General features: G+C 47.1%; 8 protein-coding genes across 9 annotated transcripts; 2 read left to right on the top strand and 6 right to left on the bottom strand.

The window, feature by feature from the left end:
- Window positions 1-36,432: 36,432 nt before the first annotated feature.
- LOC104259228 (carbohydrate sulfotransferase 5) lies at window positions 36,433-38,279 on the bottom strand. Its single transcript, XM_009814557.2, has 2 exons — window positions 38,187-38,279; window positions 36,433-37,682 (listed from the first exon to the last, which is right to left on the bottom strand). The coding sequence occupies exon 2, from the start codon at window positions 37,652-37,654 to the stop codon at window positions 36,473-36,475; it is 1,182 nt and encodes a 393-aa protein (XP_009812859.1). The 5' UTR covers window positions 37,655-37,682; window positions 38,187-38,279; the 3' UTR covers window positions 36,433-36,472.
- An 11,455-nt stretch (window positions 38,280-49,734) lies between these two features.
- On the bottom strand, window positions 49,735-55,352 carry TMEM231 (transmembrane protein 231). Its single transcript, XM_059824951.1, has 7 exons — window positions 55,211-55,352; window positions 54,926-55,095; window positions 53,762-53,890; window positions 52,257-52,400; window positions 51,889-51,970; window positions 51,654-51,755; window positions 49,735-50,809 (listed from the first exon to the last, which is right to left on the bottom strand). Exons 1-7 carry the CDS (start codon window positions 55,350-55,352, stop codon window positions 50,616-50,618), a joined length of 963 nt encoding a protein of 320 aa, XP_059680934.1. The 3' UTR covers window positions 49,735-50,615.
- A 472-nt stretch (window positions 55,353-55,824) lies between these two features.
- On the top strand, window positions 55,825-64,512 carry GABARAPL2 (GABA type A receptor associated protein like 2). The gene is made up of 4 exons (XM_059824747.1): window positions 55,825-55,911; window positions 56,244-56,299; window positions 61,728-61,900; window positions 63,936-64,512. Exons 1-4 carry the CDS (start codon window positions 55,878-55,880, stop codon window positions 64,024-64,026), a joined length of 354 nt encoding a protein of 117 aa, XP_059680730.1. The 5' UTR covers window positions 55,825-55,877; the 3' UTR covers window positions 64,027-64,512.
- Window positions 64,513-70,455: 5,943 nt separating this feature from the next.
- On the bottom strand, window positions 70,456-95,217 carry ADAT1 (adenosine deaminase tRNA specific 1). Its single transcript, XM_059824847.1, has 9 exons — window positions 95,049-95,217; window positions 94,212-94,280; window positions 92,460-92,514; window positions 91,454-91,584; window positions 89,312-89,930; window positions 84,101-84,246; window positions 81,621-81,720; window positions 78,920-79,006; window positions 70,456-71,138 (listed from the first exon to the last, which is right to left on the bottom strand). The coding sequence occupies exons 1-9, from the start codon at window positions 95,215-95,217 to the stop codon at window positions 71,006-71,008; spliced, it is 1,509 nt and encodes a 502-aa protein (XP_059680830.1). The 3' UTR covers window positions 70,456-71,005.
- A 695-nt stretch (window positions 95,218-95,912) lies between these two features.
- Window positions 95,913-106,719, bottom strand: KARS1 (lysyl-tRNA synthetase 1). Of its 2 annotated transcripts, none has more exons than XM_059824763.1 (14): window positions 106,658-106,719; window positions 105,783-105,933; window positions 105,421-105,586; window positions 104,915-105,008; window positions 104,455-104,641; window positions 104,155-104,280; window positions 100,714-100,833; window positions 100,345-100,507; window positions 100,083-100,256; window positions 99,254-99,339; window positions 98,602-98,687; window positions 98,143-98,269; window positions 96,407-96,550; window positions 95,913-96,034 (listed from the first exon to the last, which is right to left on the bottom strand). In XM_059824763.1, the coding sequence occupies exons 1-14, from the start codon at window positions 106,717-106,719 to the stop codon at window positions 95,948-95,950; spliced, it is 1,773 nt and encodes a 590-aa protein (XP_059680746.1). In that variant the 3' UTR covers window positions 95,913-95,947. The 2 variants fall into 2 exon arrangements, with proteins under 2 accessions (XP_059680746.1, XP_059680744.1); XM_059824761.1 differs by lacking the exon at window positions 106,658-106,719 and adding an exon at window positions 106,442-106,533.
- Window positions 106,720-106,725: 6 nt separating this feature from the next.
- TERF2IP (TERF2 interacting protein) lies at window positions 106,726-109,727 on the top strand (the record flags this gene model as incomplete). The annotated part of the gene is made up of 3 exons (XM_059825104.1): window positions 106,726-107,275; window positions 107,412-107,488; window positions 108,091-109,727. Coding segments are annotated over 3 exons (1,071 nt in total), but the record flags the coding sequence as incomplete, so codon positions are not given.
- A 5,810-nt stretch (window positions 109,728-115,537) lies between these two features.
- Window positions 115,538-116,716, bottom strand: CHST4 (carbohydrate sulfotransferase 4). Its single transcript, XM_009819861.2, has one exon. The coding sequence runs from the start codon at window positions 116,714-116,716 to the stop codon at window positions 115,538-115,540; it is 1,179 nt and encodes a 392-aa protein (XP_009818163.2).
- A 15,989-nt stretch (window positions 116,717-132,705) lies between these two features.
- TAT (tyrosine aminotransferase) lies at window positions 132,706-140,637 on the bottom strand. Its single transcript, XM_009819862.2, has 11 exons — window positions 140,403-140,637; window positions 140,120-140,224; window positions 139,238-139,305; window positions 138,697-138,855; window positions 138,378-138,516; window positions 137,785-137,837; window positions 137,256-137,408; window positions 136,216-136,344; window positions 135,697-135,780; window positions 134,138-134,236; window positions 132,706-133,375 (listed from the first exon to the last, which is right to left on the bottom strand). Exons 1-11 carry the CDS (start codon window positions 140,635-140,637, stop codon window positions 133,232-133,234), a joined length of 1,368 nt encoding a protein of 455 aa, XP_009818164.2. The 3' UTR covers window positions 132,706-133,231.
- Between the last annotated feature and the right edge of the window lie 876 nt (window positions 140,638-141,513).

Genomic DNA, 141,513 nt, shown 5'->3' with positions numbered 1-141,513 from the left:
CCTGGGCAAATGGAGCTGGGCATGCAAGGCAGCGGCCAAAGAGGCTGCACCCCTGCTTACAGGGGGCTCGAGCCGCTGCCTGGACTGCAAAGCGCCCGGGACTCCAGGGCACTGGCCGGGCCCTGACTTACAGGGCAGCCCTGGTCCCAAAGGCCCACGGAGGCTCCTTCTCTCCGCATTCAGGGGCACCCTGACCCGCACCCCGCTAACGGGGCGGTCACCCCACACAGGCTGCCAGCTGAGCACAAAGGCTCCCAGACCCAGACCCCGATTACAGGCGGGTCGACACCCAGGGAGCCAGAGAGCTCGGCCTTCCCCCGCAGCAACAGGAACGAGACTCAACAGCCAGGCAGTGGAGCTTCACGGCCAAAGGCCGGGGGGGCCGGGGCCCCAGCCCCGAGAACAGGGGGGGCACACGCCCGGCCCCACGCAGCCTGGCCCCACGCCTCTGAAAGGCCGGGGCCAGGGGCACCCGCCTGCTTACAGGGGGTCCCTCCAAGCACGGGGGGCACGCGCAGCCCTGCTTACAGGGCGGTCCCCCTCAGCTCAGCACGCACTCCCAACAAGCCCCACGGAGCCCAAGGCTCCGACCTGCGCCCGAGTTACGGGCTGGCCATCCTGGCTGCAGCACAACACCACATCTTCAGGAGCCCAGGGAGCGACCTCGACCCCAACCGCGGGGAGGTCGCCCCAGCCAAAAGCAGCGCCAAAGGCAGCACTGCGCCCTCCGGCACAGCGCTTCCTCAACCTGCACCCTCTAAAGGGCGAGGGAGGGCTCGTTCCTGTTGGCTGGCTAAAGGAGCCTCCCCGGCCCTGCTTACAGGGAGGTCGGGCTGCTCCTGGGGACAGAGGGCTCCACAGCTCGTGACACACGCCCCGACTCCAGGGGGTCACGCGGGCCAAGCCGCCAGCAGGCAGAAAGCCGCGGGGCCAGAGGAGGGGGACAGGGAAAGGGCCCTCCCCTGCTTACAGGGTGGGCTTGGGGTCCAGAGAGCTCCATTTCCCCCTCGGGTGCGGAGACGGTGGCTCTCACCCTCCTTACAGGGTTGCCACTCTCTCCGGGCAGCCAAAGGAGCAAGGTGGCTAAAGGCCAACAAGAGCAAAAGCAAAGACCGAGCCCTGGTTACAGGGCGGTCGCCCAGCACAACGCCAGCCAAGGGCACCCCAAAGGTGCCCGCGAGGCTCTTACGTGACCGCGCCCTGCTGACAGGGAGGTCCCTTTGCCCAGAGCGCCTTTCTCGTGCCCCCTCTTCAGCCTGACGCCGCTCCTCTTCTCGCTCACTCTTGCCTCGCCGTTCCACACAACGCCTCTTCTTTCTTCTCCGCCAGCTGCTGCCAAGGAAGGAGGACACAGTTAGCCCTGAGAAGCGCCAACTCCTCCGCCCAAAGGACACGGGGTCCCCTACCCCTGGAGGGAGCTCCTCAAGGCACAAACCCAGCCGCCACCCACCCGCCCGCCCGCCCGCAGAGCCCCCACCTCCACAACACCCCTCCTACTTCAGCTTGTCTCACCCAAGCGACGCACAGCAGAGTCCCAGCCGGTGCTGGAGCTGGCCTCAGAGGCGGGCACCCTGGGCAAATGGAGCTGGGCATGCAAGGCAGCGGCCAAAGAGGCTGCACCCCTGCTTACAGGGGGCTCGAGCCGCTGCCTGGACTGCAAAGCGCCCAGGACTCCAGGGCACTGGCCGGGCCCTGACTTACAGGGCAGCCCTGGTCCCAAAGGCCCACGGAGGCTCCTTCTCTCCGGATTCAGAGGCACCCTGACCCGCACCCCGCTAACGGGGCGGTCACCCCACACAGGCTGCCAGCTGAGCACAAAGGCTCCCAGACCCAGACCCCGATTACAGGCGGGTCGACACCCAGGGAGCCAGAGAGCTCGGCCTTCCCCCGCAGCAACAGGAACGAGACTCAACAGCCAGGCAGTGGAGCTTCACGGCCAAAGGCCGGGGGGGCCGGGGCCCCAGCCCCGAGAACAGGGGGGGCACACGCCCGGCCCCACGCCTCTGAAAGGCCGGGGCCAGGGGCACCCGCCTGCTTACAGGGGGGTCCCTCCAAGCACGGGGGGCACGCGCAGCCCTGCTTACAGGGCGGTCCCCCTCGGCTCGGCACGCGCTCCCAACAAGCCCCACGGAGCCCGAGGCTCCGACCTGCACCCGAGTTACGGGCTGGCCATCCTGGCTGCAGCACAACACCACATCTTCAGGAGCCCAGGGAGCGACCTCGACCCCAACCGCGGGGAGGTCGCCCCAGCCAAAAACAGCGCCAAAGGCAGGACTGCACCCTCCGGCACAGCGCTTCCTCAACCTGCACCCTCTAAAGGGCGAGGGAGGGCTCGTTCCTGTTGGCTGGCTAAAGGAGCCTCCCCGGCCCTGCTTACAGGGAGGTCGGGCTGCTCCTGGGGACAGAGGGCTCCACAGCTCGTGACACACGCCCCGACTCCAGGGGGTCCCGCGGGCCAGGCCACCAGCAGGACAGGCAGCCACGCAGGCAGAGACCCAGGCCCTGACTACAGGCGGGTCGCATTACCCGCGCTACGACTAAGCGGCTTCGCTCCGTCCTTAGAAAGAAGGGGCAAGCCCGCACTCTCCCTCTGCTCGCGGGCTCAGAGGGGACTCCCCGTAGCTGCACAGAGCCCTTCTTTCCCTCCTGGGAAGTTTAAGCTAAGCTGCAGCGACTTTAACAGGGGCCTAAAGGACAAGCTCACTCACACCAACAAGGACAAGGACACACAGACAGAACTTCCCAGAAGGGAGCGCGAGCTCTGTGCAGCCAATGGCTGGGGAGCCATCCCTACCGCCGAGCAGGAGAGGAGAGCCTCAGACCTGCTCCCCGGGCTGCTGCGTGGAGGCCAGAGGGGCCTCAACACGCCAAGGGGCTTCACGGGTGGCCAAGGGACATATGCTGTGACACGCCCCGACTCCAGGGGGTCACGCGGGCCAGGCCGCCAGCAGGCAGAAAGCCGCGAGGCCAGAGGAGGGGGACAGGGAAAGGGCCCTCCCCTGCTTACAGGGTGGGCTTGGGGTCCAGAGAGCTCCATTTCCCCCTCGGGTGCGGAGACGGTGGCTCTCACCCTCCTTACAGGGTTGCCACTCTCTCCGGGCAGCCAAAGGAGCAAGGTGGCAAAAGGCCAACAACAGCAAAAGCAAAGACCGAGCCCTGGTTACAGGGCGGTCGACCAGCGCAACACCAGCCAAGGGCACCCCAAAGGTGCCCGCGAGGCCCTTACGTGACCGCGCCCTGCTGACAGGGAGGTCCCTTTGCCCAGAGCACCTTTCTCGTGCCCCCTCTTCAGCCTGACGCCGCTCCTCTTCTCGCTCACTCTTGCCTCGCCGTTCCACACAACGCCTCTTCTTTCTTCTCCGCCAGCTGCTGCCAAGGAAGGAGGACACAGTTAGCCCTGAGAAGCACCAACTTCTAACTTCTAAACCTGGAGAAGGACTGACTCCTGGAGCAGCATTACCTTAAGTCCCTGTTCTGTCTTCAACCCGTATCAACTACAATTTTTGCTTCATGCATCCTCCTCTCCTTTCTTACCCAGCCCCATGTTCTCTCTCTCCACCCCTCCTGCCCATTCACTGCAAGTAATCCTTTTGCTGAACTCACCGTTAAGTACCGGTTGATCCTTTATCTCCTTTCCTCCAGGAAGATTATGTCCATGCATTTCTGTTAAAACTGCGCTTCAGAACTCTAAATAATAGAAAATACCATTGCTAAGTTGTTATTTTGAATCAAGTCCTATGCGGATGCCTTTTTTTTTTTATGAAAATCCCTCTCCATGACCCTCTTTTCAGCTGTCCTGCACCTTGGAGCCTAAATAACTACACAAATCATGTAGCATGACCTCCTAACATCTTCATCCTAAATCCTACTTTTAGCATCTTGCAACACCATAGCTTCTCCCACAAAAATGCTGCCAGTATCTTCCCTAAGGTACCTTATATACTGCCCTCAAACATGCTCACCCCATCCTAACCATCCTCAATTTTACTCTGATAAATGATGGAGGTCTCTCCTGGTGCCTTCCCTATCATCTCAGTTACCTCAAACTTGCCCCTCAAAAATACTGTTTCTGTTCCTCTTAAGAAACCTAAGGCTTTCCATTGATAATGTTTACTCCGTCCATTTTGAGGTGCCTCAGATTTTCCATAAAAACTGTCTGGTGGTTCCCCTCTTAATTACCTCAACTATTCCCTCCCCAATGCCACCTGTCCCCTCTACATTACCTCAGATTTTCCTACAAAAACACTTGTTTTGTCCCCTTTAAATTACCCCAGCTATTCAGCTTGAAATATCACCTCTATACCCTCTAAGTTATCCCAGATTTTCTGTCGAAAATGCAGCCTCTGTCTTCTCTGAGTTACAGCACTTTCCCTTAGAAATGCTCATTTTTCCCCTCTAAATCACCCCAGATTCATCCCTCCAAAAAAGGTCATTTTGTTTCATCTAAATTACCTCAGGTTTTCTGTCAAAAATGTCACCTCTGTCCCCTCTAACTTACCTCAGCTTTTCCCGCCAATAAGTTCATCCTGTCCCCTATAGATTATCTCACATTTTGCCCTCAAGATGTCCCCTCTCTGACCCTTTTAAGTTACTTCAGCTTCCCCCACCCCCATAAAGCTCACTGTCCCCTCTAAATTACCTCAGCTTTTCCCTCAGAAATTGCACTGAAACACCGTGCTGTCCCCTGAGGCAGCTGCCCAGCACTCCCTCCCTGTGCAACAGCCCAAAGCCTGCCCCACGGCCACTCCAAGACCCATTACTAAACCCTGCACAGCGCACCCCAGCCGCAGGCGCGCATTTCAGCCCGTGTGGCTGCCGTCCCTCTCGCTGAACGGCGGAGCAGTGAGACAGCGCGGTTTCAAACCCGGCGCCGTCGGCGCCTGACGAGCCCAAGGCGGCGCGAAAGCGACACGCCCCGCCCCGCCGCTGAGGGAGGGCAGGCACAGGCGCGGCTGAGGGCGAGAGGCGCCCCCCCTGTGGCGCGCGGGAGCGATGCACCCGCGTAGCCCACGGCGGCACAGCAGCAACCCGCCGCCCCCCCCTCAGGACACCCACAGCCCCCTCAGCGACACACGGGGCACCTCCCGCCCCTTTGTCACCCTCAGGACACTCACAGCCCCCTCAGCGACACACGGGGCACCCCCCGCCCCTTTGTCACCCTCAGGACACTCTCAGCCCCCTCAGCGACACACGGGGCACCTCCCGCCCCTTTGTCACCCTCAGGACACTCACAGCCCCCTCAGCGACACGCGGGGCACCCCCCGCCCCTTTGTCACCCTCAGGACACTCACAGCCCCCTCAGCGACACGCGGGGCACCCCCTGCCCCTTTGTCACCCTCAGGACACTCACAGCCCCCTCAGCGACACGCGGGGCACCCCCCGCCCCTTTGTCACCCTCAGGACACTCACAGCCCCCTCAGCGACACGCGGGCACCTCCCGCCCCTTTGTCACCCTCAGGACACTCACAGCCCCCTCAGCGACACACGGGGCACCCCCCGCCCCTTTGTCACCCTCAGGACACTCTCAGCCCCCTCAGTGACACACGGGGCACCTCCCGCCCCTTTGTCACCCTCAGGACACTCACAGCCCCCTCAGCGACACGCGGGGCACCCCCCGCCCCTTTGTCACCCTCAGGACACTCACAGCCCCCTCAGCGACACGCGGGGCACCCCCCGCCCCTTTGTCACCCTCAGGACACTCACAGCCCCCTCAGCGACACGCGGGGCACCCCCTGCCCCTTTGTCACCCTCAGGACACTCACAGCCCCCTCAGCGACACGCGGGGCACCCCCCGCCCCTTTGTCACCCTCAGGACACTCACAGCCCCCTCAGCGACACGCGGGCACCTCCCGCCCCTTTGTCACCCTCAGGACACTCACAGCCCCCTCAGCGACACGCGGGGCACCTCCCGCCCCTTTGTGACCCTCAGGACACTCACAGCCCCCTCAGCGACACGCAGGCACCCCATCGGCTCTCCCGCCCAGACCACTCGCAGCCCACCACTGCTTCTCACCTGAGGCCGGCCCCGCCCACCGGCTCTGCCCCCTCCTCCCCGCCTGTCCCCCACCGCCACCCCTGCGTGAGCTCTTCCCGCACCTGCATCCTGGCCCCAGCACCTCTCATCTCCTTTCCACCTGCCCTGCCTAGCTAGACCCGGCCGAGTCCTCTGGCTTGCTCCAGCCAGCCCCCGGCAGTCCACAGGCTACTCCAGAGCTTGGCTTGACACAAGAGGCCCTCTCATTTCCTTTATTTTTTTTTTAAACTCCAAATAAGCATTATGTGCTCTGATGTGATTTCCCCCAAGTTCTCACCACATGCGCCTACTTAAGATGATTTTTACATAAATACATCCCTTTTGATCTTTGCCACACTTGTGCTGCTGTTTTCCCATAACAAACGCTTTGGCAGTATCATTCCTCTGCCAGTAAGAATTCCAAAGGGAGTATGTATGCTGTCTTTGCACTGGAATGCGTGGTCAGACAGAGCTATAAAAGTTAAGGAAATAAGGCTGGTTTCCTATGCATTTTTAAGCACATATTTTCTAGAACTCTCTGATCTTTCCACCTGCACAGAGGTTCTCATGGTTAGCGTACATTTTCCTTTAAACAAGGTCCTGGGTCAGACTGCAACCCTGTGGATAATTCCCCAGGGATCCCACCTGACCGGGCGACTATCGTAGTCATTTTAAGGGGTGGGGAAAACTGCCAGCGACAAACACAAGCACCAGGGCTAAGTGGTCTCTGCCTATAAAACTTACTCAGGACTCTCCAACGCCACAGGGCTAGCTGCTGGCCATACCCTTCAGCTTGCTCAGGTAGGTACAGAAGGGAGAACCTTGAGCATTGAGCCAGTGTACTTTGAATACCAGGGTGACATTTGAGTCCCCCTACTCCATCATAAAATCGTTTCGGTTGGAAAAGACCGTTAAGATCATCACGTCCAACCGTTAACCTAACACTGCTAAGTCCACCACTTAAACCATGTCCCTAAGCACCTCATCCACACGTCTTTGAAATATCTCCAGGGATAGTGACTCAACCACCTCCCTGGGCAGCCCATTCCCATGTGTGACAACCCTTTCAGTGAAGAAGTTTTTCCTAATATCCAATCTGAACCTCCCCTGATGCAACTTGAGGCCATTTCTTCTTGTCCTAGCACTTGTCACTTGGGAGAAGAGACCAGCACCCACCCCTCTACAGCCCCCTTTCAGGTAGTTGTAGAGAGCAATAAGGTCTCCCCTCAGCCTCCTCTTCTCCAGGCTAAACAACCCCAGCTTCCTCAGCTGCTCCTCCTAAGCGTTGTGCTCTAGACCTCAAGGCACAGCCTCACCAGTGCCAAGTACAAAGGTACCATCACTTCCCTAGGCCTGCTGGCCACACTGTTTCTGATACAAGCCAGGATGCCATGCATCGCACAGGGCTGTTGCAACCTCGGCACAGCAGCTTTGATGATCAGGCTGACCGCAATAAGCAACGGGCAGGCCAGGATTATATTGTAGCCTCATGGGTGAGGTGGTGAGCTATCTAGGGATCTCGGCTCCAGGGGACTTGACACTTCAGTTTCCAACACTCAAGAGCCTCAAGAAGAAGCCCTGAGCAAAGCAAAGCAGGACCCCATAGCCGATTCATGAATTATCTTCTCTAGAGAGTCTTAGCACTCTCATGAGCTAAAGAGCTGACGTCTAGTCGAACCGGAAGCTCACATCCAGGCCCTGGGTGTCTGCTACCAGCTTGGAGTTACTGTGCCAACATGAACTTCTTCATCAGTGTAAGTTCACTCTGCTGAGTCAGGTGTGTTCCAGTGTATTATTTTGTCTGACAGAGGAAGGTTTGTCCCAGCAGGTTTATGCCAGATGGGCTATCATCTCTGCTCCTGCAGCTGACACAGCCAGCACAAACAGCTCTGCATGTGCCAGCAAAGGGGACAAAACCTGTTTGTGCACTGGTACAGGTAACACCTTCATTGCCAGGTGATCCACCAACATGTGGATCCAGTACTAATCAATGCAAAACAGCAGTCTGCTACAGCTATACTCTAAAAAGGTACTAGAAATTTTGTTGGAAGGGAACAGTCTCAAGGCAGGGGACAGCTTTATAGCAGACAATAATGCAGATGCCAGCAGCAACACACAATGCCAGGTCTGGCAGAGCAGCCTTCTCTCTCCAGTTTTTTTTCCCCTAGGATTTTCATGGCATTATTTCGTGCCCAGTGAGCTCCGCAAGAGGTGCCTATGCCTGCAGCCATTGACAAGGCCTTTGGCCAGGCAGGCAGGCTGCCTGGAAAGCTCCAGGCCTGTGCCCTGGGGGAGGCATGGGCAGAGCCCAGAGCTCTGGGGCAGCCTGGGACCAGCCTCCTGCCCGGTGCTCGGAGCCCCTTATGGCTCCAGTGCTGCTTAGGAAGGGGAAGGGGCAGCACAGGCAGTGCAGCCCCAACGCCCAGCAGAGAGCACCCGGGAAGGCGGGCAGCTCAGCCCCCACATGCCGACTCAAGCCTCCAGGGTCAAACCACTTCGGAAAAGTTACATGAGTGTTTATCCCAGAGTAAGCACACTGGTAATTGACCTAAATAAAGCCAAAGCAAGCTACTAACACAGGCTTTACCACCCAAAGTGCATCTCAGTGCTGCAAAGCGCCTCCCCCCCCACCCCCAGATTAGACTCTGCATCGCCCAGGACCATTTATATTGCCTGACAAATCTGGTCTGGAGAGCAGGCCACCAGCATAGCCCACAAACTCAGAGCAGCTGACCCCTAATCTTCCCAAGCAAGGGGGAGATTTATCATCATGGTCTGTTGCTATGTTAAATTACAGGGCAGACCAGCATCCCTCCAGCAATGCCCTAGCCTCCCCCAAGGCCCCTGAAGACCTCCCAAAGGAGATAGGACCCTGCAAAGAGGTCTCAAAGCCATTCTTGAACAGTGATCCTCTGCCACGTTTTTAAAGCGCCCACATTTTGGCAGGCATCAAGCCATCCATTTTTCAACAGCAGGCACCGCATCACCCAGGCTAAGCTAAGCCTGAAGCACCACCCCTTTATACCCCTTCCATGAGCTACCTGACTTTCCTGCTCAGGCACAGCTCCCACTGGCATTACAACACTTGCAGGACCACCCAGCCTCACTGGCCCTCCCTCAGCATTGTAGTTGTTAACTCAGAGCTAGAAAAAATTTGACAAATATCCTACTCTCCCCAGGTAACCACTTAACTAAAACGTAAGCTCCTTCATGAAGTCCACAACCCCAAAAAATATTTTAGGAACTCTGTTTCCAAAAACACTTAGACCCAACCTCCAGCCAAATACCTGTATCAGCCCATTTTTCTCTGAAGCTTTAATCCTGAACACATTGAGGACCCTTCCAGCACCTCTCAGCTCCCTCACACCAGACCACAGCACAAGCAGAAACCCTCATCCACTGTTGGGAAGCTACTTATAGGGAGCCCAGCTGCATTCCTGGGGTGCCAGAGGCAGAAGCCCTCATTGGCAGCATCTGAGGCACAATTAATAGCACACAGGTGCAGCCCAGCCTGATTTCTTGAGCAAATCCATTAATCCTTGCATTTATATAATTCTGGAGTTGAATTCTGAACAAAATATTTTAGGCCTTTTAACATGCAAAAATACTGTCACTGTAGAGTATATGACCAGGAAATTATTGCTATTTTTCAGTGGTCTCCTCGGTTTCTTTTAGAAATCAACTTATCAAGAAGCCCCCCTTCTCCACCCTTCCTGTGCAATGGCAGGAAAAAAATGTGGGCAAAAAGATTTATGCTATTTCCTCCTAGCTCTGCTTCTCAAGCCTGCATCCTTCCTCTCCCTGCAACTGGATTTGTACTTTTCTTTGCCTTGAAATTCCTGGATACAAAGCACTGGCCAGTCTGAGTATCACAATATTCTCCTAGCTTGCTAAACTGAGCCCTCTGAGACATTCAAAGTCCTGAAACAAGATTATAAATCATGAGATTATAAAGCTTATAAAACAAGCTTATAAACATGAGATTATTAAAAAAAAAACAAAAAGAAATTGCTGCTTAAGTTCATATGCTGGCTTAGAAACCTTTTGAGCAAGTAAGTTTCTCAGCTTGTTATTGCAAGGATAAAGTCAATCATTTGACTTTCTTTACTATGGTTATTTACATACTTCATTTACTATGTTTATATACATATAAACTGTGTTTATTTACATAGTTCTTTATTATGTGAGCAGTGGAGGGTGTTCGTGATGAGTCAGTCCTAACATGATGTGTCATTTTACTCTTTACACAGGGTAGATTTTTTTTTAGGTTGTGATTTTTTTGTGAATTCCTGTTTTGAAGAGATTCAGATTTCAGTCAAAAAGTGTGTTGGGCAAGATACTCCAAAAAAGCAATGTTTAGGATCATGACCACAATCTAGGCTAGGGCTAGGAATAGTAAAGAAAATATATTTCTCAAAATAGATGTTATTGGAATTTATGCAGCTGTTACACGGGGGAAATATGGGTGTTTCTGAGCATCTTATTCAGTAAGATTCCTTTTCTTTCTTGCTATTTCTTAACTTGAAGGAAGTACTTATAGGTATTTCTGAGGCCACACATTAGTGTGAAACTCAGAAACCCCCCGAAGAACAAGTTATTTGCAACCAAAGGAAAAATGGAAAGTTCTGTCGGTTAAAATCAGAGGCAGGGACAGAGAGATGGGCAAAATGAGAAAGATAGGGAAAGAATTAGATGAAAAACACATACTGTCAGAGGAAAACAGTGCTACTATAATCATGCATGCACACAGACACCACAGGGGAAGGTTCTACTTACATACAAACACACACTTAACAAAAAGGGTATTTATGAAGCATCACAAACAATGTAATCTGCTGCTTACTACAAGAACAGTAAATAAATGCTAGGAACTAAACCACAGCCTATTTTAATGCAACTCCTGTCTGCGCTGGCAGGCCAGGGCTACACTTCTGAAAATATATTAGAAATAAACCACAAAAAGCTGTATTCAACCGAAGCAAACTTTGTAAATATGAATTAATCAAACATGAAGGGCCAACAAAAACTGCCCTGAAGTCTCCATGTGTCCTCCTCATGCAAAGCAATGACTGGATAGAGCTAGCTTCTTCCTCCATTCTCCTTAACACGACATTCAGTGCTTTTGCTGTTGAGATACAGGAGGGAATTTACGCTGACACCAGCTGAGTCAGAAACAGCTTTAACAGGGGGAGGAGAAGAAAACCGCTCCCTAGCCTGCACGGGTGAGAGTGAGCACAGCCCCTTGCACCTTGCTGCGTGTAATTGATGGCTTTCCCTGGCAGAGGTGGTCTGTGCTATTGGGGTGAGGGGGTGGGTCAGTGAGCGTGGTCGGTTATCTCTTCCCAGTGTAGTCTTTTAGGGAGCCCAGGGTGCTATGGCTCTCCATGATAAAGCTGCGTGATACAGGGAAGCTGGCCTGTATGAGGGATGGGGGGGAAGCAGCGTGATGTTAACACCCGTGGCTTGCAGCCCCTGTGTTAGCTCTGGTGACTGGTGGGCAGACCGGTTATTCTGCTAGGAAGCGCCCGAGGGCAGCATTGCCTTTTGCTGGAGTATGCTCGTGAGAACCAGCGTAGTGCTGCAGTCTTCCCTAACGATCGTGAGGCTTGTTGGGGTGGAACAGGTTGGATCCTAAGGTCCTGCCGTGGTCTGTTCTTACATGTGAAAAGAAATGCATTGTAGAAGCCGAAAGTCCTATGATTTGTTTATGGACTGCAGTCCATTGGTAGGGTGGGGTTTGATTTTATTTTTTTAATGATCCTTGGGTTTTCAGGGTTTAGCCTTGTCTTCCCTGGTAGGGTAGATAGGGGGGATGAAAGTGAGCTTTATGGACTCACCTTGTCATGAGTCCTACAGCTCTATTTTGTGTCTATGCTAGTAGGTCTAAGTTACTGCGGCAGGCTTTTAGCAGAGAAGCACAGATTTCAGTGGGGAGGACTGCTCCGAGCTGTACGGGAAGGGGGAGTGGGAAGAAGTTAAAAAATGCTGATCTCTTAGAAGCTTACTAGATGAAATGGTTAAAAGTAATAGCAGTACAACTTCTGAATGCTGGCAATGATGTGTATCATGTGTGTAATGAGTTCCAGGAAGCTGTATGGTTGTATCAAAGGGGCAAGGCAGACTTCAGTGGGGAGCGCTGGCAGGGAGAGAGTTACAGCATTGCTGGAAAGCCAGACTGGTAGTAGTGTCTCTGAACAGTGTTAAAGTCTGCCTTCTCTGTCCCAGGCTTTCCAGGGCCAGCAACACTGCTGGCATACCTGTGTTTGGTGGTGAGGGAGTGAGGGGCTTAGAAGGGGGAGCTCTCCTGGATTGGCTTTCCAGACCTAATGTGTTCTTCTTTTGCAGGTATGGACCAGGCTGAGGAAGGACCCTGAACCTGCCTTGATGGCTGTAGACCTCAGAGTTGCACTGTGCTGCCTGCCTGGCTGCAGCTCAAGCTACCTTGACCTATAAAATAATTTCCAGCCTCTTGCGAAACACAGTCAGTAACTGTTCTTTGATCACTTAAATATTTTCCTATCCCCCATCTAGCCAAACTCTGTCTCTTTGCCACCATTTACAACTCAGAAAAACTTCAGGCAGCAGAAAAAATTGTTTCCTTGTTTGCAAAAATAAAAAGAAAATAACACTACCCCACTCAAGGAGCATGGGGACCTTGTTTGCCCTGCTTCAGCTTGAAGTGAGGTTTCTATGGGCAGGTTATAAACCCCTGCACAGCAAGCTCTGTAATATTGACAGAGCTTTCAGCGTAGCTGCTTTAATACCTCTGCTCTGACAGCAGCAACACCGTGCATCTCAGGGGATGAGATCAGAAGCAGGCAGACATTTTCAGCTATTGGCAGGCTTGTGTATACTTCACAGAAGCCTTTATCTTGCTAAGGAAGTGGAGACCTTTCAGTGTCTCTTGGTGGGGAGGGGGGAGGAATTCAACATGAGCAAGGCAAACCCATTCCAGTCCTGCCAAAGCTACTGGTTTGCTTTGAGCCTCCGGTTGCCTGCAGCAAGGGCTGCTTCTCTGTGCTATGGAATAGTGATGGTGTCCTGCTTCAGAGGTAGCTGCATAATTTTCTACCCACAGCAGAGCTTGGGATCCTTCTGTGAGTGGCATTAATGGAAGGTAGGCCAGAGCTTAACAAAGTGTTGGCCACCCGATTTCCCATGCAGTTTAATGGGATGCCATGGCCTACCTTCACCTAAGCGATGCTCGATTGTGGAAATACAGTAGCTTTCAAGGTCACTCAGCAATACTGGCCAGTGGTTCAAGGGCCAAATCCTACAGAGTCTGCAATGTTAGCTCAGCTCTGGGTAGGGGTAAAAGCCCAAGCAAACTCTTTTGTGGGGTGGGGGAAACAGGACCTCGCTTCCCCCTCGAGAGGCTCTGGAGAATCGTTTTGGGAAGGTGAGGGCTGCAGTATGCCATCCTCAAGTTCTGTATTTTTCCGTGAGGGAGACTAAAGTGGAACTATGTTGGGAACAAGCAGAATCCTGTCTGAAAGGTAGCTTGGACTCTGGAGGTCCCGTCAAAATCTGTTTTGTACTGTACGTGTACTATGGCATTGCCTTTCTCAGCCCCTCTAGTTTCCAGCAGTTTTGGAGTACTATTACTCCAGTTGTAGCGGTAGGGAAGTAGAGTCCCTGACAGACCATGCTCAAGTAAGGTCACGCTGTCTTCTGCAGACTTGGGGTTGCCTAGAGTTTGCTAGATAGGCGCAGGGAGGAGATACGCAGAGCCAGCATGGTGCCTGTTTGCCCCAGCTGAACTTGGTCTTGGTGGTGAATCCTGCTGGAGGATGGGGGTCTGGTAACTGGCTCAATATGGAGAGCGGGGACCTTTTCTCTGTGCCTGGCAACTCAGATCCCTGCTTGCTGGAAGTTGAGGAATTTACTCTACTTGAACTCCCTAGCTCCGGGCAGCCTGCTGGTAGATGTTCTCCAAGGAGATACTTGAGGCAGAAACTTGGTACCGTATACAAGGGAGAAGCAGCCAGCAGGGTGTGATGGGGTGGACCTTGTTCTAGAGCCGTCACTGGGCCAGCGTCCAGCCACCAGTGTCACAGCGCTGAGGACCTGCAAACGCCCCTCTGTGTTTCCCGTGCCCTCTGTCTGGCACGTTTTCTTCCGCAGCCTTTGGTTCTTCCTTATCGTAAATCCTGTAGGATTTAACTTCTAGCTACTGATCCTTTTGACAGTAATGGACCATTAACTAACTAGACATAAAATTGAAAGTGTAAATCCCTCTCCCTTGGGGAATCAGAAAGCAGGTTTAGGATGCAGGCCATGAAATGCAGGAGTTCATTGTAATCACAAAAGAGGCCTGATTAACTCTGCCTGCCCAGCATCCCCAGGTCTGTGCTAGCTGATGAACAAGAAAGCAGAAGCTGAGGCTGGTACTGCAGAACCATTTGCATCTGCCAGGGGAAAGCCTTTAGTGTCAGCGTTTGAGCTTGTTTATCCCATTGCCAGGGTCTGCCCTGTAAGACAGTGAGGGGAGTCTCGGTTGCTAAGGAATGAATTATTTCTGGAGTCTGATGCTGTCTCTGATTGCAAGCTTGGTGTTTTTTCCTTTTTTGGGACAGGGTGAGAAGGGAAGACCAGGAGCTTTGCTCGCGTCAGAGGTGAGGGGGGAAAAAGCACAAGGTGCCTCTGCCCCAGGGGAATGGCCCACACTGCTCCCACCAGGGAGAAGGATGAGATGATGCAGCAGCTCTGCAGGTTGGTGTGTACCAAGTCTAGTTCCCAACACTTTCCCTGAAATCTCCAATAATGTGGCAGGACTCCGCTATGTACCTGTGGGAGTGAGTTTGCTGCTGACTCTGTTCTCTGACCTTGAGATCAGTGCCCACTGATTAAAAAATTAATTACCTTCCTCTTGAAGGAATGACTGTACTTTCAAGGTCTCCCAGGCCCTTAATCAAGCATCTCCCTTTGAAAGAAGTTTTGATTGAATTGCAGTAAGCTGTCACTAGAGCCAGGATGGCCAGGTTAGAGGGGGATGAGTTCAGAGACCTAACTGGGCTCTGCTTGTGGTGAATGGAGTGGTTCCAAACTTCTCAGAGAGAAGAGGGGGAAATGGGTTCAAAAGCAGTTTAGTTATGCAGAAACTAAGTATCTTGGGCAGTCTGAGTACCGGCCGGAAAGTATACAGGTTGCAGTAGAAAAACTAGCTGCATGTATGGAGGCTATCCAACATGGGAACAGTGTAGGAGAAGGAGAGGACCTGGCCTAGATTATCACTGGGCTGGAGATGTGGTTTTTACAGATTTGAGTGCTCAATAGTAAGTAGCTTGAGGCTTTCTCTTCTCTGTGCCATGTTCTTTCTTCATGCTCTGCTTTGCAACCCCAGAGTTAGAGGATAATTCGCTCCTCAAACACAGGGTTCTCCAGTAATCACTTGATCGTCGCAGCTGGGCTTTGGGAGGAGCAATGCTGGCAGGGGACTGGCAAGGCCATGTCACCTGCCCTCACACCGCCTCTGAGGTTCCTCTGAGCCTGCAATGGGAGGGACTCCAGGCATGGTGCTGATAGTAGGAAGGGCTGGGGGCGGTCTGTATCGCCTGGCCAGTGGCCCCAGCACACCTCAGCCAGCCTCACCTCGTGTGTATGCTCTGGCATTTCCCTCCTTTCCTTGCAGCCCATGGCCACGCTCCTGCAGCCGAGCTGTGTGCTGCTGCCTGTGCTATTCATCATGCCAACAGCACAAGAGCAACTGGAAAAAGTGTCTGGAATTTATCACCTGTGGCAGGAGCTTTTGTCTGTAATAAAAAACACTTTCCCCCTCCTCTCTTCTAGTACTTTCCCCCTTCCCTTCTCTCATTATTATTAAGAAGCTTAATGCCTTACGTCTTGCTGTTTCATAAATAACCCCTATAATCAAGCAGCACTGGGTAAATGGGCAGTCCAGCTTGTGCAATTTGTTTGGCAAAATGAATCCAGAACAGTATGAGTCTGTGGAGGAAAGACAAATAGAGCAGCTTGGATTAATGTGTTAACCAAGAGAAAAACGGCTTGGCAGCGTGGTTGATGCTGTATTTATCCACACAAACGGAGGTCAGGGCTAATTTATTAAAAATAGAGTACAGAGCTTGCCAGAGCAGTCAGTGTCTCCGGGGAGGGACAGCAAGAAACACGGACCTGCCAGGGTCACGGAGAGGAGCTGATCTCAGGCTTGTCTGGGGGGGTTAGGCCTTTCTGCGCTGTGGGGAGGCAGGCAGTGTTGAGAGGCTAAAGGGACCCCACCCTCAGCTGACGGACACACGGGCTGCAGCAGTAGGGCTAGTGTTTGCATTCCTTGTGTGTCTTGGCAATGCAAGTAGCCCTGGCCTGGTCTAGGTGCTGGGCATACCTGCAGACAGACATTGCTGCAAGGAGCAGACAGTCTAGTAAAAATAACCAGCAGGTTCTTGTTGACTCTTTGACCTTCTGGGCTTTTTTCATGCCTTTCTTCTGAATCTCTGGAAGTGTCCAGCAGACTTTCATTCAGCATCAGTCCTTCCCTGGCCTATTTGGTGCATTTTAATTGTTTGCGGGGAAACCAGGAGTCCTGACTCCCTATTTTGGGACTGAGCAGGTCAGAGCTGGCTACTGGCAAAAACGTTCCAGCCAGAAAACCCCTGGTTCCAGCTGGGAGACCCCAGCCAACCACGGCTCCTTTGCCATTTGCTGGCAAACAGGTTGTGCCTGGCCAGGGGACGATGTTGCCTGGCTGGGGGACAGGCAGGAGGGGAGCCAAATTCAAGCGCCTGTGCGCTGGGAAAACCTCTGAGCTGTATGGAAGCTCAAGGGGACCCTCAGTCTCTGCAGTTGCCACACTGCTGAGCTCCAGGCTGGGCCTGGTGAGCTCTATTTGGTTGTTTCCTTCTAGACCAAAATGCTAGGGCCAGAAAGGGTGTGCTGGTGAGCAGACCAGGCTGAGCAAAGACCTCCAGCCCTGCAGGATGCTCAAGAGTGTTACAGGAGGAGGGAATGCGGGAGGCGCAGCCCTTGAGCACCCTTGGAGGCAGCAGGGATATGCAGAAGTGAAACAACAAAGTCGGTACCGAGCCTGCGATCGGGACGGTTTTCCGAGATGAATAACTCAATAACAACTAGTTTGTTATTAAGCAGGCATTCTTTAATACAGCGCTGGGCAGCACTGGGGATTCGTCCACCACGAGTGCTCCAACGGGTTAGCAAAGCACCTCAGTTCATATACAGAAAAATCATACATATTCATCAGAATTCTAAAAAGGGCGGTCTTACGTGGATGAGTTCCCGGAATTCACTTGCATAGTCCAAGCATGCGCAGTAAAATTAGGGTTAGGGTCTTTTCACCCTCCGGTGGTCGTTCATAGTCTTCCTCACGCTGTCCGCTAGTTGAACTTCGGCCTTCCTTTGTCCATACATGGTCATGGAATTGGCTCATCCATCCTTTGGCCTCGGAATGTTACAAAAGGGTCAGTTTGAACTAGTTCTTTGGCACTTATCTTGACACAAACGTCCCGAGTCCCTGTTATCAATGATATAGTCAGGAGGCATAATGAGCTACCTCAAGGCCCATTTGATCTTGTCAGGAAGGGAGTTACATGTCTTGAAACATCCTATTATCAACTCTGCTCAGCAAATAACTAAAACTATGCAAGTAAAGCTTTTATGTATCACAGCAGGGTCTCAGCCAGGGACCATCAGTGATTTAACCCTTCATTCAATATGACTTTTCATATCAACTTTCACAGTGCCAGCCCTTTTTGCAGAGCCCAGCCAGGGGGTATGAGAGGAGGTGAGGACAGGGCAGGCCATCCTGCATGCCGCTGCTCCTCCCTGGGGTGCCTTGGGACCCAAACTCCCAGGGAGAGCAGCTCCCTGATGCTGCCCTCCTCCTCTGTCATCTCCACCTTGCCCAAGAGCACGGAAGAGGTCTTTTGCCAGGCTGCTTTCTGGGTCCGAGGACATTTTGCCTGTGCAGAAGCAGCTCTGCTTAGCCCTTTCCCAACCATGCAGCTACAGGAGCCTGCAGGGAGCAAGCCCTTGTTTGCATCCTCACTGCCGCCAGCCCTAGGTCTAAAACTTAAGGCTTGTGGCCAGTGGCATCACAAACAGAGCTTCAGCTGTGTCTCCTGCCATTCCCACCACCAGTTCCCCCGTGGAGACCTGTGTTGCATGGCTCTTTGGTGACTTGGTGCAGGCTGGCCTCGTCAGGCCCCTGAGCTCTACTCATTTGGGGAGGGGGAATACCTCCCCCCTTCCTCAGCGAAGCCCAAGCCAAGCTCCTCCTTCCATTTCCAGAGCACCCTCCTTTCCCAGCAAAACAACTCCCACGTTGCCGGGGGAGGGGGGCGGTTGGCAGCTCTTCTGCAGAATGTGGTGTTCCCATGGCAATGGGGATCTGTCGCCCTTTCCAGTCTGCAGACAGCGGGAACGGGGCGGGGGGGGCGAACGGGACCCCCCGCACCGGTGCGTGCCCCGGCCGGGCCAGGCTGGAGAGCCGCTCCGGCGGCGCCCCCCGCCCCAGGGGCGTCCTTCCCCGCCTGCCCCCCGCACCCCGGGATGGGGCGAGCCCCCCGGGGCCGGGGCGGGCCCGGGCCCGCAGAGGCAGAGCCCCCCCCCGCGCCGCAGGGCCGGGGGCCGAGCCCACGTGACGCCGCCCGGCACTGATTTGCTGGGGCCGCCCGCCCGGTCCGCCCAAACTGCGGGGGCGCCGCGCCGCCCACAGCCCCGCCGGTAGGCACGGCCCCGCCCGCCCCGGGCGGCCCCGCTCCGTCCGAGGGGCCTCCGTGTCTTCTGTCTGTAGTAACGCCATGAGTACCGACCACAGCTTAGTCAACGTACACCGAGGTTGAGATCCACCCTGTAAAAACTAGATGCATCAGTCCAAGTTGGCCACCCTGAGCTCCCTTCACAGACATGACACACAACTCCAAGGGGGGATTCATCTGACCACCCTGGATACCCACTCTAGGCTGCAGAGGAGAGCCCGTCTTTCACATCTGTCCCATTCCTGGACGTATGCTCCTTCCTGGGGAGGACTGGCAAAATCTTCTCTGTTCTTTTTTGTCACGTCGCACTGCAAAGCCATCTTGTCCAAAGGCCACTCATTCTTTCGGGCTGTGGACTGCATGATGGCTGTCAGGAAAGACTAGGGATTGAAGAACCCAGCAAGCCACACTGAGGAGGGTAAGGAAAAGTGTCCTGTCCAGGCCTCCAGCTCCTTGATGCGAGTGAGGAGGTCAGCAAACCATGTGCCCAGGCTGGCTGTGGAAGGGTGAGCCCTCTTTATCCAGGACTCGGGCACCGTGTCCAAGAAGAGGGCATTCTGCAGGTTCTCCATGTCACTTGTCATGGTCAGTTCTCCCTGAGTGAGAAAGGGTAGAATTAGCACTGACAGCAGTTTAACCTGAACAAAGCCTCCTTGAAAGCAGAGACTGAGCTAGGAAATGTGAAAGAGCATGACATCCTACAGTCACAAGTGTTTACGTACTGTGAATTTCTTAATGAGTTTTGGGTTTTCATGAACACCTTCTATCGCGTATTCCTGCATCGTCATCTTCCTACTGTAAAAATACTACTTGGAGGAAAAGATGCATTACACAGTGACAATAAGCACTGTGTGAGTTGTCTCAGTGTTGTTTCTGTTCTCTCTCACTGACTGAAGATCTTTATAGGGCAGGAGGAGGAGGAGTGGGAAGACGGCAGCAACAGAGAGCTGTCCCAAGGGGAAGACACCACCTTCTACAACATCTGGGTCAACCCCTTGGTCCTGGAGCTCTTCCAGGATGACCACACTGGTCCCCAGGAGGGGCCCGGCTGGCCCAGCAGCACAGGCACAGAGGCAGCAGGAGAGGCAGACAGCGACCTGCAGAGCGCGTCTCCTGCCCCGGCAGAGCTCACGGATGCCGAGCTGGCAGCTTCTGCCCTGGCCGGAGCTCCTGAGGAAGAGGGGCACCGTGCTCCTGGGGCACAAGTGGAGGGCAAGGCACCAGCTTCTCCTGTCTTGGGCAAGCAGGCCGGCGCAGCACAGGCAGAGAGCCAGGCACCTGCCCCACACAGCCCCGCAGCCTATGAGGCAGCTCTGCGGGAGACAGCCCGGTGCCTCGTGAATGAGGCCCTGGGCAAGGCTTTCACTGGGAGCCGGGGACCCAGGCAGCAGCCGGCGCCACAGCGGGACCTGGCAGAAAGCACGGATGTGGCAACGGCAGCGAGAACACCTGCAGCACCTCGGGACACAGAGTCACCCTTGGCTGGAGAGCCTCAGGGAGAAGCCAGCACAGCCCCTCTCGTCCCCGCGGCATGCCAGGATGGAGAAAACATGGCTTACTCCCATGTCTGGAGACCATCAAGGAGAGGCCAGCACAGCCATTGTCTCCCTGGTAGCGCACAAGGATGAAGTGGCTTCTTCAATGCCTCAAAACCCTGCAGCAGACACTGGCACACCCCACTTTGCCCCAGCAGCAGACAATGCAAGAGACCCAGTGGCTTCTCCCTTGGCTCGGGACCCTCGGCAACAGGTGAGCCAGGCACATGTGGTCAGCAGCGGGCATCCCGAGGTGCCAGAGGCAGACGCAGTGCCCGGGCTGTGTGCGGCAGGGAGATGCCTGGTGTTCTCTGTGTCATCCCGCCGACATCCCTTCCCTCCCCTACCTGTGCTCTTGCTCTCCCCATGCAGGCGGCCTCAGAGCACAGAGGCAACGCACAACCCTCCTCTGCCTCCAGGGACGTGCCCGAGGATGACCCAGGTACGTCCCCGAGTCGAGCACTGCCCCGGCAAGGGCCTGGCCTGGCCCGGCTGTCCCAGTGAGCGGCACCCAGGCCAGGCCAGCAGCACTGTTCACCTGGGGCCTGGCCATGCCCTGGCCACCCCTCCCTGGGGAAAGCCCTCAGTGGCGAGTGGCAGGCGGGAGCTTGCCTGTCACCCGCCCAGCCCCTTGCCTACAGCTCTCCTTCCCCCACAGGCATGGCCACCCTCCTGCACACCCCAGCTCGACGGCGATGGCCCTCTTTCTTCAGGAGGGCGCTCAGGGCTCTGCGCACAGCTTTCCGCTGTACCATTCCGCTGTATCACGGGACAGCAAGAGGAACAGCGCCCCGCTGCCAGCACCATGTGGGTCTCCGAAGATGGCAGCTGGCCCTGAGCCTGCACAGCATCCAGAAGGAGCGGCAAGGGGAGGCACGCAAGGGACGGGTGCATGGACAGCACCCCAGGCATTCAGCTGCCCTGAGGACATTCTGCTGCCAGCCTCCGCTCAGCTGTGGAAGCTTTCTGAGGCCAATAAAAGATGACAATTTTCCCCCAGTGCTCGTCAGTGCCTGTTCCATCTCGGGAGAAAGACAGGCAGGCAGAGCTGGAGAGCCCCTGTGCTCCCTCTTCTCCAGGCTGAGCAGAGCCTACGCCCTTGGCCTCTGCCCATGCCTCCGGTGCTCCAGCTCGGGCCTCCGCTGGCCTCGCTCCACCGTGGCCGTGTCTGCCGGGACCCGGGCAGCCCCAGCCCGCAGCCAGTGCCCAGGCACGGCCTCCCCTAGGCCCAGCAGCGCAGAGGAACCCCTTCCCCACGGTGCCACCCACGCCCTTGCAGCACAGCCCGGGCTGCAGGCCTGTCCTTGCTGCCCGGGCACGCTGCCCACCCCTGTGCGCCTTGGCCTCCGGGGCCTTTCCCACAGCCACTGCTGCTGTCCAGCCACCCGGCCCCGGCCCCACCTCTGCCCATCTCCAGGCCAGTGCTTGGCGCTTGCCTTTGCCGGACTTCCTGGGGTCCCCGGCAGCCCATTCCTCTGCTCCAGCCAAGGCCCTCCCAAGAGCAGCCCAACCGCCAGCACCGCCACTGCCACCCCCAGCGTGGGGACCTCCCCTGGCCTGGCTGGCAGAGTGATTCCTTGCACGCTCCACCTCCGAGGAAAGCCACTGAACAAGAGCAGCCCGTCAGGGACCTCTCCTGTAAGCAGCCGCCAGCCAGGCTTGGGACGCCGAGCGCCACCACCCCTGGCACCCAACTGACCGGCCAATGTACTACCCACCACTGGCGCTGGTTGCAGAGCCTCCCCTCTCTGCTCAGGCCCCGGGCCTGAAGCAGAAAAAATGACAGCAGTGAGAGAAAGAAGGGGGGGAGGCGCAGGGAGGGACTGGGATGCAGAAGAGGGGTGACAGGGCCCCAGGACTCAACGCAGCTCCCTCTCTCAGAGCTGCTGGGAGACTTTGACAGTTCAGATGCGTCTTTCTCCATCTCTCTCTCCCCCCTCCTTTCCTCCTCTGTGGCTCCAGTCGCTTGACTGTCGTCCACCTAAAAGACTAGATTGGCATCTTACAGCCCTTACAACGCAAGGCTTCCCAGATACAAAGCCTCACACGCGCACACGCTCCGTAACCGTCCCATGCTTTTGGTTACACGTAGAGACCCTGCCGTGCACACTGGTGATCCGATCCGCAGAGGACTACGCTAAGAGGGATCCTTCCTCACCCGGAGAGGCAGGCTCTCTCCTGTCTGCAGCTGGAGGCAGCTGTTGGCTGGATCCCCTGGGTTTTATTCTTCAGCCACTTTACCTTTTTCTGGCCTCTCCAGCTTCAGCCGCGGCAGCTCCTGCCCACAGTCAGTAAGCCCTCCCAGCTGTCCCTTTTCGCCCAAGCTGCTAGGAGGATGAGGGCAAAGGCAAGCCACACAAACCTGAGCCAGGTGCGTGAACAACATCCCTGGAGACGAACTGACAACTGAGTCCTCAGTGCTGCCTCTGGGAGAGGGAAAGAACAAGCAGCTGTTATCCCTAGCGATTACAGTAGCTCTCCTCAGGCAGGAAGCCCTCCTGCTGCAGGTGCTCCTGGAGCCACTGCTCTTTCCCTAAACTCATGCTAATGGCACCTGAGTTTATGGAGAATAAAGCATATTCAAGGGCCAGCTCTCTGCTGTGAGGACAGGGCTCGGGGGCAGTCTGTGGCTGCAGGACAGGCTTCAGGGCAGGTGCCAGAGCTGGGGGCAGCTGCAGAGGGTGAGCAGGGCTGGAGGAGTTTTGCTGAGTTGGGGAGGCACCCAGCACCTTTTCCAGGGGGTGGGAAGGCCTCCAGGTACCTGGAGGGGTGGGGGCAGCCATCTCCTGCCCCTCTTCCTGCTTCCTCTCCACCAGCTCTCCAAAAATGCCTGGGAGCTGCCTCCATGGGGACTGACTCCAACTGACCATCAACCTGTTGCGCTGCTTGGTTGGAAACATCCTTGCAGCAGCTCATCAGCTCTCAAACAGGCATGCCACAGCAGCACCATCCCCTGGGGCTGCAGCCCTTCTACACGGAGGGGCTGTAGCTCCTTCCCTACACGGCTGCTAACGGCGCCCGCGTCGTTAAGTGAGAACCAAGCACATTCGAGGGCCAGCTTGCCGCCATCGTGACAGGGCTTGGGGGAGGCCTGGGGCTACGGGACAGGCCTCAGGGGAGGTGCCGGCGCTGAGGGCAGCTGCGGGGCCGGGGGAGGCTCGTGGGGAGGTCTGGCAAGTCGGGGGGACAGCCGGTGGCTGCGCCTGGGCGGGTGTCTGCCTCCTTCCCCTCTGCCAGCCCTTGCCTGGCTCCCGGGGGCTGCCCGGACCCGGCCCGCCTCCAGCTGAGCGGGAGCCTGCCACAGCGGCCGGCTCGCAGCCTCCCGCCCGGCGGGCAGGAGACACCCCCGCAGGCGCCCAAGGCCTCGCTCCTCACCGGCGGCCTCGGCCCTCGCCCACCGCCGGGAGGCGGCGGCGGCAGCACTGCTGCACGCCTGCCTGGCACCGGCGCCGCGCCCTGCACCCGCCGACAGCGCGCACGTCGGGCGGCAGCGGCGTTTCCTTACCGGGGGGCAGCAACGAGCGCGGCGGCAGCACCTCGCAGGCACCGCGGGAGCGCATCGCCCCCACCGGCACGCGGCCGCGCACCCGCGGCGCTCCGCCTGCAGTACCGACGGTGTTCACCAGGCGACAGCAGTGAGTACGGGCGAGTGCCACAACGCGCATACGCGAACTCGGACCCATGGGGCCGGGAGGCACACCTCCGCGCATGCGCTACCGAGGCACGGACGCACGGCTTGTCCCTAAAACTACACCTCCCGGCATGCACTGGCAAACACAGCATGGCCACCCGGCAGCCGCCCCCTCCCCCCGCGCGCGCCGGAAGACTACACCTCCCGGCATACCCCGCGAACCACCCCCGCCGACGCGCAGCTCCCGGCATGCCGCCGGAGGCAGCCCGCCCTGCTGTCTGACCCTGCAGGGACACCGTACCCGCCCTCCGCCGCACCCGGAAGCTCCGCCGAGACGCGAGCGCAGCCCTGCGCTCCCCAGCGCTGCTCCGGGCCGCCCCACCGCCCGGCTCCGGGCAGCTCCCCCCGCCGCCGCCGCCCCATGCATCCGACATGGCCCCCGCCGGCCCCGCCACCTTCCTCGGGGCTTTCCCCGGGAACCGCCGGTCCACTGCGCAGCCCCGCCACCAGAACCAGTGCCCCTCCCTCCGCAGGGGCTCCCTGGCCCCCAGCGAACCCCCCGCACCCGCCCCGGCACTCGGCAGAGGCGCCCCCCCCACCCCCGGGGCCACCACCGCCTGGGACGTTCGGGGTCCAAAAGGGACGCCCTGCCCCGCTCACCTTTTCTCCCGCGCTGCAGCCGCAGCCTGGCCACGCTCGGCGACCGCTCCGCTCCGCTCCTCCTGCGGCTCACACCGACCCTGCCACGGCCACCCGGGGCAGGGCAGCACCGGCGACAGCCCCTCCCCAGCAGCCCCTTTACAGGGAGGGGCCATCACCAGCAGCCTCACTGGCCCCACCTGGGGCACCAGCAGCCCCAGCCCCCAGTCCCCAGCCGGAAGGAGCCCAGCGGGAACAGGGGCCACGGCCCCACCCTCACGGCATGTCACCTCGTCCCCGGGGCTCTGTCGCAGGCCCTCAGCCAGTGCAAAGGGAGTGCAAAGGCGGCCGGGAGTGCAAAGGAGATGGCGAGGGTTTATCCGGTCACACACATACCCAGTCCCGGGAGCCAGTCTGCTCCGGGCCCCCACCGCTCCCCCTGCCCTGGGACACCTCGGCAGTCGTTTCGGGAGCCACACTCATCACCCGGCAGGGAAGAGACCGTCAGTCGGTCTACCGGCTCCTGGGCAGAGGTGAAGGCCGCCGAAGAGGAGGAGCGGGGTGCGGGACGCTAGAAGCCGGGTGAGGGTGGCGTGAGAAAAGCGGCAGCCGGCTGGGCAGTGGGGGTGTAGCGAGAAAGTGTGAGGCAGGACTGGGCCAGCGACAGAAAGACAGGGAGCCCAACACGGATGGAGAAAGAAGCGGCAGGCAGAGAGGAAGAGAGGCAGCAGAAAGAGGGAGAGGGAGCGGGACAGGGACTGACAAAGAAGGACGGGGAGTAGGACGGAGATGCAGAAAAAAAACCGGGATGGGCAGCATGACAGAGAGGGAGGAAAAAAGAAGAGGGACAGGGAGCTGGACAGAGAGAGAGAGAAAAAGAGAAAGACAAAAAAGCAACAAAGAACAGGGCAGGGAGGGAGGAATGAAACAACAGGGAGCTGGGACAACGAACGATGGGGCGGGGGTGGACAGGGACACATAGCTACACACCGTCTGCAGGGCTGTTTCACACTCACGTTTTCTCTATCACAGCTTCTGCACAGCATTTTTTAGCCCTTCTTAAATAGGTCATCCCAGAGGAGCTACCAGCGTTGCTGATGCAACTCGAGGCCATTTCCTCTCGTCCTACCGCTTGTCGCTTGGGAGAAGAGACCACCACCCACCTCACCACAACCCACTTTTCAGGCAGTTGTAGAGAGCGATAAGGTCTCCCCTCAGCCTCCTCTTCTCCAGACTGAACAACCCCAGCTCCCTCAGCCGCTCCTCGTGAGGTTCGTGCTCCAGACCCCTCACCAGCTTCACGGCCCTTCTCTGGGCACGCTCCAGCACCTCAGTGTCCTTCTTGTAGTGAGGGGCCCAAAACGGAACACAGCATTCGAGATGCGGCCTCACCAGGGCCGAGTACAGGGGCACGATCGCTTCCCTCTTGCCCTTTAGTTTGACCAGCAGGCCTCGACTCACCCACGCCTGTCTCTCGCCTTCCTTTCCCGATTGCTTACCCCCGGGGATCGAGAGCTCTCGCACTCTTTGGAAAGCGTCCTTAAAGATCCGCCAGCCCTGTTCCGCTCCCTCGTCCCCGTGGGCAGTTGCCCAGAGGATCCTATTGACTAACTGCTTGAACAGCTGGAAGTTTGCTTTCCTACAGTGCAGGGTCCTGACTTCACTCCTCGCCTGTCCCACATCCCTCAGGACCGAGAACTCCACCAATGCACGATCGCTGCAGCCCAGGCTGCCTCCCACCGTGACATCGCTGACTAGCTCGTTTGCGCTGGTGACCGTTGTGCCCAGCCTCGCGCGTCCCCTCTGGTAGGGCCGTCTATTACCTGGCTTAAGAAGTTGTCCTCTGCACGCTCCAGGAGTCTCCTGCATTGCCTACAGCTCACCATGCTACTTTTCCAGCAGATATCGGGGTGGTTGAAGTCCCCCGGCAGGGTGAGAGCTCGCGAGCGCGACGCCTCCTCCTGCAGCCAGAGCAAGAAGGCTTCGTCAATAGGCTCCCCTTGATCCGGCGGCCTGTAGGAAACACCAGCAACGAGGCTCCCTTTGTCCCCTCAGTCTCTCATTCTTACCCCTAAGCTTTCACCCTGCTCATGGCTCTTAAAGACAGCTCTTCACAATCGATCTGTTTCTTCACGCGGAGGGCAACCCCTCCACCCCTCTTTCCTCGCCTGCCCCTTCTGAACAGCCGGCGGCCATCGATAGCCGCACTCCAGTCACGGGATTCGTCCCGCCAAGTTTCAGTAATGGCCACGAGGTTGTAGCTTTCTAGCAGCGCAGTGGCTGCCAACTCCTCCTGTTTGTTGCCCCTGCTGCGTGCATTGGGGTAGAGGCACTTCAGCTGGGCTGTCGGCCGTGTCGCCTTCTCGGAGGAACGCCCCTTAACTCCCTTCAGGTACTCCACCCGTGTTTCCCTGTTGGCTCCTACTACCCGAGGAGCCCCCGGCTCACCTCCGTAAGACTTCAAGCACGCTCCAGCGTACCCGGCACGTCCCAGAGCAACCGGCTGAGGGCCCTTGCTAGCAGCCCGTCCCTCTAGCCTTGGCGCGTGGTCCCACAGCTTGTCCCGAGCAAGCCTGACATTAAATCCCTCCCCCCGCCTCAAGTCTGGTTTGAAGGTAGGTCTGCCAATGAGCCCCGCTAGCCCACGAGCAAAGACCCTCTTCCCACTCTGAGAAAGGCGAATCCCACCCGACGCCAGCAGGCCTGCTGCTGCGGAGAGCATGCCGTTATTGAAGGTGGTCTGACGGACTGCAGCATGAGAACAAAGGCCCGGGAGCAGGACAGAGGGGAATAACAGGACAGCGAGCTGGAGAGGGGGGCACAGCAAGGAACGATGGGATAGGCAGCGGTACGGAGATAACACGGGCAGGAAGTTAGGGGAAGGACGGAGAACAGAGAGAATAAAAGAAGAGAGGCAGGGAGCGGGGCAGAGGTGGAAAAAGAAACATTAGAGACAGAGAGAGAAGGAGAGTGACAGGACCAAGGCAGAGATGGAGAAAGAAAAGAAAAAAAAAAAACAAACCACAAAAACCCCAACAGTAGCAGGCCAGAGGGACAAGGAAAGACAGGGGGAAGGACAGAGGGATATCGAAAACAGGTGAGGGACAGGGAGACAGTAAGTGGGATACCGCGGAAGGGAGAGGGACAGGGAGCAGGATGCAGAGATAGAGAGCCCACGAGAGCCACAGAGAGAATGGCAGAGAGATGGAACGAGAGAAAAAACAGGGACAGCGAGCGGGACAGAGAGGCAAAGCAATAAATAAGAGGACCAGGGAGCAACCCAAAGGCTCAGAGAGAGTAAGAGATTAACAGGAAGGAGGACAGGGACAGCAAGATGCAGAATGAGAAAAAAACAGTGACAGCAAGCAAGACAAAGGCGGGGTGGGGGGGGGGGAGAGAGAGAGAGAGAGAAAGAAAGAAAAGGAAAGTGGGTGAAAGATACGAGGGCAGGGACATGGAACCGCACATACGGGCGCAGAGAGGAAAAGAACACCAGGAAACAAGCCAGAGAAATTCTGGGGAGAAAAAAAAAAAAGGCAGACGCAGATCAGGACAAAGGGATGGAAAAAGAAACAACAGCGCTGGGCTGCAGGACAGAGACGACAGAGGATGAAAAAAGGAGGAAGAGGGAGCAGGACAGAAGCGCAGAGAGAAGAAGAAAAGGGAGCGGCAGAGCAAGAGAGAGGAAGAAGGAGCAGGACAAAAAAAATAGAGAGAATAGGTACAGGGAAGCAGGGAAAAAAGAAAAAAAAACAAATCATCACAGCAGCACAGGAAAGAGGGACCGGGACACAGAAGAGGGGCGACAGGACCCCAAGGACCCGGGACTCATTGCAGCTCTCGCTCTAGGCGCTGCTGGGAGACTTGGACAGTTCAGACGCTTCCTTCTCCTTCTCTCCTCCCTTCTTCTGTAACTCCGGTCGCTTGGCTGTGCTCCACCTAAGAGAATACGTGGGCATCTCGCAGCTCTTATGAGACGAGGCTTCCTAGACACGTAGCCTCGCGCGTGCACTACGCGGCCGTACCGTGCTTTTGGCGACGCGTACAGACCCTGAGATGCACACCGGTGGTCTGGCCTGCTGTGGACTACAAAGAGGGATCCTTCCGCACAGGGAGAGGCAGGGTCTCTCTTGCCTGCAGCAGGAGAAGCAGCTGCCAGCCAGACGGCCTTTGATTTCTTCCTCTTTACCTTCCTCCGGCCTCTGCAGCTGCAGCCGCGGCAGCTCCTGCCCACAGCCAGTAAGCGCTCTGCCTGTCCCTCTTCGCCCCGACGCCAGAGGAGAGCGAGGCCGGGCAGAGACAACCCACGCAAGCCTGAGGTGGGCACAGTCAACAGCATCCCATGGGGAGGAACAGACAACCCTGCCCTCGATGCAGCCTCTGGGAGAGGGAAAGAAGCAGCAGCGACAGTTATTACTGTAGCTCCTTCCCCGCCCGGCCGTGAGGAGCCGCCCCCGGGCTATCTCGGTGTGTCCAGCCCCGTCCCGTCCCAGACCGGGGAGAGCTGGGTGCGAGGGCAGGGGTGGCCCCAGCCCCGCCAATGGTCCCATCCCGCTGCCGCCCCCCTCCCTTCCCGCCCCCTCAAACCGCCCCGCGCCGCACGGGGGACGCACAGGCGGTATCCGCGGGCAGGGGCATCCCCGGGGCCAGGCTGTCCCGGCTGCGGGGCTGTGCCGTAGGGACGATGAGACGAGGGCGACAAGCGCGAGGAGCCGCGGGAGGGGAAGGTGATGCTGGGTTCTCCTTCCTCCCCACAGGCTCATTCCTTCCCCCGGCGCCGATTCACCTGTTTCCCGCACGTTACAGTACCCTGACGCAAGCCCCACACCCAGAGGAGCCGCCTTCCCTGCTAAAGGAAACAGGGCTTCTCCTCTTGGGAGGCAGAAATACCTTGGATGTGTTCATCACCTTGGTCGATCAACATTTTCTTTTGTCCTTAGCGTGGGCTCCCAGCCATGGCAGTTCATCTATAAAATAGGAGGGAAGTGTTACACGGCCCTTGTCTCCTACTGCCCCGTAGGGGTGGCCGGCTCATTGGGGATGCAGTTGGGGAAGGCGGAGGGGGGTCTCGTGGAGGGGTGTCTCCTGGAGGGTCAGTATAGTGCTGGGAGGGACCTGCATCACGTTGGAGCTGTGCAAAGGGGGAGGTCATGGCAGTCCTAGGGGAGGGTCACAGTGTGGGGATCCGGGGGAGCCTGGGACCGCGGCAGAGGGCAATGCTGGAGAGCTGCGGGGCAGGGTTGTCTGGGAGAGAGTAGGAGCTGAACCGGGGTCAGTCACAGGTGAGCCACGGTGCACCACCTTCCCCTTTTCATGGCTCCAGGCAACCCCTCACCCCAATAACCCCCCACAGCCCAGCACAGCTCCCTCTGTCCCAGCGTGTTGGCCTCCCCACCGTTCGTTGCACATTGCCCAGGACACCCCCAGTCCCAGCTTACCTTCTCTGTGGTTGCTGTCACAGTCCTGCTCCCAGCAGGTGACACTTGACAGTGGCTCCATTGTCCCAAATAGACCCTGGTGCAGCCACCCAGGGCTGCACAGCCCCCGCTCAAATACAGCACGTTGGATGTAGAGGGGCCATTGCTGTTAGCCCCACTGCCTGCACCTGGGACTTTCTGTCCCCAGCCTCACAACCCACAGCTGTAGCTGCTCAGGAACAGGCACCATCAGCCCCATCAGGGACAGCTGGGGCTCGCAGGGCAGCAGGTTGTGCCCCGGCTCCTGAGAGCAGCTTGCCGAAGACAAAGGGAGAAGTGCTGGGCTGCACAAAAAGGAAAAAGGATGAGTTTTAATGGGAAAAGAACAAATTGAGAGCTATGGGATGCAATGAAAAGACCACCAGAGGATGACAGGGCAAAATGATGACTCTGGGAGGCACAGCCAGCAAAAAGCAGAAGGCCCAGTGGCACACAGAATCCCCACCTTCCAGCACCATCCACACAGGCCCCAGCCCTCTGCCCCAGACACACTGGGGACATCTCAGGGTGCTCCAGGTGAAGTCAGGAGCTGCCTGGGGAACCTCATGCAGCCCTGGGGGGGGGGCGGGGGGGGGCGGGGCTGGCTGCCCCTGGATAATGGGAAAGGCCACCAACAGCCCCGAGTGTCCATAAATCCCCAGCAGCCCTGTGAACAGTGCTGGAGTTGTCTGGGACTCCCCAGTGGCGCAAAAATGATCTAAGAGAGCTTGGGACCAGCTCCCACTCCCTCAGAAGCAATAGGTAGCCTCCCTCCCTTGGGTACTGTCCTCAGGCACTTCCTACTGAATGTAAAGGCACTGCAGGACCCACAGCCATGAGTATAAAGAATAAAGCAATTATTTATTAATTAACGCACCTAATACCTGGGAGTGAGTCTGCCATGGCGCTCAGTGCCAGCATGCTCGCCCCTCCCCTGTGACCCCGTAAGCGTCATTACTGGAGCAGCGTTCATCAGTCCGGTGGGGAAGGGTCAGCTCCTACTGAAGCCCTTGCTGCGGCAAATCAGTGAGCAGCTGTAAGCCTCCCCCGCCCTGCTTTCTCCTTTGGGGATAGGATTCAGCTCTGATATTTAAGATGACCCCTGACCTCACCTGTTTGTTCCTCTGCCCTACCCCTTGACTAGGACTCTGCAAGAAACTCGCACAGCTCTCAGGTCGCCCACCACCTCAGCAGTCTGACTCAGTGCATCGTGCCTCCACTATATCAAACCGAGACCTTGGACCAGAATGCAGAGCTGAATGCTGGGTGGTTGGAAGGTTACTGTAGTGATCCTAACCAGAAGACTATTGTACGATCGAGAAGCTAGTGATCCACGTAACAGTTAACCTGAGAAGGTGCAGGCCTGAGCTGTGCTATGGCTGCATGTATAGCTTCGCCCTCCAGCCTGTGTTGTGCTGTGTGTATCCCTTGCTAACAAAATAAACTTACTTAGCTAACTGTAACAAAGGAGCCTGTAGGCAGCTCCCACTTGGCACTGGCAATTACAGTGTCTGCACGTCTTTTATCATAAAGTGAAGCAGCACAGGTTCCCATGTGAACATCCTTTTGTCTGATGACAGAAATGATGAATAGAATTATTTTCTTCCAAGAAATCCTGTAAGAGCTCTAAAGACCAAGACACTAGTGGAACCTCCCTACAGAGGGGATCTGCACAATATGCCGGGCCTTGATTGAAGGTCCCTCTGGTTCTGTGCTAATCAGAGTTCCCAGCATTGGAAGGACACAGAACTATCCATACTAATCTCTTTTTCCTTCTGGCATTAAGTTCAGTAAAAGGAATTTTAATCAATACCTTGTGGAGTGTGAATGCCTTTCTCTCTGGCATCAATAGGCCAAAGTTTATTATGTCAGGATTTAGACCTGTCTATTTAACAGTAAGGTGTAAACCCTGAACTCTAGCTGAAAAACTGCAAGTCTCAGAACCCAGATGGTTGCTGGGGCTTTACAGCTTACGGCTGAGGCTACATTTTAAAACTTATGCCTTGAGCAGTAAATGTGTAAACTGTAAATCCTGACTGACAAATACCGAGTCCCAGAAAATTAACAAGTAAACCACGACACCCGAGTGAGAAACCCTCAACAAGAAATTCTAAACAAAAAACCGCACAAGAAAACCTCCAAACCCTCAGTTTTATGCAAGAAAAAACAAAGCACATGCAAGCAGGAAAACACTAAAAAGATGCCAAGGAATTTCTGCCCACAGCTTAAAACACTTCCCCTCCATTTGTGAGCGCAGCAGAACTGTAAGACACGTCACACTTTACAGTTGCTGTTTATAAGCTTGGTTTTAGCCACCGTTCAAATGTGACCATATGCAAGAAGTGATACATAGGATTGTACTAAGCTGCACTTCCATTGAACCTACCTGCCACACTGTGAGCACTAATTCATGTGCAGTACCAACAAATGTTCGTGTTATATAGGCTATCCAGAAGATGCCACACAGACTGTCCAGAATGAGAGTAAAACACTACAGCTGGGGAAATATTTATGATGTGAACTAGACATGGTTTTAGTCTATTAACCACATTGTAAGCACTTCCAGTCCAAGCTACCTAACCGCTCAGGCAGCCAGATGTCTTCAGTCTTTGGCCGGTGGTACTCCTCAGGGAAACTGCAGCACAGACAGACACTGCAATGTTAGAAGTGTTCATTTGTCTTACGTGGCATGAAAAAACACGTAACACAGAAAGGGGGAACAAACTGCCCTCTCACCTATCCGCTTTCTCATTCAACACAGGCAAGAGACGGAAAGCTAAGACCTCTCAGACTCCCAAGCAACCATCCACTGCTGTGCCCAAGAGCACTGCCCACTCAGCGTGCTGCCAGCAGAAACACCCCTCTCATTCACCTGAGAGCAAGGAAGCCAGCCCACGCTCCAGTCATCTGTCTCCCACACCCCACCTACGCTTCTTCACTTAGCACTGTCCTAGCCCTTCTCCCACAGAAACATCAGGCACATAACACCCATGGCACCCGAATTTTTTGGTCTCCTCCAGACCACTCAGAAAGCAGCCTCTAAAACTCCAAGCACTAGAGACTGAGCTAACGGGAAACAGACTGCAGGCAGGACAATGAGAGAAGCAAGGTTTTGCTTCGCTTTCATAGGCTGCCTAACATAAAGTAGCTCAAGTCAAACAGACCCCTCTAGGAAGCCCTCTGACTCAACAGCGCGCCCGAAGGCTGAGTCAAATGCAAGCTGCTGCTGCAGAGAGGTGGAAGAGGAGAATGAGGCTGATGCAAGGAAGATACCTGTTTTCATAAAGACAGATCCAACAGGAAATCGGGCTCTGTGCCGGTATCACATTCATGAGTCAAGCTGCACCACGTGACAGCCCCATTTGGGCACAGATGAGCAAGAGGCAGTAACAGCCTATGCAGAGGACAGCCTGCACACTGATGCGGAGGACAGATAACAGCAACTCCAGACTACCCTACTACGGGCACCTGCCCTAACACCCAAGTACTCAGAGACTCTGATCTCTGTCTTCCTGACACCTTCCCCACAAGCCTCTTCACTATCAACCTTACCCTCCCCATAGCGTCTTGGCCCATTGGTGCTCCCCAGTGCACATACACAGCCCCATGCCCCAGCGACAAAAATCTCTGGAGAGGTGTTAGACTTAGTCTGAATGAGGCAGATCAACAGCACCTTCCATTCACTGCGGACCAACTCCACTGAGCGCCCACCAGCCCTTTGTGCCTTCAAGGCCTGACAAAACGCAAAGGAATGCCGGATCTTCAGTTTGACAGAGGAACAGGAGTCCAGAAAGCAGATGGGGAGAAGAAGAGAAGAAAAGAGAGATGGGGAGACAGACAGAGGAATGGAAAGAGGGATTTAGGGGGTCCTTGAGGAGTGTTTGGGGGTCAGTAGGAGCTTTGAGAAAGGATTTGGGAGAGTTTGGGGGCTGCTGGCAGCTTTGGGGCAGCATCTGGGGGCTCTGGGGCAGGCTTTAGGACTATTTGGGATCTGTAAGGCCACTGCAGAGCCACTGCAAGTAGCAGAGAAAACGACAGTAGAGCATGAGGCCTGGCTAGTCATTATCAGCATCCAGTGGTGCTGATGGCTGGTCTCTGTTGAGCATAACTTCGTTAGCCAGAGCTTTCTGGGGGAGGCATAGTAAAGTCCATCATTCCCGCGGCTCCTGCAACGCTGACAGCCACACACAGCAGCCGAGGTACTGGCACCCACGTGCACACAGCACCCCAACCAGGGCAGTCGTCCCCCCGCCACCAACTCTAACCCACTCTTTCCTGCCTCACTCCACCCTGCAAGGACATTTCAGACGCCCTCTTAAACTGTCCCTCCAAACCCCCCAACCACTCAACCCTGCCCCAACATGACCACTGAGACCTGCTAAGTGCAAAATTACCTGCTCCTCTTCTTCACAAGCAGGGCAGCTGGAGTAAAGCAGCAGGCACTCTGGATGACCTTGAGGCCTGGGGCAAGTTTCTCATGCCTATGGTAGCTAAGGGCCCTGTATGTGACAGTAGTGACTCCAGACTTGAAGAACGGTTGATGTGGGAAGGGACCTCTGTAGGTCGTCCGGTCCAACCCCTCCGGCTCAAGCAGGGCCATCTACAGCCAGCTGCCCAGGACCATTTGTTCAGATGACTTCCGAATATCGCCAAGGTGGGAGACTCTACAACCTCTCTGGGCAACCCGTGCCAGTGCTTCATCACTCACACAGTAATAAAGTGTGTTTCTTGATGTTCAGAGAGAACATTGCCTCTTGTCCTGTCACTGGGCACCACTGAAAAGCACCTGGCTCCGTCTTCTTCACACTCTCCCTTCAGGTATTTATATACATCAATAAGATATCCTGTTCCCCCCGTGCCCCCCCCCCCCCCCCCCCCCGCCCCAGCCGCCTTCTCCCCAGGCTGAGCAGTCCCAGCTCCCTCAGGTATTTCTCATGTGAAAGATGCTCCAGTCCCTTCGTCACTTTGGTGGCCCTTGACGGGACCCTCTCCAGTATATCTGTGCCTCTCTCGCACTGGGGAGCCCAAAAGACCTTCTGCGCTACAGACCACAGCCCAGATACCCTTCCCACCCAAAAATTCCAGATTCCCTGACACAGGGAAGAAGCCCCAGATAAGCTGAGTAAGCAAATGGCCCCCAAAGAACTCACAAATCCACCAGAGAAGCCTGCACAACCTCAGAGTCCCTAGAAAAGCCACCAAGACAAAAAAATATGGCTCCACAGGCCCCACGATAGCTCTGGGAACACTTAGGAAAATCCCCAGAAGCAACGGGTATGGCCCTAGAGAACCCGCCCAAGGAGACACAGCATCTACGGGCCTACCTCCCAGCATCTAGAGCGCGAGGAACATCCATCTCCTACAGCAGATCGCAGCCGTGGCACTGAGGAGCTTTTGTGCTCATCCTAAATGAGCTATAGCACGACATTCTTCAATTAGCCTTAACAGAATTATCTGGTATTGATCAAACATATACTGCCCATCCTGAGATATGCTGTATTAAAAAAAATAAAAACAAAACCAAACAAAACCCCCATACCCAAGTGTCCATCTCTGCTATCAAAGTTGTCTGAAGTGATCACTTCCATACAGCAGTATAATCACTACGCAGATTTCCAAGGCACCTTAAATTTCTCAGTGATCTTCAGTAACAACAACTTGTAGTTCTGAAGAGAGAAGAGAGGATAGTGGCATGAATTGTGCTGCAGGAGCAAGTGTGTGCCTACTCTGTGTCGCAGCGTTAGAATGCACGATTGGGTCAGCATTAACACACTATTTCCACAGTGACCCCACTCAAAGTTTCTTCATCCCTTTTGCTTTTTGCACTTCATGCCAACATCACATTCAAGTATATCACTGCAAACTTTGCCATTCCAGGGGAAGCACTAAGAAACCTATCAATAAATGAAGTTCCTGCTTAAGCTTTTCACAACAAACTGCTGCAGTTGCCCCAGCTCTTGGAGAACTTTTATGTTAAAACTAAAAACGTCAAGAGAAATCTAAAATAATACACAACTGCACAACAACTTTAAAGCAAAAGAAGAAAGTCAAGCGATTCTGGAAGAAAGCAAAGTTTCTACTTTGTTCCATTTATACAAATAAAGAACTGAGATTCTTAAAGATTTAAAGCATGAAAACAGAGGGGAACTATTATCAATGAACAAAGACATTTTTGACAATTCATCTTTTAATAGAAAGTACTTAAATTATATTTTTAAAACAATGCTGAGAACAGCACAGTTCAGCTGTAAATTTGCAATCTGACAAGTATCTCGCGGCATTTCTCATGCTTTTTTTTGTTTTTGCGGTGTAAGAAACTCAGAAAAGACCTCTTTCCATTACGGAAAAACAGAAGACAGGAAGATAGTTAAACTCATCAGCCAAGGATTTTCAAATTACCTATATGCTGCACAGAGGACGAATACCCTACCATCTACCCCTGCCCCAGCTCTCTCAAAAATAATGTCTCAGGGCTTTGGATTAAATGATGACCAACTGAATTGATTTTGTCGTCTTGGCAACACTAAATCCAATGACAAATCTCTCTGTTCTTTTTCTGAATCCACCAGCTGATAGCCAAGCATGTTTATAGCACCTTTGCAAACTTCCTGTATTTTCTTAATTTTCTGGAAGGAAAGAACATTTCTCCAGGCCTGTGAAACACTAACAGCATCTCGAGATGTGATTTTGAAGGCTTCTTTTTTTTTCCCTGGTCCTTGTCCATGTGTGATATTATAGATCCAGCTTTTAAGTGTGGGGGTCAAACTAAGATCTGCAAATTTATACATTTCTGAGATTTCTGATAATGGATCTCTTACCAGATCTTCAAAACGGATCATTAAATAGCGATCTTTCAGGAAATTAGGTGGTTTTAGAGTAGCCGTTTCATAAATCTGAACATGACTTCTACAAATCTCTTGCATTACTTTGTATTTGCTGTCTTCCACTTTAGTGCCATTGGTACTCAAAACAATTCCATTGTCACGGGCTAATGCTTTCACCGATTGCTCCCGTGACTTGACGACTGCTCTGGGGTCACGGACCAAGTGAATAATTTTGAGATTCAGGGATGGATCAGTGAGAAGGGGGTAGAGGACCTTCAAGTCAAAGAATCGAACCTCCTTGATGACAACATGGCTGTACGTTTTACAGGCTTCCTCCACCTTGCTGAATGGGTACCGTCCACAAAGAGTCTTGCATGCCATTTCACTGGTTATGTCAGTACGTTGAAAGGAGTCACAAGCAGGAGCTGAACACAGAGCCCGACTCACTGCCCACTGGAAGAGATCGGACAAGTTTCTCTTCCACGGCATGTAAGCATCAAACACAGACATGTCACACAGAAAGACCGACCTGACTAGGTCCCGCACTGCCATGTGCAAGACCTTGGCACTGTTCTGGTACATCGTAACCCACACATGCCATGCGGGTTCCATCAGGTAGAAGACGCTGGGGTGCTGGCTGAAAAGTTGACCAACAAAAGAAGATCCCGACCGCCAGGAGGACAGAATGAGGATGTGGACTTGAGATGGTTTCTCCTCAGACTGAGGCATGAAGCTACTGTACCGGGAATACATGAAGAGTAAGAAGCCAGTCTGAATCGTAACAAAAAGTATAACAATTGTGCTAGGAATCCGAATCCTTGCCATTCTCACCGAGGAAAAGCAGTAAAAAAAGCTGAAAAAGAGAAGGAAAATGCTGGTGAACCATTGCTCCTGTGGCACAATAATGATAAAACTTACACAATACAAACTCGTGCATTAGTAAAACCTTTATTCAAATATGCATGTACGTATTTGGCACTATTTGCTTCCTTAATCCGTGGCACTGGGAGATGATCATCTGCAGGTGGCAGGTGTCGGAAACCGAAAGAAAGTAATGTGTGACAGCAAGATCACAGCAGAAGTAAGTTTGGAGCAAGTGTTTGATGCTGAAGGAAACCTTGGGTTGATGCAGCTCAACTGTTGGAGAAAAATAATATCTGAAAATACACAAAGCCCTCAACTTGAATTCTGGTAAATACTGCTGAGGGGGAAAAACCTTTCTGAATCTGTGTGATTCTGTGTAATTGCTCTACTGTATTTCCATTTCAGTCTAACATTACATGGGCTTCTATCCCTTAAAAGGAGTAGGCAGGAACATCAGTAACTGTGGCTACTGAAATAAAAATAATCTTCTTACCTAATGCGAGCGCTGTACCCTGAGGTGACGGTAGGGTGCTACGCCGACTGATGCTTGTGCACAGTCCTCTATTTTCCAAATTGCAGGAGATGGGTGAAAACTCACAACCTGAAGCCACACCTGGCCACAGATGTTAAAATGAAAAAGCAGCTGACGTGGGTCTTTGGGCTGGAGCACATATACCCCATGACTGAATACCCTGAGTTTGCATTTAAGGAATTATCCATTTGTGAGTTAGAATTAGTTGGCATGTAACTCCTGGAAAATCTTAGTCATGTTGACCCCAAGTGGACTTCTGTTTTACTTTGAAATGAAAGTTCAAGCCACATGCACTCCTCACAACTTTTTACTAGATGTTTTTGTCACCCACCCCTTTGTGCTTTCGCTTTTGCAGATTCCACTTGTAAGCAGTCCGTATATGCTAGCAGGCAGAGTATTAGGAAAATATGAATCCTCGTGTATGAGGATCACCTCAAGAATTTGACATATAAGCCTTTGCTATCTAGCTGCATTTAGACAATTTTTTTCTTATTACAGTGAAAGGTACATATATCAACACGCCCTGGACTCTTGAAAGTAAACCATGCAGACTAGCGAATACACACACGCACTCATTTGATGTAATAAATGCATTCAGTTCTTTGTGCTAGCCTAACGAAACATGAAAAAGACTATTAATTAGTACCAAAAGCTTAAATAAACAGTCAAATCAAAGATACAGTAGAAACGGGGCTCCTTCCACTGCCTAAATGTCTCTCCACACTAGAAAGAAATGCGTTCTATCTTAAATGAACACAATTTTGCTACTAAACTTCTGTTTGCAAGCCAAGAAAACCAGCAGAAAGATGAGCTGAGTAGGAAAAAGGGGTCAATAAAAGCATCTATCTTCGGTATCATACAGTAACTTGTAAGGAGAGTAAGGCAAATGAGTAAGGTATCAACTTTCTTGCGGAAGTTTTTCTCCCAAAGTTTTTCTCCTCTCGCTTGCAAGATACAGAATCACAGAATCATTTAGGTTGTAAAAGACCTTTAAGTTGATCAAGTCCAACAGTGAGTCTAACACTGCCAAGTCTACCACTAAACCAAAACCTTAAGTGCCACATCTACATGCCTTTTACATACCTCCAGGGATAATGACTCAACCACCTCCCTGGGCAGCCTGTTCTAGTGCTTGATAACCCTTTCAGTGAAGAATTTTTTCCTAATATCCAATCCAAACCTCCCCTGACACAACTTGTTACTTGGGAAAAGAGACCGACACCCACCTCTCTACAACCTCCCTTCAGGTAGTTGTAGAGAGCGATAAAGTCTCCCCCTCAGCCTCCTTTTCTCCAAACTAAACAAGCTCAGTTCCCTCATCTGCTCCTCGTAGGACTTGTGTTCTAGACCCTTCACCAGCTTCGTTGCTCTTCTTTGGAAGCAAAGTTCTGTATACTCTTTACACCTGCTCTAGTTTAGACCCACTCAGCCAAAAATGCCTTTTTACTGGTTTATTATGTTCCCTACTTCACCATACAATCTGTTTCTGTAGCTTAGCAACAGCATTTATTTATCTCTAAAACTATGGTTATCACCGAGTTTTTAGTGGTTGTGCTACCCATTGAGGCAAGGCCCTTTTCTCCAGTGGTTCCACATTCTCATCAACTCTGCGCAAATATCCGTGACATATGACTGCAACAGCACCTCCGAGGATGAAACACGTGGTCCCCCTACGCCTCTCCGGCACAGTCCCAATGCTTACTAGACACTCTGCCAAGCCATTTCAGTCTGCTAGCCTGGAAGAAAGCTACCCACTTGTTTTTCTTCACCTAGGTCTTACGCATCGCAATAACTCAGCACAGCGCAGGCCAGCACTGGAGCTGGAAGAAGGTACGGAACAAAGAGGCGTAGAAGGGAAAGAGAGCAGGGGAGCCCCAGACCACGGTTGCCAACAGAACACAGCTTAAGTCATGCACACAGGTCTTCAAATCAATCAGTATTATACCTTCTGCCCATCTAAGAGTAATCATGTAACAAAATCATTTACATGGATTTTTCAGGTGGAGTCATGCTAGGCCTCCCCTATGATTGGTCTCTCAAGTCTACTGGGTCACTAGTCGCATTACAGAAGCGGGTAGCTAACTGCCACGCTTACAAAATACAAATGAACGGTGAAAGGGATAAACCCACATAACTTCTGTGAAACAAACTAAAAAAAACCCCACATCTTTCCCATCAAGCTGCTACAATTCTTTTGTAATTTCAAAATAGTGATTAAAGGACCCTGGTTCGTCTCACAGAATCACAGAACGGTTGAGGTTGGCAGACAACTCGTGTAGGTCATCCAGTCCAACCCCTCCTTGCTCAAGCAGGGTCACTTACAGCCGGTTGCCCAGGACCATGTCCAGACAGCTTTTGAGTATCTCCAAGGTGGGTGACTCTACAACCTCTCTGGGCAACCTCTGCCAGTGCTCCGTCACCCGCACAGTGAAAGTGTTTCCTGACCTTCAGAGGGATCCTCCTACGCTTCAGTTTGTGCCCATTGCCTCTTGTCCTGTCACTGGGCACCACTGAAAAGAGCCTGGCTCCATCTTCTTTACACTCTCCCTTCAGATATTTATAAATATTGGTAAGATCTCCCAGTATCAGCCACTCCTCCCAGCTTCCTATCATCAGCAAACTTGCTGAGGGTACACTCTTCACCTTCATCCAGATCGTTAATGAAGATGCTGAATAGGACTAGATCCTGTACTAATCCCTGGGGTACACCGCTAGTCTGGCCTTCAACTAGACTTTGTTCCACTGACCACCACCCTGTGGGCCTGGCCTTCAGCCAGTTTTCAATCCACCTCACCGTCCACTCACCCAGTCCATACTTCACCAACTTCTCTATACCGTAACCTTTATTGTTTTCACTCCAAGATGCCTTTTTTTTTTAAATAGCAAAATGGGACAAAAAAATACGTAGGTACATTTCCGTATTCCTATCTGAGAGGATAGTAACAAAATAACAAATATAACACAGTGCTCATAAATAACCTTATTTTTCAGGGCCAGGTTCATAAGTAAATTCAAAGTCACAAAAAGACCACACCTTTTTACAAGACCCAGATGTCAATATATTCATTCAAATCGGTACTAATATATCCAGGCAGACAAGCATGGAAAAAGTAGCCCAGTCTCACCTTTCCACTCTGACAATGGTGTCTAAACAGCAAACAAATCCACCACCAATTTTTGGCAGTGGGATGGGGGGGATGGGGTGTCTGTGGACCAAATACACGGTGAGTTGGCTTTTGTATTTTGCTGCACAATCAATATGAAAGCTGTACTTTAAAGGCAACTGAATAATGACAGGTGAAGTCTGGTCTATAAACTAATACCTTGGCACTGCACTAAGCCATGAAATGTTAACTATGGAATTATTGGGCCCTTGGCATAGCACCAAGATCTCCTGATTGGGATCCCAACAAGTCCTGATTCTATATGGGACCCACGACTTTTTTTAGAGCATCGTATTTTGCGTGCTAATTTGCCCACAATAGTTCTTCAAGACAACATAGCAGAATACAGAAAGTGTGAAGATCAAGCACAAGGACAGTCAACGACTTCTGTAAAAGGAATACTGAAGTGACTATCACTCCTCGGCCTGGAAGAGAGTCTCCCTGGACAGGGAAATCACAACTGGCCTGAGGAGAGGAACTGCAAAAACACTCTCTCACGACTGCTCAAACCAGGAAAATTGGGAGAATTCAATTAAATGATGACTCATGACAAAACCTTTTTGTAAACTGCATCATAAAAATGTGAAACTCTGCCTCAAAATGTTGTAGCAGCAAGAGTATATGAGAGTTCAACAAATGATTACACTGATTGAAAGTAATTAATGGAAGAAGAGCCTCTCAAGGACCGTTAAATGCAAAGATGAGGCTACAGCCGGTGCCTTAGCTATTCCCTAAACTGTAGATGGCCTGAGGTATCTGCCTGCACCTGGGAGGTACACTAGGAGAAATCATGTTTCCTGTATTATTAACTTTTTCCCTAGCAATCCACTACTTGCTACTGAGGCACAAGAGCAGACAGATTAACCTTTGGTTTAATTCAGCATGGCCATTCTTCACAGATAAAATTTGCCTCACTCAAATACTGAATTTTTCCATATTATGTCACGAGAAGCATCTACAAGTTTCTCTATGCTTTATTATCAGCAATCCAGCAGCCTGCACTGACACTTCGCCAAACAGAGGTGATGAAAGAATCTAAGCAAAAGTGGAAGAGCAGTTGCATTTGCTAGTTCAAGGAGTTTTCCTGAAACAGATTCTATGCCTGAAAGCCAGCCAGCCATAACTACCTCAGATCTTTTTCTTGTCTGCAAAACGTCAGCCATTTTCTGCACTAAGACTGAATTCTGCAGCTCCTCACAGTCTAACCCATTACATAGCTTTTAGAGATCCAGTGATGCTTTTTTAAAAAATAATTTTTCTAGACTAGCTACACAGAATTGCCGCTCCACTCTAATCAAGATCACTCTGCAGAAATGCAAACACCAACTGTTCTTTATACCCTATTGGCGAGGGGTGGGGAAGTGAGGAATAAAACCACAGAGATGTCAAACCAAAAGCTAGTTTTTTAAATTCACATCTGCATCGACTGCCTCTTGGACCTCTCCTCACGCCGATTCCCACCCAAGTACTGTCGCAGACAATACTCTGCCACCAAAAGAACAGCTAACATGAGTATTAGTCCATAATTTGTGCCTGAACTAGTCCACCCACCATAAGCACTACAAATACGTAAAATGACTGTAGCTAAAGTATTTCCCTACTGTTCCGTATGATATAAGCTGCAAGAAAAAGTGCAGTATCAAAGTAAAGCACTAAGTAGATACACATTTTCAGTATTTAAGATTCATCTTCTACCCTTTTGGGAAAGTTGGGATGTTTCTAAGGAATATGCATGCATGCAGACACCACAAAGAAATTAATAATTACACAACAAAATGCAGCATCTGTGAGAGTATTACCTCAGGCAGTTTACAGTAGATGAGGCAAAATACACATCCAGTTCACTGGACTTCCTCTGTAAACACTGCCTTTTATTTCTGCATTTCTCACACTGGGCACCCGCGATTCTATTTGCATGTAAATAACTTTTTAACATTTGCAACTGCATTCTGCAGTTAAGGTGCTTTCAGCCCGGGTTAAACTTACACCCCTTTAATGTGCAACTTTATAACCCACCAGGCTCTTTAATGATTTTTGACAAATGTTAGCTGAGGCAGAAAGCAGCTCTTGAACACGCTGAAGAATCACCTTCTCACAAAGTTGCTGAATATGTAGACACACACATATATATATTTACACATCTACTGAATAGATTACATGGTATCATTGCCCTGTTGTGAGGGACAGGACCTTGCCAGACAGGCTGCTCCTCTCATCCCCTATTTATTCCACTACAGGACTCCCCAGAGGGTGCTATTAGGCAAGTGCTTTCTTCCAGCACAGAAAGCGAATACGGCGAACTTCATCAGTTACCAGGTGAAACACCAGCCTGTTGCTTGCTTTGCGTCGCCTCGCCTCTCTTTTTGCCAGTGCCTTCCTCCTCCGCCTACAGCTCAGTGGCGCTGCCTGCCCACCCCAAGCTCCCCTCGGGAGAGCTGAACAGGGCCTTGTTCCCGCCACCTTTCTTCCATCGTCGCTTCACAGCAGTGCTTCTTGCGGCTGCACCCGCCTGACTCGAGCAGGCCTGCCGGCTAACAGCACGGGGGAAAGGGAGAAGCACCAGAGGGGCCAGATGTCCCAGCATTACTGCCGCTTCAGCTGCCATCTCAGCGACAAAAGCCTCTAGCGAGCACCTCCTCATCCGCTCATGAAATCAGGCGGAGCAGAAGTGGCGAGGGAGCTACAAGAGGCAGAAAAACATACCGCGAGGGACATCAAGTTGCAGCACGGGGCACTCCAACACCTTTCGCATCTCTCAGCCGAGATGTCTGAAGTATTGCGATACTTGGTGGTATCACAATACATGCTTTTGTATGTAATGAAAACTGCTAAGCATAAATTATTTTAATAACAGTTACAATGTTATTCCTTTTCTGTGATAGTAGTATTACTTCCTTTGTGATACTAGTCCTTCAGGGAGAGCTCTGGCAAATAGCAGAATAATCAAAAGTCTAATTCTAACAAATTCTTGAGGCAGAATCATATCTTCACAAACCAGTGCAAATGTTCAAAATGTGACCTGAAAAGCATCTGCACACATGGTTTAGTTGACAGTCCTGACTCAAACTCTGTCACTGGGCTTGTCTGCTAATGGCTACTAATGGAAACAAGATCCTGCACTAGATGAACCCTGGGTCTGCCCCAGAATAACTATTCTTACATATTACAGAATCACAGAAACACTAACGTTGGAAAAGACCTGTAGGATCATCAAGTCCAACCATTAACCCAACCCCACCACGTCCACTAAACCATGTCCCGCAGTGCCATGTCCACACGTTCCTTGAACACGTCCAGTGATAGTGACTCCATCACCTCCCTGGGCAGCCTCTTCCAGTGCTTCACCACTCTCTCAGTAAAGAAATTTTTCCTAATACCCAGCCTAAACCTCCCCTGGCGCAACTTGAGGCCATTTCCTCTTGTCCTGTCACTTGTCACTGGGGAGAAGAGACCAACACCCACCTCTCTGCAACCCCCTTTCAGGTAATTGTAGGCAGCAATAAGGTCTCCCCTCAGCCTCCTCTTCTCCAGACTGAGAGTGCAAAGGAAATGAATTATACCAACTGGACAACAGATTTTCTTCATCACTTAAACTGGCTCTATTAGAATGCTGAGCTGCAGTGCCACTAGCATCTGCCATTGCTTGCCAAGAGACTAGATACATTACAGAAACCTATCCGGTTTTACCAGGCAGGGTAAAAATACAGTTAGCTGTAGTATTGACGCCAGAAAGTTTGTTTTCTAAACAGATCACTTTTCAGACCCAGAATGGTAGAAAAGAATGGAGGAAGAAAGAAATAACTTGTGCAGTGGGTGATCATTTAGCTCTTGCTTTCAGGGCCTCTTATTTGTTTGTCACATAAGACAAGTATTGGTGGAATCAAGTAATTAGATCTTTGCAGGTCAGCACTGAAAGCAGCACAATTGCTCAATGAACTTCCTTTCAATATAGAATTCAACCTGAAAAGACCTAGTACGTTAACAAAAATTAACTTTATAGATTAAAAAAAAAAACACACAAAACCCCCCTCCTATTATGCTGCTCATTTTTTTCCTGGGATACTAAAAAGACTGTAGAAAGACAGAAAAAGAGTGCCTCATATTAGAGCTGTAAAGAAACATGGGCTCTCTCTGAGCTTGGGACAAAAGGCTGGGACGAAAGACTCCCTCAGAACAAACGGGTCTGGATCTGTTGCGGGAAGACTGAAAAATCTGGCTGGAATAAAGCAAAGAATTGAAAACAACCAAGAGAAGGATTACAAGTACCTGCTCCCCTAAAAGGACTTCTGAGCAACTGAATCTCAGCTGTCTGTCAAAACCTTCCCCGGCCATTTTATGTCTGAGAAAATTTCCAGCACGCTTTCATTTAAAACAGTTTATGCAGCACTTTTAAAGCCAAAGTCCTTATAGATTACACAGAAATTACTTCAGCTTCCACAAAATGAAAAAATACACATTCAATTAATTTCCCAGATTGATCGCTTCCACTGAAAAATGAATACCTAATGCTATATTACGTGCTCAACCTTTTGCTAGCCAAAAGTTATTTTGTCCTGTATGCTCGCCATACACTAAATGCTAACTTTCAGAGCAATCATATGAGCTGAATATAAGTATCATTACTGTACTTATAATTCACCAAAACACCTCAGTACTGACTGTGAAAAGAATGATAATGGTAAATGTCATAATCCATTTTATAGAATTAATAGTAAAATGTTTGTGCATGGCGTGATAAACAGAGCAAAGATCACCTGAAGGTCTACTACATCTTACGGAGAAGTTTACTCACCTGTAAGACATCGCACCACTGCAACCACTACCAGAATGGCTTCTATGAGCTAACATTAGAAACATAGTTTGCTGCTCAAAAAAGTGAAATGCAGGAACGTGACAAAGCTGGTCCAAGAAAAATGCACGACGATATCACTAGTAATTCGTGCTGTAAATCACCCAGCCGACAAAACATCACGTTCCAGTGTTCTTCCACAGCTAGAAATGACACATCTTCATAAGGCAAAAGCTTACTGTATCGCCAGCAGAATGGTCTTTGAATGGGGAAAGAAAAAGTTAGTCTGGAGGGTGCCTTCCATAATCGCTGGTACTTCAGAAAGAGTTAAAAGTGCTTCCAGTAGCTGATCATTGCTGAACAGTTGAAAGAATTAATAAGCCTGCTTAATTTTTTAATACAACAGTGAAACTGCAACAGAAATAATAAAAGTACAGTAAATGTACTGTGATCAGACATTTTGAATTCTGACATTACATTAGCATTCCAGCTGATAGTGTTCATTTAGCTTTGGAAAACATACTTCCTTTTACAATATAGCGGAAAATGAGATTGTAAGGGTAACCATCAGGTGTAAATAGAAGAGGAAAAGACCGATTTTTAACAGCGTTGCCTCTTTCAACAACTGACTACACCTCAAGCAACGCGCGGCTCGGGACCGCTCAGCCGCAGCGGGTACGGCCACTACTGCCCCGGCACTAGCAGGGGCGTGTGCGAACGGCTTAAGAGCGTCCCCCGAGACGTGGTGCAAGCGATTACGAACACCGCTGTCAGACACCGAAAAAAAGGCCTGCCATCGCCCGGCTCGCCGACCGGGACGAGAAGCCCGGTGGGACGCTCCCCCCCCGCCACGGCCCGCCGTACCTTCCCGCCGCCCGCCGGCACGGCCGCGGATCCCAGCTGCCCACAGGGACAATGAGCCGCTTTCAGACGTGGCCGAGGCGCCGGGGCAGCGGGAGGGGCCCGGGAAGGAGCCGATCCGCCCCGCACCCGGAGCATCCCCAGGCAAAGCCGCGGCCTGGCAGAGGCGGCCCGCCCGCCCCGCCCCGCCCCGCCCCCGGCCGCGGGAGTGGGACCGGGACCGGGACCGGCGCGGCGGGGTAGCCGTGCCCGCCCCGCCGCTAGCAGATAGCGGAGAGCCTCCCGCCAACGCCCGCCCGCGGCTCGGGCGCTGCACCGCGGGCGGACGCCACCCGGCCCGTAGGGTCTCGGCAGCCTCACCGGAGCCGTCCCGTTGCAGCGGCGCCGGCCCCCGGCATCGCCCAGCGCCCTCCGCCGCGGCCCTCCCCCGCGCCTCCGGCCCGCCTGCTGCAACCGCCGCCCCCTCCTCCCGCGGCGGCCCGGCCCCGCCGCAGCCCCCCAGGGCCGCGCTCGGCGCGGCCACATCCTGCCTGCGAGGAGACAGCAGCAGTCCTACCGCCGCGAACCAGGTGCTCGGCCAGTTGAGCAGAGAGGTGGCTCCTTTCACCCTAGCATCACCCCTTAAAACCCCCCTGAAGCGCGGCTCTTACACGCCCACATTCCCACTTCTATTTACGCACAGGACTTCCACAAGCTACTTACTTTTTCCTCTTACAGAGCCACTTAGATAAATCCGATTAATCCTAACGTGCCTCTGTGTCCTTCCTCAATGAACAGCATTTAGATTGCTCTCCGGCATAGGTGTACGCAGAAAACCTGTGTAGTAGCACTGTGGTGGATTGCAGTAGTATTTTTGTGTGTCTATTTCCTGTTGCGTAGCAAGCTAAAGAAAGCGCCCTTACCGAGACCCTTCCGAGAAAGGCTCCTCCTTCCTAAAGCTCCTTTAATGCTGGCTGCAGTGGATTCCCAGGTATATTTTTAATTTGCACTTCAGTTTATTGCTACAGCCGTAAAATCTTACCTACCTTTTTTTAATTGCTTGGTTACTTACAGAAGTAGAATGCCTCTCCAAGCTTGAAAAAGGAGTCGGAACTATGAACCAAGAACTATGGTCAGTATAAAAGCGATCCAGGAAGCCACCACAGCAGAGGTATCACAAACAGGGCTTTTCCCTGCTGTAGTCACATCGGCCTTTACTGTTTCTTTTACACTGCATTCACCTATTAGTCCCAGTCATGAAACACGCCTCCTTCAAAAGAAAGAAATGGAGGGATTGCTTCAGGTCATACTAAACATAGTTAACGTGCCACCTGCAAGCAAATAACTCTTTTTGATTTCCTCCTTTTAACTTAAATAGTTCTCCTCTTAAATGACTGTGGAGGATTTTTTCCAGCTTTCTCCTTCTACAGGAAAATAGAACGCAAGGATATTTTTCTCTGTATTTCCTGAACCAGAACCATTCACCATTTCTTACCTCACATGCCTTTACTGAACTGTTGCTCTGAGCAGCATAATTTGTCGTAACTTAATGTGGAAGGATACAATAGGAGAGAAAAGTGAGATAATGAAGTTTCCCAGTATTATTGTTGGTTTCTGGCATTATCCTCTTTCACGTTCCAGGCTTCTGTTCAGCTTGGAGGACTGCTACACATTCCATTTTTGTGGGAGTACCACAGCTCAAACCCTTAAAATAGGGTTCTGTGGTCTCTCCGGGGATTTCTATCCCTTGCTTATGCCCACCCTAATGCTTGTGCAGACAGATACCAAGTTCATTCAGGGAGCTGACTTGTCTGAAAAAGTGAGTAAATTTGGTAAAGATGATCTTCACCATAATGAACCCCCTGAATTAACTCATGCAGTCACACAAGCACTATCAGCACTGCCAAGGAGAAGGCTGGGACTACAGCAGACCAGATGTACATCAGCTTGAGCTACTGGGGAAACAAGCTCACGGGCCCCTTCGTTCATCCTGTGTAGTGCCTAGAAACACTAAAAAGCATTAGACAGTTGCTTTGACTCTGTGCACTCTGATACAAAGCCAATTATCAGTAGTCCCAGGCTGCCAAGTAGACTAGACTTCAAAGATCAAACTGGAGATTTCAAACCAGAATATATATATATATATATGTATGTATATACAGTGAATGCGCCTTGCAGTAATTTACAATTCACATATAAGTACATAAGTTTCACAAGCACAAAAGTGTGTTGAATAACCAAGACGCGTTTCCCCACATTAATGTTTCACTTGCACTGAAGAATAGGCTGGACTCCATCCAGCATGTAAAAGTTGGGAGAAATGCAAGCTGCAAGACTACAGAGTTTAAAATAAGCTTAAACAGAAGTTAAAAAAGAAGCTGGCCGTTTTGAGAAGGAGAAAAGAAAAAGGAATAGGCAGGTCTCCAAATAGCCAGGATGTTCAATTCTAGAGGACAATGGCCAAAAGACGGGGCTGTACAGGTTGCTCTTTCACACTTCATAGCTACACCATGTCTTAAGAGTTCAAGAGAATCAAAGACACTCAGAATTTTGTTAACTAGCATCTAGAATTGTTTTAGACTCTCTCCTGCCACAACACTGCTTTACTGCAACTAAATCTTAACTACAAAACTGAAAACATAATGGAAATTTTGTTGTTTTCCCTTTTAAGCTTGTCCGGCATAAAAAGTAAGCCCAGAAAGAAAAAATAAAATTAAATACTCTTCCTTACCACCACCCCTCCTGTCAAGAATGAGGGACATAGTCTTTCAGTGCTCACCAGCTGATTATAATTGATTTACTTTTTATCTGTTCCAAGTTATCATTTAAGTGCTGAAAGTAATTATTCACTTGCTTTGGAACTCTGAAGCTTCTCTGGTCATTTTTTGTTAGTTTTCTTTAAATAAATACCAGGGTTCTCTGTTTTACTATTCCCAATTCACAATTAATGGTCTAGTGCTACAGTAATAATGCCAGTAGTAAATGATTGTGCAAACCTTGCAGACACTATCACCTACAACCCAGTTTCTCAAATCAACCTTGAATTCATCCATTATCCAATTTAATAACTAAATCAGTGAGCACGTATAGCCACAGTTACAGAACTGTGGCTCTGACACTAACTCATCCATACATTTTTTCACATTTCTTATATTTTTTCCTTTCCTAGTGCACATCAATGCACATACAAACAGCTCTTGACAGAACTCTAACTCAGCAGTGAATTAATTTACAAGACGGTGAAAATGGCTTATGTTGTTACTGTTAGCATATTATTTTCAGTCTTCAAGGTTTAGCAAAATTAAGATCATGCAAAAGCAGTCTCATGGTGTTCTACTGGTTTTTGAAGCATGTTCCGGTTGCAAAAAAATAACTAGGTTCTTCTTTAATTCTCAAAAATATTAACATTTTCAGTCCCAAAGCAGTGTTCCCAGAGAAACAGATGAATGCACATGTATTTTAAAAAGGAAGCACGAACAGAACGTACTTGGAACATACTTAGAAAGTTCCGATCCTCCAAAGTAAAAAGTGTATAGAGAATAAAAACAGCTATCTATTTTTGAACTGCATTTCTTTAAAGTGTTCTCAGGCATCTCCTCAGGACTGGTGCTGTTTGTAGGACAGTACTGGAGACACCGGCAGAACTGGTGATATTGGAGTTGTAGTCAACACCTGATTCTGGAACACAAACATTTTAATCCTACCAAACACCCAAAGAAAGATAAGGAGAATGCTGACATACTGGATCCAGGCAAATTTAATCATTTCCCAAAATCCTGGCTGATATTTAAAGAAAGTCAAGGAGTGTTAATGAAGAAGCTTCTGATACTACCACTGCAATAACTAAACAAAGGAACTCAGAGGTAGAGGCACAAAACTCATCAGACATCAGTTTGTGTGGCAAATGCAAAGCCTTTGAGCCATGGAAAGCCCTAAAAGCCTTTTACCATAGCATGTAACAAAAGGTGCAGAGAATGTCTGTCCTAGAAGACATTTAAACAAATTCTGTGGAGAGTGCCTATTTCATCCCTGACTCACCAGAAAGTAGTTACTGGTAATGCTCAGGCAGGTAAACAAGAGCCTCGTAAGAAATGTGTGCCATACCGATTCTTTTAAACACAGGCTTGTTCTTGTCTGAGGAAACGAGTAAAGAACATATCGAATGAAGAATTATTTTGTAGAAAAAAAAAATTTCAGGTCTGTCTGCGCATGTGCGGGGGTTATTATTTGGTGACCTTACCTTGCATACAGATTTCTAATGATTTGCTTTAGGTCACAGAATACAGTATCATGCTTTGCTAGTGACAGTAGGTGCTGCAGGAGCAAAACAAGTCTTACCAAGGACATTCGTAGCGAATGGCTAAGAAACTGCCTTAAAGGCCAGTTTAGTAAGGCTGAAAAGCAGCATAGGTTCCCAGTGGAGAAAGGCAAAAAGTGGTTGCACAAGCAGAACTATCTGGAGGAATGGGCAAACAGGTATTCCATTAACTCCAGAACTATAGCATTTGCTTAGCTAACAAAGGAAAAGTCTAGCAACAAGTCTAGAAGAAAAGTTTTCATTTGGTCTATATGTGAAGGCCCAAATAATGCAACCTAGTTATGTCACAGTTTATGCAGTTTTCAAAGGATATAAGATCACTTCCACTGGGTAATGAATAGTGGCATTAATGATAAATGGTGTATCTGTTGCTCTTCCAGTCATCCAAACAGGGTTGGGATCTGAAAAGACTGTTGTCACTAAAACGGGGAAAGGAAATATTTGGGTTAAGGGGCTTTTCAGTCTTAATACAGAACTCAAATCCTCACAGAAGAGCTCTCAATACGCTAACTACTGCTGTCCTGTAATTAGCAGCTATACATTCAGGCTTACCATTTCTATCCCAATATGCTGCAATGATGTTTGTTAAATCATAGTCACTCGCAAAAGGACTTGTGCCATTGACCACAGACACCTGTTACAACAAAGAGATACTTGCGTTATTTTTCCACTCCTCAAGAAAGTAATTCTACCGAGTTTCTTACGCAAAGTAACCATGCCCTTGAAGGAATGCATATAAACATCAGACTGAACATCTTGGCAGAATAACCTCTTCCACCTTTCAGCCTAACAAGAAAACACCAGTCCCAAAGTTCTAGGCTCCACTCTGTGCAGGAGTACAAATAATTAGGGTGTCACCTATGGTACTAGAAGGATAAAGTGGGGAGGAATTGATGGGGAAGGAAAAAAAGTTTCCTCACATTGTATCTGGTATCCAGTCCACAATGGTTAAGTAATTGCCTCTGTTTCAATTTCAGGTCTCCATTCATATAGAGCTGAGACCCTGGCACAGGAGAAAAAAACTGAAGAAAAGCCATGCTCTGCATCACAAGTGTTGACATTCTCTGAAATGGTGAACACAAGAAAAGAGAATTGAGAGGCCTGGGGGAACACAACACACTTTTATACCTCTTTGTTTCTACAAATTTTCTGCATGGATTTGATTTTTTTCTGACTCCCAAGTTCCCTTGTGTAGACTAATGTGACGATCTGGAACACCAAATAAGAAATATGAATTACTTTTTTTTAAGTGAACTACCTTAGTTGTTAGTTAACTAACTTTATAAACCAAAGTTCCACAGGAAATTCAGTGAAGTCCAACAGTCTGTGGCTAATGACAGAAAGATTTGACTTGCCACAACATGTGAAAAGCAGCAAGATGACTAAACAGATTCATTGGAGACACACTTTAAAATACCCAGCAGTCAAAGCCAGCTAAGGACTCTTGCTCTGCAACAAGGACCAAACAAGGAAGTTCCTTAGTCCTTATCAACTATTCAATTTGAAAGAAACTTTTCACATTTACTGTAAAACAAAGGTGTTGTGAATATCGGAAGTCTCTGTGATACTAATCACTGACCTAACACTTCAGCACAAATGTAGGACTGTTGGGCCTTTACTCTGGGCCTCATAGCTTTAAGAATGTTTTCTACACGACACAGCTATGCTTGCTAAGCTTGTCCATCTGCAATCAGCAAAAGTCTCTTGGCTAAACTAAGTCTAATCTCCCCAGTAAAACAACTTCTTGTCTGTGTGGCTGCATGCAACACAGCTCTATACTCTTGCTCCTTTCAGATGCATCCATGGGTTCTATGTGCACCAGTGTTTTACTCACTGGTTTAGGTATTAATTGCACTGCCATTTGAGATACAATGGCAGCAGAATTTTATTTTCCTGTCTCCCTATAACACTTTCTTCCCCCTCCCAGTTACAAGATACAGAAGATCCTGGTAGATAATTACCATTGCTTCAAGAGCTGTAAAGCAAGCAAAATTTATGGAGTTTTAAGCTGCTGCAATAGCCTGCCCCTACACCTCAGAAAACTAACTGGTTATGTCAAGACACAGCAGTATGTAAGAATGCACATCCTTCTGCCTACTGCAAGACTCTCTGTTATTTCCTGATGCCACCCACACTAAGATCCACTGTTGTACATCTCTGTTCTCCATGCTGCATTACAGCCCAAGAGAATACACAGCTTCAAAAAAAACCACCCCACAACAACAACAAAAAACCCCAACATGAAAATACGCTACAGAGCTAAACTAGGAATGACCCAGCAGAGGAGGAGAAATAATTGTTAGTAAAATAAATCTTTTAGATAGGAATTTCAAACGTGGGAAGGTTCTTTCATCCTTTGCATAACCACTACTGGAATATTACACTTGGTCTATATGTCACAACAAATAAAACTAAAAACGCTCACATAAAGCTGGTAGGAAAAAAGTAGAATCAGCTGAACACCAACTACATGCTCTGTAGGCTGTAGAGGAAGTTCCAATTTAAACTGCAACTGATCCATTTTGCCATCTTGATTTTTGTCATCTTCTCTAGTCTAAAAGAATCAATAAGAATATTTTTTTAAAGACGGGAACTTCTGTTAGAAAGAAGAACAAAAAAGGTAACACCCCAGGGGATCTCCACAACTGCAGCATGCACATACTAAGGAAGCAAATAAACTGCATAGTTAGGAAAGCAATAAAAAGCTGCTTGACTGTATAGACACAAGACTAGAGACGAGCAAGAAATGTCTCATATGCCCGCCAGGGAGAGAAAGTTCATCAGACTCTTCAAGGTCTCTTCTGCCCTAGGCTATTCCACCCATCTCCCCTGCATACTACAAACCATGCCTTAGTGTTGGATCTTCTGTCACATCCTGTGCAAATGTGTGACTGATGGTCAGGCTTTTGCCTCTTGCCATTGCAGCCTGCCTCTTAATTAAGTGGCCTCTGTATGCCAGTTCCTGGTTGTGAGCCAAGGCTTGCTACACTTCTGTGCCACAAATGCCCAGTACTTCAGCTGTTTGCAAGCATAACAGGACTCATAACAGAGGTAACGCAGAAAAGTAACTGCCACTGTTGAAATCTCGGAAGGAAAAACAGCTGCAGGGCAGAAGCTATGTGCTTTAGAAAACACCTGCTTTCGAAACCAGGAGCTACCTATCAACCTCTGCACACTTCAGATTATGATAAGCCACATGGGGCGGGGGGGAGGGCAAGTCATTTGAGGAAAGTAAACTGCTATCTTCATGCAAACCACCACCAGCGCTTAGGGACATGGTTTAGTGGTGGACTTGGTAGTGTGAGGTTAATGGTTGGACTTGATGATCTTAAGGGTCTTTTCCAACATAAACGATTCTATGGTTCTGTTACACCGAGAGGGAGTAAAACTGGACTGGTTAAAAATCACTTGTCCCACGGAAGGCACGAGGTTATGCATGAAGCCGCTGCTGCTTGAAGGCAGCCGGGCACAGCAGGCCGCCGGCTCACAGGCACCACCAGCGCTCACCCCGGGCCGCTGCCGCTCCCCGCGTCCCCCTCTCCAGCCCCGCTTCCCACCTGCACTCCCGGGCCGCCCCGGGCAGGCCTACCGACAGCAGCGGGACTCGCAGCCGGTCCCCCTGGAGCCTGTTGAATGCTGGGAACGTGCTCCATGCCAAGAAGCTGCCTGGGCCGGGCCCGACGGTGGCCACGAAGAGCACCTCGTACCGGAACCGCACAGTGGGCTGCTCCAGGTACGCGCCCTGCTTCAGCCAGAAACCTGCGGGCAGAGACAGCGCCGGGCCTCAGCGCCGCGCCGGGCCTCAGCGCCGCGCCGGGCCTCAGCGCCGCGCCGGGCCTCAGCGCCGCGCCGCGTGGGGTTGAGCGGCGCTCACCGTGGCTCCGGTAGGCCACCAGCAGCGGCGGCACGTAGGTGAGCGCCGTGATCAGCAACAGCGCCAACGCCGCGGCGGAGCAGAGCCCGGCCCGGTAGCGCGTGTGGAGCGCGGGATGCGAGAACAGCTCCACGCCGACCATCGCGGCCCGCCCGCCCCAGCCCGTGCCCTCGCCGTGGCACCGGCGGGGCGCCAGACTGACGGGACGCCGCGCCTATCAGCACGTCAGGGCGCCGAGGGGGAACGGGCGCGCCAGCCAATGAGCGTGTACCGCTGCATTCAGGGACCGACGACTGCGGTGAGGCGGAGGGCGCCCAGGAACGGCAGCGGGACGGAGACGGGGGCACCTGCCGCGGCGGCGGAGCCCGCGATGCGGCATCGAGCGCCCAGGGAACGCTTCGGGCGGGGCCGACGCGCGGCTCCACACCCGCCAGGTGACTGCATGCCCGGATGCTACAGCCCCGCCCCTCGCTCCGCCAGCCGGAACCGCTGCGTTTGGGGCAGTTGCTAGGGAACCGGCGAGCCGGAAGTCCCGCCTGCCGAGCCGTGGCTGTTGTTGTTGTGACAGGGACCGTGACAGCGACAGGCCCGGCCGCCCGGCACGAGCCCCCGCCCGCCCGCACACGGGCCTCGCCGTCGCTGGCTCCGCTTCCCGCCGGCCCGCACCATGAAGTGGATGTTCAAGGAGGACCACGCGCTGGGTAAGGGTGGGCCCGGGCCAGGCGCTGCCCGCCCGCGGCCCCGCCGCCCTCCGTCTCCTGCGTCGCCATCTGCCCCCGGGCCTCCCGGCTCTGTGACCCGGTCGGCTCCCCGAGCCGGGCGTCTTGTCTCTGGGCGGACAGCCGCCTGCGGCCCTCGCCGAGGGGCGGCGCGATGCCCGGGGACGGCCTCCCTGAACGGCTGGAGACCCCCCCGGGGGGGCAGGACGGTCGCGATCCCCTCACGCTCCCGTCCCTGCGGGCGCTGCCCTCTCTGCCTAGGACACTGGCGGCACTATTACCATGCAATGACTAATTACGAGTTTTGTTCACAGAGCACAGATGTGTCGAGTCGGCAAAAATCCGAGCCAAATACCCTGACCGTGTCCCGGTGAGTAACCGAGCCAGCTTCATCCGAGTACTTAGAGGCAGAGGTGGATAAGCTGTTTCCATCTGACCGCTCTTCTTTGATCAGATCCTACTAAGTAAATTCATCTTCCCTTTTGTGTCCCTAGATGTTTTAAAGAGGCCCCAAGCACATCTAACTAATCCAACATTCCCTCCTCTGCCCCAGTGCATATTGACAAGTAAGCAAGAGTGCCTGACTTTCTAAACACTTTACAGGCATGTTTATGGTTTATCAGTGTCCTGGTTTCTTCTAATGGCAATTATATCCCAGCAAATACCTTCAGTGACTTGAGGATTCATTCTGTGCCTGGTCCCAAGAAAGATCATAAATTCTTTAAACCTTGAAAATCTTCCATCCTGGCTGTATGAGGAAGGTGATTTTTTTTCCCTCATGTATTCCATGCCTATAACCATGTATTTCATGCCTTATCATGGTGAATCTCCCCATGCAAACCCTGTTGTTTGAAGAGCCAGTGCAAGTGGTGACCCCTCCTTTCTGCATTAATACCTGCCTACCTACTAAATAGTGAATGACCTCTCTTCTTCACTCTGCAATCCCTTTTATCATGTTTCAGTCAGTGAAATGACCACACTTCACATCCGTATGTAACAGCTAGCAACATGTCCACATTCTCATCTGCTTGTGAGTAAAATTTCCCACATCCCATCTGACGACATGCCAGTTAGTGCCACTCCTGTCTGACCTCTTGGTAAATAACTTATCCATTAGACAGTGCAGCCCTCAGAAGAACCTCTAATCCCATTGACTTCTGCTGCTGCTGAGTTGCACCTAGTCACAGCATCTTCAGTTGCAGTCTGGCAAGCTGATCCGATCCTTGCCATTCTCTGCTTGGCTAACTACCCACTCATATATAGAGTGTAGCATGCTAATGACCGTACATCTCCACAGATATCCAGTTGTCCATTTCAAGAATATCTTTCATAATATATCTTTCATGGGGAAAAAGAGACATTGAAACTCATAGTGTGAGTCAGAATTACATGATGCTGTATCAGGAATGGACAGCAAGGTATGGATGGATACAGGAATTAAATCTCAAATTGCAGTGTGATGCTTTGTCTGGGCTGATACATGTTTTCTGCCTGATGATTCAGATTGAACCATGTACCTTTCACAAAACAGTTGGTATCAAATACATTTTTGGCATTTAATAGTCAAGAGTGTTTTTCAAACTTAATGTATGTTTCCTGCTTTCTAGGTTATAGCCTGCGTCCAGAGTGACATAGGTCAAAGTGACTTCAATTCTCAGCTGCTGTATCTGTCTACCTGGATTTAGAGACGTTTCAGTGGTTCAAACCCATTAAGATAATACACAAACAGCCTGCCTCTGTCCTAGGCTAGACCTTTTAGGAATAAAATGGGAGGTGAAAGAAATTCATGCTTGCAAAGCACTGCAATTTTAAATTTTGCCTGGGGAATCAAGTGGTCTAAGAGTTAAAGGTACCTATAAGTTTTACTAGAAACAGTTCACCAACAGCCTTGACTTCCAGTTATGACAGTTTCTGCATTATGAAGCTAAAATGCCTAGTGTGTTATTGTAATCTTTAAAAAAAAAGTATCAGTTGTTAAGGCTTCAATATTCCTTTCAGACTGTTTTTGGTCCTCTACAGTTCCCTCATACTAAATTGCAAGGGGCAGCTACTATGCCCTCCTTCTGTTTCTGTAGACAGAGCTGAAGAAATTATAACGAGAACCCTCTCTAGATCATAAGACGGCATATTTTGTAAATTTACTTGAGCATTACCTGTATGCTGTAGCAATGGGGAATGCAGAGCTAAGCACTAGAGACACCGGAACCTCTTGTAAGCCTTATTTCCCCACGTGCTGCATTTGTCCTTCGAGAACTAGCCTGTGTGGAGCAATAAGCGTCAGGTCCTTTCCACAAGTAATACTTAGTTCTCCTTCCTCCTGTACCTGTTGCTTTTTGTTTGGTTTTGTTTGTGGCCGTCTTGCCATCTTTCCTTCCTGTAGTCAATTTCTAATTTCCTAATGTATGAAGTAAGACACTCTAATGTCAGTTCAGCATAATACAAAGCAGAGAATAGCATCGCTGAGTTGTACCTTGACAGCAATAACACAGTGGAACAAACATGCCTTAGAGTGCAGTTATATTCAGAATAACATGTTAAAAAAAATAATTTGGTTTCCAGGGATAAAATCAGTATGTTATTGCAGACCTGAGTCTATAGACAGCCTAAGATAGATAGTGATTAACATAGGCAGTCTTTTTTCAAAGTTGCAAACAAAAACCTGTTGATGCTGCAAATGTCATCTTATCTAGGCATCTCTGCTTGGGTTCCTACCTGCTTTTGTTACCAAATGCTCCTGGTGTAGGCAGAGAATAGCCAAGTTCCTATGGTGGCCTAGCAGGATAAGCATGGGTTGTGATTTTTTTTTTTTTTAATTTTTTTTCTTACAGCCTACATATCCCATCTGGCTCTCATTCATATATAGCTAAAACCTACACTTTATTAGTATGGCTTCACTGTCACACTGTAACGTCATCCAATCAACTGAAGCTATAATCAAATAGTTTTTAATACCAGATGCATACATTGCTGGATTACCTGGCAGTAGAAGTCTGGTACAGCAGAGGCACACAGACAAGATCACATCACAGCACCTTTCTGGTGATTTGGTGGAGTGCTCAGCTGGCATCCTTGGCAGGCCAACTGGTATTCCAGAGCACACTGCAGCCATGCTTCATTTCTCTTCCTTGAGGCATTGTTGAACCTGGCTGAAATGCTTGGTGGCTAGTTGTGGGAAGTCAACAATCATTGCCAGATTAATTATAGAAATGCAGAGAGCATGTATGTCAAAACAAAAGCAGTACTGCAAAGCACTATAAAAAAAATGAACATGCAGTCTGTAGCCAACTAGAACCTTGCATTATACCACAGTTCACACTGCAACTCTATCAGAGTTTTGACTGTATCCAGATACAACACAACTTCTTCAACTCTGCACTGAGTTACCTGAAGTATGCATGTGCCTCTGCTTAGCATGACAGTTTATGGCATATGGTGCGTCTTGTGTAATGGTACAGTATGCTACACAGATGAATACAAAACACTTCGGGGAGGGAAAAAAGAAGTATTAATGAATACTCTAATGCTTTAGATGGAAGCCTGAGAGCCATTTTCGCAACTCTGGCTTATGCACAACGGGTGAAATGGCAGATTAGATACCAGACAAGGCTGGTGGTTCTCCCTCCCATTTACTTAAATACTGATTTTTTAGCTTCAGTGTTACTGACATTTATTTCTAATATTTCTTCCTTTTTTTTTCTCCTTTTGCTATATGCCATATCAAGGCAGTTGGTTCTGTCATCTGTTCGGAGCAACTTGGGACATTGTTTAAGGAAGAGAGTTAAGTTGGAAGGGTGGAGGTGGTGTGTGTATTAAACCTGTATTTCTTTGTATTGTGGGATTTTATTTAGTCATATGACAATTTAAAAGAGGATAGGGCATGCTTGTTGCAGACTAGAATTTTGTGCAACACAAGATTACAAGCAATGATGGTCACCCTTGCATGTCCTATGAGGAGTGGCTAAGGACTCCGGGTTTGTTTAGTTCAGAGAAAAGGAGGCTGAGGGGCAACCTCATTGCTCTCCTCATTGCTTCCTGAGGAGGGGACATGGGGAGGGAGGTGCTGATCTCTCCTCCCTGGGATCCAGGGACAGGACACATGGGAATGGTTCAAAGCTGCATCAGGGGAGGTTCAGACTTGACATTAGGAAGCATCTCTTTAATGACAGGGTGGTCACATCCTGGAATAGGCTTCCTGGAGAGGTGGTCGATGTCCCAAGCTGGTCAGTGTTTAAGAGGCATTTGGACAATACCCTTAATAACATGCTTTAATTTTTGGTCAGCCCTGAAGTGGTTGGGCAGTTGGACTAGATGATCGTTGTAGGCCCCTTGCAACTGAACTATTCTGTTCTATTCTACTTTGTTTTTACGTTGTGATAGTGACAAAAACAAAATAAGCAGCATCTCTACAAAGGGAATAGACTTTCTCAGATCACCTGCCATTGCTCAGGTACCAGCGCTGCAGTCTAGTTGAATTTTTCATGACTCCACTACAACTGAATGCAGCAAGGAAGGAATATGGTTAAATGGATTCCTCAGTCTGTTACTATCAACTGGAGTAAGAGAGAAGGCAGAAGTCCTGGACTCCTTCCTTCAATCACCAGTTAGTTTAAGGGAGGCCACTCCTAAACCTGAAGTTTTCAAGCTGCCTGTGCTTCAAATGCCTCAGTAGATGCCCACTCCTCTCTTGCCCCTGCCCCCAAGCTTTTGTCAGAGAATACACTATTTTTGGGTCGTGCACATGGGGAACTTCAGAACATTTTGAAAATTAGCCCTATTTAAACACAACAGGACATTACCGTCCTGGTATGAATAAATCACAGAATGGTTGAGCCTTGTGTAGGTCATCCAGTCCAACCCCTCCTGCTCAAGCAGGGCCACCTACAGCCAGCTGCCCAGGACCATGTCCAGACAGCTTTTGAGTATCTCCAAGGTGGGAGATTCCACAACCTCTCTGGGCAACCTCTGCCAGTGCTCCGTCACCTTCACAGTGAAAAAAGCGTTTCCTGATGTTCAGAGGGAACCCCCTGTGGTTCCGTTTGTGCCCTTTGCCTCTTGCCCCATCACTGGGCACAACTGAAAACAGCCTGGCTCCATTTTCTTTGCACCCTCCCTTCAGGTATTTATGCACATTGATAAGATTCCACCCCCCCAGCCTTCTCTTCTCCGGGCTGAACGCTCCCAGCTCTCCCAGCCTTTCCTCGTATGAGATGCTCCAGTCCCTTAAACATCTTCAAGGCTCCTTGTTGGACTCTCTCCAGTGTGCCCATGCCTCTCTTGTACTGAGGAGCCCAGAACTGGATACAGCACTCCAGGTGTGGCCTCACCAGTGCCAGCAGAGGTGAAGGATCCCCTCCCTGGACCTGCTGGCAATACTTTGCCTAATGCAGCCCAGGATACCATTAGCCACCTTTGCTGCCAGGGTACACTGCTGGCTCATGTTCAACTTGGGGTCCACACTGCAGTAATTTCATATCATTGGTGTCCAAAAAGTTAAAAGGTGGGTATACTTTCCTGTCACAGGTTTCTTTTAGGCATATTGCATCTTTTTACCACATGACTGTCAACCGCGGGCACAGGAGGTTTTGAGCTATTGTGTATACAAATGTAGGTTTCAGTGCAGTTGTAAAATCAGGTTTTACAGTGCTGAGCTAGTCCTACCTCTCATTTGATTGCAGTCAAGAAACCTTTTTGTTCCTCCCTCTGCTTACTGTTGTAAGCCTGTACCAGCAAGCAATTTACCAAAGCTGTCTGTTCATACCAATCCTGAAAACCCTGACCTTCACACCTGCGCTTTACAGGTCATAGTGGAGAAGGTCTCAGGATCTCAGATTGTTGATATTGACAAGAGGAAGTACTTAGTTCCATCTGACATCACCGTGGCCCAGTTCATGTGGATCATCAGGAAGAGGATTCAACTGCCATCTGAGAAAGCAATATTTCTCTTTGTAGACAAGACTGTCCCACAATCCAGGTGAGAGGCTATTCACTTGGTACTCAGAACCATTTAAGTAAGCCTGTGCATATCAGAGGAACAGTAATTCCCCTCTTTGAGGCTTATTTGGTGATTTTTAGGAGGCGTTTGGTTACATCTTAATCTCACCGTGATAGGTTTTTTTCTCACAAGTTTGATAAACATCTTATTTCTTGAGCTAAGCTGAAAGGAAAGGTGACTGAAAAATATTTTAGCATTTACTTCCATGGCAAGACGGTGAGCTCTGTAGTTACTATATCTTTGGATGACTGCAAGAACACTTACATCATCAATGCCAAAAAAATAATCATTCTCAATGTAACAAAAAAGTTGCATGTTAAATACTCAAAGGCAAACACCATAAATTATTCTGAAAAAACATTAACCTGTCAGCTCACAAAGAAATTATGACGTTACAGACTAGTTGCTGTTACTTGTTTTAAAAATTACTTTCTTCTATAAACACAAAATGCAAAATTACTATAGAAAGGTTTTTCACATTGCTTTTATATAAGTTTCATTTTTGTCTGTTACATACAGAATAATGTACAGCACAAGCAGCTACTACAACTGCTTTCTATACAAATACTTTAATAGTAGTTGAGGAAACAGTACGTCATGATGTTACATGGCTTAGATATAAAAATATTATTATTAATCCTTACCTGTGTAACAGTAACAGTCCCTCTGGGTAACCTGTCCAGAGTCAGGAATATTTTTATTTACTTTGTGATACACAATAGGGACCTGTGAGAACCACCTTTTTCTGCTTGCTTTCTTCTAAGAGTATTAGGAATGCCTATATGCCTTCTTAACAGTGCTATAGAACTGCTAGGAACAGGAAAAAAAAAGAAAGGGCACATTGTCTCATCTCACATGTTTGTGAGACGTCACATCTCTGCTGGAAAAATAGGGCCTTGAACCTTCAATATTAATGCAAAAATGGTAACTTGTTTACAGATAAACAAAAATATAATCTGTTAATGGCTCTGCTCCTCTCGTAGGCTGAGTTTATTACATAGACCACTAACTCTTGACATCCTTCTCTCCTCATCCACCAATTCCCTTTCATTTCAAGTACTGCCTGCAACTCTCCCCAGCTCCTCTCTTGGGTAAAAAGGCATGATCGTTTTCTCTATCGCTCACATTCAGTCTGCGTCTTTCAGTTCACTAGCCTTTTCTCAGTCTTGGGAAGTCAGACAAAGGTGAGCTGAGGAGGCGCCATTTGTGCAACTGACTGATGTCAACTGCCTGTTTCATCTGTAGATGGATGGTTGGAGCAGTTGTACTGGCCAAGCAATTGCTTGGGTTTCTTTTTGTTTTCAAAATACAGACATTGCCCTAAAGATCACAGCTGCTTAGACTGTGAAGGGCCATATGACTGTTCAGTTTAAGAAAATTTTCATTTGATCAAACATTCAAAACCTTATCCACTGAAAAAGCACTAGTTTCTGGCTAACTTGTAATTTACCACACATTTTGGTACTAGCACTATTTTAAGTCATCACTTTTTAACAATACAGAAAACAAAGCTTCTACTCCCAAAACCAACCTGGACCTCAAAGAAACAGTCCAAAAAGCACAAGTTTGACAGACTTGAGACCAGCTGAACATTCACGACTACACCAGGTAGAGGGAGAAATGAGGTTGCTCACACAAGACGACGTTAATGCAGCTGCGTTCAAGGAAGGTGCTATCAGGCTGTTGATCCTGGTATTAGTCACGGCATCAATAATGGATGATTCAGAATCTGAAATACATTCAGTGACTAATTTCCAATAAAATAAGGAAACATTCTGACAAATGCATTTGTGAAGAAGTGACAAAAACCTAGACACTCAGCAAAATGATCCTGGGCTCTCTACAAGCTCAGGAGTCAACTGCTTTTCATATATCCTCATGTTTGTATTTGAATTTACACACAGACTTACAAGTTTTAGCTTTTATTAATCCTTGTTTATGTGAGGTTCTAACTGTTTCCGTTTGCAACTGTCACGATCCAAGCAAACCGTTTCTCTTTTTTTCCCCCTTCAAGCTTAACTATGGGTCAACTTTATGAGAAGGAAAAGGATGAGGATGGATTCTTGTATGTTGCCTACAGTGGAGAGAACACATTTGGTTTCTGAATGGTGGGTCTTGGCTACTATACCATCCTGCTGTGTATCTTGTAAATAGCTGATCATTTTCTGTTCTGACATCCACAGAAGTTCCTTCTATATACATGCATTTGTAACTGGATTTATTTCTTAATATATTGATAGGTCTTGTTTTATTAGACTGTTAAATTATCAAAAAAAGTTTTGGTTTTGTGCATTTTTTTTTCTCATGGCTATGAATTCCCAGAGCCTCACTCCTTTGGGGGATACATTTGATGACATTGATTAAATAATAAAGCAAAGTAGTTGGGCTACTAAAACATGAAAAGAAGAATATACATTTACTCTGTTTTGAGGTGTTAGTGTAAGAAAAATAAAAACATTAAAGTAGTATTGGGAACACTGGATTTGCTAGCTTATCCTAAGCAGGAGCAAGATGCTGATCATGTTAAATTGAGCTAATATGTTCCTCTTTCTCAATTAACAAACAAGTACAATAAAAGTTCCTGTCACAAACAGGCAGTGCTGTCATTTCTTTACCTTAATTTTGGCCAGAAAGTTATACATCTCATTTACTAGACACTATACAACTGCTTGTATTACTTACTAGACACTGTACAGCTTCTCAACCTTTAGTATGTGGATGATGATACAAGGAGCTATCTGTAGGTTCCAAAACCAATAGCTTCTGACCTCATCAGAAGAGCTATGCCTGCCCACAGGCAATCAATGGAGGAGTAAATACCACGGGCTTTGGAAAGCAGGACCTAGGTGACAAAAGCACAGCATGTAAGGAAAGGGCACCTAGGAGAAGGAATGATACAAATAGGAGACCAGAGAGCTGGGGAACTGGAAGGTGTAATTTGTACATGAGTTATTGCAGAGAGAGAAATAATTGGTAAGGAGTTCAGATTAAAACAGTTGCATGAGCAGCTCTTAAAAAAAGAAAAAAAAAAAAAGAGCAGTAGTTGTGTTACAGGTAGTTACATATACATGTCCTTTCCAAGTAAAAATTCTGTAGATACTGTAAGAACATTACAGAACCAAGTATGTGACAGAACAGCTTTACTATAGTACACTATGAGTGGTGCGGCTGACACACCTGAGGGACAGGGTGCCATTCAGAGGGACCTGGACAAGCTTGAGAAATGGGCCCATGTGAATCTCATGAGGTTCAACAAGATCAAGTGCAAGGTCCTGCACCTGCATTGGGGCAACCCCCGGTATCAATACAGGCTGGGGGATGAAGGGATTGAGAGCAGCCCTGCCGAGGAAGACTTGGGGGTACTGGTGGATGAAAAGGTGGACATGAGCCAGCAATGTGTACTCACAGCCCAGAAAGCCAGCCGTATCCTGGGCTGCATCAGAAGAAGCATGGCCAGCAGGTCGAGGGAGGGGATTCTGCCCTTCTGCTCTGCTGAGATGCCACTTGGAGTACTTTGTTCAGCTCTGGAGTCCTCAGCACAGGAAAGACATGGACCTGTTGGAGCGGGTCCAGAGGAGGGCCACAAAAATGATCAGAGGGATGGAACACCTCTCCTGTGAGGACAGGTTGAGAGAGGTGGGGTAGTTCAGCCTGGAGAAGAGAAAGCCCTAGGAAGACCTTATTGCAGCCTTTCAATACTTCAAGGGGGCTTATAAAAAAGATGGGGACAGACTTTTTAATGGTTTTAAACTAAAAGAGGGTAGATTCAAACCAGATATAAGGAATAATTTTTTTTTTTTTATGATGAGGATGGTGAAACACTGGCACAGGTTGCCCAGAGAGGTGGCAGATGCCGCATCCCTGGAAACATTCAAGGTCAGGTTGGATGTGTCCAACCTAAACCTTTCTATGATTCTACTTAGTTGAGGCAGACAACTAGAATTAGAAATGCTGCATGCAAGATAAAGAATTCAAGATCAGTTCCTCCAGTTTATAAGCATTATTGCCAAAACATGTACACAGCACAGCAAAAGTAAAGAGGCTTTGCCACAAAAGTAAAAAAAGTTATTTATGAGGCTCTCAACTTCTCTCCAAATGGGCTTACCATAGCTACACAGCTACCTCTACTTACAGGCAAAGCAGCAAACTTGTGGCTCTGGACGATGGGGTGGGGGAGGGAGCAGGGGTGGAAAAACCACCTAATTGACCTAATTGCACAGTACTGGAGTGCACGCTTTGATATTAAAGGATAACACTGGGTTGGAAAAGTAGCTTCGCCCTGAACTTCCTAAGCCAGCAAGGAAACACTAATTAAAGTTTAGATTCCTAATACAAAAGTTTTACTTCATTTTCACGCTACATGGTGCGGAAGAGTTTAGTTTTTACAATGTTTCCAGTCACAGTGGAAATTTACCACTTTCCAAGCTTAAATCAAATTCATGCCAACTCAAACGCCCATGAAGTCACCTCATGCCTAGAATTATGTTTGGCTCTACAGTTATTCACAGGTACTGGCAGAAGGATTCCAAAATGAGAAGGTAGGAGCCTGTGAAATGTTGACACTATTATTGAGGCTTATCACAGTAACAGTACTGCATGTGCTTACTGCATCTGAAAATCTGCTGCTTGTTTCAGGGAGCCTTTCATGATTCAGAATAGCACTGCAATACGCAGCACTGCTTTAGTAAACATTCCATCACTGCTTCTATTGTGAATTCCTTCCACCCCACTCCCCTCCATGCATTTAGTATTAATATTTACTCTGAACAGAATTTGATTCATAATGAAGAAAACTAGTTTCATCTGTGATTTTTTAATTACCTTTTATTACTGGAAAATGTTCTGTTTCCTTTAAGCTGAAACTTCAGCAGTATTTTTTGCTAGCTAATAACAAGAGAGTAAGAAATATAACTTCTAGATAAAGCTAATTACATGCTAGCACAGAGATATATCTAAACAAAACAAGGGAAGATGAAGTTTTATTCCCAATGTTACGATCGAGGTGACTTTTGGAATACCCTTCATAAGCCTCTAAAAACCCCACATAACTACTCTCTTTAATGTCTCCGTAATTATTAGGTTAGATTCAGGAGCCCAGGCACGCAAGTAATTCCAGAGAATGCAAGGATATATGTTCTACAGCAGTAACTTTACTTTTCATCTGCAGGTGCACTTAAAATGGCAATAAAACATCAAGAGATTTCTTTTAGAAATGCATAGATGACATGCATCCCTGTAGACAGTACAGTCACTCTTGTAAAATTATTAAAAGCATTTGGGACCCATATGATCTTTACTTTCTGTTAACCCTTCAGGACTGGGGAGGCATTTCAATTTAGACACTGAACAGAAAATTAAGAAATACCTCACTATTCCTACAGCAACACTTCTACATCACCTATCATTAAGCTAACTTGAAATGTCATCTCCGATATAACTAAAGCAGTACTAGATGAATTTTGATGGTCTTCACTCAAAAATTATCTTGCTTCCACCTGTAAACCACTGCTGCAACCCTCTTACAATAACATTATCATATTCTCAGGACAGTTATGCTTTGAGAGAAAGAACTGCTAGGCCCCTCAACTACATTTGGCTCCCAATTTTACTCCAACACCTTTCTTTCCTCCCTACCAAGAGTGGCTTCCCAAAAATAACTCATGCTTCATTTCTTCACTCACATCTCAAGCATTTCCTCCAGGTGTAGTTTCATAACTAGCTAATAGTTCATAACAAGTGAAAGGAAGCCTGGCTCCACCTCCTTCTGCCCTCATCAGCGCAGCCCTAGCTCTTCCTTTCCTCTAGTGCTTACTGCAAAGCTGATTTAACTCCTAGTGAAAAGCTACACCTTGTTTTGGGCTCATGGTTTGTTTTTCTACAAAGACAGTAATTTGAATAGTCTTCAATTTACTCTGAACATACTGAGATCAATAAGCGCTTCAGCATGTGTAAGGTGAGCAGTGGAAGAACACTGCAAAGATCAAAACCTTGTCGTTTCAAAGGTAGTGGGATGCTAGCATGTTGTCTCAGGGAACTGCAGCCTCCAGCTCAAACAGATTGTTTACTTCTACACTTGGACAAAAACACTTGTTTCTATGCTCTGGTTTTGACTTCCTTAAAGATAAACAGGTGGTCTGCCCTGCCTTCTTACTGTGATTGAAACCAGAATGATTTCTCCAATAGTGAAGCTGTTAAAGACATCCCACTCAAAATAAGGATTACAGTTTCTTTGTTCTGGCAAATAGGGATCATTGGTCCCCATACTAGTTTGGGAAAGTCAAGGACCTATCTGGGTAATACAAGTATGCTCTGCAGACCATTTTACACATGCCTTGGGAATCCCAGTGCCCTCATATGCTCTGCTGCTCCTATTAGCAATTGTTTGGTTGTCCTCATTAACCATGAACTGCGGGCACTTCATTGTCCCTACTTCCCCCCCAACTCTGCTCCCCTGTGGCAGAGTCTCTGCATTCTACTGTCCTCCCTACACCCTGCCTATCTCTGTTTTTCAGTGCATCAGCTATTCCAGTGCAAAGGAGTCATACAAGCTTGGAACATGTCAACTGCTACCTTCCAGGAGCAATTCTTCCAAAGATGTGCTAACAATGATGAAACTTTAGTTTGCTACCTCTTCCAAAAGCGGAGACTGTGTTATCTCTTCTCTCTGCATTTTCCCTTCCAATTTTTAGATTGGTTTCTTGGTACTGCCTACAGCATTTCCTGACATTTTGGAATTAAACAGATGCAGCATTTAAATACTTATTTTCAATCCCAGAAATGCCTTCCAGCTGAGTATAAGATCCTGCAGGCTTAGCCCCTCAGCCTTTTAAATGCTGCTTTGTTTTTAGCTCCTTCCCTCTCTTTGCGTATCCACTGACTCACTCTAGGCTTAAATATATCCTCAGCTCCATTCAAAAAGTGAGGTTAGTATCAGTGTTCAGGACCTCTAAAACTACTTTTAAACCTGGCAAGTAGCAGAAAGCAGCAGTCTACAGTTCACAAGTATTTTACAACTGCACAGGAAAATCTTACCAGGAACAATCTCTCCTAACAGCCAGGCTCAAGTTTTAGGAAAGAGTTAAAAGCCTTTACATCATAAAACTGCTCATCTGAAAACTAGTCTGTTGCCAAGACTACAGAACAACTAGCCTTATGTAACCCATTTTAACATTACAGCTGGGTAGGAAATGGGAACATTCCAGTCTGGTCAGCAGGTTCACTACAGACCTTCTTGATGAACAAAGGGAAACTAGGTAAGTTAAGGTATAGTTTCTGCAAGATTTCAGGGAAGGACAAAGGTAAATTTCAGGGGCCTGGAAACATACTGGTTATCCCTTTAGGTACACCACAGGACCCTGCCCTTGGAATGCTATTTGCTCAATTAATATAACTGCTACCATTTCTCTTCAGAGTTTACCCTGTAGCCATCTGCAATGGCATCTGGCTATTTTTCATCCTCTGGTGACTAACTCAAGTCACTGTTCTCCATAATCCCCTGCCCTTTACAAACACATACGACGACTCCTCCCTCACCAATATAACTGGTCTTTCTGCATGTTAGTGCTGGATTTGAGAGGACAGGCTTATACACACAGAATTCAAGTTCTTTGTTACTTCTTCAACAAATAAGACAGAACTACTCTTATATGACAAGTCAACCCAAGTGTAAAGCAAAAGGATTTCCTGTAATCAATTCTCAGACTGTAGTGGGATATGTACTGTTCAGTCCCATATGTAGCTCAGTAGGTTGACTGTAAAGCCTGTTTGGACAACTGCTGTGCCCATTTTTCAAACCCAAAACTACAGTAAGATACCAAAGAACAGAAAACTCAAATCACTAAAGAATTCTTAAGTTCTAAATTATCCACTTCTTTCATCCTGCCATTGCCGTGTCCAAATGTTTTATGAATTGTAGTTTATAATAGAAAAAGTACAAGAGAGGCATGTGCTCAGTAGCAGTTACATAGTCCTGAACTTGCTCACAGAAGGCAGTAATTGGGACAGAAAGTTTAAGGAGGGTTACCCGCTGCCTCCCCCCAGCTCGCAATGTTGACTGTTTTGCCATGCAGATGTTATTTGGTAATAAAGCATAAAGGCAGAGACTGCCAGAGACTATTTCCAGTCCCCTGCAAAGCACCTCCACCTTTGCCAGGCTATTAATGAACATTTGCCAGGAAACAATGACATAAATGGCTAAGGCATCCCTGCTTTTAATTAACCATGTATCACGAGGGAACAGGGGTACAGGGGGATGGACAGTGCTTGAAACCTGAAAAGTAGGTAAATGTTTGTGTAGAATTACACAGGATTGACAGGTCTGAACAAGGTAATTCAGGAGGTTTCTTTCCTGCCCACAGAAGCAAAGCAGTTGAAGGGGTATCTGGTAAAGTCCTGAAATTAAGAGAGATGCACAGGATGTCGTTAACGGGTATTATTTGACACAGCCTTCTCCCCAGCACTCTTTTGCTTCTGCTTCAGCTATATTTAGTAAATAGAAGCTTACATGAAGGACTCCCAGAAAAAAGACCCTTTAATAGAACTAGTATTTCCAGTTAGAAGCAGTGGGGTTTGGGGACATGGAAAATTCTTCCAGGCACCAGACAGGGAGAGCCAAGAGTTATAAAAATATTCCTTACTATACATTAGGGTTGTCCCAGCAACACAAAACCAACCATAACATTATGAAGAGTGGAAGAAAAAAGCAGCACTAAAATTTTACAATGACAGCCTTTCTTCCATAGCACTGCTGCAATTTCAGTTGACATTACTTCCACTGCAATGGACTACAGCTGATAGATCATATCCTCACATAACAGAGGACAGCACATCACTGCTTGCTTTCTTTTGGAGGCATATTGTTTCATGCAGCTCAGAACTTTAAGTCTGCAATGATTCTTTTCCATATTTCAATAAAAAGGGGGCTTCAACTCAACCAAAATAAAGACATCTCTAAATTGCTTTCCTTTTCACTCCTGTCTCCTTACAGCACAGGAACTAGAGGATGTCTTTTCCTGACCCGTGAACTGCAGAGGTATCTGCTATGCACCAGGGCTTATTGCTGGATTTACACAGCCACGTGTATTCTCATGTGAAGTGCAGGTATTCCTCGGCGTTCTTGACCCAACCCAGCAGGGCTTGGCTACGCAGCACTTTCCAGGCTTCTTGATAATTTAGTGCAGCTTCCTTGTAGTCCCAGTAGGTTTCTAGAGTCTTCATCCTGACAGAAAATGCACAACAAAAACATTTCTATTATCCTATTGGATGTAACATCACAAAATGAAAAAAGCAATCAAACAATGTGATGATGCCCTATGAGCTCTTTTATGCTACTAAGTGAAATTCTCTTACGCGTCTAAGGGAGACTTGGAGAGGTCCAGGCCCTGAAGCTAGTGTACCTAGACATTGTCAGCAATCTCACAAAAGGAAGCTCCACTACCATGCTTCATACACACTCTTGAGCAATAGAAGTGTCAGTGTTTGACTGTGTGACAACAAGTTACAGAACACTTCCATGATAGCAAAAAGTTTCGAAGCAAAGCAGAAAAGGTGGCTAGAGATAGGTGCTTTGAATTGGGTGGAAGTAGCCTTGTTTTGCTAGAAAAATGGATACAATTGCTGGCTGTAAGGGAAGGGGACAAGGATGAACAGGACAGTTGTTCTTTTCCAAGACAAAATAATGGGGAACAGTGAGACAAAGGAGAAAATAGCTTTTTATCTTCTCCCTAAAGCAAAAGAGACTCAGCAGTTTTGGTGCTCTGTTCCCCTTCCTCATGTAGCACCTGCTCCCCACAATCTCAGCAGAACCATTGGTCACTCACTCAGTGCATTATACCACTGATTTTCAAAATAGGGAAATTCAGGTCTAGAGTATCTGAACACAAATGCCTCTAAGACAATTTCATCAAGACTTTTTTCCTTTCCTTGCATTCCTTTCCCAGCCTCTTTCATCTCCCTTTGCCAAACAGTCTGTCAGCCACATGTGGCACGTAATGTTTATACATTTGACCCAATAAGAAGGGAAGATGATAGGCAACATGACCTTCATCAAGAAAGAGGAAGAGCCAAACTACTATAGGAACCCTAATCTAAAAAGTCTGAGTACCACTGCACTAACTTCCAGAACAGGCTTTCATGCTCAAAGGTAATATTGATCACAACCATGCCCCACCCCCCAAAAAAACCCCAAAAAAGGTAACAGCAAACCATCAGAAGCTGTATTTCAGGCATTCAGCACTCTGCTATAAATGTATTTCTAGAACACTGTGATATGCATAGCAAGCCATGAGATATTATCTATCCTGCAGACCTTAGGTTCAGAAAATGCAAGAGTGGAGAACCTGTCTATGCCGTTGCTGAACATGGGAGATGTATACTCTCTTACAAACCTGCCTGCGCTCTTGTCACAGCTAATCCATTTTGGTTTCTTTACTGCTTTCACATTAATCAAACTCTGTGAAACTAACCTCCGAGCTGCTCTGTAAAGTTCCATGAAAGGGCCCACTGCAACTCTGCTCCACCTGTCCAGTGGAACAGTCACAGAACCCCATTATCAATGGTGAATCATGGCTTAGAAGCATCACTGAACAGGCAAAAGACCAGCAACTATCTGAATAAGCAGCATTCAGGAAACAATACAGATCCAAGAAGGGCCAAGGTCAGCACACCACAACCAGATCCACATCCCTAGCATAGGCAAGCTGTTCCTCTCCCAGGTACTCCAACATGTACCTCAGACACGGTACAAACCACCTGCACCTTCTCCTCCACCTCAAAAACATTCTCTGGGGAGCAATATGCATGCTTACACTCAAGGATAATAACCGAATCATTCTTTGGGAAGAAACTCTCTCATGCTAGCATGCTTCTTGCACTTAAAGTACATCTGACATATTTAAGACTTTGACCCTGCCCTTCTTCACTATAAATGCATCTAATGATTTATATTTGTCCTTTATCATAGAATAGCTAGTATCAGATGCTGTTTACATCTTCAAAACACAGCTAATTGTACTTACGAGGTAACATTTAGGATAGTCAAAGATCAAAAAAGAATTATACAACACAGATTTTTGGAGCGGCTCAATTTTGTTAAAGGCAAAACAGCTGTTTTCCTTGCATTTGCTGCGGATGCACATATATAGATAGAGATCCAGATATGGATAGATATATTCCACCTGCCACTAAGCCAAGAGGAGGACTCCAATGCCTAGCTGTTCTTCATTTCTTCCTTGCTAAATATTGGTCTTTTTCCTGAATCTGCTGGCAAATCAATGGCTCTTCAACTCATATAACCGCCAGTCTGATTCAATTTAACTGAAACACACATGCGATTTTTCTAACCTAGATTATTCCAACAGACCTTAGTTTGGAAACTGTTACGGTAGACAGTAAGGGAAAATACAGCTAGCATAAAAGCAGGAGAGACAGTAAGGAGCAGCTCATTATTTTCACCCCACTGTAGCAGCTACAAGAGCACTTGTGACCACAGCCTCTTGGGGTCTCATTCTCCAAGCAGACATCACTACAGGATTTAACAGTGGATGCAACAGAAAGCTGCATTTTAAACAACTTCCTCAAAGAGCTGCCAAAATCAAACAGATTTATTTAATTAATGTTCAACTTCTACATTAAGCTGCTTAGAAATTTTCAACATATATATGGGAAAAATGCTTTCAAATTCAAAGTACATTACATCTGCCTAAAAACCTCACATGATTTGACTGTATCTCAGCTTTGGTTGGGCCATTAAGGATCTGAGCATTAGTAATGAAGAACCTGTGACTTTTTTTTGGCAGAAGTGAACACTAGTTTGCTGCCCCAGGCAAAGCCCAGTACAATCATATGATCTCCAGCCTATCCAGGTCTGCCTGACTATATTCCTTTTATGCTTCCTTTTACTATTTCAATCTTGCCCCTATGCTACTGTATAAGAGAGAGACAGAGTGATTCCAACGGCTGTGTGCCAGAGACATGAGGGGTGATCCACAGATTTCATTTTGAAAGGTGTCGCGCTCTTGGAAAAAGCCTTACACAAATCATGATTATGCTTGAAAACACTCATGTGCTCAGCCACGTGCAAAGCTGAGCAGAAATGGGCTCACAAGCAAGGCAGCCTGCAAAGAAAACTAATACATTGCTGTAATACTTTCTTCTCAGCAACAAACCCTACCTTTAACCCCATATTCAGTTTCAAACGTTTACAATCAACCCATAATGCACTTTTGAGATTACAGACATATCGCACATGAAAAATATTGACATAAGCGCAAGGCATCAACCAAAACATTACTCTCATAGAAAAATTAATGAATCGCATCCAAGAGGGCAAAAGCTCATAGATCTTCAATATATAACAATCTGCTGTGAATCCATAATGATAGGGGTCCAGGAAACCATACTTGGCCTAATCTATTAGTATCTTCTTCAACGCTTCAGATAAAATGCAGTCACTGCAGGCAAACTTTGTAATTGACACTAATTGTTAACAAAATACAGAACAAAGTCACAGAGTGAGCTAACTCAATGAGTGAGTTCCACTCAAATACGACAAGTTTTAACAGTCATGTAAGGTTTTGCAGCATTTGGAAGATTGTTACTGCATTGCTGTGTCTAGCTTGGGAGACCAGATTTTCAAAATATTATAGAAAAAATTGGAAAATTAGCTTTGTGACTTTTCCCAATGTCATCTGAGACGTGGAAAAAAATTAATCACACAGAGGAAAAGATGTAGAAGCTCAACAGAGTAATTAAAAAAGAAAAAGATCAGGATTTGAGATAATTATGATGGGTAAGTATTTTCATGGGGCAGAAAATACTACTCAATAAAAGGCTCTTCAATCTGGCAAAGACCTAACAAGCATCTGTGACATACAGTATAGAAAAGATTTTCTTAGTTAGATCAGAGGACCTAACTGTCCCACAGGCCTCTATGCAGTGGTAGGACCATCACAGGAATCGTCTAATGTACAAATTTTAAAAAGAAAATTGAAAAGGGACTAGATATTGCAACAAAATTCTTGCCAAATGTGGTGGGTTGTTGTTTTTTTTTTTTAACTGGAGAACTGCAGTAACAGTGGAACTGCACCCCTCCCATGACAGTTACTTTCATTAGGCTGACACTTCCTTACAATAATCCTCAGTCACTCCAGCAGGAAATATTTAGCAGTCACCTGGCAGAATCCTTTTGTTTTTCACAAATGAACACTAGCAAAAAATCTTAAACGTGAAGCCCAAGTGAAGGTTCTATACTTTAGTCTAGATATTTAAACCTTAAAGCCACCTGAAAGTCCTTGCATGCCTCTGTACAACAACCCATCCCCTCCAGCTAGGTGTTACTGGAACTGGAATGTCTGTACTGCAGAGTGAATGGGAAGGAGGAAGAAAGCACAATCTTAATTATGACGGCTCCTGACTACAATTTAAGAGAAAAGGGGATCAGTCATCCATTTACCAAGCCCAGCAAGAAACTCAGGGCAGGTTTATGTTACAAAGGGTTGCACAGCCAGCCACACACCAACAGCAATGCCTGGTGACTCTGTATGGTAGGTGCTACTGTATGACAAAAGAAGGCTTTCACTTCCCTCAGGTGATGAACAAGGCATGTTTTTTTCTACAAGCAGGGGGAAAAAAAAAACCCCAATGCAAAAAACCTCCTTTGCCATATTACCACCAAGTGATCTGCAAACAACAATAATACTGCAGAGTTTTTAGATAATAATTCAGATTAGCGATGGCACAACACTGCTCAATGGTGTGTCATCATTCCTTTGACAGTAAGCATGGAAAACATGAAAAAAAAAAAGATGGATTTATGTACCAGTAATTTCAAAATATTAACACGAAACAACATGTGAGAGGGAGTCAACAGAAGAGAATGAAGTATGGCAGGTGGAGGTTAAGAGGTTATAAAGAAACAAATAACATTCTAGATAGTCTAGCTAGAGAGATCAGTGAGAATTTAAGTAAGGCACAGAAGAGAGAGATCATAGAAATTATCAGAAAGGAAGAAAGAAAGTGGGACAGCATAATACAGCACTATCTGGTTCTTGGTGAAGACGTAGCTAGCTAATGCCAGCCGAACACCTCCTCCTCCTCACAGTTTCAGCTGAAAGCAAATAAACTAAATCCTGAAAAAAAAACCCTTTTGAATGTTATGCTTAGCATCTCAGCTAAGCTACACCGCTATAAATTCCTAAACTTGCCTTTTAGGAGAGCCAGCAAAGTTCTGCCCCAGTAGGCTCTCTACCTCTTCCAATTTAACAGTGCCTGCACTGATCCTCTGGAGAGAAGTGAAGAATGAAAGAGAAAGGAAGGCACAAAAACCAGGAGAAGCAGCTTTAGACACAGGAAAGAAGAAAACAAAAGAACATCAGAATCAGTATACTAGTTCCATGTAAAGCTTTAACTGCCCCAAGTATCCTAGGTCTGACAGTGGACAACAGTAGACAAAGGAAGGGTCAAATAAAGAATGATCCTTGTCCTAATATACCCTACAACTACCAAGACAAGCTGTTCAGCAAATCTGAGAGGACTACAGAATGAAATTCCCTTGATGGAGCACAAAGGATGGGGAGGCAACAGACCAAAAAGAAGACTAGAAGAGGCAGGGCAGGAACTTAGGGGCAAAGTGGGAAAAGGAAACTGGGTGACACCATAGGACTACAGCCAACCATTTGTGGGAGGAGATAACAAGATACATTTGAATGGGAAGAAAATAAAAAAACTGGGTAACAAATGCACAGGAGTTTAGAAGAAACGATTTGAGAGTGTGGGATTTCTTAACCGAAGCCCACTCAAATTCAGACTACAAGGAGGAAAGGAAGAAAAAGGAAAAAACCACATCGGTATATTGTGTAGAAAGGGAAAGGGAAGAAGGAGGAAACAGCAATACAAAGACATTTTTTTATTTCGCTTTTTAAGCGAAGAGGAGGAAAAACAAAGACTTCAAAAGGACAGCAACTGGACAAGCTGACTGGTGAGCTAGGACCTCTACTGTATAAATAGAGGTTGTGCAGCCTAAAAATGATGCCACATCTGCGAATCAGCTGGATTTTGTCAGGAGAAGCCCAGCCTGAAAAATAGTAGAGGACAAAAAAGTCAAAGGAAATTACAAAGCCACTGGAGTCTAGAAAAGCCCTGAGGTGAAGTGACTTTATGTAAGCAGCACATGATCAGCACAATGAGTCACCTACCCAACAATGCACCAGCTCATGCTCTATTCTGAGGAAATTATGATGGCTAAACAAGTGAGGACAAACTCCCACCCAAGAGAGGCTAATAATTTTACATTTAAAACTGAATTAAGGAGAAAGTGTATCTCTACTTACAGAATCAGTTGAAACCGTTTCAGCAATAGCATGGCTCATGTTGACATCAGAACTTTAAAATAGTTATGAGACACTTCTACAGACACAGAAGGTAACTGCAATCTTTAATTCATGAAACTCAAAAGCAAGCAAGATTTAATAATTAAAGATCCAGGGTGCGCTTACTTTGGCTAAGTTTATCTCATCTAATGTCTTGGTACCATTAAAGGCAAAAATGGCCTATCTCCCCTGCCTCCAGCCACATACCTCCTTCCTTTACACAGGTTTTATTATCTGTTTTAGCTTCCCATGAGCCAGTTCAGCTCATTAGTCCAATAGAAAACACAGAAGACAAGGAAATTGTTTTCTGCCACACTAGCTAGTTGAACTGGCTTACCATGAAGTTGGAGAAGTGCTACTGATACAAGGGAGAAAACAGGAATCTACAGACAGTAGCAGCAGAGACTGCTGCAGACCATCTCCATCAGCAGCTACAAGCAGTTGAATTAGCTCAACAGCTGGTATAATTGCATCCCAGAGCTGGTGAAATCATACCTGGAAATAAGTCTAAAATAAAATAAAGCTTCCAAGGCTATGGATTTGGAACGTTCTACATCCCTCAGAATCTCTAAGCCAAAGTGAGAGGTAACTATGCCCTGCTCTATGGTAGCTATTTGGGCAGGAGTACCACCAAATACATAATGCAAGTAATGCAATGCCAGACCAGATGATTACCACAAGAAACTCCAGTCTGATAAACCAAACTTGTTTCTCATAATGTTAAAGAAACCTCCAAGTATGGCTTCCTCAGAGAAAAGCTGCTTTCTGTTCTTTCCAGAAAGTCTCCATCTACATAACCCATGCATTGCAGAAAGAGTCCTACACACTATCTCACTTCACTAGCTCTTACTCCATCATACACTTAGATGAAAAGAGATTTTCGCCTAGACTTGTCTTAAATTAAAAAAAAAAAATTAAAATTTTTTTTACTTAAACTCTTCCTTCTTGTGAAACAAAGAATTCTATCAAATGCCACTAAACACCAATCAGATATCAATAACCCCATGACAATTTTTGGATGGGGGGTTTGAATGCCACCAAGGGTACAGTGCTGCAGGCAGCTGATCTAACAGCTCATGTTTTCAAAAGGAAAGATAGTACTTCTTCCTCTCATGTCCCTCTCCACTCCTTCTTCCCCAGCTGTCCACTGCCACTTTCAGACAAGACCACTTTAACTCAGAAAAAAAACCCCTGAAATGTAGAGTTTTCTGCCAAGACAGCAAGTTGAAGAAGCTTACAGAGGTGTCCAACAGACACCAGATCTAGTACAAGAGAAGGACAAGGCTCTACCGATCAGGAACAGAGTTTACCCTTTTGAAAAGTAGTAAGCCTTCAGCAGAGATCAACTGCCCCAAATTCTTACCTTAACTCCAAACAAACAAACCACCTCCAATTTCTTCTGTTTGTCATTAAGACATGAGACACAATAGCTATTTCTCCAAGGAGGTGAATAAAAAGACCAAAAGGAGAGTCTTCCTAACCCATCAAGCACATGCCACTTTTTTCAAGTATCAAATTTTAACAATTAACTTATCTGAAGTGAGATTCATGAACAGATTCTGGTATCATCACAGTATTCTTGAGTTGTATTAAGATAAATACACTCTTCTAAATATAACAAAAATGTCTTTACCGGAGAGTGTCTGGTAGATCCTCTTGTGAAATACTTGTCACCAGTTTTTGGAACGTATGAAAGAGTTCCACTTTACAGATCTTGGATCTGATAAAAAAAAGAAATTAGAAATTCTGAGGGAAAAAAGAAATCAGAAACGCACTTCCTCTTACAGCTCACAGTAGTACATCCCAGCGGAACGTTTTTGATTAAAAAAACATGTTCACTTCTCAAAGAATGTAAGAAGTTCTTCACAACTTAACTTTTCCTACCCCATCCGAGCTGCCCTCCTGCCTTTTTGTTTTAAATGTTATATTGACAAAGAGCTGCATTGCCCCTGTTGTCCCAGCCTGCACTCTGTCAGTTTGCAGAGAGAACATTTTAATATCCCCACATTGTTATCTGCGTGAGACTGCACCGTCATCAGCTCACAACTACAGCAAGGTTGAGCCAGAAGGACTAGTCCCAGAAGTGATCAAACAAGCACAGAAGGACTCTAAAGGCTTGTTCAAACTGACAAATTTCGTATTATTCAGAACAAATAAAAGAACCAGCAGAAATATCTGGAACAATGCTGTCCTCTTCACAGTGGTGACGATGACACATTCAGCAACAGCTGCAAGGCAGTTAAATACAAAGAGGCTCATAAAAAAAATAAAGGGAATCAAAGTTTGAAAGGTCTTTTAAAGATACCATATGCATCTCTGTCAGCTTAAGCCCCAAAGAAAGGGCAACCAGAAAAGCTGTTTATAAAGCATGGTTTGTTTTTGAAAGCCCCAGCCATTTTCTCTATTTAATTAAATTCTCTTTATACACCTGTCTTCACAATGACTGATTCAGTTCAACATGTGCAAGCTGATTCTCCAGAAGCATTGAAAAAAAAATACCAAAATAACCTTCCTATTTTGCTAGTATATTAAGAACCCCAAAACTGGCATGCAAAGATGCTCTAAAATTTCATCTTCATGTTCGTCTGTCACAAGTTCATACTGTAGTTTTTGGTATTTTAGTTAATTAAGCATTAACAGAAGCACATACCAGACATCTACCTACAAATTCCTTTTAGTCAGTCAGCTTTACCTTCCTTGATATTTAGTGTTATCTAGCACATTGGGGGCGGGGGCAGGGAAGAACAAACACCACCCCCCACCAATCACCCTGAGATTCCCTGAGGGGAAAAAAAACAGGGTAGAAATACAAGTCTTGTTTATTATTAAACACACACTCCCTAATAAAGCTTATTTTCATGATAGAAGTTCCTCTTGTGACCATTTATCACGAAAGTGTAAACAGTTTACTTATTCCTTGACATTGTTTTTAATCGTGATTTCCCAAGGAAGTGAGACCTTTGCAATCACAGTCTTGTAGGCCCTCTCTAAGAACTTTTGAAAGTTTTAGTGAATTTCAAGCACATGTAAAGAAAAGAGGAGGATCTCTCAACAATAATTAAGTTCCTCCAGTTTTGTGCAAACCAGCAGCTAGTAGATGGCTCTGAAGTTTTAGAGTTGGTACACAAATGCTATATAACAAATTTAAGCCTACTGAGAAAAAGGGGTTGGTTAGTTTATTTGATCGTTCACACATCTTCTGCAATACATTACACACCACATATTGAAAACTAATATTCTACAGTGCACATAAAGCCTGTCTCAAAAGACATACTAAGTCACCCAGGTCACCTGTGCTAACTATACCCCAGACACCAATACTGATCACAAACCACAAACCTCTTCTTTCCAGGGAACATTTGGAAATACTAGGATATACCAGGATAAACTTCAGTCAAGGAAGCCCTAACTTCAAGAAGCTCAGAATGTGCAACTTGTAGGCATGTGAATGAATTCTCTACAAGAATCGTCTAAGCTCTACATACCATTTTATTCACTACTGTCAGGTTTATCTACTTTCTCCCAAAAAGCCTGGGAAAAATGAACAATATGACCATTGATAAATTGGTAGTATAAGCAGTCAACAACCAAAACATGACCCTAACCCTCAAGCCAAACTTCCACAGACCAATGATCATTTTGGTCACCTCACCTAAACTGAGGGAAGTGTAGAGAGATGGAGAAATTTGTCCGCAGATGTTTACAAGTAATTTCTCTCAACCACAAGAAAAATATACAACTGTTTCTTTAAACATTAACAGTTGATAGAAGATTATCATGTTTCTTAAACAGCACAGTGTCAAGACAACAACTGGAAACATGACATGTTTTGTGTTAGGAATCTGCTGCAAGCATTTCATAACATTTCCAAACTTCAATGCAGCAAGCCACATTTCAAAGCAACACTTTTAACAATCGTCCAGGTCAGCTGGCCTGACTCGTACAGAAAAATAAATCTGTAAAAAGAGGACCTGCAACAACACACATTTGCTTCACAGTCATCAACCCAAAAAATACAAAGCAAAAAGTCTGCTAACTTCACCAATAAACAAGCTGTCTTTCAATAAAAATTGATCATAGTCCCCCACCACTGTTATCTACAACGCTCTCTTTAATCAGTGATAAAGAAGAAATAGGATAAACTTGTTAACCCTCATTCAACTTCTGTCATTCCAACTCCCCTTCTCTCCCTTACACAGTGACTCTTCCTTTTCCCTTTTTCCCCACTCCCTAGATTTCTTTCTGCTCTGACAATGCACTACACATCACAGGAGCTGACAGAGGCATTTATGCTAACAAGATATATGCATCCAGATATCACAACATTCTCACACCTGCTCTGGTGGCTCCCAATCCCCTTCTTTGTTGTACCCTGCCGGAAGCCATCTGAGGTGACATCCAGAGGTTGCTCAGGGACTGCACTCCAACTGATAGCTGTAGAGGAAAGGATTATGAACAAGGGAGATGCTGTCATCACAAAAGCAAAACTTAACACTTCCTTTCATTCTATGTGTTCATATGATACCATGCTGCTTCCAAAAATAATTCAAACTAGAAAAAGGACCGTGGTTCTCTAGGGCCAGGATTCCAGTACCCAACAGGTGAATTCTGTTTAATAAAAAGTAAAATATATATATACACACACATACACACACAGAGCTTTCATCTTAATCAGGTCCTTCAAGAATCCTTGCCTCTAAGGACTTAGAATCCAGCTTTGTAATTCTCCCCCTTTCAGGGGGATTCTACTTTCTTTTGTGCATCCTGTCTGGACAAAGCATGAAGAAATTTCTGAGTCAAATGGCTTATTTTCATATCAGGCTGTGAAATACTCCAAGCTACTTGCACCAGTCACTATGTTTTCCTTATTAATTTATTGTGTACTATTATTTTAAGTGTGTATTGTATACTCTAGATAGTTCTGTTTGATAACTGACATACGTTAAGTATCTGTAGACTTTACTTGAAAAATGTTATTACCTAGCAGTCAAATTAAAATAATTTGTTGGAAGAGATAGCAAGTGCCAACAACCTTATTCTTCACCTCCATTCTGGTCACCTTATTACCATCTTAGACTGTAAACTTCTTTATGGTGAAACTCTGCAAGCCACACCTTACAAATTTATAAATAACTAGCAAAGCATCAGTAGCATGTTAACAGAAACAAAACTGATTGACATGCTCAACCTATCCCTCCATAGCCTAACAACCCTTCCTTTAATTTCTACTGCCCTGAGATAACTTTTGTTCCGTAAGTTCTCCCATTTCTCTGCATTCCTAACAGGCAAAACAGCTGCACATGCATTAATTCTAAAGACAATTTTCACAGCTTCTCTCCTTCATGATACCACCTTGCCATTCAAGATGCTCAAAAACTACACATTATAAAGCATATTATGGAGACTGGTTATATTAATCACACTTGCATTATCATTCAACTCTATGCTGCAATTGGCATATTCTGCTAAGTGTAAGTTGTACTTGCATTGTGATTTAGGTAAAATGCTGTATCACTCTACTAAATTAAAATCCTGTGTAATGTCAAACAACATTAAATACATACAACTGGTATTAAACATTAAACCCTCCACGTGTCTGGACTATCTAAAACCAGCTGGTCAGAGGATATCAGACTCTGATAAGCAGACAGAAATTTACTTAAAAATGAAAACGTTTACTATTCTTTGATTTCTTCATTGTTATCGCAAACTTCAAAATATTAAATGGAACACATTTTTCTTTTTAAAAATACCAGCTGAAATGTCTTATCAAGCATGTTTCAATACTCAGTGTAACAGCCCTGAATTTAGAGTTTATTCTGATTTTCACCCCTTTAAGAAAAAAATCAACCTGGCGTAATTCATATATGCAAAAAAGTGTGATAAAGCATCATTCATCTTTACTTAACAGAATGAGCTGAGTAACTGTACAAAAAGAAAGGCATACACAGGAATTTAATCACAGTTGGTTTCAGATCCTTTTTGCTAAGTAAACTGGCAACATTTTTCAGTAAGTCAATTTTGTTTCCTATCTCCCAGAATCAAAATCTTTTCCTTCCTGGTACCTGTAAATAACTCCAATTTAATGAATCTGAATTCCATTAAGGAAACCTTTATTTCCATTCTATTTCATCATCAGCTCAATTGTAATAGAATAACTTCCAGTTCCAGTTAAGCCAGAAAAGTATACAACAGCAGAAGGCAGGCATGTCCAAGTTTAAAGAAACTGCTTAACCATACACATACAGTGGCAGTTCCATTGTTTATTTTCCCCAAATGAGACCATGTTACTAAATCACAACGTGACTTGCATATTCATTCATCACCATGACAAAAAATGCAATGTGCAAAGCCTCTATCAATTAAACCTTCACACTATACTACTCTGTATTCTTTCTACATTCACAGATTTCTGGAGCAATTACAAGCATAACTCAGCATGGCAAGTTTTCTGTTCATTACCAAGGAGAATGCAAAACTAACTGAAACAAGAAGTCTTTTAATATTTTTGTTTTCTTATTGCCCTCACGACTTTTGCTTTCACTGTTTATTTTCTGTCTTTGTTTAGATTATAAATTCTTAGTGGCATCAACCAAGTGTTTATTCAGTCTGAAAACTCCCTACAGGGAACTAGAGGCTGAGCTGAATAGTATTAAGAATTAAGTTCTGACCTGAAATTAATTTCCTGTTACAAGTCACACTTTGCCTTTAGCACTGGCAGTGAACGATGTTCCATTTTAGGAAACCACCAAACCCACCTAATTTCTATTTGGACTTTTGCACGCAGTTATGCAAGTAGCCCAAGTTAACTCACCTGCACTACAAGGAACAAGTTTTGTTTTGCTGTTAGTTTGAACTTCCTGAATTGCCTGACGACTATGTTCAAATCGAAGATCCGATTGCAGCAGCTTAACCTCCTGAGCAAGAAAACCATCTGGTAAAAAGGAGATGTGCTGACACCTAAAGTAAACACGGAAAAATGCAAGTGATTTTAAGTCTGGTCTTCCCAAACAAGCCAATTTTGTGCAATTTCCCTTCGTAATCCAAAACATGTTACTTTTTAATTTAAACTGAACTGAACATGAGGTACAGAAGAGAGAAGGAGATTTGGGGGCACTTTTCCCTTCCAAAAAGTATTTGTTAAAAAAAGAAAGCCACATAGTTAATTATTAAGACCTTGCCCATCCTAGAAAAACTATGATGAATTGATTTTTAAAAAGGTCTAGTTAAAAGCTAGTATAATCGATGGAGATAAAGTATGCAGGATAAAAACTGCAATATACTTCCGCAATCACAATGAAAAATAATAATTGTAAAGTATTTACATAGTCAACCACATTACTTTAACAACTGTTTTATGAACCTAAAGGCTCCTAATCAAAGACTAGAAAGATACAAAATATACTTACAGTTCCATGTATAATCTCATCTTTGTTACGTTAAATTACTGTTACACACTGAATGGGATTAGGATCATACGAGGAGGAAAAAAACTGCCTATATTTAATCATCAAAATGTTTACACAGTGCAGGAATGAATTAAGACTGAGGTTCATATTGTCAGATGTTAATAGTCTGGAAAAGTGCCTGACTTCGCAACCTAAGACTGAGGCTGTGCAAATTCTTGTCCCATGTGTTACAGAGTGAGGAAAGGATTATCGAGTAAGCTCCACTGGATAGGTAGCTAGTTTCCCCTATTAATATACTATGACCTCTTTTACAACCATCCTAGAAGGATGCAAGGTTGTGGAGAAACAGAGTTACGAAACCAAGTCAAACCCTTCAGATGAACTGGTCTAGTAACTGCCTCTTAAAGGGAGTGGTTCAGCTTCAGCTCCCCAGTTTCTTTCTTGCTCTCCTTTCCCTCCACTCTGCCCAGTTCCATTCACTCTCCTCTAATGCTTGCATATTCCTTCGTTGAACTGATTCAACCTCCAAAGCAAGAAAAATACCCACTTCCTATCTTTTTGTTGCTGGGATAGTTTTCATCAACTGAAGGATCTGAGGAACAAGAAAGCCAGAGCACAGCAGATGACTTTTGTCATTTAGCAGCAGCGCACTTCACCGCCCACATAAATCTCCCTTAGGTGACACGTGCTATCAGTGCTCTACACTCACAGCAGGGAAGAAAATGAAATCTTGGGTGTACTTCAGATCAAAGAAGCACAGAAATTTTTACCACCATGGAAATGCACATAAGCTTTGCCTTTATAGCCTAACACAACTCTTATTAGTCTTTTTCCAGCTGACCAGTACAAGCTGTCACATGCAAAGTGTCCTGAACCACTTCAATAAATCACAGAACGGTTGAGGTGGGAAGTGACCTCTGTAGGTCATCCAGTCCAACCCCTCCTGCTCAAGCAGGGCCACCTACAGCCAGCTGCCCAGGACCATGTCCAGACAGCTTTTGAGTATCTCCAAGGTGGGAGATTCCACAACCTCTCTGGGCAACCTCTGCCAGTGCTCCGTCACCCTCACAGTGAAAAAAGCGTTTCCTGATGTTCAGAGGGAACCCCCTGTGGTTCCGTTTGTGCCCTTTGCCTCTTGCCCCATCACTGGGCACCACTGAAAACAGCCTGGCTCCATTTTCTTTGCACCCTCCCTTCAGGTATTTATGCACATTGATAAGATTCCACCCCCCCAGCCTTCTCTTCTCCGGGCTGAACGCTCCCAGCTCTCCCAGCCTTTCCTCGTATGAGATGCTCCAGTCCCTTAAACATCTTCAAGGCTCCTTGTTGGACTCTCTCCAGTGTGCCCATGCCTCTCTTGTACTGAGGAGCCCAGAACTGGATACAGCACTCCAGGTGTGGCCTCACCAGTGCCAGCAGAGGTGAAGGATCCCCTCCCTGGACCTGCTGGCAATACTTTGCCTAATGCAGCCCAGGATACCATTAGCCACCTTTGCTGCCAGGGTACACTGCTGGCTCATGTTCAACCTGGGGTCTAGCAGGACCCCCTGGTCCTTTTCTGCGAAGCTGCTTTCCAGCTGGGCAGCCCCCACCATATATGGGTGCAAGGGGCTGTTCCTCCACAAGGTACAGGATTTTGCACTTCCCCTTGTTGAACTTCGAGGTTCCTACCTTTCTCCAGCCTGTCGAGTTTCCTCTGGGTGGCAGCACAATCCCCTGGCATGTCAGCCACTCCTCCCAGTTTTGAGTCATCAGCAAACTTGCTGGGGGTACATTTTGTGCCATCATCCAGATCATTAATGAAGATGTTAAACAGGACTGGACCTAGTATTGACCCGTGGGGTACACAGCTACTTACACCTCCAACTACACTTTGTCCAATGATCACCACCCTCCAGGCTTAGCCATTCAGCTACTTTTCAATCCACCCCACTGACTGCTCATCCAGCCCATACTTTCTCTATGAGGATCTTACAAAAGGCAGTATCAAATCCTTACTGAAGTCTAGCTAGACAATATCCACTGCGCTCCCCTTGTCTACCAGGCCAGTCGCTTCATCACAGAAGTTTTTCAAGTTGGTCAAACATGACTTCCCCTTGGTGAATCCATGCTGACTACTTCTGATGATTTTCTTGTCTTTCATGTGCCTGGAAATGGTTTCCAGGATTAGCTGCTCCATCTCCTTCCCAGGGATCAACGTGAGGCTGACCAGCCGGTAGCTCCCCGGGCCCTACTTCTTGAAGAATGGAGTGGCATTTGCTTTGCTCCAGTCTTTGGGAACTTCTCCCAACCACCACGATCGATCAAAGGTTAATGGGAGTGGCCTCGCAATGACATCTGCCAGCTCCCTCGGCTCTCCTGGGTGCATCCCATTAGGGCCCATGGACTTGCGCATCTCTAGTGTTCTTAAGTATTCCCTGACCTGATCCTCTTCCACCAAGGGTACGTTCTCCTTGCTCCAGACTTTCCCCTGGTCTCTAGGACCTGGGATTCCTGAAGGCTGATCTTGCTAGTAAAAACTGTGGCAAAGAAAGCATTCAGTACCTCAGCCTTTTCCACATCCTGTGTAACCAGGTCCCCCATCTCATTCAGCAGTGAGCCCACATCCTCCCTCACCTTCCTTTTGTCACCTATGTACTTAGAGAAGCCCTTCTGGTCTTTGATATCCCTTGCCAGATTCAATTCCAGTTGGGCGTTAGCTTTCCCAACCTCATCCCTGCATACAGAGACACTGTCTCTGTATTCCTCCCAGGTTACCTGCCTTTGCTTCCACCTTCCATATGCTTTCTTTTCATGTTTGAGTTTGGCCAGGACCTCCTTGCTCATCCATGCAGGCCTCCTGACATATTTGCCTGACTTCCTATTTGTCAGGATGGACCGCTCTTGAGCTTGGAGGAGGTGATCCTTGAATACTAACCAGTTTTTAAGGGCCCCTCTTGCCTCCAGGGCCTTCCCCCATATGACTCTTCCAAGCAGATCTTTGAAGAGGCTGAAGTCTGCTCTCCTGAAGTCCATGATTGTGAGCTTGCTTTTTACTCTCCTCCCTCCCCTCAGAATCCTGTTTACCATCTCATAGTCACTGCAACTAAGGCCTCCTTCGACCGTCATATCACCAATGAGCCCCTCGTTACTAGCAAGTATTAGGTCCAGCAGAGTATCTCTCCTACTTGGCTCCTCTATCTGCTATTGCAATCATTCCTAAAGGTGGATTAGGTTCAAAAATTCCACTGCTTTTTATATTGCAGAGCAGAAGGATGAGAAACAAGTATGCCAAAGCCAGAGTTGTAGAGCCACAAACTTCATCCTTTACAGAAGCTGAAGGCCAAAGTTTCATGGCAGAATTCTGAAGTACATCCCTCAGAATGCATAAAGACTACAAAAGGTAAGCTTGCACTGCACATCCAAATCAGCGTGAATGTAAGCGGTGGAATGGACCAATGAGAGACATTAGCTTGCATGCAAGTGGGAAGTGTCCCAGAAGCACGAAGTTTTGCTCAAAAAGCAACGAACTGACAATTAACACTAACAGAAGCAAGTGTTGAATGAAATCATGACTTTCCAACCTGGTTGCCAAACAGCACTCATCTTTCTAAACCTGAATGTACTGCACCGCTCCACAGCAATTTTTGCGTTAGGTCTAGAACTCAGTTTCCATGGGCTGCACAGCACACCTGAAGGCACATGATACAGTCAAAACAGTAGAACAGCAGTTTCCAAAAACCTCTACCGAGAAAGGTACATGGGATGGGCTTGTATGCATATGCAATAACCCAAATATTAACCTCCTGGAAAATTTTAAGTTTGGATCCAAGCTTAGAAAGACAACAAAGAGTAAACTTTTTTTACTACAATTCCCTCCAAAGCAAGTTTAAAATACTGCATCTTTTACTTGCTGGAAAGTAAGTCTGAAGGCAGGGTCTAAAATCAGCAAAAGATTCAGAAGAACTAAGAAGTTCATTTAAGGCTAAGTTATAAAAAGGTTTGTAAGGACAACCAGAAAGACATCCTTCACAGTGCCAAAGTGTACCTAGGCATTCATTTAGATTCAGTCAGATTCCCTTTAGGATGGACAGATTTGGGGGCTTTTTAATTTAACTTTAGGAATGCTCCTGCAAGAAATAAAAACTGCTTTTGCTCACCACCACAATTCTATGAAAAGGAACTTACAGATACTCAGAATGATTTTGTAGAGTATTGATAACTGAATAAATTAAAACTTTCCTTGACCCTGCTTGAGGAAATAAATTCAGGAAGAGGGCAAGAAAAGTTCAACTTCACTACGCTAAAAAACTTCACCACGGTGAGTTTGTGTCCTTCCAGCTGCTTTTTCTGCTGGAAGGCTTCTAGAAAAACTCAGGTGGGTAACAGCTCCATGAAGGGACAACCAAGGGGATCCTGAATCTAACAGAACTTCTGAATCTTCAAGTCTGATCCATCAACAGTAGTCACCTTTTCTCCATACTACACAGGGCTACTTTCTGAAAATGTGAATTTACGGAAATTCACATTTTCTATAGACGACTTTGGTGCAAAGTCCTGATATTTGCGTGACACATTGTCTTCCATAACTCATTCTCTCCATACACGTTATCTGATTTCCAAAGGAGAGCACTTACCTTTCAATAATGGCTCTCCGCATAGCTTCTTGGCTATATGGACACTTCCCCACTATAATTGCTGATAGATACAATGGATACTGCAGGAAATGCATCAGAAGAGCTCCTTGACACCCTAACACATTCCAGCGAGCCAGTTTATCACTGCAGGACATAGAGCACGTTCTGTCCCCACGACCTGGCTTCACTCGTAATAATCCCACACAGTGATACCCTATCCCCGGTATTCGGGCATCACCCAGCTCTCCAGGTACACATTTTGCTCCAGTTCTATAAACATCTACCACCTTTGGTCTCCCTAAGCCGGTCTCCTTACTAGCTGTTTGCATCTCTGCAGAACTTTCACAGCTCTTTGGATTTGCATCATCTTCTCGTTTCACAGATACTTGAGGAACAGCCAGGTCTTCAGTGATTATGGAAAAATAACCATCATCGTCAGTTTTCATTCTCTTGATTATATGATTACTTGCCATTTTCTCTGATTTCCTTTTATCTTCTAGACCCAAATGATCATGGTTACTTCTACACTCTGCTGATTGTCCAGCTGTACCATCTCCAGTCACTGGCTTAGAAAGCTGGTTCCCTGGTTCCCTAATTGGAATAATAGAAGCATCTCCACCTAGAACAAAAGAAGTAACGTCAAAATTGGCCAAAAACGCATCTCTCGTGACTGGAACACACCAGTAATATTACACCTACTATTAGCTTTCACACATTTGCACTCAGGAAAAATTAACTATGAGAACACGCTTTTCAAACAACATTGCCCTGTACAATGATGAATCAGAGTTCGCTGAAATTTGAGCCAATACATGTTTAATTTCAAGTTTTGCATTCTACCTAAGAAATAATCAAAAGAGCAAAATTTAAAACAAAAATTGTAAAGCAAAAGGTGCCAAAGGCATTTGACAGACTACAAGCAGTGCTAAAAACTCCCAGGAAAACTAGTCTGACCTAACAATACAAAGAATAATTAAAGAATAACCTATCAAATAAGGATGCAAATTTAATCTTTATCACCAAAACAAGCTCAAAACCAAAATTCTAAAGCTTGGTTCAAAGCAAACAAAGCCTGATAGGCACGTGAGAAAAAGGCAGTCACGAAATTATTAAATGCTATTAAATTTGAAGATGTAGATTCTATTCTCATACTGCATTAACAAAGAAAACCATCATAGCATATTCCAGCAATACTATCAAAATCATGAAAACGTATGAGCAACTAATTCACTATGTGAAGTACCAATGAGGCATATTTTGAGAGTCCTTAGACTTCTTCACTCTGGTAACAGACTAGCAGTTGAAGAACACACTGGTAAAAGCATGGTAACATCCAGACATCTGATAAGCCGGCAGATGAAGAGGTCACATTCCTACATTTTGCCAACAGATCCTCATCTTTGTGGTGCTGTTTTTTAAAAACACACAGAGAGCGTTTTCCATGACAAAATAAAAAGTTGCCTTCCATTCCATAAGAAGTTTCTGGGTTGGGGGAGTGGTGGTGTTTTGTGGGTGGGGCTTTTTTGGGAGTTTGGTTTTTGTTGGTGGGTGGGGTTTTTTTTTTGTGGTTTTTCTTTTTTTCTGTTTTGTTTTGGTGTTTTCATTTTTCGTTTGGTTTGTCTATTGTTTGGTGGTTCAGTTTTGGGTTTTTTAGTTGGTTTTTTTTGTTAGGGGTTTTTGTTTTGTGTGGTTTTTTGGGTTTGTTTTTTGGTTTGTTGGTTGTTTTTGTTTTGGTTTGGTTTTTTAGGAACTGTGGAAATGTCAATGTATTTATTAAAATTTGAATCCAAGGAGACAACATTTAAAGCAAAGCCATCAGGAGATATGACAAGACCTATGACAAATATGTTAAGTTTCTGGAAAAGAGAATAGTAGCCATTATTGTTTAAAGGGAAAGTGAAGCATTCCACTATATAATGAGCAGTATATTGGATTTGCTGAGTTCTCATGAAACACATCCAGTAAAATAAAATGCCAAATGTATCTGTGGAGGATCAGTCAAGTACATCTTAGGGCACATACTGATAACATGAGTTACTGCCACACTCTCACTCCAGACCAAAAAGACACCAAAGAAAGGCAAGGGGCAGAAAAGATTCTACAAGTGGGAGCCATGAAATTGGTCCACTCCAACATACTCACATGGGGTATGACTGGAGAAGAAAACAAATATGATATTTGATTTGAGTTTCCATTTCCCAGTTTCAGTTCCCGGAATAAAGATGCTGCATTGCTGATGGGAAGCTGCCAGCCTCAACTGATGGAAAAGATACCTATTAGGCAGAAAGTTTTCGTGAAACATTTACTTTACTTTTGATGCATGGAAAAACAACAAAAATTAGATAACCCACTAGTGCCTATTCTTTCCTGATGAAGTCTGTGAGGAGCCAATCAGTTATGCTTCTACAGATAGAAAGGATCCAACATACTCCATAAACACACACACATCATTGGAACCTTAATAACAGACCTCAAAGGGTTGGATTCAGTGGAGTTAAGTATCTCCTCAAATCGTATCTCTAAGGTTCCCTCCTCCCACTCCGTATTTTTACCAGCACCACAACTCATCCGATTCTGTGAGAGCCAGTTTAGTAGCATCAAACCACAAGAAATATACTTGTTTCTGTAGCATTACTATTCTCCTGGCTCAGTTCCTTGAACCAGCTTATCCCACGTGAACAGGAGGACTGATATGTGGGAAACAGCAAAAAGGCCACCCTTGACAGCTAGTCATCAGACCAGCATTGACATGACATAGAATCAGATTCCACTTCTTCGTATAGAGGCTCTGCAAGAATGAGGAAGAAGCAAGCTTTTGTGACAGGGCCTTAACACTACCTAGAAGTGTAAAGAACATGTGGACGTTGCATTGTGGGACATGGCATAGTGGTGTTGGGTTGATGGTTGGACTTGATGATCTTACAGGTCTTTTCCAACCTTAATGATTCTGTGAAAAATTAGGTTAAACTCCTGCTAACAAAGGGAAAAAAAGCATTGCCTTACACAGAATTAATACTGTCTCTTTCATTACATTCTCATCCCTGAAGCTGCAAAATCTGGCTATTTCAGCTATAGGTCGAAACCATTTGTATCACAACAACCAACCTCAAGTGGCACTGAATAACAGCATGTGAACTTCATGCCTCACCTCTGGAAGCTCCTTTTGGCCACAATTTCAGCGTGACTGTCATTCAGAATGTCTCCTAAAGCAATAACCCAATGAGAACAGTACACATAATTACTGAAAAGGAGATGAACAAAGGAAACAGAATTTGACATATGACAGTTTTCCAGATTTGTTAGCATTTAAAGGTTTAACATTGGTATTAAGTTATTCCAAGATACTTAAACTTCCAATCACTACAAAAGGAAGTCAACAGCCTACACAAATGAAGGATAAAAGTCTTCACTCTGCAGCAAGTCAGAGACTTGTTTAAATACCACATTTTAACTCTACTGATATCTGAAATCCTTTGAATTGAACAAACATTGGCGTCCTTCAAAACCTTCCTGATGTTTGTTCTTAATAGTAAATCTTTATATTCTCAGAGTAAGCATAACATCCAGAAAATTTCAAGTGTTTAAGCTTTTGGTTGAAGTTTCTTGTTGCACTATGTCCTACAATTTAAATTGCTTTTCTTGCAAATAATTCTGACATTTACCAGGTTTACACATGTCATCTTCAAACTTCCTGCAGGGTCTACCTATTGCAGTATCTAAAGGAACAGGATCAGTAGATCAGCTTTTATTTCAGGACTAAAAGGCCAGGTGATAGAAGTCCTCTTTAACAGTTCTAAAAGTTTAAAAGTTCTCTAACAGATAACCATTAACATGACCTACCAACCAAGTTAATTTAAAAAGAAATGAACGTTATCATAAGAGGAAAATATTTTGTAAACTTAAGATCACTAAAGACAAACAACAGAGAGAGGAACTAGCTTTATTTTTTTCTAGTCAAATTTCTACTTTGATTCTTAATACCTAGATTGCAAGTAGTACAACAGTTTAATCACAATTTTCTCAAATCAATCAGAAAAACGTCTGTACCAATAATCTTCTAAGACAGCTAAGTCACAAGAAACAGCCACAAAAATCTAAGATACAGAATTTAGTTTCTTCTCTTTTGCTCCACTAAGTCATTTGAATATGAAGGACGTTATACAGAACGCGAAACAGCTTAAAACTGATGCATGCAAAACCGTTTCTCTTATCTGGCTCTACTCCTCCTCTGAAGTCTCAAGAAGGTAGAAAGCTCTGTACCTACATACTGACAAACACATTTCCTCCTTAGTCACTTTTCAGCATTAATTACTATGGCTTCTCCCCTCTCCTAGAAGAGACACATACATTCTGAATAAAAAAAATGGACATGCAGAGCAAGGAGAGTCCTACAATAAATGGTAAGAAATGGTAGCTGTGGGAAGTCATTTATTGTATGAACACTTAGAACTACCTACCTGCAGAACATACGGTAAGGGAGAAAAAGCCTGTTAGTACCTTTCTAGTGTCACCTGTAACTTAACTCAGCAGTAGTATCTTTTGCATCAGACCACAATAAAACTAAACTGTAACAGGTGACTGAAGCACAATTATTTTGCTTATGTTTTGCTTTGCTTTTAGTTATGAAGTCTTTGGGTATGCAGACTCAGGACCTAAACTACACATTTCCACATATAAAAACTTTATTCACCTTTAAGGCAGCAAGTGCAGCAAACTTTCAGGGAAGCCATTCTGGCTGCCAAAGCCCCTGTCTTCTTGACGAGGTGAGGTCTGCCTTACATTTCTGGCTTCAATCCACAAGTCTGAGCTCAACGCCTTGGACATTTTAATTGATTTTATGACACCAGCAAGAAAGAAGGTAGCATAGGTAGTCTGTTCTTTGATTTTACACCATACTTACCAGTTTTTCTCATTTTGTTTTGGCCAATACATTTTGTTCCAGTTCCCATAGCAACAACTTCCTTCGTTACTGAAAAAAGAAACAACATTAACCAAAGGAACTATCGCCAGAAGCATTGCTCTCATACAGTCATTCTGGTAAGACAACACACAGAGCATTGTGTAGAACGGAAGGTACAGGGAGGCAGGCCATGCAACATTCCTGAAAGGAAAAGCTATCAGCTGGAGAACTGAACACAGTAGGCAGAAGCACCAGTGCTAGGAAAAGTCTGTGATCCCATAGCAGGAATGCTAACACAGGCTTGATATGCTAGACAACACACAGTGGACACAGGTATAGGATTCCTCAAACACATACGAAAGAAGCATGGGATACGACCTGCATGACAACATAAAAGTGCCAGTAAGGGAAAGGAAGATGATGGTGAACTAACACAAACGCACAATGTAATAACGCAGTCTGTTAAAGGAGAGACCTTTCTAGGATTCTTTCAAATAGTAGCCGAACACACTTTTTACATTAGGAATTCAGGTCCTGCCTAGACTTTTGCCATTTATTGAACAGCCAAATGTAGGCTTTCAGCTTCTTAGTTACAGACAGAGAACAGCATTTCACTATAACCATCTCCTTCCAGACAGAAGCTGCAAAAGCTTTTACAATCACAAAGAGTAAAGTATTTGGATGGAGACAGAAATGGGACAAGAAGAGGTGCATGTTTTTTTTTTTTTTTTTTAACAGGTATCTTGGAAAAAAAATAAATAAAGGAAAAAAGCATCAAGGACTGTCACCTCCTCTACCCTTCTCCCCCTGGCCCCAATCCCCACAACTCATTCTTACCCTGCAGATTCCCTGGACTAGCAAGAACCTCTCTTTGGGTTGCAGACTCCACTTTGACAACAGCTGCCAGTGAAGTCCATTCCCTGTTTGGATCTGGTTTCCCCTGCTTAGGGAGTCTGGTCCTATAATGCAGGTAACATAGCTCAGCAATTTCATCAGCTGACCACATGGCTCCTGGTGCGAGTGCAGGTTCTAAACAGAATTGGATTCCATAATAACACTGATTAACAAGCCCCATCTCTTCAAACCCTACTGCCTTGTTCTGCATGACACCTTCCTATAACAAATTCCGATATTCCAGGCCTAACTGCATCACCCCTTTCGGGATTATTTATAAGAAATATATCATATGAAATAAAACCTCCTTTTTTTCCAAATCCTTACGAATAAAAAACAATGCTAGAACCCTCATAGTCCGGCAGCAGGCGAGATTGCCGGGTTCCCAAGGTTCCCACTAGGCAGCAGTCACCAGTGTTCACCACACCGCCGTCCCCGTGCGGTCCCTGCATCACACCCGAGGCGCCCGGCGCCACCACACTCCTTCCGAGGCCTCCACCCTGCCCCAGCGCCCGGGCAGCGCAGAGCTCCACAGCCGGGGCAGCCAGCGCCCCGAGTGAGCTGGTCTAGCCCGCAAGCGTACATCACGCCGCCCCCGGCGTAGGCCCCTACCCTCCGGGTTAACGGTGCCGCCGCTCCTCGCCGGGTCGGGCGGCGGCTGCGAAAGCCCCAAGGCCGCGCCGGGCCACCCGCCTCAGCAACACGCAGCCCGCGCAGGCGCAGCTGCCCCTCCCCGCGCGGGGCCCGCCGGGAGCGGCAGCTCCCGCGCAGGCGCACACAGAGACACAGAGACGGGCGGCAGAAAGCGTTGCCTTTATTCACGGTCCGCGCCGCACCGGACTTCACACAGAGGTGCCTTCGGCAGACTGGTCGGGCTGCGCCTCCTTCTTGTTGTCCTCCGGTTTCATGGCAGGGAAGAGAAGCACCTCCTGCAAGAAGGGACACCCTCAGCGGGCGCCAGGGCCGCCCCTCCGCCCGGGGGAGAGGGACCCCACGGGCAAGTGTCGCGAGAGCGGCCCTGGGCCCGGCTCCCCGGCGCCGCCCGGAGGCGCGAGCTGCGTGCCGCTCTGCGGCTCGCCACGGCACAGGAGCGCAGAGGGTACCGCGGCTGCAGGCCGTAAAGACCTGTAAGCAAGTGCAAGAAAGGAGGGCTTTCCTGAGGCGAAATTCTTCATCTTAAAGACTCTCAAGGGACTACGGTGTCTGTTACTTGTTGTTAAGGGAGACGGCCTGCTTTGCAGGATCTCGTTCCCTGTTCTCGGACACAGCCAGCCGTAGGCGCTGCCATTTCTAACATTTACCTTGATGTTATTGGAATCTGTAAGGAACATGGTGAAGCGATCAATTCCCATGCCCCAGCCAGCTGTAGGAGGAAGGCCATACTCCAGTGCAGTGCAGAAGTTTTCGTCAATAAACATGGCTTCGTCATCACCTGCAGCTTTTGCCTAAATGAGAATAGTACAAGGTGGGCTGTACAGAGCTAGACAGTACCACTCCTGCTAACCCCTACCAAGAAGGAGAAATACTGGTAGTTGTAGCAGCCATGTAACTGATGAAACCAAAGCCCTATGCAGCTGCGTAAGTGAGTAACAGATGAAGGAATCTCAGCACGTGGAGAACTGTGGAGGTCACTTGTACAGGTGCTTCTAAAACAGCTCTAGGCTCAATTCCTTTCTGATCTGTGACTTTCCTTTTCAGACAAAGGTCCAGGCCCTTCACTTCAGTAAAAGCTACCTCCAGGGCCTTACGGCAGCAGCTGACAGTGGAATAAATTGCTTTCAAAGGCTTTTCGGGTTCTTTATTGCTTGCAACCTCCCCCCTCCCTTACTGTTTGCAGAAACAACTAAGAAACATGATTGTTTGAATCATCAGTAATTGCTCGATGAAACAAAGTTTAGGGCTTGCTTTTTCCCGCTCAAGTAGAACAGTTAAAAAACCCTACACTGAGATAGTAACTAATGCATCTGACCCTGACGGCCCCCAAGTGCCAAAAGTCATAATAATGAAAAAGCAGACATGCCAACCCTCTCAAATTCAGAAAACACGAAGCGTAAGCATTGAAACAGCAACAAACATTTTTGCTCACACAGTTTCAAGGAAGACTTTGCAAAAGACTGTTAAAGCAAATTTTTCTGCCCAAGTTCAATACATACAATCGGATGTCTGCAAAGTCTGGCTATAATCGTGAGAGACAACAACTGCAGCAAACATACATAAAACAGACCAAAGGTGAAAGAAATCTGTAATATTACTCATTCTGAACAAACATTTTGAAATTTACTATCAAGTTAGTTAACATAAGTCTATTTTCCTGGTTTTGACAATTGTTTAACCCTCTCAGGCACTGTGAAGCCATTAGAAAGAGTAGGAAGAACAGGAACTCTGTTTCTGCAGACTGCATCATCTGACCTCAGTCATGTGTGGGCACACATGCATTCATGGATGTCATTAGTAACAAAATCAATTTCAGTCACTCCTTTCTGAGGCTTATCTAGAGAGACCTAGTACTATAAATTAGGTGGCCTAGTAATTTCCAGTCTGCAGCTCTATTCTGTGAGCCAATTTAAAATAGTAATAATGCAGTTCAGGAAATTAGGCTATTTCTTACACATGAAACTCTTACCAGACACGAAAATTTACTTAAGAACCTACAAGTATAATGTTGTATGACTACATAAATACTTAACTGTGGAAAAATAACTTTCAACCTGAGCAAGACAGAGAAAACGCTTTGCACTTTTGCTTTTTTTCAGATTACTACTTCAGGTAGAATAAAAAGGGAAGATATTCCAAAACAAAGTCACACTACTAAAAAACTAATCAACAACAGCATTTGGACTTCTTTACCTTAAAGAGCCAGGCTCCTTTAAAAGAAATTAAGTTTTAATGACAGGCTTCCAATGAGTGGAAAACGCTTGCTCAAAGTACTAACAAGCCTTTTCAGCAGCAGGGACTAATGGCAGATTTGGAATAGACATAGGAAATATTCTTTGCTTACGTGCCTGTATCATTGATTCCTATCAGCAAGACACCATACCTTGGCCTGATCCTCAAAAAGCTGCCGCTGACGGAAAGGGTCATTAAGCTCTGTGTATGCATTGCACACTTCCTTCTTCATTACAAAGAGTTCAAAGCGTTCTGTTAGCCCCTGATGAGAGCGATGCCTATGTGAAGACGACAAAACAACCATACCTTAAAACAAACATCTTTACAGAAGCAAAGAGCACATACATTACTTCAGGAGGATTGCCCACCATTAGCAGTACCAGCTGTGAAAAGTTCAAACTACTAAACATCAGCACACCTCTTCCCTGGATGATGGGTTTCACAGCTCAGGAACCAGTGTCTATCTTGGTTGGTGTCAGAATTCACAAACTAGTATACAACATTAAAATCTCTGTTTTCACGTATGTGACTTTTTTCTTTTCTTTTTTAAAATAAAGTAGGAGTAGAGGGTTTAAAAGAGTTACATACTGACTGTGTCTCATACTTTTACCATTTGGCTAGAGGACTCATGATCTGAGGGTGATCACAGATGAATGTAGGGTTGATACAAGTGACTTCCAGGAATTCACCAACTAACTGGGAAAACAAAAGCAAAACCATTATGTAGAGTACAATATCACTTTCCTAGCACTGCCTTCCCCAAACATCCTACTTCCCTCTCTTCACTACTGAAGAAGGTACCATAGAACAGAAAAGTTTCCCAACTAATAATTCCTGATCATGGTAGTGTCTTCATTAACAGAGAGCATGTCCTAGTTGGGTACAAAGGAAAAGGCAATACAATTGATAGAAGAACTACATGGTAAGCCTACCAGTTTAGTAAGGTATATACAAACGCACAGGTCTCACAGACAAAACTGACATAGATAAAGCAGATCTGCTTTAAGCACAAGAGATCAGTTATCAAACTGAAGTCCTCTAGTGCTCACATTAAGCAGGCATCAGTAAACTACATTTTGGTGTAGACAACACAAAAAAAAGATTTTGACACAGCAAGTTTTCTCACTGTGATACAGAAATAGCTGAAGTGCGTTTCAGTGTGTTTTCTCAGATGCAGCTAAACTTCTGCTCTGAAGAGACTTCTGTTGATACAGATAGATCCTCAAAGATATTAGGATTATAAAAACACCACCTTTACTTACTCTGTCAAGAAGCCTGGCTGTTGTCCTGGGAGGCGGACACTCAACATTTCTCTCTACACAAAGGTCATCAAAGAACCTGCGAGTTTCTGACATTGTTGTAGACAAAAATTAGAAAAGCCACCCAGGCAACCATGGTTTTTTTCTTTCTGCATGTTTCAATGTGTCTTAGAGTGATTTATAAGATCTTACTGGTATACATCATGGAAAACATGAGCTTAAATGTCAATCTACAAAAATAGTGTTTGTCTTTAGTCAGTTTACACTAAAATCTAAGTTATCTTACATTTCAGAAACTTGACAACAGTTAAGCACAACCCCACATGACTGCTGGACATTATTATTTTGGGGAAAAAAAAATTGGAAAAAAAAAGAATTCACTACAAAGTGTATGAAGTCATTTCCTTATGGCTCTGGATTCCAGGAATAAAATAGCACATACACACATTTTGAGGAAAGCCCAAAATAATCATACTCCTAACCTATGATCACAGGCATGGAGACTCAACTGCACAAAAGACAGAAGAAATTAGAAATAAAAAGCTGTATCTCTTCAACAGATCAAGAACTCCCCAGATCATGCCTCTTGAGTATACAGCATCACATATACTCAACAAAGGAAAAGGCAGAAGAGTCAGATCCTGCCAAAGACCGCAAGGCGTGAAGGCTTCTTTCTGGACTCTTAGGTAACAGACAAAACCAGAGAAAAAGCAATCCCATGTATTATGCTAGGTCAAAAAAGCAGCTGACAGACTGCAGGCTGAGAACTCGAGACCTTCTGCCCTCCTTCTGTTAAGGAAAAATTACAGGACATTCATACTCAGCATCTAACCTTCAGTTTCAAAACACTCAGCTGATGGAAATTTCACTCCTAGGACCTTTTCCAGATCATACACCATGCTAATTCGCCGGAAGGGAGGAGTGAAATCTATCTCATAGGCCTGCCCATCTTGACCATCTGGATGGTAAGTGATCTTGTAACTTCCAGTAATATGTTTCACCATCCCTACAAAATAAACCTGAAGTTTAGAAGAGCATGCCACATAATATGCAATTCTTTCAGAGATTCTTATTCTTAATGTTGCATATGTCACCTGAAAGCAACTTCTCTGTAATTTCCATCAAGTCATGGTAGTCCGCATAAGCCATATAGAATTCACAAGTTGTGAACTCAGGGTTGTGAGTCAAATCAATTCCTTCATTCCGGAATTGACGCCCAATTTCATATACTCTGTCCATGCCTCCAACCACCAACATCTAAACAAAAGGAAATTCTGGTAAACACACTAACTTTTGAAAAAGAACTAAAGAGAGCTCAAGCACACACAACTGCAATGCAATCCTACAAATCTCATCCACCTTTCTTCAAGAATAATCCTTGTTTTAGCTACATTTACTTTTTTAGAATAACATCACAACAGTCTGGAGAATACAGGCTTAGCCATGAGGGTCTTGTATCTTACCTTATGGTAAAGCTCTGGAGCAATTCTCATATATAAATTCATATCCAGTTCATTGTGGTATGTGATAAAAGGTTTTGCCACAGCTCCACCTGGAATTATATTCATCATGGGAGTTTCAATCTGCAAAATAATAACAACACAAAAAATTAATTTAACAGCGGCATAAATATTTCCAGGCTCTTACCTCAATGCCCTTTTGTCTAACCTGTTTCCAAAGCAGAACTCTGTAGATCAAGCAAACAAACAAACCACAGCTAGCTTTGATGAAAAATCTCTGTATTTCATTTATTGTTTGACATTCCAATATATGAAAACAATTCTGAACTGAAAAACACTTCTCCCATGCAGTCTGTAAAGACAATTTAGTTAAACTATTTGTTGCTATCAAGAATCATTCATATTTACTATAAATGTGAACCTGCTAGGTTCATGTTATCAAAGCCACGAATTGGGCTGTGGCATTACCACAAAATCAACTCTACATTACAGAAAATGAGGTTCAAAAAGGCCAAGTGCAAGCTCCTGCACCTGGGTCGGGGCAATCCCCAACATCAGTACAGCCTGGGGAATGAATGGATTGAGAGCAGCCCTGCGGAGAAGGACTGAGGGATACCGGTGCGTGAAAAATTGGACGTGAGCTGGCAATGTGCGCTTGCAGCCCAGAAAGCCAACTGGATCCTGGGCTGCATCAGAAGACGCGTGGCCAGCAGGTGGAGGGAGGGGATTCTCCCCCTCTATTCTGCTCTCATGAGGCCCCACCTGGAGCACTGCATCTAGCTCTGGGGTCCCCAGTACAAGAAAGAGGTGCACTTGTTAGAGCGGGTCCAGAGGAAGGCCATGGAAATGATCAGATGTCTGGAACACCTCTCCTATGAAGAAAGGCTGGGAGAGCTGGGATTGTTCAGCCTGGAGAAGAGAAGACTTCGGGAAGACCTTTTTGCAGCCTTTCAATATATAAAGGGGGCTTGTAAGAAAGGTGCAGAGAGACTTTTTACCAAGGCCTGTAATGACGGGACAAGGGGCAATGGTTTTAAACTGAAAGAGGGTAGATTTAGATTGGACATAAGGAAGAACTGTTTTACGATGAGGGTGGTGAGACGCTGGAACAGGCTGCCCAGAGAAGTTGTGGATGCCTCCTCCCTGGAAGTGTTCAAGGTCAGGTCGGATGGGGCTTTGAGCAACCGGATCTAGTGGAAGATGGCCCTGCCTGCAGCAGGGGGTTTGGACTAGATGATCTTTAAAGGTCCCTTCCAACCCAAACCATCCTGTGATTCTATGATAAAATCCACTTGGTAAGAAGAGAGAGCTGTTTCATAAAACTTATGAGAAGTAGCAGTCTTCCACAGTATCTTCTCCAAATCATTGCTTACACTGGTAATTTTTTAGGATAGTCTTTGTAACAAAGCTGTAAAGCAGTAATCCTGAAAGAAATGAAATGCCATGGATACTGCAAATTTTGCGAAACCTAAATAATTTTAATAATATCGCCTTTTTTGGAAAAAAATAAAATTATTAACATCTGGAGTATTCAAAAATACTTGGTGGTGAGAATGGCTGGGAATATATGGATACATGGAAACATTCACTTTAGATAAAAAGCTGTTACTGATCTTCTGTATGTATAGGGAAACCTAGAGTCCAACTGAGTCTGAAGAGATACACAATTTTAAGGAGAAAAAAATAATTAAATCAACGTGCTGCAGGCTTCAGTGAATTGATTTAGTTCAAATCATTCCAATTTTCTTTTGCATAAGCTGCATTTTCTTAGATGTTTAAACAGGTATAAGAAACAGACTTCAGTTCAATGCCTCTTGACATTGAAAAGAGAAAGTAGCTGCAAATGATGGAAAAATGGAGTAGCAGAAAGATTCACAACTCCAAACTTGGCCCTCTACACAAAATGCTGGTGGAAGTGGCCAAACAGTTTTCTAATTATTTCTGTGGGATATGTCACGTTTAAACTGCTGTGCTTACAAACCAGCTTGGCTTTCATGTTAACATAAAGAACTTCAGTATGCCTGTCCATATCCTCACATCTTAGCATCAAGAATTAATGCCCCGTTACTGACCCCGAAGCATGAAAACATGTATTTTCACAACAGAATTTCACAATTCACTACATAACTACTTATAGCCACACAGAAGGTGAACGCTTCTGGAAACAGAGTGAGACTCAGGGCTCCTATGAAAGAACAAAGGTCAGAGCAAAAAAAGAGAAGTCAATGTGTGATAAAAAGAGAACAAAGATGCAGCTAGAACTTAGAAAAGGGGAGAAATTTTGTAGGCTATGAATTGATATAACTCCCTAAACAGGTATTTAATGGGATTCTCCACACAGATCTACACTATAAAACAAACTGAACTGCAGAAAATAGAAAGCAGTCAGCATCCCAGACAGCACTGGAATCAGAAATGAAGTTTAATTGATGATGATTGAACTAACAAGCCCTGACAATCAGCTGAAGCGCACGATACAATACCCATGACAGTTTGGCTAATTTTTCTCAAAAATTAACCAGTATCTGTCCATGCTGTCCACGGCATGACACTAAGCTGTGCCATATGAAGTACTAGTACGATTGAGCACTGCCTGATTCACGTACCTCCAGATTGCACTCTATTGTATAGTAGGCCATTCCCTGACTTCTCTGCCTTTTATTTTATCCCCAACATTCTCGCCAAGACCAAGTAACTTGCTCCATTATTCCAACACCAAGTCAAAACTTCATATAAATTGAGAAGGACTCCTATGGTCCCTTTTGATTAGCTTATCAGAACAGTAAAATCTGTTAAGTACTAGATTAAGAATTATTTGGAAAAAAAACCAAAAACAAATCAAAGAAAGACATTAAAGCCATTACACATACGACAGAAATGACACAGCACAGGTTCGGATTCCCAGTGCTCTCAAAAAACTCCCACTGGCAGCTTTTGCAGATTCAGTTGATAAACACTCGTAAAAAAACCACATTAAGTTCTAATCTTTTTGCTAACTGTATAGTACAACCAAGAATCTGGATGCAACAGAGAGCAGAGCTAGTATTATTTTCTCATATGCTACTCTGCAATAAATCTTAAGATAAAACCAATGTTACTTCCAGGAAGTAAAACCTGCATTTACCTCCAGAGGCAAAACACCATTTCAAAGATGTTATTTCCAAGTTAATTTACTGAAACGAGGAAAGGACAGCATTAGTTTGAAGTACTACCTTGATAAAAGTTTCCTGAGTCATCACCCCACTAACTGAGGAATAGTCTTAACTTTAAAAAGAAAGGAAAGGAATGGCTCTCCTCACATTAAACGGGTAAAACACACCACGCCGACGTAATTTTTCTCATTTCTGTACATCTTTTGCATGAGCCTGAATATAAAGCATCCTTGAAGCTGAGAAGCTCTAAACACATTCAGTATGCAGAGAGAAATAAACACTGAAGCCTTACCTCAAGGAAGCCCAACTCATCTAGAAAGCTCCGAATATATGTAATGATCTTTGCACGGGTTATAAATTTCTGCCGCACATAATCATTAAGAATTAAATCCAAGTATCTCTGACGATACCTAGTTTCCTGAAAAGAACAAATATCTTTAGAACAAGCTAGACAAAATGTGCTGCCAAAGATAAAAATACCAAAACAAAACTAATGTTCCTTTGTTGACTGATACCATCAGGAGATATAAAAAGTCATCCATTCAGACCTATCTGCCAAATTGCCTCCAAGAGTGACAGGAATGACAAGTACCTTATCTTTGAGGCCAAAGTGAAGATGAGGCAACATGTGCAGGCATGGAGACAACAGAGTTATTTCATAAGGAATAATACTCAGTTCCCCCTTCTTCGTTTTCCCAGGATTCCCCTTTACACCAATAATGTCCCCACGACGCAGCTTGTTGTTAATGCGGAAATACTCTTCCTCGGATTTGTAGAGCCTGTAATTACAAAACCAGTGTAAGCAGTTTTGTTTAAAATTCAACATTCCAAATTGTCCTGCAAGTCTCTCCCCAGACCAAATCCTTTAAAAAAAGGATTCTTCTAGCAGGGAAGCCAATCACAACATCCTAAGCAAAACATTACCTGGCTGCCTAAGCCAACCCATAGACGAATAGCCTAAGGAGACAAAGGAATAGAATGCCCAAATACAGACCTCTAGGCCCCGGGAATACAGTTCAGTTTAGAATGCTACTGAGAATACCTCTGCTTACCTGGAATTTGCCATGACCTGCAACTTCACTCCCTCACCACGAAGATCATAGAAAATCAGCTTCCCTCCAGAGGCACGCTTTGCATGGATTCGACCTAAATATCAAAGTAAGCGGGACATCAGGAAAAGAGTCCCTAGCAGAAAGGATACAGGGGCAAAAACCACAGTATTATCACTTGGACAAAGGATCGTCAGCTCTGAACCGATCATAACCATGAAAGAGAAGCAGTTAAGTCTCAAAATCAATACCAGTGCACAAAAGATCACATGAACTTTGGGTCCTGGAGCCCATAACACAATCTGATCTTGTAGTTGTAAGGGATGATGCATGGGTCCGCTCAGTCTGAAAGGACGCATCCTGAATAGTCTAACACTACTACAGACTTCATGACTGAGTAACAAGGGATCAGCAAAATTGGAAAGGAGACCACCCCATCACTAAAAGCAGCTAACACTTGGCTTAGCAAAGCAACAGACCATCTTTCCCTATCCCAGATAAGCCTTTACCTGCGACTCTCACTGTAATGTCTGTCAGGTGATCTCCTGGCTGCAGGTGATTGTACTTCTCTATAAAATCTGAGAGAGATATGTCTACATGGAACTTGTGGGGATAGGGATCTTCATTGGTGCCCTTCAGCTGCTGAACGGCGTGGCTACGGATCTTGTAGTATTGCTGTCACCAGAAACAAACAAAACCAAACGATTTTGTTAGGAACAGGAAATATTTTACAGGTTGTAAATTAAAACACAGCTGCCCTTATGTATGAATATGTAGGTCTATTCCCTTCTAACCCTTGAATAAAAAAATCAAATGTGAATCAGTAAGATTTATTCTCAGAACAGTAATAAGTATGAGGCCAGACACTCACATTTGGATCCAAGTTTTCCTCATCAGCACCAATGTTATTCTCAGAGTCAGAAGTCAAGCAAGGCTTATTTGAATGCTTTTCACTTTGATCTTTCTGCTTTGCCTCTTTTTCAGCTATTTTTCTCTCAGCCTTTAAACGTCTCTTCAGCTCACTGCAAAAGAGAAAGGAACCAGATGCCGCAGGTTCTCTGATACTTCTACAGGGAAACACTTGTCAGGATTCTGCCTAAAGTTCACTGTACAAATAACCCTGTAATTCCTCTTACTCTGACCAAAAGTCAAAAAAATCCTTAAGCATGTTTAAGCATTTTCTTCTTTGAACTTTCAGTTCATCTCCTACGAGATACAAATACTCAGAGAAAGTTAAAACTCAAACATTACATAAACAGACCCTGAGGATGCGTGCGTATGTGCCCAAGGACACTCCGCAGGCCATTTTATACATAAGAGCCTAACAACCCCACGTAGCATGTAAGTGAAATAAGGCAAACTCTTCACTGAAAACAGTCAGGCACTACTTAGGGTTCTCGAAGCCGCCTTCGCGGCCCGGCCCGGCCCCCCACGGCCCACAGGCGCCGCGGCTCTTCCCGCACTCCCGACCCCGTCCGCCGGGACTTCATGAGGAAAGAGTCGGGCCCGGCCAGGCCGCAAAGAACCGACCTGCTTTGGTCATGAAGTGCCTGGCGCCATCGGAGCGCGGGCGCGGCCCTCCAGGCCCAGCCGCGGAGCCGCGCAGCGGCGGGGCTCAACATGGCGCGCTCCGACGGACCACCGGGCGGAGACACGCGCCGGGTCAGCCGGGCATTCGCTTCGCCTCGCCTCGCCTCGCCTCCCCAGCCCGGCGCGGCCCGGCTCCACCTGCCCGCCCACCCTCACTTTTTGCTGAGGCGCGACTCGGTCTCCGCCGCCTCGCACGCGCGCTCTGCCGCAGCCGCCATTTTCCCAGCTCCAGCCGGCTCTTCCGGCGCTCCCGCGCCTGCGCGCCCGGCGCGGCGATGGCGGAACGCGGGGGCGCGGCGGCGGAGCGCTCGCGGTCGCTGTTCTTGTGGGACGACGGGAGCCCGATGCGGTTCTACGTGCGGCCCGGGCTGGCCAAGCTGCGTTTGGCGCCCCTGGTGCTGGCGGGTGGCGGGCGGCTCTGCCGCGTGCAGGAGCCGGGGGCCGTGCTCCTGGCGCAGCCCGGCGAGGCGGCGCCCGGCGGGGCAGTTTCCACCGAGTACGTGACGGAGTGCGTGGAGCGCAACCAGCGGCTGCCGCTGGAGCCCTTCCGGCTGCCCGCCGCGCCGCCCGCACCGCCCGCCGCCTCGCCGCGCGGCCGCCTCGCCTTCACGGAGGCGGAGGACGCAGCGCTGCTGCGGGCGGTGCGCGGACGGGGCGAGGCGCGGGTGAGCGGCCGGGCGCTCTGGAAGGAGCTGGAGCGGGCCGGCCTGACGCGGCACAGCTGGCAGGCCATGCGCGACCGCTACCTGCGGCACCTGCGGCCGCTGCTCGGGGGTGAGCTGGGGGCAGCCGGCGGGGCTTGGCGGCGGGGGGCGGCCGGGCTGAGGGGAGGCTGATGGTCGAGGGCGGCGGCGACCGCGGCCCTGGGCCCCGCTGCGGCCCGGCAGTCGATGCCCGCGTGTTCCCACAGAGCCCCGGCGGACGGAGGAGCCCGCACAAAGCACCGGTCTTTTCGAGGCAGCTAATCGGGAGTTTGAAAGCACGGAGGTAAGTGTCCAGGGCCAGCACGGGCGTAGCATCGGAGCGGCTGCTGCGCGCTGCCGTGCCGCTGGGAGTGAGCCGCCCGGAGTGGTCCTTCCCAGTTGTCACAAAATGCCACAACAGTAACGCAGCTTCTTAAATGACTTTGCACCGTGACATCCCTTCTGCTTCGGCTAAGGGGGAGTTTCATGTGAGCTGTGAACTACGTGGCTTACAACGAACGGTGCCTTGCTGCGGCATGTTTTCTTTGATTCCCTGCCCAAGTTAACTTGAGGAAATTTAACGTTGCCACGTTCAAAGCTGTGTTGGCAAATGGAAGTCATCCTTTCACCTCAGGCATAAAATGTTCCTGCAGTTGCATTAACATCTGCCTTTTATACTTAGTTTGTTCAAATTCTCCCTTATATTTCATGCTTTTCTGTGATCTAGTATATCCTCATTAACACATACGGCTTCACTTCAGTCACTGAATTTTACTATGCCTAGTAATTTCTGAGTGTTTTTATATACTGTAGAGTCACAATGGGAGGTGGTTGAGTAGCAGTGATAAAAGCAGCTTGCCAGAAAATACCATGTCTAATTGATGACTCCACTTCTCTTACTTTTAGTCAGGAAGTGACACTTCGGACATTTCAGAAGAACTTTCTACACAAGATGGAAAGGGAAAGTCTGCAGGAGAGACAGCATCTGGTTTGAAAACTGGACCAGAGGACTCTGCTCTCCCTGATACTCAACTACAAAGGGAAGAAAGACCAACAAGCACTTGCTCTTCTTCTAACGTGGTGGGAGATGTCGTAAAAACTATGCAGCACTTCATGGAGAAGTTCGGCATGGACCTGTTCACTGTTACACAGGCCTTTCTGAAAAACACTGGTGAAGTGGAGACTACTTTATACTTTCTGCAGACGGGGCAGCGCTTGGATGGGTACCCTGTATGGAGCAGAGAGGATGATTTGGAATTGCAAAAAGATGATGAACGTGTCAGAAATAAATTGATAGCAAAATTTGGAGCTGAAAATGTAGCAAAGCGGGTAGCATTTAGGAAAAGTTAGATAGCAAAGCAGAGGGGAATGACTGATCTAGGGCTGTGGCAGACACTTAAAAAACTAGTCATTTTAGAAATGCAAATGTGAAGGAAAATCTGATGCAACATTGGGAAGTTTCAGAAATGCTTTAAAATAATTTTTTTATAAAAGGCTTATTTTGTATTTGATTTTTATTTGTAATACTGAGTGTACTAAACATTTAAAAGTAGAAAACGGTGAAGAGAAAGGTTCTATACAGTATCAAGTTTTCACTGAAAATTTGCTTTAAAGTGTGTATCTACTGTATAAACCAGCTGACAGTCCTACCTGTACACTGCTGCATGCAAAGGGTTTTGAATCGGGTTGGCACCAAAATCTGACAATCACATTAGGTGCTCTAACCTGTAGTGCATTATTTGTGCACGGTAGCAGCCTGCTCTCTGTCATGTGACTGTTACTTCAGACTGTTGTGGATGGTCATTTAATAACCTGCTCTGCCAGTTGTTGTCATTACCTTTTTTTTGTTGTTGTTAATGAACCTCGATTAGCAGCAGCCATTTGGAGACTGTAACAATAAAAACGTAACTAATGTTAAAGAGGAATCAAAACATTCATGCCAGAAGATGACGCATTTGATCTCATAAATGAATGCTGAGATGTCTCAGAGGGGCCATGTGTACTGGGAATGGCCAAAAAAAGGTCACTGTGACATTATAATAATCTCACTTTACAGAGATCTGCCAGTTAAAACCTCAGGCCGGTAGACAAGTCATCTCAATTTTTATTACCACTTCCAGCACGTGTTCTCCAGTGCTAATATTGCAGGGTTTGTTTAATAATGTTAATTTTACCATCTTGCTTCATGATTTCAAAAACAATTAATAGCTCTGCCCCAGCTTGCATCTCTACAGATTGAAGAGTCCCACCTTCTTTAATCCAGGCAAAGTAACACTTGTACTACACCGTATAGTCTAGTTGGGAAAAGTAAACCAGCTTTAAGGGCCACATGCAATAGTTCAAGCAGGAGAAACAAGGAAGTGCTCAGAGTTTATTTAGGTATCTATCACCTAAGTCATGTTTGAGAGAGAGGGAGAACACCATTCCTAGTATACAGTCACAATCTGAAAAACAGTACTTTCAGCCTGAAATCATGCTTTGATCTCTATTTTAATACTATTTGAAGTCAGTCCTGTAAATCTGGAATTCATTCTTTTGGTGAAATAAAATGGGCTTGTAAAAGCAAAGATTGGGTTTTTTTTTTTTTCTTTCCCCTTAGAATTATGTTTTGGGGTGTTTGCATATTGCACTGTGGCACTCCAAAAATTAAGGTGAATTAGGAAATTGACGATTTTTAAGCCAAATTCAAATTATATTGAAAGTCAACGATAACTTGATATAATGAGACTGCTACTTCAGAAAACTGCTGTCCTGAAACACCAACTGATTATTTGGGGAGTTAACCAACGTAACCAAATAAATGCCAAAACTCTGTTTTACACTATGCAGTGTTTCACTGAACAGGTCATTCCGGCTGAAAAAGAATGATTTGGTATATTCATGCTGCTCAGATTGGTTACTTGAGACTTGTGTGGAAAACCAGATAAGCACTTAATGAGAGAGTGCAAGACAACATAGCAAATAAAGTAGCAAGATTTTTTAAAAATGAGAAACTTTACCAGCTGGATTTGAAATCCAGGGACTGCTGATGACCAGGATCATGAACAGGAGACCCGTCACCTCCCGCAGCCAAAAACTCCCATTCTGGCTTGCGTGATGTACACAGCAGCACCATAACCTCACAATTCAGTGGTCTTGTTTAGCCAAAGCTTCTCTAGAATTCAAAGTGAGAACACATTAAATGGCTGCAACATAAAAAGATCAGGTGTAAGGCTTATTATATCTTTTTATAATTCTAAGTGACACTTGCTTTAAGAGTGAGTTTGTCTTTTTCGGGGCAATTAGTCAGACATGCAGTGCAAACTTCTGAGTCTGCGTACAGTGCTTTTACCTTTGCAGAACCGTACAAACACATTGTCGAACACTGAGAACCTTTCCATACGCAGCTGGTGCACTCAGTAGGCCTAAGAACTAAGACACAAAGAGCATAGCTCACACAAGGTTGCCCTCTTTCGTTTGTTCTGAACTCCTGAAAGGTACTGCTTAGCCACAGATACACTCTTGCTTGTGCAGGCACATGGGTCTAGGTCTTTTCAGTCCACTTTCCCATTAAGAGGACCTGGAGATGTCACTGTGCCATATGGTTCTGTTTCAGGGCATTCCAGCTCTGCCTTCTCCCACAATAAAAATCCTTGTTTTCTCTGCTTTGTCTTACCAAAGACACAGTTACGTTCCTTCCAATATACTGGAGACAGTTCATATCAGGTCCCTGTACTATCAGGGAGCGTCAGGAACACTTTTTGTAGCTCAAAGAAGTATGTAAGTTTCTTCTTTGTATTATTCCCTGCAACAGCAATATTTGTAAACCTGGAAGGGTGAGCAGAGTGGCAATGTGCATGCCAGAACTTTGAGAGACAATTCCAGAGGCAGAAATAACTGGGTCTGCAAACTATTATCGGGAATTTGGATAGTTCCCATTTGCTTCCTTTTAGAGTTAGTCAGCATTCATCAAAATCGATGAATTCCGGCCTTTCATAACTAAAGTTACCAGTGAAGAACTGATTGTATGCACCAGGTTGAAGAGCAACAGACAGGAATACCAAAGAGTCATTTTTTAAATGCCCTTTTGGTAACTTCTCTATCTTACACTTTATTGGTATGAAAGCAGAGTTTACTCATCTGAACTTGCACAATGTAAACTTGACATTTGTTTCTTAAACAGACATCCATGATCTTTATTTCAGGCACGTGCCAAAGGATGTAGCCATAGTTTTAAACATCATGCTCACCATCTTGAAAGTTTAGGGGGTTTTTTGTTGGTTTTTTCCTCCTCCAAGAAGTATTTTAAGTCATCTTTGATTGCATTAAGACAACTTCAAATTTTCATGTGACCACACTGTGGGGCTTTGATGCTTCCAGAAAATATAAAATCTTACCAATTGTTGTATTGAGGAAACATAGCTAGAGGAGCGTAGTAAAGATACACTGAAATCAGCGATCCTGCTTTTTCTCTGATTAAGCTTAGGAAGCAGAAGTTGAAGTAATTTTCAAAATAGTACATTAAGAAAATGCATCATATGTTATTTTTATGTAATTTGTTTACTGGCTGACTGAAACACTATGAAGGTTTTTGTCCAGCTAAACATTTGATACACAGAATGGATTGAGTCCACTGAAAACAAGTATTCATAATAAGACTTACACCACTCAAGCTGACATTGGTTAATGTAGAGATATAATTAGCAATGTACTGAAAAGTCTATGTTTGCTCAGAAACAGGCTTCTTGGCACTTAAAGTAGGAAGCTCTTTACTATGACTTCAGTAAGAACAGGCTGCTGAGACTCCATGCTTTTAGCTGAGTATGTTGAGTTAAGGTCCATTTTAAAGGGACTTTAAAAGAAATACAGCAGCTGTGCGCTTCTGTGGCACAGTACATGTCCCACTTCTCTATACCAGCCTGCCTGCTCTAAGTTTGCATAAACACTGTGTAAAGGAAGATACCTTGCTCTCAGTGGACTTACTACCACAATGCCAGTGCTGCCTGCTCAGCAAGGATTTTGTCGTTCAACAACAGGATCCCTAGTAGTAAGACAATGATTTCCATAACATACAACATCCCACCCTTTGCCAGGATTAGGGGTTTAGATCTAGGAATATAGATACCCACAGTGCTATGGTAGCAGGTGATCTGTAAATGTCACTAAAGCCTAAATGTTGGATACAACTTCTGATGCCTCCTTTATTAACCTAGCTTCAAACCCTTATTTACACAATACAAGATTCAGATCTGCCTCTTCTGAATTGAGCCAGTATTATTCCAGTTTTACAGATGATGAAATGGAAATTCAGACTCTGGAAAGATACAGAGCTAGGACCTGAAGTCTTTCCAGCCACTAAGAATAAGAGCTTTGTTTTAAACAATGTGATTCATACTTAGAGGAACCCTATCTTAGTGGTCTCCAGAAAGAAACTATGTCCCCGGGGAGAAAACATCCTGTAAATAAGCATCCACAGCTACTTTAAAATGTGTTTAGTCTTGGTGATCAGGGCTGATTGCTTCATCCAAAAGAAAAGCATGACTGAAAGTGAAATTTGGATAGTGACTGGACTTTGTGCTGAGGGAAGCACCAGCAGCTATAGGAGAAATTCAGCTTGTATGGTGTACAGACTTAGTAATGCATCTGAATAATTCCGTGTGCTAGGCCCTGTTTACCGGTAGGAGATGTCTGGATTCAATTTCAAAGGGCTCCTTCAGAAACACTGACATTTATCTAGTACTGCACCCAGAAACCAGGAAAACCTTGCTAACTGGGTAACAAGCTGAGGTCTCCTCCTGCCCACCCATCCCTTACAAGGCATGAGTGTACACAGGGGCATTTGAAGAAACAGAATTTTATCGATAAGAGAAATGCTGCAACAAAACACTGGCCTGTGAAATCTAAATAGTTAACAATAATATTGAATGTAACAGAAATTGAAAGAAAGGCTCCTCCCTCCTGCCTATATAATCTTCCCCACTGCTGACCAGTTCTGCATCTAGAGCTGCCTTGCTGGGCAGCTAACCTCCACTGCTCACCCCTTGCTGCTGCACAATTCATCATGCAACTCTCTTCCTAACTGCTGCGGATGGTCTCGTACCCCAAAGGGACACACATGATCTGGAATGCTGATGCCCTCCCCAGTGAAGGTGACTACAAAGCTGCTCTGGGCTGGAACTCCAGCTCCAGGCTGCTGCTCTTTGTGGTCCCAGAACTGACCGTGAAGTGGGGATGGCTCATTGGTTCATTCCACAGGTCCACTCTTCAGCCAGCAGCTACTTTCTCTTGCTAACCAACGTAACTGCTCAGCGTCTGTCTGTAAGGTTACTTTCCCTACTTTGCTCAGCAGAATCAGCACACAACAAAAACCTCCTTAATTCTCTGGTACAAAACCCTCCCAACCAACCCAGCTGCTGTGATTTTGCCAGAAGAGCCTTCTTCCTACTATGAGAGATTGCTAAGGTGAATCCTTCTCTGTCACCCTTCAAACCCACACAATAGGTAGAGGCTGGACACTTTCTTGCTTACACACCTTCAAACATGAAGACAGTCACTATATTCCCTAATTTTAAAATTCAGCAGTATATGCTTCTCTTTTTAAGAAGATACTGCAACTTTCTAATAACATGCAGACAAGGTGTAGTCCTCCAGGTAGACATTGTCCCTTTTCTATAATGGGCACCAAATGCCCTTCTGGCAGGTTCAATATGAGCACTCCTCACCAGAGCTACGCTGGCATGAGGGCAGCTGACCGACAAAGTGACCTTGGGGCAAGGGGCTGCAGCCAGAGAAGAGGAGCACCGGGAGCGGGAGCAGGAGCAGTGAACCGGGGATGAGGGGGGGGGGAGCATTGGTGGAGAGGGAAGGGGAACACAGCTTCCCAGCCCTGAACACCCTGATCCTGCTTGGAGCCTCCTCAGATCCCCTCCAATGCCCAGCCTTGCCCTGATCACCTTTTCCCAACGAGGCACACCAGCAGAATTGAGCCTCATCCCTTGTTGAGGCTTGTGATCCTCCCTTATAGGACAGCTGCCTTGCTGTCTGCAGGGTAGTGGAAATATTCCAGCTCTGGAGCAGTATCTGAACGCATTGTTAAATAGATGGATGTTAAAGGGACTCTTCAATTTACACGTGAAAGAGGATGTTTAGAAAGAGGTATTTGTAGGCATTTCACTCCCCAAGTCTAGTTAAGCTTTTCTCCTTGTCTTATGGAACACTGCTAAAACCAGGTAAAAATAATTCTGTTGTTCAGGTTTGAGCTACATATTCCCATTGGAGGTAGGAGAATGGCATAGTCTATTAAACATAATTTTGTTGTGCTCTAAGACAGGAAATACTCTCACCAAATAATTCAATAGGATAACTTCCCATTCTCCTCTTGGTTTCTTCAGTCCACTGCTATAAACCTATCTTCCCAATTCCAGTATTTATACCAATGGAATCTGTGTCCTTACCTTGTCTTTACAGTCTCAACCTTAGCATGAATTCTTCTCAGTCACATACGTGGACTGTGAGAACTCCCAGGGCAACAACTACTCTTGGTTTTGAAAGCTAGAAGACAGAATTATTTCAGCTGAAAAATAAATGGATTCACATAGTCCCAGAAATGGATCCCCATATGCAAACCCAGGAGTTTTTATTTTCAACTAGCTGGTTTATTCCCTTTTCCCATTATACATTAAGTGAGCACAAACATTTCCCCAACATTGCCACCAAGGCTGGATGCCCAGGCACAGGAATGGAGCAAATGAAAAAAAAAACTGGGCTTGAAAACTCAACCATTCCAAAAAAAAGAATCTTTCCAGAAACCATCATCCTTGTGTCTCCTGGTCATCCTTGTGTCTCCTGGTCATCCTTGTGTCTCCTGGTCATCCTTGTGTCTCTTCTGGCATTGCATATCCTGGGTGGCAGCACAACAAATAATGTTCTCTTTATTCAGCTTCCATTTATACCTCCTCTTCCTTTGTAGTGCAATTGCTCCATGTGGTTTCATTAGTATGTAGCTGTGGTCTGTGAGGGTTTTGAGCTCTGCTATCTGGTCCCGCTCCTTTGGCATTCTGTTTGCTCCAACCTACACATACTTTCTCTTTCACATAAACTATGGACTTAATTTGGAAAACAGGCTTGCATTACTTCAGCCTGCATTGTGGTTGAACCTCCAGGGGCCTTGGAGAGTGATCCTGTGCTGCTCAGAAAGGTCTCATGAGTGCAGTCAGTGTTCCTCTGTTACTTGTCCTTGCATAGTGCATCCATGCACGCACTCTTACACATATATGCATGCATCTCTGTCCTCTTTTGCTCTAGTAAATGGTTCTCCACTCTGCAGCCTTCAGAGAGTAGGTGCAGAGAGCAGCTTTTCTGCCTTCAGAATTTTTTACTCAGAGGAGTTCTGGGCAAACAAAAGATCCAGCGACATATTTTTTTGCTCTTTTTCAGAGTGAACGAGCCGATAGCCCAGCAAATCCATCGCATCCTTGCACACGTTTTGTACTTTTTCTATTTTCTGGAAGGGAAGAGTCCTTCTCCAGGCCTCGGATACTTTCAGTGCATCTCTGGACCCAATATCAAAGGCCTGTTCCCCTTGCCCCTTCCCATGGGTGATGTTGTGCACCCACTGCTGAAGTTCTGATGTGAAATTGAGTTCTGCAAACCTGTACATCTGAGCAGCCCTTGCTAGCGGGTCTCTGACGATGTCTTCATAGCGAACCAGCAGGTAGCGGTCTTTCAGGAAGCTGGGAATGGCCTGCCTGCCTGCCTTGTAAATCTCAACGTGGCTTTTGCAGATTACCTGCATTGTGTTGTAGGGCCCCATTTCTCCCTTTGTCCTCTGGGACCCCACAACAATGTTACTGTCGCGTTTCAGGCTTGCCATTGCATTCTCTCGGGACTTGAACACAGCTCGAGGATCACGTACCAAGTGAATGATTTTGAGGTTCAGGGACGGATCAGTGAGAAGCGGGTAGAGAACTTTCAGGTCAAAGAACCGAACCTCCTTGATGGCAACATGGCTGTAGGTTTTACAAGCTTCCTCCACCTTGCTGAATGGATACTTGCCACAGATTGTTTTGCAATTGCCTGCAGTGATTATGTCACTGCGACTGAATGAGTCACAGGCAGGGGGGGAGCACAAGGCTCTGCTTGTTTCCCACTGAAATAAATCAGACTTTTTCTTCTGGCTAGACATGTAAGCATCAAATACAGACATGTCACAGAGAAAGACCGACCTGACTAGGTCCCGCACTGCCATGTGTAAGACTTTGGCACTGTTCTGGTACATCGTAACCCACACGTGCCATGCGGGTTCCATCAGGTAGAAGACGCTGGGGTGCTGGCTGAAGATTTGTCCAGTGAAGGAAGATCCAGACCGCCAGGAGGAGAGAATGAGAATGTGGACTGGAGAAGGTTTTTCTTCCGTGGGGGCATCGTTGCTGCAGGGTAGGAAGTGGAAGTGGACCAGAATGAAGGACAGAACTGCCAGAATCAGAAGCATCTTCATCCTTCTAGATTTCATCATGGTTGCAAGGGACCTGCAGAGACAGAGGAAGTTCAGCATCACAGGACCATGAAGAAGGCAGGATGTGGTGCATCAAGCTCCTGCCAATCCTTCTGCAGGCTCAGGATTTTGGAAAGCTGCCACACTACCAATGATACTGTGACAACCACAGCACAAAGTGTCTTTGGAAAGGACATAAATACTGCAGGGCTGAAGATTTTCTGTAACAAAACCACTGTTTGTCAGTAAGCCATTCTAATGGAGTCTTAGAAGATCACTGGAAAGCTTGTCTACACTTTTATCAAAGTTTTAGAGTTAGTTCAATGTATTGAAGTAAGTCTGTAGACCCAAATGTGTACTTAGTGTACACAATCCCTGCAGACATGATCCCAGCAATTTTTATGTAGGAAAGATATAACAAACAGTTTTTGTGGAGAATTCAACAGTTCCACATTGTTACTTTTAAGCTCCTGCTCTGACCATGTTTACAATTATTTTTATGCCAGATTGCTGTAAAAATACAATGTAGGTTTCCATTTCTTTTACTTATATTCTTTTTGGAATTTCAGGAAACATTTATTGTCATCACAGGCAAAAACTCATATACCAAAGGAAGTAATTTCTCACTGTAATAGATCCAAGCCCAACAGTATCTCCTCCACAATCAGAGCATCATAGGCAATTTTGCTAGAAAGGCCCATGAGGGTTTATCTCATCCATCTTTGTGCAGGCAGGCTCACCTACAACTAGCCCCTTTCTTAGCCTAACTCCTTTTTAAAGATTGTTTCCTGCTACTCCTCCCTCCAACCCCAGTCATCCTGTAGGTCTTTTATGAAGAGAGGTACAAGACAACTTGTTAGTCCAACTCAAAGGTCTGGCCAAAGCCAGCTCCTTGTTTCTCACACTAAACCTCTATTCTGCCTGTTGAAGATGACTTCATTATTGGAAAATGTCCATTGTGCTGCCTGGGGACAATTCACACCCTGAGGACCAGCTGGCACAGGAATCTGCAGAATTACAGTGTCAGGGATGGGATCTGAGGCAGAAAGGATTCACATAATTTTAAAAAAGTACATTAGAGCATGCTCTGCCAAGTGCTCCTCTCTTGTGCGCTCTTCTGCCCTCCCCAGCCATGCCTGACTGTGCCCTGAACACAGGTGGGTGCATGCGGCACTGGCCGCCCCTGGGGACAGGCTCCTCAGATAGCACAGATGTCCACACAGTATGGTGGGCTCCCCTGCCACCACGTGCCAGGCTGGCAGTTCAGCTGTGCTGCAGTGGAGACAGGCCTCTCTGGCCAGGGCAACTGCCTTAAATTTCCCAAGGTGACCTAAAATTAAAAAACCTTACTGGTTCTCAGTCATGGTCAGTCCTTCCAGGTGCTTCCACAGCCAGACCGGATAGAGAGAGCAGGGCCTTCAGGGCTGTAGGGCAAGCTGGAAGCCCTCCTGGACAGAGCAGCACTGGAGCCCAGGTCCTTCCAGCTTTGTATGCTGCTTTTGTGCAGCCCACGATTGCACTGAATTCAGGCAGCCATGCCCACGCAGAGTAGCTGCCTCCCTACTAAAGCAGCAGAGGTATAAAGTGTGTCCCAAGGGGCCACAATGCAGACGCTGCTTCCCCGCCGTGTGCTTACCATGTTATCTTCTGGGTCCATAGTAATGCGTGGATGCTCCCACTCAAAATTTCCCTAACCTCCTCCTTATGCCCTGCCTCAATTTCCCTCTGCAGCTAACCTTTCAGACTGATTTGCATGGAGGTGCCTCCTCCCATGGTTTCAGTTCCTGTAGTACTGGTGTTTAGATTTCCAGGTACAGTCACTTCTGCTAACCAACTAGGAACAGTACTCATCTTTCCCTCCAGCATGTATACATAATTTGGCTTGTTTATCTAATCTACCTGCTGTGCATTCGCTTTGAGCTTAGGGTTTATAAGGCAGCAACAGTAATTTCTCAGAGCCAGGACAACAGCCAGCCCAATGGGTAAGCCTGGTTGTTCATAGATTCATAGAATAGTTTGGGTTGGAAGGGACCTTTAAAGGTCATCTAGTCCAACCCCCAATTGCCCAATGTTGCCAATAAGTGCTACCACAATATGAATTTTATTTTAGTAATGTTTTGCAAGGATGGGGCTGTGCATTTAGTGAGGGACCACATGCTTCTGGTCTCCTGGACAAGGAGCCCACTGATTTTTTTTTGGTTATAGAAATGGGCTGTAGTGTTCAGGTCTGACAAGAAGCTGATTTAGGTCGACATTTGGACCAAGCCTAGGAAGAGCTGCAAAGACTGTTGTAAAAATGAGTCATATATCAGCTTCCTCCTTGCAAATGAATACAGCACTGTTTACCAGAAGTCCTGGCTTCCAAATGAACTTTGACGATATCCCTTCCATCTGGCACCATTAATACCGTTATTTTAACTCCCAACAGAGTTCCTGGACTATAGCCAGAAGCTCTCAATTGAGAAAAACTCTGTTGAGCAGACTTGAACGCTGGTATTAAGATACCCAGGCAGATTTAAAACCACAGAAATCATTATTTCTCTGGAAAAGTGTGCGTGAACAGTCTGAGTATGAGTAAAAGAGAATGGATTCAGGTTTTTTGGGAAGCAAGGGTGTGCTTTTATCTTGAATCAAACTAGGGTGGGGCAGCTGGATGTTTTAGACACTTCAGAGAGTATGCAGACCATCCCTGTGACTGCTCTTGGTGTTTGCCTGAGTAAATGGCCTCATGTGAGGCCGTAGCCTCAACAGCTTCTTCACTCTTATACAAGAAATAGTGATGGTTGTTGCCCTGACCAGTCTGTCCCACCAGGAGGGGAAGAAGGACTGAAATGAGTTGTGTGTGCCTGGTGAAGTGGAATAGAGGAGCAGCTGTGGTGGTGCATTCCTTCCCCCCCCAGCCTCTTCCCTGAGCCGCTCTCAGGAATTCTGGCTAGGCCTTGGCCTTTGCGCAATGAGTTGGGTGGTTAAGCATCCCTTGACTGTACCAGGAACTCTGGCATGGCTGAGGTGGGGAGCGGCGCTGACTGTACCAAGCACTCCTGTTACCCGGCTCAAGGTGAGTAATGAGAGTGAGAATAATCAGTCATCCCCTGACAACCTTGGAACATCCCTTACCTGGACCGCAGCCCAAGCGGAACGGTACCAGTGTTACTGGAATTCCAGTAACTTTCCGGTAACTTGCTGATGGCTAAAGCCAATCATCTTATGAACCTATAAACAGCAATCCCCAGGGAGACCCTTTGAGCTCTCCTGGACCGCAGCGGGCTGCCACCAGCATCTCCATCTGAGTGGGATGCCTCTGAGAGTCTCTCAAACTCTCCAGTTTGTGAAATTTGGAGGACTGCCGCCAAAAGCTGGTGACGGGACCTGGGCTGAAACCCTTTCCTCCTCGAGGCTCAACCCTCGCCCATTGAGAAATGCTGAGACATTTGAAGTTAATATTTCACAGAACTCGAGGGCAATTTTTAAGCTATATAAAATATATAAGGTATACATATATATATCTCTTTGTGTGTGTGTGTGAATCTATTTATGTAGTCAACAGCAAGTATAATACTGTCATTCCAAATCTGTAATCAAGCCACTATTGTGACTGTAGTAAATTCTATCAACGCACTTTGCAAATGTTAAACTAATATTAAGTGCTGATAAGATTTTATGATTTACCTTAAACTGTGAATGAACATTAGATTGCTACTAAAATACATATAATCCTTTAGATATAAACTGTTGACCAAGTCTGAGACTAGGATTAGACCTAGCTGCATCTAGACTCCTCTCTGAGAAGTTTAGAAAGCAAGAGGGTCTATTCTGAACATTGTGACTCAATGAGAGGATTTCTTTGTCCCTTGTACTCTTCCTTTCCTTTAGACATAAACTGTTGACCAACTCTGAGACTAAGTCTGGATTCAGCCGTACCTAAACCTCCCTCTGAGAAGTTTAGAAAGCAAGGGGGTCTATTCTGAACATCGTGACTCAACGGGAGGGTTTTCCCTACTCTTTATATTTCTTCCACTGGACATAAACGGTTGCCCAAGTCTGGGACTAGGAGTGGACCCAGCTGGTCTTCTCCGAACCTCGTGACTCAACGGGAGGATTTCTTTGTCCCTGGTACCCTTCCTTTCCTTTAGACGTGAACCTTTAACCAAGTCTGAGACTAACTCTGGATTCAGCCGCACCTAAAATCCTGTCTGAGAAGTTTAGAAAGCAAGGGGGAGCATTCTGAACCTTGTGACTCAACAGGAGGGTCCTCTTTACCCTTTTCTTTCTCTGGTCTCTCTGTATAAACCATTCTGATTCGATCCTAATTTGATTTTCCTTTGTATGTTTTAGTAATAGAGTGAACCTTGCCATCGAATTCTGTTAAGTCATATTTTTTATAAACTTCTATTAAAATCACTTTTGCCAATATCCTTGACAGTGATTCTTTAAGCGGCCTAAACTCATTCGCGACAGCAGTGAAGAGTGGTAGCAATTCTAGGAGACATTTCCTAATACAAAAGAAATACTAATTACATAACCTTAATTTTCACCACTGTATCTCTCAATCATAGCAGCTGGGATGTTTGTAAACTAAGGTCTTAAGCTTAACCACCTTTTCCCTACAGCAAACATCAAGAGTCACAAGTGATTCAGTTCATTTCATACTGCAAAAGTGAAATATGAAGCCCTTGCAGAGCAGCAGAGTAAAGATCAGCCCAGAATGATTGAGACAATCTCAGCTGCAGAACAAAAAAAGGCACACTGTCTGCTGGCAGAGAGATAAGCCAGGATTTGGCTGAGAGCAGAAAGAAGAGGAAGAATCTCAAGGCACCAAGGATGAAGAACCGAAACTACTGAAAAATACAACAATCCAGTGTCACCATGTTAATCTCCCACAGCACATGTACGAGAACACAAAGAACTGGGATCTACCTGCCTTAGCAGCTAGAGTCTCCAAACAAATGAACAGAGTTCTAAGCTTTTCCAGAAACACACAGGAGCCTTGGAAAAGCGTGATCCTGGCAAAGAAGGAGCATTACAGAAAGCAGCAAGGAGCCCCAGGGAGACATACCCACCAAACACACTCTGAGCATGGACGGCACGTCCCCGGAGTACAGAGTTGTTGAACCTGTGCATGTCCGAGGCAGGGTGACAGTACAGCCCAAAATGCCTTGCACTATGCAGACTGTGGCTGAGTGCTCTGCAAGTCTGGGGGAGCCCTCCAGACTGTACAGATCCTTCACTGCTGCAGTAGCTGTGGTGTAGCAAAGAGGATCTGGTGCCAGGGAAGCCCCAGACACTGGTCTTTGATGGCACTGATGGCTGCTCGTAGTTTTATCAAATCCTTCTTCAATTTGGCCTGATCAGCTTCCACAGAATTAGAACTAGCATCTGCCCATTCAGAGGAGAAGAGATGGCATGACTGTCACTAGTGGGAAATGCTGAGAAGGGGCACTGAGAAGACAGTCTGGAGAAGCAGGAACTACCAACAGCTTCTGTCTGCAGGAGGAATGATGCAGCAACTTACTGGCATCCATATGTTCACAGTGTTTTACAAAAATTATCTCCCAGTTCAGGCTGCTGAGCATGAGCACTGAATACAGTTCTGGGCACCAGAGCATCCACACCAGATACCAAGAAATGGTTGAAAATCTCACCTTAAGTCCTCTCGAAGCACCACCAGACCTGGTTCAAGCAAAGTTGCCCTCACACACGTACACTGCTGTGGTACACACTCCTCCAGGCAGCCACACAAACAGCTGTTCATTCACGTACTGGCAGCCTGCCTTCATGCTGGGCTCTCATATACACATCTACTCAGCTCTTACCTATACCTGCTCCCTCCTCTCTCCTTCATTGTGTATGTCTCAGCTCTAAGACTGACTACTCTACAGTGCCCGCCTACTTCGACCAACCTTAAACTAGAAAACTCCACCCTGCAATAAGCAGCAAAGCATGGGAATGGCACGTTTTATCACGGGCACAAATGAGCAAACACTGCTAGTAAGGGAGAAGGGCCAGGAAATGAATGAAGGAGACTGAGAGGTGCTTTTATGTTAAGTCCCATTGCAAACCCCAAAAGAGACTGCTCTCTGTAAAAGTAGGAACAGGGATGTCTGTGGACTGTCACAGCAAAGGACAAACAGGAACCCTTGGTGGCAAGGAGGAACAGCTTGCCTACCAGGAGTGCAGAGAGAGGGCATATTTGCCTACCATTGCTCCGGCTGCTTGCCATCTTGTCAGCAGATGCAATTCACAAACTCTTTTTGACTCATTTCCATTTGTGCCTTGCTTGAGTTGAGCATATGGGGACTGGGAGAGAAAATCGTGTGAAAGGAGAAGCTGTGAAAGGAGCAGCTGGACTTGGCCTGTTAATGATTCACAAGGGTGCTGGAGCTGCAGTAGGGCTGTGCCAGGTAAGGTAGTGAAGCAGGGCAGTACTGGGCTCAAGAGAAATGCATGGTATTCTGCGACCACGCAGAGACAATCTCTTTGGGTCATTCCTATTCCAGGTCTCATTGTTTCTGTCACACCATCTGAGGAGGTGTAGACCTTCTCTTGATGGTGTCCCCTGTCCCCAAGGATCTCACTGAGCTGTTCTGAGGGCAAGTGGAATATAGGAGACAGCAGAAGCAAAAAATCTGGGCAAGGCAGTCCTTCCAGCAGGAGTGACAACCTGAATGGGGCAGGTCATGTTCCCTTTCACTTGCAGCACTGCAAACACAGGTGGTCAAGCCCTGGTAACCCTGGTCTGGGAAACAAGGTGGGAAGCTGGCAGCGGTCCAGGTAGGGCCCTGCAGAGAGAACCGTGCAGTGTTCTGTGCAACCTGGATTTCAGCTGTGTTCCTATGCCCGGCACTGACACCATTTGTAGGAAGGATTTACTTGCATGTCATTAAGTGTTACAAAGCTGGTTTGTAAAGGTCACACCACTTGAGTGGCTCTTCCTGAAGCCTTGTTCCTTCTTGACCAACAGTTTCATGAACAGAGATGTATCAAAACTCCTGTTCCACCTGTATGTAGTTTGCCCAAGACATGCTAGTCCTTTGGCACTGATATTCAGGCTTCATGATAGCATTGAACACTGCTGTACAGTCCTCTAGTCACAGGGCCGCGCAGATTTTTTCCATTGCACAGATCCCAGGTTCTAACTACTCGGCTGAGCTTTCCAGAAGGCAGCCTCTGTGACATGAGTGGTTGTACAGAGGAGTAGATGAGGCTTGAGAGGGCACACTGTTTTGGCACAGTGCATTTCCTGAGACCTGCACATTATGGAAAGTGAAGGAGGAATCCTCTGGCTTCTGAACAATGGACATAAATCTCCCTGTATGTCTGACTCATAAGCTTTATGAAGGAGAGCAGAAGCATGTGGCAGTCAGCCTGTGCTTAATGGCAGTCAGCCCCATGTCACCTGGCCTTGTACACCTTGCTTCCACCTCACACGATGGCTGATCACATTTCTGCTTTCTACCCTCCTTCCATGATTAAAGGTGTTTTCTAGGGGCTCAGAGGCTAGTGAGCCCTGTGAACTGCCCATGCAGCCAGACTTTCCATTTCTTATACCCTGAAGAAGCAAGCAATGTGTGCTGTGCTCCCCAGCACACATACACAGAACACACCTGACCCATTGCAGCAGCAATGGAAGTAGGCTGAGGAGTAATGGACTAGAGGTAACTCCTCAGTGCTGACACTGGAGAAGACTCCCTCCCTGAGGCCATGATTTTGATAGTCTGATGAGAGAAACAGACGTTCCTAGAGCAGTGGAACCAGCTCAGCTGAAAGGTTTGACCAACCCCATGCCCTGTCTTCTGCCATCATCAAGAGCAGATGCCCGGGGAAGAGAACAAGAAGCGTGTTTCCTCCCTAGGTGCTCTCCTGGCCTGCAGCAGGCTCTGGAGTACATGATTCACCTCTCTGAATGTAGCTGTCCAAAATAAGCTAGTGAGTGATGCCCTAGAAGTTCCTGTTTCTTTCTGTTGTCTGCGACAAGAGTGGGGGGTGACATTTGTGAGCAGACATCTGCACTGAAGCTGTCTAAAATCAGTTGAGATCAAGCTTGTCTTTGCATTTCACAGCACCTAGATCTTTTTCTATTCACTTCTCCAATCATGTTTTGAACTCACAGATACTTTTGGCATCAACAGTATTCCCTGGCAATGAGAATATGTTCAGCTGCATGTTGTGAGAACTACTTCCCTCTGTTTTGAACCCAACGTATAAAAACTATTTGGCAATGCCACCATTTTTTTTTTTATCAAGAGAGGCTATGAGTAATTTCTCCCTGTTCACAGTCTTTAAGCTATACAGGATTTTAGCATCCACTCTTATACGCATAGCATCTTTTAGCATCCACTCTTATGTGGAACACAACTTGTCTTATACCAGGTTGGTATCTAACGCAGCTCACGGGAATCATGCTGCGGAAGTCTCTGTCTCTTTCCACTGAATGTAAAAGGAGCTCGCATGACTAAGTCAGAGGAGGAATACTAACCCTGGAGCCATCTGTCACATGCAAGATAGATCACAGCCCTGTGCAACATAGAAGGGGACTCAGACTGATGAAAGGCCTCCATACATTCTGCATCCTTCTTCCCTCTTCAATAGGTCAACTCGCCTGTCTCATGAGCCCTGCCCTTGGGAGCACCCTCCTTTGGGGAAAGCAATGTTTATTCACTGATAGGATTCCAGGCACAGATGAGAGGGGCATTGTATTCTCAAATTTGAAGGTAAGTTTGCTATCTTGCAATATCCTGTCTGGCTCAGATCACAACTTTGTCCTTAGAAAAACATTTAGACTCTCAAACACAAGGACTGACAGTCTGCCACATTTTCTTGCCTTCCTGGCAGAAAGGCAGATTTAGGAGACTACAAGTCTCTGTCTCTCATGTGTTTGTTAATATTTATTTAGAGGGATCAATTAGTTCCTGGTGTTACAATACACTTGAAAGAGGTGTGTGATGGAATGGCTCACATTTCCTGCATCCCAAAGGTATGATGTTGGGGAGCTGCGGTAAGAGTCAATGCGGTGTCTATACCCTGGTGAATGCTTGCCACAGAAAGGCATCTCCCTTTCAAAGCAGAGGGAGGTTAGGTGTTTTCTAGCTGGAACCACTAAAGTTGTAGAGGAAAGAGGGAATTCTATGGCTCTGCACGATTGAGTGTGACAGAAAGCTACAGTGTGGCTACTCACACAAGGGCCGTGCATGATCTGCTGTACTGATCGCTGGATTTTGAGTACTGCTGCATTTTTGTGTTTTGAAATGCACGGGGAAAACCCTGCTCCTTGCAGAAAGGAAACTTGACAGTAATCCTCAAAAAAAAAAAGTCGTCTGTATGTCAATTGCTCATCACTTTCATAGGGATGAAGGCAACAGAACAGAACTCTGGCTTTTGGAAAGAGCTTTTTTGGCAGGAATGCTGTACACGGTCACTCTGATTGCTTTAGAAATCATCATTCATCGAGGATGGAAAGGAAACGCAGCAGTCAGGCGAGAACCAGAATGCGTAGGAACAGAGGTGCAATGTCTAAGCTAAATTGCAGTCAGATCAAGTTCCTCCTGAGCCAGAGCAGATCTTGCCCCATGTGGCTTCCAGAACAAGGAATGATGAGACAAATGACTGATATGATCTCTTCTATGAGACATCTCTCCAAGGGCAGGCTGGTGTGATCCTGCCCTCATGTTGCTATGGCCTTTCCCTTGTGTTTGAGATAAGTTTTAAAGTTATATTTTGATTTAGAAGCAGTTTGAGATAAATAGACTTACCTGAATTGGCACAGGAGGACCCAAAGTTGCAGTAGGCAAGAATGAGGATGATGGCTGACTCCCTCCCTTCCCCACCCTGCTTGCAGTATCTCTGTAAATAGCACTTTTACAAAAGAGCTAAGTTGCCCTTACAGGCAAGGAACTTTTCTAGTGTCATTCATCAAATGCTCTGTGAGACACACTGGAGCAGAGAGATTGGTAAAATCAACAGCAAAAAGAAGAGAGAGTGATTAACACATAAAGCCAATAGCTAGAAACTGCAAATTTGCAAAACATGTGTTATAGATAAACTGGGTAACTGAATTTCCATGTGAAAACCTTTACATGTATGGAAACAAAACCTGAGGTTATGCATAGCAATAGGTTAAAAATATTCTTCAGACAAAGAAACTATTTTTTCCACTTTCACTGTGTGAAAGGAGGCAAAAAGAAAAAAAAAGAAACAGTGGCGCCTAGAATATCAAAGCAAATGAAAATGTTTGTTTCCTGAGTGTTCTGGCACAAAATGAAGTGTCAGAAAGATTAAAAATATCATCGTTTTCACAAAAAACAAGCAGCAGAAGTGGTAATTAATGCCTCTGTTAAAGACAGCATTTCTATATCACTCTGGAGATGGTACAGTTTTCCAAATTAAAGAGATCTTTCTGCACGTAGTGTTTAATGTCTTTAGCAATGACACGGGCAATAGGACAGAATGCACCCTCACCAAGTTTGCAGACAATAGAGGGTTGCCTTCTCCTCTCTTAGCAGAGACTGCATCTTGAATACTAGGTCCAGTAAAAGACGGACATTGTTTTAGTGGAGTGAGCCCAGAAGAGGCCACGAAACTGGTCAGGAGTAGGCACACAAGATGCACAAGGAGAGGCTTGAGGGGGTGGGATCTGTTTAGCAGGGAGAAGAGAAGACAAAAGGAAGGCCTGTTTTACACTACCTAACAGGAGGGCACAGAGAGGCTGGAGCCAGACACTTCTCAGAGGTGCACAGGCACAGGATGAGAGAGTCAATACAAGAAGAAAATTTTTCACAATGAGGGGGGTCAAACCCTGGAACAGGAGACCAGACAGGCTGTAGGATCTCCATTCTTGGAGATATTAATACTCAGCTGGACAAGGCCCCTGCTCTAATGAACCCTGTTGTAAATAGGGGGTTGGACCATAAAGCTCCAGAGGTCCCTTTCAAGCAAAATTACTCCACAATTTTGTGATTTCAGATGGCAGTAGCAAGACTTGAGTGAAACGGATCTTGCCTTAGGAGAGACACATGGAAAGAGAAGGACAGCTGAACAAAACACTGCAAAACACATACACAGCCGGTGAAGACAAATGAGCTATAAATGCAGCCATCAGGAACTAGAGAGTGATACCTGGTAGGCATGAGGAAAGTCATAATGAAACATGCTCAACCTCCAGGCGACAGAGCATAGTTTTTAACTGAAGCATTTTGCTCTAGTTCTGTAGAAAGAAAATAGAACCAACGTATGTTGCTATTGAGGATGTAGCAGTCTGGACCAGCAGAAGACATTTAGGTAGATCACAAGCCATTGGCAAGTACCATGAAATCACCATTGCTGAGTGCAGACAACTATTCCTCTTGTTCCAGACTACAGAGTTGAACATGAAGATACATTACAGTCTAGGAAAGTTACAAGCCTTATCCACATGCTAGTATTTGTGCTCCTCACTTCACCTAACCTTTGCTTCTCTCTCCATAATTTAAACTGATCCAGTGTTCACATGATGGGAGGTTATTTTCCATGACTCTCTTCTACAAGATGATGACTGCTTGCCAAACCAATTTTAAAGTAGTGTCACTTCTTACCTGCTCACTAATTTAGTGAACAAATCTCCCCATCACATCAGGAACAATTGATTCTTACTATTATTAGTAATGTTTGTTTTCCAGTCTTTACCTGAAAAGGTGAAAGTCTTGCATAATCACACAGTCCCTCACTGTATTTATTATTCTAATACCATGGAGATCTGTGTATGTAATCACACAGGGCCAATAAGACTCCTCCCATCATGCTTTCTTCTAAGTTCTCTACAAAGAGACTTTCAGACAAAAAATTGTATTTTTTACTCCCACCATTACTTACTTGTCGCATGACTTTTACTTGTGTTTCTACCCTTCGTGAACAATGCATGTCCTTGAATACATATGCTCCATTCATGATTACTAATCTATGGCAGTCTGTAAGTTTCCCCCACTCTACGACCAGTATCAGGAGTCGTAGTTTCTCTATTTCACTGCTGATTCCCTGTGTTAGTAAACAAACATCTTGACCATATCTGCCTGATGTTATTCCATTTCCTGGCTGGTCTCCAATACCACCTACCTTTCCATTACTTGAGTTAATATTACTATTTTCTCCTTACTACCAATGCGTGTACCAACTGATTTTATTTTTTATCTGCCTTTTCATTTTCTTACGGAATGACATAAAAAGGTATTCTACCATGGCTGGACAAGTAAGACAGCTCTGTCCTAGAGCTGTCTGTTCAATAGCAGGAAGCGGGGATCTGTAACCCGGGAAGAACCTTACTGGACCGTGTTCCCATGTCTTACAAAACAAGGCAACACTCATTTATTGGCTTCATTGTACTATAGCACTCTAATATGTCAAGTGGTGGGGGAATGGGAAAATGGGAAAATAGGAGAGAAAGAAAGACGCTTACGTAAATAAGTCTCTAAGAACGAGGTCACATAATACTTGACCAACACATTACAGAAAAGGGAAAAACAGTAAGAAAAAAACCCCATTTATTCAGCTTTTGAATTCATTTCACTGGTCAGCTTCTGCCTTCTTTACGTACATAGGCAGTCTAAAACCAGAACTCAGCACATGCATTGAAGCTTGGAGTAGAACAGCTAGTCTACTAGCTGTGGAGAATTGAGAGGAACACCACCAATAAGCAGCCAAAGCATGCATAGTCCACACAACGCACTAGAGTGCAGAAGACCCTATGCCAGCACCAACCACTTCTGTCAGGCTCCCAGGAAATAAGTCATTCAGACCTATTGACACCACCTGTTTGCTCTAGCAAGGCTTCAGGGAACACTGACCCAAGTCAAATAAGCTAATGGAAGACAATACATGACAAAGCAAAAGGCTGGTATAGGTCTGGGCTCCCAGCACCGTGAGAGAGCCCATGCCAGACAGCCAAAACATGAGGAAGATCCAGGGCTTCTGCCCCTCAGAAGGCTTCCCCAGTGCTGGGATCCCAGGCTGAAGGTCAATATAGAAGATATAACCCCAACCTTGTTCTGACCAGTTGTTAAGCTTAGCTAGCCAGCTTTTAGGTGCCTTCCAGCTACTGGAACCCTGCTGAGGGGCTGTCCTGTCAATAGCAAGACTTTGTCCATGCTGAGCCTACTTTCGCCTCCAGAGCTCCTCTACCCTCTCGCAGTCTGGCTTGCAAAATCCCTCCTGGACACCTCAAGAAGCTATTGCCTCCCAGCCCACTGCTGCCACCTCCTTTTACATCCGCAGTCTCTCCCTGGCCAATTCTTCTCCTTGTGGAAACCCGTCTGTGCCTCCCTTTGCCATGCGCCAAGTTATTTCCTTCCTCCAGCCCTCATGGGTAATGCCACCAGAGCAGGGCAGCTCATCTGGCCTCTGACGAGCCTGCACAGCCTGAGAAAATGAGGTTACATGCCAGTCCTCACATACAAAGAAGCTTTGCATGGCCACATTCCCCTGGCATCCTCCTCCCACTCCCAAGTGGTGCTCGAGCCTCACCTGAGCTCCCCGGCAGGCTGGGCCCTGGTTCACCAGGGCCTCCCCGATCATCCCCAGACTTCATCCCTGCAACCATCCTGGGTCCAGCTCGGGGCAGACGACATCTTCCCACTGCAGGTGTCCAGGGTGGCTACATGCTGGTGGAGAGCAGGGGGGTTCAGACAGGCTCGGATGGCCAAGGGCCACGGCCCCGTGGCAGGAAGACACCCAGGGACTGTTCCAGGCTGCAGCCCCATTAGGGGCAGTGGGGGCTGTTGGGAGAGAGAGAGTGGGTGAGGCCAGGGGCTGGGCTGCATCCAGGTTCCTGAGGCACCTGGGGGAGCTGATGGCCTCACTGCTGGCAGGTGTGATTTGGCCCACTCTACCCACAGTGCCCGTTTGCCCTGCCGGGTTGGGCCCTGCTGTCAGCCCCTTTGGAGACTGAGGACTTGTACGTTTCACCTTCATTTGCCCATGAGCTGCGAAGTTCCTTCCTTTCCCAAGGAAAGCACTAGGTTGCCTCACTGCCTCGGTCCCCATGTCTGGGGTAGGTCAGCCTCCTCCTGAACATGGCCAGTCCGGACAGCGCAGAGAAGAGCAGAAGCACACTGCAAGCCTGCTCCAGAGTATACAGCTGGTGCTCCCCAGCTAAGACAGGGAGGATGGCTATGGATCAGCCATAAAGGCACTGAGCGAGCTCTACCAACGCACCACAGACCTTGTCGGAGCATCTGAGGAAGAGCGGCTCCAGATCTGTGTCTTGGCTTCTTCTTTGGTCTCAGCGCGGAAGAGACTTTCTTTGGCAGAAAGCACCACCAGCTTAGGCTAGTTTGTATGGCTGGCAGGGTGCTTGAGGCTACACCCACACTGTGATGCAAAGCATCTGTGAGTATAATGCCTGAAAAATGATACTAGCACATTTGTGGTTTAATGCTAGTTTGCTATTGCAGCAGGGAAAACCTAGGTGTGGTCAAAAGGCAGTGTTATATTTGCGAAAGATAGCAATAGAGGATGTGGCCTTGAGAAATCTAAATATCTTGAGATTTATGAGCTATGTATATGACTATGTCTCTGGGTCTCTCAGCGTTCCTGGCCAAATGCCGAATATTTGCATGTTAACAGACATCTCTGAGGGAACTCTGAAAGTAGAGAGGTCCATGAAGGGAGAGCTGTCTGAAAGGAGCAGCTTTCTCTAAAACCAGGAACTGTTCATTAGTAATGGGAATTAAAGCCACAAAACCCAAGATACACGGAGAAGAGTTCAAGGAGACAGATGAAACGACAGCTGTAGTAGATGCAAGACAGCATAACAATGCAGCAATGCCATGCTGTAAAGGCCTCTGGGCCTAACAGACCCCTCACACACCACCCTGCTTATTGTCAATGTTTTGTCTTAAGCAGCTCAGGTTATTTGGCTCTATTTGGAGGTCTAATGGCATAAAATCTCTGAAGCCGTCTACTGTTCACCCATAGCCCCAGCTTCTTTTTTCTTTTTGTTCTGGGGTTGCTTTCTTTGAAGGGAAAGGATGTAGCAGGGACACTCAGCTGATGCATCGATGACCTTTTCATACACTGCTATCTTTCTCATATAGATACCTCACAGAATCATTAAGGTTGGAAAAGACCTATAAGATCAAGTCCAACCACTAACCCAACACCACCATGCCAATGGAGTACTGGTACCCAGACTTTGTCCTGGGCAGGGGAAAGGGAAGCAATGAGATGTCTACAGAACCTGGCAGGAGGTCTGGCAGTACGTAATCTAGAGCTAGCTCACTTTTCCCAGCATTGGGGAGTTGACCTGTGGATCCTGATTCTACAGGAGAGCAGAGCTGTAAGTGACGATGCAAGGCACTCTGCAGGTCACCTCTCTCAGTTTCAGAAACAGCTCCCTGAGCCACCCACCAGAACAGGTGGGCCGATGAGCATTACCCCCTCTCGACGGCACAGGCACTCCTCCTGTTTCCACGGAATGAACACACACCAGGCCACCAGTTCCTTATTACTTTATGGAGCTGATGTATTCAGCAATCAGTAACCCTGGCACTGCTGGAACGTCATGAACACCACATACAGTACGAGTGTTTCATGGGGTGCCACCCCGCCTTCCTCACCGCTGCAGCAGGAAATGCCGAGCTGCCCCAGCCTTAAACACTCAGGCACCAGCACCTGGCGCTGGTCTGGGGACAGCCCCTCCCCACGGCAGTAGGCACCAGCACCCACTGCTCTGTCGGGGGCTACGGAGGAAGGGGAAGAGGGGCTGTGAGGGTCAAGGGGCGAGTGCAGACAGGGCTGTTCTGTGGGGCAGGGCCAGGCTGCCACAGCAAGCCTCCGGCATCAGCAGGGCAGAAGTGGCCAGCCCTGGTCTGTACCAGGCTTACAGGGCCCATCCTGCCCTCAGGACCTGGTGGGTGCCTTCAAGGGTCTGAGGCGCTCTCGCCATGCCCCCGCTAGTGACAGGGCAGGCTCTGGCCAGCCAGCTGCAGGGCAGAGGCAGGCCTAGGGCACTGCAGCACCATAGGCCAAGCAAGGGTGACCCACACAGCGGGAGGTCAACAGGAGCACAGTGCAGAGACTGGCATGTCAGAATGTTTATTAATAAAAAAAGTCACAATAACTTACTCCCTTTGTCACACAAAGGGCTCAGTATAAAGAGCTCTGGCCTCCTAAGGTAACACAGATAAGTGAGAGGTGGGTACTTTTCTCTTGTCCTCCGAGACAGCAGCCTTCTCCTGTCCCCAAGGGGAAGTGCAGCCAGCACAGGAGCTACTGGCCACGTGGGGCCGGGGGCATGGCACAGGAGCAGCCATGTGCCCCTGCCTGTAGCTGTTTGCAGGCAGCACAGACCAACACAGGGTGCAAATGCAGAGTACATGGAGACCACAGGCACTGGGTGCCAGAGGGTGCGCAAGCTGCGGTGGAGGAGGAGAGAGAAGTGGCTGCTTCTTCCCAAGGTGCTGAGGGGTCTGTGGAGCATAAAAAGTGAAGCAGCAGGACAGCGGGTGCTTGCAGGCAGGGGGGGTGTGGGGCTGGCTGGAAGCAGCCCTGCCTGGCTGGCTGCTGCCTCACACAAGGTCTAGCCTGGCAGAGGCAGGAGGCCAGCTGTGGCTACTTGTCACACTCCAGATCCTGGGCCCCCTCAGCACCCTGGTAGTGCATCTCACAGAACTCCTGAATGCGACTGCAGGCCTCCAAGATCATCTCCTCAGGCACGGTGATCACCACGCGGAAGAAGTTTGGGTACTCGAAGCACTGAAATGAGAAAGGATGAAGCTGGCAGATTACCTGGGATAGTGCTGTAGTTTCAGAGCCCTGCCTTGGGGCCACGTGCTGTGTCAGCAAGCAAAAATGGTCTGTGTCAGACAGACTGGAGGATAGCAGGGCTGGGCTTTTGCTCCCTTAGACTGTTTTTTCTGTTCCAAGCAAATCTCCCATCTCCATCTGTGTAGACATGATGCTGTGAGGGCAAAGGCCAAAGGACTCTCTATAGACTATGCAGGACCCAGGGAATGGGCTGGAAAGAGCCAGGGAAGGAGAGGGCTGGAGAGTGTCCAAGGCCCCGTCCATATTCAGTGCTGGAAGTGGAGCTGGAAGGAGGTGGGCACAGATGTTCTCAGCCTGTAGTCCATCCCTGTGCCTACAGGGGTGGGGGACTGGAAACAGGGCGAAGAAAGGCATGTACGTGGTAGCGGTCCTGGGCCTCTGAGGGAGCAGCTTCAACAAGGAGGTGTGGGGGTATATAGGGTTCAGGGATACAGCTCTGCCAACCTGAGAAGGAACTGGGAAGATCCTGGCAGCCTGACTGAGGGCTGTTAGTGAGCCGGAGACTACCAGTCCCCATCCCTACAGACTGCACTTGGAGCTCACAGTCAGCACATACACACCATTACAGACCATGGACACTGCACACACAACTCCCAACCTGTCCCCAGAGCTCAGGGCTGCAAACCCTTGATGCTTCTCTCCCCGTGCTTTGGCCCCACAGCTCCCTGGGGTTCTCAGTGTTAGGCTCACCGTGGCTGGCAAGCAGAACACAGACTGCTCCGAGATGAGTCGCTCAGTGAACTCCACATCATTTTCAAACTCGGGGAAATGCTCCATCTCAATCTCAACCTGCAGCAGAAAGATGTAACATGGCAACCAAGGGCACCAAAACTATCTGCAATGTCCCTGCTTACCTACATGGCCCAACAACTTCCCAGTCAAGTGCAGCTGTCTGCCCTCAATTTTTGCTCATGATTTGGGCTGACTGGAATGTAAGACACAAACAGAAACACGTAAATGAACATCGGGGCTTCTTTAAGAAGTATTCATGAATTACCTAAAGCTGGAATTTCAGTTAAGCACAACTTTACTAAAAAAAAAAAATGATGGCAAAGATACAGTAACCAATTAGAAGTGAAAAGGAATAAAAAATATATTGAAAAAGAGCTTAGGAGAGAACTCTAGTCAATATGCATTAATAATTCTGTCATGCAAGAAATCCATATAGTAAGAAAAAGACAAACTAATGTTTTGGGTTTAAAAAAAAAAGGAAGATAGCAAGGTCTAGAATATCAAGAACAAAATAAATCCTTGCAGGATGATATAATTGGTAAAATGACACTGAAATGTTCAAGAAATATTTCTGTTCTGTATGTGGAAAGGAGGCAGCTGTCCCTTTATCACAGAAGGACAGTGATATCCAGGCCATTTGTTTATAACCAAAGATTATTTTAAATGTCGCACAAAAATATTCTTAAACAAACCAGGTGAGAGCTAATTTGCATGCAGAAGTTCTGAAAGAGCCAGTGGAAGAAAAATTTTACCAGATGATTTAATTTGAAATAAATGTTCAGATACTGCAGAAATACAATAGGTGTGAAAGAATCTTAGAACTGCGCCTCTACACAAAGAGCATAAGCAGAATGACCTGTGTAGCTCTGGGTAAGATTTGAAACATGGTCAACTGATAAAGACTTATCTATAGAATATGAGTGAGACTGATATTGCAGTATTCTCCCATTCCGGGTCCACATTTTTAAAAGCTGATAAAAAACTGGAGACACTATGAGACAAAAAAAGATTTAAAATATGTTAAAGCTTAAGACACTTAAATGTCTCAATTGAACTTGTTGAGATGAAAAAGGAAATTTCACCACATCATAAAGAGTTAAAAAAACAGGTATGGAAAAAGAGGCAACAGCATAGACAGAAGACAGACATGCTTGTAGGAAGAAAGCTGCATCATCAACAGGAGGTCTGATAATCTGACGTGTGGGGTAGGGGCTTCCCATTGCCAGCAGGCTTCAAATCCAGGTAAAACAACATTGTCTTGCAAAGCACAAGTCATTGAGTTCTGTGCAGGAGCAAGTGGGTGAAATGTACCAGCCTCTGCTATGTCAGAAGTGAACAGCATATTCTGGCCTTCTAAAGTGACCAAGGGATGCAGCTACTGCACAGGGCAATGTGAGAATGCATGGTAATGGAGACCTGGTGCCAAGCACCAACCTCAAACCATTGACAAGCACTGGCAGGGAGACCTAGCGTGAGTGCTGATGATCTGGAAATGGCATGTCATTCTCCTTGCTTACCATGAGGTACATGGCTCCGGCAGGCCGGACAGGCTGGAGGCCAGGGATAGCTGATAAGGCAGCATAACAAAGGTCAGCATTGGACTGAAAAGCAGAAAGGAGAAATTTCAAAACAGGAGAAATTCCAGGAAGCAGCTCAGCAAATGGAAGCCAAGCTCTGGACCAGGACTGTAAACAGGTTTGCTCACTGCAAATAAAGGGACAACAAATGCAAACAGCATGGGTGATCATGGCCTTGAGTACAGCAGGTGTGACTGAGCTGAGCTCAGCAAGTCAGTGCCAAACATCCCATCCCCTGGGTCACAGCTCCAGCTGAAGGCTGGGCTGCCTGAGACTTATCACAACCAGTATTTCTGCCCCAGTTACCATGTCTCCTGCTGGAATTGGATTTGTTGGGCTCTCCTAGTCACAGACAGAACTGCACCTTGAAGCAGGGTGGGGAGGGATGATGAGCTAGAGATCTGACTCCCTCCAAACAATCCATGAACAAACTGTGCTGACTTGTTACAGGCTGTTTACCTTGAGGATGCTGAGGGTGTTGTGGTAGAACTCAGGGGGTGTTCGGTGCAAGATACGTTCCAGTGCTCCTTGGACAACTGTACAGGGTCCTAGGATCCTTTGACTCAGTCTTAGAAGACCATCCCTGATCTGAAAAAACATTGTGATATTTGCAGCTCAGACTGTGCTTCTCTGAAGGAAAGGGACAGCTCTAAGGCCTACTCTCTGTATTTCTACAGCTGTTCACACCCCTCTCTTCAGTGAGCATACAGAGTAATAGAGAACACTTGCTTGACTATATGCCAGGTATTTACAGACTCTTTGCAGTGTTGTCTCCTGTTCCTCAGTTGCAGATTGTAATGCCAACAGAGACAACCTTTGGAGCTTTCCAATCTGACTCAAACCAGGCTGGAATATAGCTAATACATGTAAAGCCAGAGCTGTTCCAAATACCACTTTGCATTTCCCTTAGGTTTGCGCCCACAGTCCACACTTTCAAAGCCAGGTAGGGACACCCAACACAAGCTCTTCTGCTCACTCAGTTGGTCCTGTCTTCTCCCTCCTCCTCTGCAGAAAGCCCTTTAGGTGGAAAGGTCACTGCAGTAGATGGTTGTTCTTGTAACACAGCTGAAAAAATAGCCAGATAAAGCACTGGCAACACTGCAAGGCGCTTTGTACTTACTTTTAAAAGAAACCATATAAGAGCACATAGAGACCACACATGGACTCCACGTGCTGGATAAGCCATGCAATACCTTCAGTGCACACTGGAGCTGTTTGAGAAGAGAAGGAATTAGAAGCATACAAAAAGGACAAGGCATATATGAAAGCGCAGCAGAGACAAGGAGTGTGTTACAGTGTAGATGTGGGTAGAAAGCCATGTATGGGAGCAGATGGAGTAAGGAAGGGACGTGAAAAGCCTAGAGGTGCAGAAAAGCATGTAAGCAATTGGGTGACACCCGTGTGAGAGTGAAAAAGCAGTACATGCCTGTATCAGTTAAAGCCCTGGTGATTCACACGCTTAAGACACTGCAGGTCTGTTGACACTCAGCAGTTCTCACCTCATTACCAAAGATGTCTCTCCTGTCATGAATTAGGATCCAGCCCATCCGCCAGCCAGGGACTAGCCACCGCTTTGCCAAGCCACCACAGGACAAGATTGGCACGTTGGTGCTGAGAGTTGCAATGGGTTCATACTTGCAGTCAGCAAACACCTGTGACAGGAGACTGTGTTAGGGCTGTCCCTGCCTCTTATTGTGAGCACTGGGGCAGGGGGTGTGGGGTGTGTGTGCATGAGGCACAAGAAGGGAGGCAGGGAAGCGATGGGAAACTGATGGTGAAAGCTCCCAGCTTCAAGGTATGAACATGCTAAGTGCACTCACATGGTAGTGAGCCATTTGGGAAGAAGAAAGGAGCTGGACATAAGCGGTACCCCCAAGACTGCACACCAGAGGGTTGGGAGCTCCAGGCACAGAATAGGGGAGTGGAGCTGTAGCTCACCTCTGGAGACCTAGCTGCCATGGCCAAAGGGCAAGTGCATCAGAAAGGACATGCAGCATGGGGGTGCAAAGGCCTGCAACTGACACTCACCATGTCTCCATAGATCTCGTCAGCAAGGATGGGCACGCACTGTCTTGATGCCACTGCAGGAGAGAGGGCATTCAGCCTGGCCACGCTGCGTCCTCCATGGGAGCAGACTTGCCCTTTGCTGCAGGGCCTGGCAGGGCTCTGAGGGAAGCTCTGTCTCACGGCAGAGGGTCCCTATCTTCCTTCTACAGACTGTTCATTTGGAGAGCCCAGCATTGGAGATCCCCGCCCTGGCTGAGCCTCGTTCCGCTCTCAGCTGAGGCAGCACAGCCCTCCCACTGACAGGCAGGGGCTCAGGAAGCGTAGGGCTCCCTGTGAACACTCTCCCTCTGCAGAGCCAGGGTGGAGAAATGAGCAGTCTAAGCCACACAGAGCATTTGAGGCAGAGCAAGACACATGGTCTGCATGTTCTCGCCCAGGTAAGGCAACACCTTCAGACTGAGCAAGCCCTGCTTCCTAAGCTGGAGTCAATCATGAGGAAAGCAGCAAAGCCCTGGGCCACCGTGCTGCAGTGACTGAGACACGGGCAATGTGGGCAGGCACTAGAGTGCAACCCGCAACCCTGTCACCACCCAGATACACACAGGCAGGCTCACCTGCCAGGATCTTCTGGAGATGGCTTTTGCTGAACACAGAGCCACAGGGGTTCGATGGGTTGTTCACAATGAGGCAAGCTGTCTTCTCATCCACCAGAGACTCCAGGTGCTTCAAATCAATTTCCCAGGCCTTCTCTGGCTAATGAAGTGAAGAGAACTGGAAGTAGCAGCTGAGGAACTAGACTTGCCACACAGGGTGAAGTGTGATAGCGTGCCCAGGGTTGCTCAGGTCATCTTCACCCACTTCCCAGGAAGGGCCAGGGTACTTCTGAGAGGCAGAAATGTCAGGGCTGCCCCTTTCAGGCCTGCTACTACTTACCAAGAGGTTGTAGAGTTTGACCTCAATCCCCATAGACAATGCCAGAGTCTTGTAGAGGGAGAAGCCGGGCCGTGGCACCAGAATGTTCTGGCCTGGGTTGGCCAGCACTGCCAAGGCAAGCTCTATGGCCTGGCTGCAGCCACTCGTTAAGATGACATCCTGCAAAGAGCACAGAGGAGTCAGCAGAAAGCACTGCCACTCTGAAGTGCCCCAGCCACGTGGCAGTGACATAATGCCCAGGCTCTGCCAGGTGAGAGCTTCTCAGCCAAAAAGACAAGTCCAGAGCCTGACTGAAAGCAGGAAACCTCCAACAGCTGGAGAGCTCAGCCTCCTCCTGCGGAGGGTGGAGGAGAAGGGCTCAGGGCAGGGGAGGAGAGCAGCAGGAGGTTGCTGTGGGACAAGGCCATGGGCTAGCCTTCAGTCCCACAGCTGGGCAGGGGAGGGACAGAGCTGGGGCAGGGCCCCATGCCATGTGGCGGAGGCATGGGCAGCAGCACCCTGCCTGCACTACAGTGGGAGTGCCTCAGCTGGGCACCAGTACCTGGGCCTCCAGTGGTGCCTCTGGGCAGTTGTAGTATGCGGCCACTGCTTCCCGGCAGGACTGGTAGCCTGGGGAAAGAGAAGCCAAACATGGAAGGGCAGTTTTTACAGACCGTTCCCTTTTTCTTGCCAGTAGAAGGCTCACAGCTGCCACCCAGCTGGGGGAAGCCCATCTGTTAGCGACATTGTCCCAAGGTGGCAGAGACTGTCCTGCCTCAGGCCAAGCACCGTGCAGCCCCGAAGCTGGGCCAGGCAGGCCAAGAACAGGGACAGACCCTGGGCAGGGAGGCAGGCTCTGGCCCCAGCATGTCCTGGACACGGAACTGACAGGAGCAGGGCGGAGGGTAGCCAGGGAGCTGCTCTGACCCAGCAGGAGGCAAAGTACTATTACATGGCCTTCACTGTTGAGTGACCGCACAGGGGCAGCCCTCCCTGTCACCACATGGAGCCTCCTGTGAGGCAGGCATGGTCTATGCTCTGCGCATGCTTTTTGCACTAACTGCAAACAAGGCTTATGTTGTCCATGAAGTCAAGGAGCCCAAGGGGAGTCCCGGTCAAGGCAGACCAGAAAGTAACTTGGTTGCAACCCACGGCAGGGAGACACAGTCCTGAGCCCTTCTGGGTGCCTGAAACCCTGCCTGCTCTAATGGCTGGGGGAGCAAACACAGCTTCTGCAGGAGGCTCTGGGCCTCAAACAGATCTTGCAGGGAAGGGCACTCAGGTGTATCTGGGGGATACACGTGCTTGTGTGCCCATGGGACTATTGGCGAGGGCAGCTGCAGGGTACTACTGGAAAGATGTCCGTGGGCTCCATATACCTGCTGTGGGGTGGGAGCTGGCACGTCTTCATCCTACTCTCATGGGAAGAACTTTGTCAACTTACCAACAGATGGAGCATAACCGTTGTAACGTCCCGAGTCCAAAACCTCCTTCATAGCCCGTGTGACCTCATCATTTGTGGGAAGGTTTCCAAAGACAGTCGGGTCTCCTTTTCGAAGATTGAAAAATAGTAAAGTTCTCACTGATCTGTGATAGGCATAGAGGTATGTGGTTGTCTGGCCTATCCCTGGGTGTTTGCACAAGCTTTGTGCTTCAGAGCCCTGCAGTCTGCTAGCCACACAGATGACCCCACTGCCCAGAGGCTTCAGCCACAGCACTATGCTCACCTAAGGACAAGGAGATCATGGCTTTCTTTGGGTTGGGCTCCACCTTCATGCTGTCTACGATGGCTCGGACAGGATTGAAAGTCTTCTTTGACATTTCAGAAGCCCTGACAGCCCATCTTGGCTTCCGGCCCTTCACCTTCCCCAGCGATATACTGTTCCCATTGGTCTTGAGATGCACATCCAGCATAGGGGCACGATCTCCATGGCCATTCACTTGGATCAGGTACGAGTCCATCCTGAGAGCTGTCAGTGTGAAGTATATTGCCTGGGCTTAGTTAACACATGCCAAACAAGGGATCTGCTCATCTGGGGACACAGCCCACAACTCTCCGAAAGTAAAACTTCTGAAAGCTATAGACCCTACCGATTGCCTGTGGACAACTCAGCAGCAGCAAGTAGGGCTGTATTCGGGGCCAGGATGGAGTGAAACCCCACACATAAGCGAGAGCACAATGCAGTGGGAAAGGTAAAGGCACCTCTGTGTGCTAGCTGCACCACTGCCTAGCATGGACTTGCTGTGCTGAGGAGGAGCAGGTCCCTCTAAAGCCAGCATCCAAGACTTAGCAGCATGTTGTAGTCACTGCTTGACTGCAGATTCAATGTTCCACTGACAGAAGGGCCAGGTCACCCCGCTCCACCCCCCCAGCTATCAACTTGCACACCTCAAGCTGCAGCCACAAGGATCAGCCCGCTATGTGTGTTCACATCCAGAGCGTCCCTCCAGTCTGCAGACAGAAATGCAGCACTAAATCAAGTATCAGATGCCAAAAAGGTAGTTCTGGTCTCCAGTGTTATCAGGATGCACTGGGCAGTGTCAGGTTATAGGTTACAGACACTTGCCTCTGTCAGCAGAGCAACAGCCCAGCACAAAGACCCTAGATCAAGAGGCAGTACTTAGAAAATGGAGCAAGACTGGTACGGCCAAGAGGGAAATCAGGGAGGTGGCACTGCCCCAAGCAAAGGGCCTGTAGTCCTGCCCGAGGCTGGGTAACAAGCAAGGCACAGCAGAGGAACGGCTGCCTTCTAGGCCCCAAAACACACACAAAAGTGACTTACACACCCCAGCATATGTACCCAGAGCACAAGCCAGATCCAGCCAGCAAAAGCCTTA

The sequence above is a fragment of the Gavia stellata genome, chromosome 15 (assembly GCF_030936135.1).
Source record: "Gavia stellata isolate bGavSte3 chromosome 15, bGavSte3.hap2, whole genome shotgun sequence".
Taxonomy (NCBI): Eukaryota; Metazoa; Chordata; class Aves; order Gaviiformes; family Gaviidae; genus Gavia; species Gavia stellata.
Note: the sequence above shows the minus strand (reverse complement) of the source record. Positions and strands in the feature narration are given on the sequence as shown.

Coding starts and splice junctions, on each gene's coding strand:
- LOC104259228 (XM_009814557.2), bottom strand. CDS start 37,654: ATGGCAAGGATTCGGATTCCTAGCACAATTGTTATACTTTTTGTTACG.
- ADAT1 (XM_059824847.1), bottom strand. CDS start 95,217: ATGTGGTCAGCTGATGAAATTGCTGAGCTATGTTACCTGCATTATAGG. Junction 92,515..94,211: donor AAACAAAATGAGAAAAACTG/GTAAGTATGGTG, acceptor TTATTGCTTTAG/GAGACATTCTGAATGACAGT. Junction 91,585..92,459: donor GCCAAAAGGAGCTTCCAGAG/GTGAGGCATGAA, acceptor TCTGCCTAATAG/GTATCTTTTCCATCAGTTGA.
- CHST4 (XM_009819861.2), bottom strand. CDS start 116,716: ATGCTGAACTTCCTCTGTCTCTGCAGGTCCCTTGCAACCATGATGAAA.
- KARS1 (XM_059824761.1), bottom strand. CDS start 106,533: ATGTTGAGCCCCGCCGCTGCGCGGCTCCGCGGCTGGGCCTGGAGGGCC. Junction 105,587..105,782: donor AGGAAAACTTGGATCCAAAT/GTGAGTGTCTGG, acceptor TTCTGGTGACAG/CAATACTACAAGATCCGTAG. Junction 98,270..98,601: donor ATGAGTCCTCTAGCCAAATG/GTAAAAGTATGA, acceptor GTCTTCACATAG/GCATCGCTCTCATCAGGGGC.
- TAT (XM_009819862.2), bottom strand. CDS start 140,637: ATGGACTCGTACCTGATCCAAGTGAATGGCCATGGAGATCGTGCCCCT. Junction 138,856..139,237: donor AGGCACCACTGGAGGCCCAG/GTACTGGTGCCC, acceptor TGCTCTTTGCAG/GATGTCATCTTAACGAGTGG. Junction 134,237..135,696: donor CCGGAGCCATGTACCTCATG/GTAAGCAAGGAG, acceptor TTTCTGCTGCAG/GTTGAGATTGAGATGGAGCA.
- TMEM231 (XM_059824951.1), bottom strand. CDS start 55,352: ATGGTCGGCGTGGAGCTGTTCTCGCATCCCGCGCTCCACACGCGCTAC. Junction 52,401..53,761: donor TTTTTTCCTACCAGCTTTAT/GTGAGCGTTTTT, acceptor TCACCATTTCAG/AGAATGTCAACACTTGTGAT. Junction 51,756..51,888: donor AGCATATTGGGATAGAAATG/GTAAGCCTGAAT, acceptor TCCCCGTTTTAG/TGACAACAGTCTTTTCAGAT.
- GABARAPL2 (XM_059824747.1), top strand. CDS start 55,878: ATGAAGTGGATGTTCAAGGAGGACCACGCGCTGG. Junction 55,912..56,243: donor CAAGGAGGACCACGCGCTGG/GTAAGGGTGGGC, acceptor TTTTGTTCACAG/AGCACAGATGTGTCGAGTCG. Junction 61,901..63,935: donor AAGACTGTCCCACAATCCAG/GTGAGAGGCTAT, acceptor TCCCCCTTCAAG/CTTAACTATGGGTCAACTTT.